At 48.6% G+C, this 140,612-nt stretch overlaps 5 protein-coding genes and 1 pseudogene across 6 annotated transcripts; 4 read left to right on the top strand and 2 right to left on the bottom strand.

Annotated features, from left to right (window-relative positions):
* Positions 1–2,071: 2,071 nt before the first annotated feature.
* Positions 2,072–6,510, bottom strand: ITPRIPL1 (ITPRIP like 1). Of its 2 annotated transcripts, XM_055121762.1 has the most exons (3): positions 6,269–6,510; positions 5,996–6,098; positions 2,072–5,201 (listed from the first exon to the last, which is right to left on the bottom strand). In XM_055121762.1, the coding sequence occupies exon 3, from the start codon at positions 5,185–5,187 to the stop codon at positions 3,544–3,546; it is 1,644 nt and encodes a 547-aa protein (XP_054977737.1). In that variant the 5' UTR covers positions 5,188–5,201; positions 5,996–6,098; positions 6,269–6,510; the 3' UTR covers positions 2,072–3,543. The 2 variants fall into 2 exon arrangements, with proteins under 2 accessions (XP_054977737.1, XP_054977736.1); XM_055121761.1 differs by lacking the exon at positions 5,996–6,098 and having other exon boundaries at positions 2,075–5,201.
* Positions 6,511–42,770: 36,260 nt separating this feature from the next.
* Positions 42,771–72,185, top strand: SNRNP200 (small nuclear ribonucleoprotein U5 subunit 200). The gene is made up of 45 exons (XM_004609232.2): positions 42,771–42,925; positions 43,309–43,472; positions 45,696–45,867; positions 46,747–46,939; positions 47,528–47,583; positions 50,415–50,513; positions 50,823–50,975; positions 51,079–51,178; positions 51,325–51,461; positions 52,142–52,225; positions 52,321–52,494; positions 52,725–52,862; positions 53,061–53,216; positions 53,759–53,929; positions 54,591–54,784; positions 55,003–55,126; positions 56,523–56,672; positions 56,833–56,943; positions 57,425–57,556; positions 57,700–57,888; positions 58,223–58,420; positions 59,209–59,361; positions 59,468–59,548; positions 59,778–59,861; positions 60,613–60,719; positions 61,063–61,181; positions 61,538–61,692; positions 61,781–61,970; positions 62,082–62,255; positions 62,947–63,107; positions 63,603–63,830; positions 64,103–64,294; positions 64,373–64,551; positions 64,629–64,780; positions 65,828–65,936; positions 67,664–67,772; positions 68,208–68,397; positions 68,492–68,656; positions 68,928–69,049; positions 69,345–69,488; positions 69,574–69,750; positions 70,019–70,179; positions 70,255–70,336; positions 71,629–71,721; positions 71,817–72,185. Exons 1-45 carry the CDS (start codon positions 42,881–42,883, stop codon positions 71,958–71,960), a joined length of 6,411 nt encoding a protein of 2,136 aa, XP_004609289.1. The 5' UTR covers positions 42,771–42,880; the 3' UTR covers positions 71,961–72,185.
* A 4,472-nt stretch (positions 72,186–76,657) lies between these two features.
* CIAO1 (cytosolic iron-sulfur assembly component 1) lies at positions 76,658–81,607 on the bottom strand. The gene is made up of 7 exons (XM_004609233.2): positions 81,303–81,607; positions 80,731–80,879; positions 80,445–80,556; positions 80,255–80,343; positions 79,880–80,081; positions 78,571–78,658; positions 76,658–77,524 (listed from the first exon to the last, which is right to left on the bottom strand). Exons 1-7 carry the CDS (start codon positions 81,439–81,441, stop codon positions 77,284–77,286), a joined length of 1,020 nt encoding a protein of 339 aa, XP_004609290.2. The 5' UTR covers positions 81,442–81,607; the 3' UTR covers positions 76,658–77,283.
* Positions 81,608–81,762: 155 nt separating this feature from the next.
* TMEM127 (transmembrane protein 127) lies at positions 81,763–95,039 on the top strand. The gene is made up of 4 exons (XM_004609234.2): positions 81,763–81,918; positions 82,340–82,645; positions 91,847–92,011; positions 92,721–95,039. The coding sequence occupies exons 2-4, from the start codon at positions 82,402–82,404 to the stop codon at positions 93,026–93,028; spliced, it is 717 nt and encodes a 238-aa protein (XP_004609291.1). The 5' UTR covers positions 81,763–81,918; positions 82,340–82,401; the 3' UTR covers positions 93,029–95,039.
* A 13,428-nt stretch (positions 95,040–108,467) lies between these two features.
* On the top strand, positions 108,468–135,200 carry STARD7 (StAR related lipid transfer domain containing 7). The gene is made up of 8 exons (XM_004609235.2): positions 108,468–109,227; positions 118,570–118,778; positions 119,427–119,476; positions 120,670–120,780; positions 120,860–120,942; positions 122,350–122,449; positions 131,185–131,269; positions 133,367–135,200. Exons 1-8 carry the CDS (start codon positions 108,923–108,925, stop codon positions 133,549–133,551), a joined length of 1,128 nt encoding a protein of 375 aa, XP_004609292.2. The 5' UTR covers positions 108,468–108,922; the 3' UTR covers positions 133,552–135,200.
* LOC129400246 (small nucleolar RNA ACA64) lies at positions 115,728–115,859 on the top strand (annotated as a pseudogene).
* Positions 135,201–140,612: the final 5,412 nt, after the last annotated feature.

The following is a 140,612-nucleotide window of genomic DNA, read 5'->3' as shown; positions in this document are numbered from 1 at the left end:
TCATGATGTCATTGGCGCTCAATAGGCACACAGTTCAAATGGCTTTTGCATTCATATTTGCCTCTGAGCAAATGCCTTTAATTTTTGTATATGATAGGAAATTCCTGACCTCCTGACTGTGCTAAGAACCAACAATTTCTGTCTTTTAGAATAGCCCAACATACAGCCCTTTATCTTAAAATAAATATAGTGCTCTTGGGACCAGGGATGTGGCTCAATAGACCATATGCCTCACATGTGAGGCCCTGGGTTTGATTTCTGATCTCTAAGCACTGCTGCTGTGGGCCTCCTCAACCTTTTGGTTTTGTTTTTCCAAGCTCTTCTTTGTTTTGGTTTTTGGGCTACACCCAGCAATGCTTAGGGACCACTACTAGTGTTTCTGAAAGGACCATGTGGTACCACAGATGCTCCCAAGTCTCCTGCATGCATGCCGAGCGTGAGCTCCTGCCAAGTGAACCTTATTTGTCTGTCTTTGGGTCACACCAGTGGCGCTCAGGGTTTATTACTGAGCTCAGGGATCGATCCTGATGAGCTTGGGGGACCATATGTGGTGCTGGGGATAGAACTTGGGATGACTTTATACAAGGCAAGCACCCTGTGCACTGTGCTATCACTCCAGCCCTCTTAACTCCAATATCTTGTTTTGTTCCTAAGCATACCAGGTTACTAGGTTAGGTTCTTCCTCTCAGGACCTGCCATTTACTGCCAGGATCTAGTTGTGACTGTAGGGAAGTTCTATATTCCTTTGGTGCTTCAGTTTCCTCACTGGTAAAATGGACGAGATGGGCCAGAGAGAGTAGAGCAGGTAAGGTGTATGCCTTGCATGCAGTTAACCCTGGTTCAATCCCTGGAAACATATATGGTCCTCCAAGTGTGCCAGGAGTGATTCTTGAACATAGCAATGGTAAGCCCTGAGCACAGCAGGTTGAGGCCCCCAAAATAAAAATAGAGGGGTTAAGTCCCCACATTGTAGAGTTATAGGGTAAAACCACCCTTTTCCCCTCCTGGACCTTTTTTGGTTTTTTTTTAATCACACCCAGTAATACTTAAGTTACTCCTGCTCAATATGCAGGGGTTGCTCTCAATAGTGCTTGGAGGGTCCATGTGGTGCCAGGACCAAACTGGGGTCTCCTCATGCAAAGCCTACATTCAGTCCATTGAGCTCTCTCTCTCTCTCTCTCTCTCTCTCTCTCTCTCTCTCTCTCTCTCTCTCTCTCTCTCTCTCGCTCTAGTGTGATTAAATGAATGACCAAATATAAAGCAAAGCAGTGCCTGAACTGCAGTTGATACAAACTAACCCCATTCATTACTGGAACTGCTGCTATATCCTGGGTGCCAGCCAGGTATTGTTTTACAATAAAGCGCAGCTTCCGAAAGATCTGGACAACTTTCCCTGTTCATTGTCCAAGTATTCCCAGAGTGCTACAGCTCTGGTCTTTCCATCATTTCTTGTTTTTGTCTCTACTCCTCCCTGCACTCCACCCAAGATTTGTGACCATTCCCTTTGTAATCTCCTGCCCGCTCCTAACTTGTTGCTTTCTTTCTCACCCTTTACTAGGCTAGAAACCACAGTCCTTAAATATCACCCCACACACACACTGGACAAGCTTACATTTTCTTTTGATTTTTTTTTTTTTTTGCTTTTTGGGTCACACCCAGCAATGCACAGGGGTTACTCCTGGTTCTACACTCAGGAATTACTCCTGGCAGTGCTCAGGGGACCATATGGGATGCTGGGATTTGAACCCGGGTCGGCCGCGTGCAAGGCAAACGCCCTACCCGCTGTGCTATCGCTCCAGCCCCACAAGCTTACATTTTCTAAGGCACTCCTGAGTGTTGTTTGTAGCCCCTTAAGATCTTTTCAAGTGGCTCATTATTTTGATTTGGGTACCAGAGAAATGAATAATTTAGGTGCTCCTTAACTTTCTGAATTATTCTTTCCTACTTAACTCACCCTACCACTGGGAAACCACAGAGCTGACTGGTTCACGGTGTATTGAGAAATACCAGGATGTTCTGGATGAAGGTAAAACAATCTACTTGGCAACGGGCACGTGAGAATGCTGATCTGCTGTATGTGTCATTGAACAGATTCCAGCTTTACAGAAAATAGCCTCCTTTATTGACAGGGAACTGAAACACCAGAAGACATCTAAAACAAACAACAAAAAAAAATGTCTTCACTACCCCCAAGCCCCACCAGCAATTAAGTCACCCTCACTGATCTTAACTTGACAGCACAGGAGCCCAGGAGCTATTGTGCAGTAGGAGCCGCAACTATTGATTGGCGTCAGGTTCTGGAACACCAGTAATCAGTTTCTGCCAAGGTACGGTGCAAAACTTCTACAGCAAAACCCATAAAGACCAGCATCTGATTCCTGCTTCGGTCAAGTTCATTGTGAGGCCACGTTCTCCTCCCAAGCGGTGCCGGTGCTGGTCAGGAACAGCACTGGGATGTCCGAAACAACCACACCCACCATGATAGTCACGTAATTAACACTACGAAAGAAACCCAGAGTTTTGAAAGGAGAAGACAACACACCACGACTGTCTCCAGAATTGTGACTTTGTTAGAGCTGGACTGTTTTACAGCCCTTCCTGCCCTACCCTGGCACTGAGCCTGGATTGTGATGAACCTGCTTTGCAGAACCTCGATCATAGTTCAAAGAACCTCTTTGTCATCTTTGAAGAGAATCAAAGACATTATCCGATTGACAAAGCACAGCTGTAACAAACAAAAGGACCCTCCCCCCTAACCCCCAGAAACAGTGACTATTCAGAGACCCCAGAAGTACTGTCCTTGACTAAGGATCGTATAATCTTTCTTCTGGGTTCTGATAAAGTCAACACAGATATTAGCTCATTTGTTAATTACAGTAAACTGGTTATCTTATCTTGATTCCTTTTTCACTTGGAGCCGGTCCACTTAGTATTTGTGCAATGCTAAGAAGTTCTATTAACTGCAATTTTAAGCGCTGTTTTTATGAAAATAAACTAAATTAAGAAAATGGAAAATAAACATCTTGGTTTTCAATCTTCAGATGTGTAGTCTGAAAAATTACATCCTAAAATATAAGAAGTTGGCATCAGAGTATTTGGGATAAAATGGAGTGCCATTAGTTTGGATGTGAACTAAATTAATGAACATGGAATTATAAGGAAACCAATTGACAGGAATGTGTTAGGAATCACTCACAAGAAGAAATAAACTAGAATGGAAGTATTCTCTCATTGTCTTTTACTTCCAGTGTTGAAACAAAATACAACTTCACAGGCTCCCTCTGAATCACAGCTCTTGAGAAACAAGATCCTCACAGAACAAAGGTTTCCCTAGACTGAAGTCAGGAGATACCTCAGAGGACCCACCTTGGCCGAGGCCCTGCTGGGTGGGCCCCCTCCTCCTAACTACTCCTTAGGGTATCTTAAGCTGTCAAAGCCCTGACTGGCAAAGGGAAGATCCCAAATACCACTGATGTATCCGAAAAAATCTCTTACAGTCTGAGAAGTCAGAAATACTTTCTCCCCCCTTTAATGGTCTTTACATTAAATTCCCTCAGCCAAGTGGGCACAAGGCAGAGTTTTCACCTGGGTCAGAAGGCTGTGGAACTCTTCCACTGCCTGTGAATGTGCCATGGGGTTGAGCACCAGATGCTGGAAGAGATTGACTGGCTCCGCGTTCCGAAATGTCTTAGGGATAGGGATGGTGAGGGGCAAGAAGTTGTTCCCAATGAGGAAATGATGGAGTGACCGTTGCTGGAGGCCCCGGCCCAAAAACCAAAGGATGTCCTGGAGCCGCTGGGAAATCATGTCTGGCTGCCAGTCTGTCAGGGGCAGTCGTAGCAACAGATGCATGAGTGCCGTTTTAAAGTGGTAAGAGGTGAGGATGGGAGGGGACGATCCGGGAGGCAAGTCCTTTGTGTCCCGGAGACTGAGTATGATCTGGAGGCACTTGAGGTGACAGGTGTTCTCGGGAGCGAAGCGCCCCACCAGCTTCAGGAACAAGTGCTCACACGCCGCGAAGGACTCGGGCCAGTCCACACTGGTGAGCTGTTCCTGGTCGGCAGCCTGACTCACCAGGTAGACCAAGGTGTCTTCCCGCTGCACCCCCAAAATCAAGCGGATTGAGAGCGAGCGGCCTGAGCGGTAGTCCAGCCGGAGGTTGCAGGCGGTGGTGGACAGCGGGAGGCTGAGCTTGAAGTCATACTTGTGGGCCACGAGGGCCCAGGCATTGCTCAGCAGTTTCTGGAACCACTGGACGGTCTTGTAGACGTCCAAGTAGGAGGCAGTGCACAGCGCTGCCTTGGTGGCGCTGCTGCACATGCCAGAGTGGGCAGGGTGCTCCCGGTGGTGGTGGTGGACCAGGCACAGCACATCCCCCAGCAGCTTCTCGTGCTTACACGCACACTCAGACTCCACCAGCACAGAGCCACAGCGGTGGCCCAGGGCCGGATCCCGCATCTCCAACACAAACACCGTGCCCTGCGGGGGAGCAATGGGCACCAGGATGTCAAAGGCCTGGGTCTCATGGACGGTTCCCCATTTCTCAAAGGCAGCCCCAATGCCCAGGCAGTCTTCCAACTGTGGGTGAGCCTCCCGGCGGCCCACCACCCGGCAGGCCTCAATGAGGTCATCCACGAAACTCTCCACGAACTCACAGGTGCAGGGCAAGTCCCGGATGGCGTTCTGGACGCGGTGTTTATAAAAGGACTCCAGGGTGTCCCGGGAAGGGAAGCCAGCGAGCCAGTTGGAGGAGGTGACAGGCACCAGGCGCACTTCCTCCTCCTCCTCATCACTGCTGGAATCATAGGCCGGCTCGTGCTGCATGTTCTGTCGCACGAGTTCAAAGATGAGGAAGAGGCAAAAGAGGCCGGCGTTCCACAGGTTCCCCAGCATCCAGCCCAGGGGGCCCGGCCGGTTGGCCTGGAACAGCCACCCCATGTCTTTCTTGCCCAGCACTAATTCCTCCTCGTCATGGTCGCCTCTCCAGAATTTCTCTGCCTTCTGCTTTTGCTCAGCGTCCCGCCTCCTCTCTTCAAACTCCATCTCTAACTGGCGCATCTCCTCGCTCATTCGCTTCTCCAGCTGCCGGCTTCTGGCAAGCGTGTCCAGGTCCATCCGGTCACTGACCATCAAGGGGTGGTGAACAACATACATCACTGCCAAGAACAGAAGGCTTATCACAGCCATGGAGACCTCCGCATCTGCATAAGTAGGAGGGCAGGAATGAGTGGGGGCTCTTCTGGACTCCTCTGCTCTCCTGGGCATATTCCCCTGGGGCCCTGGCACCCCAGATCCTGGATGGTAACTACGCAGGAGTCACAGGAAGCTTCATAGAACTGGGGCTTGGACAGAGTGAAGGAGGTCTGCCCAGGTTTGGGAGGAAGAGGAGCAGCAGGCTGTGCCCCTCAGTGTCTCTACTGCTTTCCTTCCGCCTGGTGGGGGTGGCAGTTAGGCGCCCAGAGTGTGGACAGGGGCTGCCTTCACTCCAGTGCAGGATGGGGAAGGGGAACCTCTAAGGTAGGGTGGCCTCACCCGACTCATTGGCTCACTATGGGCACCAGCCCTGCCTGCCGCTCCTGAGCCTCCCTTCCTCCAGCACAAAGCACTGGCCCGCAGGGCTGCAGGCCTCCTCCTGCCAGGCATCCTGCTTCCTCTGTGACTTCACAATCATTCTGCTCAGCCTATGTCATCCGGTCCCTCGGTTCTCCTCCTAAGGGCTCCAAAGCCATGGCACTGGGGCTCCCTGCCCCCTGCTTGCTGCTGTGCTCTCCTAGGTGCTATGGGGAGACCAGATGCCCCTCGGGTGGTCTGGGCCCATTCATAGGAAAGAGGCTCCAGCTCTGAGCCAGGAAGCTTTAGCACGGGTGCCTAAGGCAGGTATGTGAGCCAGCAGACATCAGCTCCTCTGCCTCCCTCGAACCCTTTCCCCGCCACCTCCACTCCCACAAAAGCTTCCTGCATTCATTCCACTAAGTTCGCAAGCTCCTGGGCTTACCTAGAGTCAAGCAGAACTATGCCGCGGTAGACGCAGAGGCCAGGTAGGGGGCCTCTCCTCCCTTGGGAACTTGACCTTGCTTGGTCTCACCACTCCAGCAGCCCTGTTAAAATTTACAAGGTACGTGGGGGCTGCGGATCCAAGCACGGTGTGCCCCTCCCCCATCAACAACTTCCCCAAAGTCCACTCCCAGAGATCAAAATTCTCAGCCGCCCATCAAACCCAGCCTCCGCCGGGTTTCTCCCGAGACCTGGGGGCAGGTTACTCACTCACCGTCGGTGTTAGCAGGAACACCGTCTTAAAGAAACAGCGCGGCCTGACCGCGCCCGCCTTCTTCTCGGCGGGCTGGGGGTTCCGGAGCCCTCGTCAGGTCCTCCCGCGGGACTGGCACCGCTCCCCTCTCCCACCGAACACACCATGTTTCTACGATAGTGTGTCGGATCGGCTGTCAGGCTACGGCAGCCGAGGCTGCACCGTGCCGCGCGCAGCTCCGCGGGCGCCAGCCGGCTCCCGGGTTCCCGCCGTCCAGGCTCCGCCCCGCCCCGCCCCAGCTCCTCCCACCAGACCACACCCGCCCCGCCCACCCCAGCGCAAGCTCCTCCCTCCCACCAAGCCCCGCCCACTAAGCCCCGCCCGTCCCGCCTATCCCAACGGAAAGCTCCTCCCACTCAGCCCCGCCCAAGCCCCTCCCACCAAGTCCAAGTCCCTTGGCGGCATGGTTGGTCCTCCGCTCCCTAGTCTGAACGCAGAGCTCCGGCTGCGACTGCGGCCACACACTGGAGACCGGAGTTCAGGACTGGGGCACTTAGGCTGCAGCTGCCCAGCCTCAAGCCTCACGGGTCAGGGGCCAGGCAGAGCTGTCTTGTTTTTCGCTCAGCTGCGCTCCGTGCGGAATATACTGACAGGATTTCGGTGCCAGGATGCTGGTGACTAGTTATCCACAAGGATGCAGGTCGCGGGAAAATGTTATATGCACTTAGCGCTGATCTGCGCAAAATGGTACGGAGATGAGTGCGGTGTCAGCTTGCGCCTCACTCAGCCCACGTCAAAATTTAGGTTTTTTCCCTGTGCCCTTTTCTCCTATCAAAGTGGCTCTCTTGTGAAAAAGGACCAGACAGCACCACCCTAAGGCTTTACCTGACCTCTACTTGCCTGACCTCCACTAGTCATGTGGGAATAAAACTCAAGCATGGAGCTGGAGCCGTAGTACAGAGAACAGACACTTGCCTTCATCACAGCAGGCCCAATTTTGATTCCCCAGTACCACATATGGTCCCCCCCCCCAGCACGACTAGAGTATCCCTGAACACTGCTGGGTGTGGCCCCCCAAACAAAAATAAATCCTCAAGCTTGGGGCCCTGAGAGATAGTACAGGAGTAAGGTGCTTGCCTTGCACACAGCCGACCATTCATGCACATAGGGTCCCCTGAGCCTCTCCAGGTTGATCCCTGAGCAGAGCCAGGAGTAAGGTCTGAGCACCTCAGAGTGTGGTCCAAAAACCAACAACAGCAAAACAAAACAAGAATCCTCAAGCTACAGGATAGTAACCAAGAATTTGATAAAGCTCAGTGACTGGACAAGCCTTAGGGCCTGCTGACAATTACCAGCAAAATAGGTTTCCTGAAAAGGACCTTTATCAGAAAGAACCCAAGGAGAAAAGAAGGCAATGAACTCTTGAGACTAAAGTCTCTCTGTTAAAAAGACTGTTCCGGGGGCCGGAGCGATAGCACAGCGGGTAGGGCATTTGCCTTGCACGTGGCTCACCCGGGTTCGATCCCCGGCATCCCATATGGTCCCCAAACACTGCCAGGAGCAATTCCTGAGTGCAAAGCCAGGAGTACAGGAGTAATCCCTGAGCATCGCTGGGTGTGACCCAAAAAGCAAAAAAAAAAAAAAGACTGTTCCGGGGCAGGAGTAATAGTACAGCCTGTAGGGTATTTGCTTTGCAGCGAACCAACCAGTTGGATGAGGTTCCCCTTCACCACCACCACTAGCACCACCCAACATCACCACCAGGAATTATTCCTGAGTGCAGAGCCAGGAGTAACCCTCAAGCATCTCCAGGTATGACCCCCCAAAATTAAAAAATAAATAAAAGACTCAAATTTCAGACCTCTTTAAACAAATGGCAAATCACCAAGGACCCAAACAGCTTGGACAGAATCTTAACAAAATTGGCCTACATGACTAAGGAGTGGGGAAGCCTATCTCCTGGTTGACTGTGATGAAACTGGAAACATACCTTTCATAAACCTGCATGACAGATTACTACTTGTTTTGGGGATGCTGAGGCCTCACATGCGAGAATTAATGTTTTTAAAGTTACATCATGATGTCAGGATGAAAAAAAATTACATTTATTTTAGTTCTTACCCGTTTCCTCCTGTGTCATTTTTGGTGTTCCTATGATTGTTGTTGCCATGAGGGGGTGAGGGGCAGAAACTGGGATCCCAATGGCAGTGCCCTAGGTATTATTGAATTTAGCACCTGGAGTGGTGTTGGGATCAAACTTAAAAACTTACACTTCCAAGGCAGGTGCTCTATCATTCACTCATCTCTGGGACCCCCCCCCCGCCAAAATACATTATAGAACATGCAAACAATTGGTGTTTAGGAGCTTGAGTATAGTCCTGTTAGGACATTTTTTTCCCGCTTTGTTTTTGCTTTTTCAGGTCGTACTTGGTGGTTCTCTGGTGCATAGCTCAGGGATTGCTCCTGTGGTGCTCAGAGGACCATGAAGTGCCAAGGATTGAATCTAGAGCTCCTGCATGCAAAGTGTGTGTCCACTGGGTTGGAGAGATAGTACAGCAGACAGGGCACTTGCATGCAGCTGACCCAGGTTCAATCCCCAGTACCACTTATGGTTCCCCCCCAAGCACTTCCTGGAGAGCCAGGGGTAATGCCTGAGCATTGCCAGGTATGGCCCCCAAACAAACAAAATAAAAGCAAAACAAAACAAAGCCTGTGCCTAACACATAAGGGTTTTTTGTGGGGGAGGGTGGAGGGGTTGGGGGGATTTTTTTCTCGGTTTTTTGTTTTGTTTTTTGACCTCCAGCTGTGCTGGTGCCAGATATCAAAACTGGACCTCCCTTATGCCAAGTCCATGGTCAGTCTTTATTAAGCTATCTCTCTGGTCCTAGGAAGCAATAGTTTTAAGGAGCCTCAGGTGTACATGACAGAAAAAGACTTGGACAAACATGTTTACAGTGTGTGAAAATGTAAGGGCTTATGTCTATGGCTATTCAACAGCAGCATAAACCCTGTGTAAAATATTTGTGTGTGTGTGTGTGTGTGTGTGTGTGTGTGTGAGAGAGAGAGAGAGAGAGAGAGAGAGAGAGAGAGAGAGAGAGAGAGAGAGAGAGAGAGAGATGCCAGGGATGGAACAACCCAGGACCGAACACATGACACATACTTTCTTCCACTGAGTCATATACCCAGCAGCATGTTAAATACTTGAATTAATCATGTGTTAGCAAGCCAATAGCATCAATGGAGAATTTTGTTTACTCATGAACTTAGAAAAATCAATCTGAGAGAGCATGGCAGACATGAGGCAAGAGTTTGATCCCTGGCCCCAACCACCACATTGTCCTGTGGATCTTGCCACAGCGGGATGAAAAATATGGCACACCACTGCTGAAAATGTGAGCTCTGGACCTAAAAGTGGATGACTTCCAGCAAGTACCATAGCTAAATTGCAAGCATCCCAAACTACTGTGAGCACCACAACCAAGCATGTGAGCATCACCATCAGATGCAGTGCTCAAATCGTAGTTGTGACTCCCTTCATTGAAACAACAACAAAGGGGAAAATAAAGGAACCAATCAGCAGGTAGGGCATTTGCCTTGCACATTACAAAGCCGGCTTCAATTCGAAGTATCCAATATGGTCCTTGGATCATTGGCAGGAGTAACTCCTAAGTGCAGAGCTTAAGGTAATCTCTGAGTATCACTGGGTGTAAACCAAAAACCAAAAACAAAAGGGGGGAACAAAAATATATATGTTCTTGTTAAAAGGATGTTGACTTCCAATGAATACTGACTCACTCTGGCCCCTGCTAGCCCCCATCTCATCCTTGCTCTTAAACAAACAAACAAACAAACAAACTAATTTTGTGGCTTTTTACTAGAGATAGATGCTGAATATCCTGACTTGCCTTACTGTATATTAATTTGCAATCTCTTTTTGAGGTTGGATCTAAGATGAAAATTTTTCTAAATGGAAACTGCCCTCAACCACTATTACCAGCACTGAATGACTGAAAATTAGCTTTTGCTGCAGACTTGATTACCTTTTACTGTTAAGTTAGCTTTTACTGTTAAATTAGCTTTTTTTTCTAGTAAATATTTTTATTGTTGGATTTTTTTACTGTTTTTTTTCTTTTTGGGTCACACCCGGTGATGCACAGGGGTCACTCCTGGCTCTGCATTCAGGAATTACTCCTGGCAGTGCTCAGGGGACCATATGGGATGCTGGGATTCGAACCTGAGTCGGCCGCGTGCAAGCAAATGCCCTACCCGCTGTGCTATCGCTCCAGCCCCTTTCTACTATTTTCAATGTTTAACTTTTTTTTCTTTTTGGGTCACAGCTGGTGATGTTCAGGAGTTACTTGGCTTTTCAGTCAGGAATTACTCCTGGCGTTGCTTGGAGGACCATATGGGATGCCAGGGATCAAACCTGGGTTGGCCATGTGCAAGGCAAATACCCTACCCACTGTACTATCACTCCAACCCCTGTTTTAGCCTTTTTTTTTACTGTTGCTTCAAACTAAAATCACAAAGCAAATTGTGTATAAATATGAAACAATGTGGTGAAATCATTTCAACAAAATGTTGAGTTGCAAGTAATGTTCTTTATGTGTTATCAAAAGATAAAACAAGAAACAAGATGCCTATTTCCACATAGATTTTCAGCAGTTGTACTTTCAGATCTCAAACTAGAGTTCTAGTTCATCAGATACCAGTACAAGAAGAAAAGTGTTTCAGATGGGGCTAGAGAGTACAGCGGGTAGGGTGCTTGCCTTGTACGTGACCAACTCAGATTTGATCTCCAGCATCCCACATGGTTCCTCAAGCCCACTAGGAGTAATTCCTGAATGCAGAACTAGGAATTACCTCTCAGCAATGCTGGGTGTGTCTGGGAAAAAACAGAAAAAGAGAAGTATTTCATGTGTGGGGATGTGATTGAAATGGTGGAGCAGATGCCTTGCATTTTTAAGGTGCTGGGTTTGATTCCTAATATCCCTAAGATAGCCCTAATATCCCTAATAATCCCTAAGAGTCTCTTGCCCCCACACCTGGCTGTCTTCACCGGGGCCCCTGGGAAGAGGTGGGTTGAATTTCCCTCCCTGCCCAGAGCAGAATCCCCGCAGCCGAAGACCTCCAGAACCCAGCCACAGCCATGCTCAAGGAAACTCTTCACACGTTCGGACAAGCCTCACACATGAAGGAACTGGCAGAGGAACCCAGGTATGTGGGACCCGGGGCTGAAATCTCCAAGGCTGCTCAGATCGGGACTGGGCCTCTTCTGCCTAGATCCACCATTTTTCAATAGCTAGGTGGTCACACCCAGAAACTGCCCCCGCTGTGTAAAGCTAGGTGGTCACACCCAGAAACTGCGCTTCCAGAAGCTCATGAGGCCAACATCTTATAGCCTAGTTCTCTCTCTCGGAGAACCTGGCAAGCTACAGAGAGTTTCCTGCCCACATGGGAGAGCCTGACAAGCTCCCTGTGACATATTCATATGCCAAAACCAGTAACAATGATGGGTCTCATTCCCCTGACCTGAAAGAGCCTCCAATATGGCACCGTTGGGAAGGACAAGTAAAAAGAGACTTCTAAAATCTCAGGGCTAGGACGAATGGAGACGTTACCGAGACCGCTAGAGAAATTCGACCATCAATGGGATGATGATCATGATGATTTATTTATTTATTTATTTATTTATTTATTGCTTTTTGGGTCACATCTGGCGATGCACAGGGGTTACTCCTGGCTCTGCACTCAGGAATCACTCCTGGAGGTGCTCGGGACCGTACGGGATGCTCGAACTGAACCCGGGTCAGCCGCGTGCAAGGCAAATGCCCTATCCACTGTGCTATTGCTCCAGCCCCTGAAAGAGCTTTTTAAAAAAATTAATTGTGGAAGTGGTGACACCAACACCCAAAGATGAACTATTCTCATCTATGAACTCCTAAAATTCCACAAAACTGTAAATCAGTGATAAGTTGATAATTTTTTTTCTAAAGCTATAAATTTCTCTTTTTAAATATGTAAAATTTTAATGAACAGAATGAATAATTTCATGCTAATACATTAATATAAAATAGATAAATCCTACAAATAACAGTTTAGTAAGAGTGAGAGAAAACAATATTAAGAAAAATCTGGGGCCAGAGAGGTAGTACTGAAGGTAGGGTGCTTGCATTGCATTGCATGTGGCCAACCTAGGTTCAATCCTCATTATCTCATATGGTTTCCCAAGCACTGCCTGGAGTGATTCCTGAGTGCAGATCCAGTAGTAACTCCTGAGCATTACTGGATATGACCAAATAACAACAACAAAAGAAAGTTAAGGGGCCGGAACAATAGGACAGCGGATAAAGCATTTGCTTTGCATATGGTCCACCCGGGTTTGATCCCCGGCATCCCATATGGTCCCCTGAACACTACCAGGAGTGATTCCTGAGTACAGAGCCAGGAGTAAGCCCTTAGAATTGCTGGGTGAGACCCAAAAGCAAAAAAAAAAAGAAACAAACAAACAAAAAAAAGAAAGTTAAGAAATTTAAAGGAAGGGCCAGAGAGATAGTACAGCAGGTAAGGTACTTACCCTGCACCTGACCAACTGGGTTCACCACAAGAAGTGATCCCTGAAGAGAGAGAGAGAGAGACAGAGACAGAGACAGAGACAGAGAGAGACAGAGACAGAGACAGAGAGAAAGAGAGAGAGAGATTGATTTAAGGGAAAGTCTGAATAGGACTATAAAAGTATGGAAGTGCTTTATTCTAAAAAGGGGATGAATATATTAGATATCATATAACACATAATGTCTGATTAATAAAAATATATATTGTAATAAAAATCTGTAGAGGGCCCAAGTGAAAGTACAGCGGGGAGGGCGTTTGCAACTGGTTGACCTGGGTTCAATCCCCGGCATTCCATGTGGTCCGCTGAACACCGCCAGGAGTAATTCCTGAGTGCAGAGCCAGGAGGAGTAAACTCTGAGCATTGCTAGGTGTGACCAAAAAGCAAAAAAAAAAAAAGAAAAAACCCTGTATATATGTTTTAAAAATCACCAGAATAGACGTAGAACATTTAATTTAAATGAAACACTAATTATTTAAAAATTATAAAATTCCTTAGCAAGCCAGAAATAAAGAAACCTTTCTTAATCTAGTAGAGTGACCATAAGCACAATTAGTGAATGCCATTCTCAGTGGCAAAATGCTGAGGTTTTTCTTGTCTATTAAAGGAGCTTCTTTAATGCTTCTTGCAAAACTGGTTTCAAGGCTATGAATTCCTCAGGCTGCTGCCTCTCCATGAATCTCTACATTGTTCCTTCAGATATGAATGATAATCTAACTCGATAGTATGGTGATGTGTTCATTTTATTGAGGGCGTTTCTTTGGGTGGGTGGGGAGGTTTGGGCCTTGCCAGAAGGGATTACTACTACTGACTCTGTGCTCAGGGATCATTCCTAGAAGTCTCAGGGGGACCTTATGAGGTGCCAGGGATCAAACCCAGGTCAGCTGTGTGCAAGGCAAATGCCCTACACTGTACTATCCTCCAGCCCACCACTGAGGGTTTTTTTTTCTCCATTGTGGCTCATCGAATGTCACTTAATAGATCTACTGTGAGTCTTATGTGCTTTCCTCTGTACGTAAGTCTCTTTTGTAGGGAGGGTGGCACATCTGGCAGTGCTAAAGCTTTACTCCTGGCTCTGCAATGAGGGATCACTCCAGGAGAGTTTACAAAAACATATGGGGTGCCATGGGATTGAACCTGGGTCTGCTTCGTGCGAGGAAAGAGCCCTATGTACTGTTCTATCTCTCTTGCCCTGTGAATTCCTTTCTTAATCTTGCTGCTTTCAATAGTTTGTCTCTGTCTTTTGTTACTCATTATTATGTCCTCAGAGCTTTTCTGTTTGAGTCTGTTTTTGCTAGGGCCTTTCAGGCTCTTTGGATCTGGGTGCCAGCACTCTTCAACTCTGAGAAATTGTAGTTTATTATTTATTTAAGTGTGGATCTTCATTAAATTTGCTCTTTCTTCTTCAGGATTCTGATGATTCTTATATCATTCCTCTTTTTTTTTTTTTTTTTTTTTTTTTGCTTTTTGGGTCACACCCGGCGATGCACAGGGGTTACTCCTGGCTCTGCACTCAGGAATCACCCCTGGCAGTGCTCAGGGGACCATATGGGATGCTGGGATTCGAACCCGGGTCTGCCGCGTGCAAGGCAAACGCCCTACCCGCTGTGCTATCACTCCAGCCCCTATATCATTCCTCTTGAGTCATCCCATAGTTCTCTGGTTTGCTATTCACTTCTTTTCATACTTTTTCCCTTTCTTCTGTTGTTTTTCTAGAGGTTTCCTACACCTCGTCTTGGAGATTTTTGGCTTAGTTGCAGTACTCTGCTGATTCTGCCGATTCTGCTGATCAGACTATCTACTGAGTTTATAAAATCACCTATTGTACTCTTCTGTCATGTCTGATTATAGTTTTCTTATTTTGGCTCTGGCGACAAGACTGGCTACTGTTGATGTTTCTGGACAAAATCAGTTTGAAATGCTGCCTTGATTCCAGTCAGCCCAGGAACTGACAGAAAACTGTTTTCTATGTATAAATGCATGACTTTTATTTTGTTTTTGGTTTGGGGCCACAAGTACTGGTACTCAACTTACTCCTGGCTCTGCACTCAGGAATCACTCCTGGTGGTGTTTAGGGGAACGCATGAGGTGCTAGGGATTAAACCTGGGTCATCCACATGCAAGGCATGTCATCAACATGCATGGCCCTACCCATGTACTCTCACTCCTGCCCCTAGGATGTGGATATAAGACATGCTTGTGAAAAGGCGTCCTGTCCAGAGTTCCAGGGTTCCTGCTTCCAGAGTCCCTGAACTGAACTTTGTGGATTCTGAAGAGAACATAGTCTAAGGACTCATATTAGAAGGATTTGGAGTCTTCATTTGAAAGTTTGGGGATTTTTTTCTTTTACAGAAATCTGTTTCAAGAACTTAACTCTTATTAACATCAATTAGCATGTGGTAAAATTGGTTTTGTTTTGTTCTATGTCATAGTTTCCAATAATATATTGATAACCTTAAGTGAGGTCTCACTGTACACATATTTTCCTTGTTTGTTCTCCCAGGTAGCTCTGTTTGCTAATTTAATTATCATTCTTCTGTCTCTGATACTCTGTTCATTATTGGCATTTTTCTTTCCATAATTTATAATCTGACTTGCTTGTTTCTTGGTCTTTTTTTTTTTTCAATAATGTAGGAGTCCTGCTACTTATTTAGCCATTGATTGAATCAGGCATGAACTCCACATTACTTTTTTCCCTATTTTTAATTTAGTATTCATGAGATAGACCATTAAAAGCTGTTTATAATTGGGTTTCAGTCCTACAATGATCCAGCACCCATCCCTCCACTAGTGTACATTTCCCATCACCAATGTCCCCTGTTTCCCCACTACCATCCCCCAATGCCCCATCCCCCACCCCCAGCCTCCTTCTATGGAAGATACTTTTCTTCTTGTTCTTTCCTTTTCCTTTTGTGCATCATGGTTTGCAATACAGGTGCTAAGAGGTCTTGGTGTTTATTCAGGGCATTCGGTATTTTTATCGGGACATTAAGACTAGAGCATTTTTTCAATTGGGTGGTTGCTTTGGGGTGTGGATGTGACTTTGGAATCTTCTGGAAGTACAAGAAGATGGAGGGAGGTAGCCTATCTCTGACCCCAAGGAAGCCTGGAGATTTCCGTCACAAAACCCACTAACCCAAATTTCCAGCAGATTATATCTTGGTGAGGTCTGTCCTGAAACGGTGGAGTCAGGCCTGGAGTATGGTGGTGATTTGAGAATTGTGGAAGCAAATGGCTGCTGGGGCTCTGCTTGGGCAGGTCTACCTGCTCCCCTCCCATTTACCACAGTCTGTTCACCCATGCAAGGGTCCAAGATTAACTGCAGCTTTTGATCTCTTTTGAGATCAAAATGGGTCTCTGAAATAAGGCCAACAAATGAGCTTGTATAGCTGAGTTAGAGCTGATTTGTGGGTACCTAAATTTTAGCCATTTAATTTCTTGGTAAATTTGGCCCAAGTTATTGGGGTCTGACCAAAGGTACAGTGGCAATTTTGGGGAATCTGAAATCCTGAAGAAACCATAGGCTGCTGATGCACTGGCCCCACAGGTACAGATTGACCTACTGACAGCACCATACCCCCATTTTTCTTGGTCTTTCACTGTATTCTCCACCATGTTTAAGAGTTCTTATACATATTTCCAAAAATTTATACATTTACTAAATACTTGAACAATACTTTCAAAACACATAAATGAAACAAATCACCTGTAAAAATTTATGTTCTGAATTGGTGGTCCTCAAACTTTGGGAGCCTAAGGAATAGCACAATGGGCCAAGCTCATTCCTTAGGGGCAGAAGACTTGAGTTTAATCCCAAGCACCAAAGGGTCCCCTGAGATCTGCCAGAAGTGACTTCTGAGCATTGTTATGAGTGACCCTTGAGCACTACAGGGGTGTGGCCCCCAAATAATTTTTTTTGTTTTGGGGACCACATTCAGAGTGCTCAGGGCTTACTCCTGGCTCTGTGCTCAGTGCTTACTCATGGCTCTGTGCTCAGGGATCACTCCTGGTGAGCTCAGAGGACATATATGGTACTGGGGATCAAACCTGGATGAGCTGCATGAAAGGCAAGTGTCCTAACCCCTGTACCATTGCTCGATGTTGTGCCTCCCCCCATTATTTTTAATGCATAAATTCTATAATACATGGTCAGAAATGCACTCTAGGGCTGGGAAGATAGCTCAGTAAGCATATGCTTTGCATGTGAGAGACCTGGTTCGATCCCCTGAACAGTGCTGATAATAGCCCTTGCATATCACTGGGTGTCCCTCCTCCTCCAAAGGAAAATAATTGTATTCTATCTCCCCAAGAGAAACCAAAAGTGTATTGAAAGTGAGGAAATGGGGACAGAGTAAAACAGCCAGGGGACTTGCATTGCATAAGGTCAACCATATATGACTTGATCCCTGGCACCATACATGGTCCCCTGAGCCCTGCCAGGAGTTATTCCTGAGCACAGAACCATGAGTAAGCCCCAAGCACAGTGACTGTGGCCAAGAAACACACACACATAATCAGATGTTTATATATATATATACATATATATATATATGCATGTCTCTATACATAGAGGATAGAAGTCAACATAGGCTCTTTGTTTGAGGACTTTTAGAGATTAAACAGAGGATCTTGCTAGTTCAGGAAAGAACAACCCTGATGTGGTAGCTGCCATTGCTCTCGGCACAGTATGAACAAGGGTCTATCATTTCATGTACCGTGACTAGTAATAATGGAAGACTATCCCATAATAGAGAACTGGAGAAGATACCTGTGGAGTTGATGGTATGGGTAGACACAAAACAACAAGTCAAGCAGTAGTCACAAAGAAAATCCAGAGAGTGAAGAGAAGGAGATTCCTAGTACTGCAATTCAGGAAATTTCTTGAATTATTAAAAGAACTTTATCATCTAAATATAGTCTGTATTCAAAATATACTGATGCAGGACTCCAGGTTGCATCTAATCTTTGAGTTCCTTGGATTCTGGTCTGCTCTGCGCCCAGGCTCTCCCTGGACACACGTGTCCCTTGCTGGTCTCTATGTCTCTTTGCTTACTTGCTCTTTCAAGTCTCTGTTCGCTCTTCAACATCTTCTTCCCTGCCCCACACCTTTCTAAGTTTCATTCATTTTCTTGCTAGAAAGTAAGAAAAAAAGATGTAGTTTTCTGGTAAGTTTATCAGAGAGGAAATTTACTGATAAAACTATTTGGGACCAAGGAAAACAGGGGAAAGTATGTTTGCTTATAAACTGGTTTTCCCCTTCTCTACTAGAATGCTTATAAAACTCATAGATATACTGCTATTAATTGCCCAGGAATTTAAATGAAATAAAAGTTTGATAAATTATTTCCTTTCTTTTTCTTTTTTGGCTTCTTGGGTCACATTCAGCGATTCTCAGAGGTTACTCCTGGCTCTGCACTCAGTATTTACTTCTGGCAGTGCTCAGGGGACCATATGGGATGCCAGGGATCAAACCCAGCTTGGCTGTGTGCAAGATAAACGCCCTACCTGCTGTACTATTGCTCCAGGCCCTTGAAAAATTATTGAGAAAAAGAACACTTTCTTAACTATTAACTATTTTTGTCTTATGTACTTTCCTTTGTTATAAAACTAAAGCTTCATCAAACTATAAATGTAATTTATTTTTTTATTTTTTTTAAATTTTTATTATATCACCATGTGGAAAGTTACAAAGTTTTCAGGTTTATGTCTCAGTTATACAATATTCAAACACCATCCCTTCACCAGTGCCCATATTCCACCACCAAAATCCCCAGTATACCCCCCGTCACAGCCCCCCCAACTGTAAAACTGATGAATTTCACTTCATTTTCTCTCTACCTTGCTTACATTCCATATTGCAAAACAAAACTCACTATTGTTGTTGGAGTTTCCCTCCAATGAAGACAGCCCTACTAAGGAAGCATTTGATAATTGGTTTGTCATTAAAAGATTGTATGTTTTCAGTTTTTAGAAAAGGTCTCGCGGCCGCGCGGCTTGGATGTGTTCCAGTCCCGCAACCCAGAGCCGTGTTAGTTGCTTCTCAGTGTCGCCAGGGCTCCATCCGGAGAAGGTGTGCCTGCTGTACCTCCTCCGTCTGGATCCCTGGTGTTGTTGGCCCGGATTCGGGTCCGGAGCATTTCTCCGGCCGCGTTGCTCACCAGACTGCCTGGCCTCTTCTCTGTTGAAGGTGGGAAGATGGCCTATAAATGTAATTTAAATAGGTAAACTTGTTCTTGTGAATTTAAATATGTTAATTCTATATATGTGCACCAACTCTTGTTACTGGAATAAAACTAAATCTTCTCTTGACAAAGGAAAATGAGAGGTGCTCAGGACTTACTCCTGGCTCTGCACTTAGGGATCACTCCTGGCAAGGCTCGGTGGATCGTATGGGGTGCCAGGGATTGAATCTGGGTCAGCTGCGTGCAAAGTGAGTGCTTTACCTGATGTACTATCACTATGGTCCAACCTGAGTGTTGTGTAAGTCACATACCACTGATCCTGATCCCTTGCATTGCTCACAGACAACCCATGGGATATTGCCAGGCCCAAATATTGTCTCATTCTGAGTCCCAGTGTGGTTTCCCAAGATTTACCTCCGTATGATCTATCACATCAACCCAAGAAGCTGCTAGCGTCACACAAAAGCAGAGTCTGTTAGTTATCTGTTGAGTGATCTCACTAATGTGGATTATAGAGAAACAAAGTAAGGGATTAGTTAAAGGATATGGACGCGGGTGGGTGAATGGCAGGAAATGACTAATTCAATAACAGATTCTGAATGTTTACTCTTCTTAAATTAAGCATAGGATTTCTCCTAAGTGTGACCTGTTTGTTCAAGATATAGGTAGCATTACCAAAATAACTTTCTGTTTCTACTCTTGAAATGCATTATGACCCTATGCTATAACTAAACCACTTTTACAATATTTTATGTAATCCAGTGATTCTGGATTTATTGCAAATAAAGTGGAAAGAAATAGAGACTGCAGAGGGGGAAGAATGGTTTTTCCAAAGAACTATCACTAATTCCTTCAAAGACTTAAGATGTTCATCAGTGAATGAGTAGAAAAAGAAATGGTGATATGAGACTCACAAATAAATCTCAGAAGAGAGCCGCAAGCTGCAGAGATGCCTCCATGCCCCGTGCCAGGCTGAATTCATTCAGGGCACCTCAGAGGAGGGCAAGTGAGCCCAGCACCCTCCCCATCAGGGTACCGGCAGCCGAAAACCCCCAGAACCCAATTGCCACTATGCTGATGGTCAATCTCCACAGGAGCCTGGAGGAATGGGCTGTTCTTCCATGAGCATGGCAGTCATGCCCAAAAACTGCCTCTGGCTCCACATAAGCTCCTTTATAGCCATGATCCAGAGACTGACAAATAAATCTCGAAAAAGAGCCACAAGCTGCAGAGATGCCTCTGGACTCTAAAGTCACCATCCAGTTAAAAATTTAACCCCAATTCTATCACCCTATTTAGAATTTTAGAATTCCTGGAGCGTGCAGCTGCATTTGCAGCCACATGACATCTCATACTCTATGCCACTGGTGTACCAAGAATAGCACACCACTTTTGATGGTATATAAAGTAGAAGGCAACCTGACCTCAATCAAATATCTGCCTGCTTCTCCCAGTCTCCAGCGACCAAGGGATCACACCCATAAGGGACCTCCTTCCACGCCAGCTAATCTCCTCATTGACCACCCTTCAGAACTCACAGTTGCTTCTACCAGAAGGGAGCATAAAATGAGGCTCCCATTACCATGCCACTGGACTCCGTGACAGGGGTGCCCCAGAGGGGTGGAGGGTGAGAGCCCTCCCTGCCCCAAGGGACCCAGCCCTGGCAGCTGGACTCCACTACCCAACATCTGCCACACTCCAGGCTGCTTTCCACACGCTAAGGCTGAGTCTCACACATGAGTGAACATATTCCTGGATCTTGCAGCTGCAAAGTAGCCATGCAACACATCATCATAAAGGGATATATATACACATATGTATATGTATATATACATATACATATGTATATATATATATGCCTCTTGGAGAGCCCGGCAAGCTACTGAGAGTATCCAGCCTGCATGGAAGAGCCTGGCAACTCCTCGTGGCATATTCAATATGCCAAATACAATAACAATAAGAGTCTCATTCCGGGGCCGGAGCGATAGCACAGCGGGTAGGGCGTTTGCCTTGCACGCGGCCGACCCGGGTTCGATCCCCGGCATCCCATATGGTCCCCCAAGCACTGCCAGGAGCAATTCCTGAGTGAAAAGCCAGGAGTAACCCCTGAGCATCGCTGGGTGTGACCCAAAAAGAAAAAAAAAAAGAGTCTCATTCCCCTGACCCTGAAAAGAGCCTCTAATCATTGGGAAAGATGAGTAAGGAGAGGCTGCTAAAATCTCAGGGCTGGGATGAATGGAGACATAAATATATATATATATATGTATATGAAAATATATATACATATGTACATGTAAATATATATGTATATGTATGTGTATGTGTGCATGTATATAAGCACACAAGGTTCAACCCGTTAGTAATCTCTTATAGAAGGGCTTAATGGTTCAAAGGTGAGATATATAACAATTTTCTTTTATTTATTTATTTATTTATTAGTGAATCACCATGAGGGTACAGTAACAGATTTACACATTTTCATACTTGTGTTTCCCTCATACAATGTTCGAGCACCTCTTCCTCTACGTGTCCATTTTCCACCACCAGTGAACCCAGTATTCCTCCCACCTCCCAATCCCAACCCCCCTCCTTCCCCCCCGCCTCCCCTCTCTGCCTCTGTGGCAGGGCATTCCCTTTTGTTCTCGCTCTCTCTCCTTTTGGGTGTTGTCCACTATTGTCCACAATAGGGGTATTGAGTGGCCATCGTGTTCAATCTATAGTCTACTTTCAGCACGCATCTCCCCTCCCGAGCGGGTCCTCCAACCAGAGCTTCCTTGATGTTCCCTTCTCTATCTGAACTGCCTTTTCCCCCAGCATGTGTGGCCAGCTTCCAAGCCATGGAGCCAACCTCCTGGTACTTATTTCTACTATTCTTGGGTGTTAGTCTCCTACTCTGTTATTTTATATTCCACAGATGAGCACAATCTTTCTATGTCTGTCTCTCTCTTTCTGACTCATTTCACTTACCATGATACTTTCCATGTTAATCCACTTATATGCAAAATTAATGACTTCATCTTTTCTAACAGCTGCATAGTATTCCATTGTATAGATGTACCAAAGTTTCTTTAACCAGTCATCTGTTCTCGGGCATTCGGGTTTTTTTCAGGTTCTGGCTATTGTAAACAGTGCTGAGATGAACATATAAGTGCAAATGTCATTTTGACTATACTTCTCCGGGATATAGTCCCAGAAGTGGTATTGCTGGGTCGAATGGGAGCTCAATTTCTAATTTTTTGAGCAGCGTTTATATTGTTTTCCAGAAGGGCTGAACAAGTCGGCATTCCCACCAAGAGTGTAGAAGGGTCCCTTTCTCTCCACATCCCCTCCAACAGCGGTTGCTTTTGTTCTTTTGGATGTGTGCCATTCTCTGTGGTGTGAGGTGGTATCTCATAGTTGTTTTGATCTGCATATCCCTGATGATTAGTGATGCAGAGCATTTTTTCATGTGCCTTTTGGCCATTCGTATCTCTTCTTTGGAAAAGTTTCTGTTCATTTCTTCGCCCCATTTTCTGATTGGGTTGGATGGAGATATAACAATTTTCTAAGGAAAACTTTTTGGATCATTTTTAGTGGGTTATTCATAACAAGCAATACAAAATAAATTATTTAGGATCTGCTTTTGGGGCAGGCTTGAGTGGTGGAAAAATTCAAAATAACAATGATGGGAAACTGTAATGGTGGTGGGATTGGTGTCAGAAATTTGAATGTAAAAATTACTGTAAACAATTTTATAAAAATAAAATAATAATAATAATAATCACACTCACTGTCACTGTCATCTGTTGCTCATCGATTTGCTCGAGCGGGCACCAGTAACATCTCCATTGTGAGACTTGTTACTGATTTTGGCATATCAAATACGCCACGGGTAATTTGCCAACCTCTGCTGTGCAGGCGAGATACTCTTGGTAGTTTGCCAAGCTCTTGGAGAAGGGTGAAGGAATCGAACCCAGGTTGGCTGCGTGCAAGGCAAATACACTACCTGCTGTGCTATTGCTCCAGCCCAATAATAATAATAATATCACTATCACTATCACTATCATCTCGTTGATCATCGATTTGCTTGAGCAGGCCCAGTAACATCTCCATTCGTCCTAGCCCTGAGATTTTAAAAGCCTCTCTTTACTCACCCTTCCCAACGGTGCCGCATTAGAGGCTCTTTCAGGATCAGGAGAATGAGACCCATCAATGTTACTGTATTTTGCATATAAAATGCCATAGGGAGCTTGCCAGGATCTCCCATGTGGGCAGGAAGCTCTCTCAGTAGCTTGCCAATTCTCCGAGAGGGAGAACTAGGCTAAAAGATGTCAGGCGCACTTCTGGGAGCTTGGTTTTATAGTCTCTGGATGTTGGCCATTGATGGGATTACAGGGGGGAGTGGGGGGAGCAGTTTGTGGGTGTGACTGCCTAGCTACTAGAAAATGGGGGATCTGGGCGGAAGAGGCCCAGTCCCAATCCGAGCAGGCTTGGAGATCTCAGCCCCGGGTCCCGCACACCTAGGTTCCTCTGCTGGTTCCTTCATGCGTGAGGCTCATCCAAGCATGTGGAGAGTGGCCTTGAGCATAGCTGTGGCTGGGTTCCGGAGGTCTTTGGCTGTGGGGGCTCTTCTCGGGGTGGGAAGGGAGATTCAACCCATCCCCTCTAAAGGGGCCCCGGTGAAGACAGCCAGATTTGGAGGCAAGGAAAGTTATATGCAAAATAAATTGTATATAGCAAGCTTTTCATGGTAATATATGAAAAACCATATGACAGTATAATAAAGAAATGGTGGTCTACTATATATACAACAGAATACTACTCAGATATGAGAAAAAATGAAATCTTTTGTTGAGACCACACCTAGCTGTTTCAGGGATTACTCTAGACTCTGTGCTCAGGGATCACGCCTGGCAGGACTCAGGGGTCCACACCTGGTGCCAGAGACCAAACAAGGGTTATGCAAGATAAGCACCTTAACCCCTGTACTATCTCTACAACCTATAAAATCTTGGCATTGGTTGTATGAAACTGGAGGGTGTCATTATAAGTGAAGTGAATCAGAGAGAAAAAGATAAACATCAGATTATCTCACTCTAATGCGGATTATAGAGAAACAAAGTAAGGGATTAGACAGTCCCAATGCAAATAAACCCTGAGATACAGTCAATTTAACGATGATTTGAGGGTGTTAAGGTGTAGGAGGAGGGAGAAGGAACCTTGGGATAATGATGGAGGGGTCTTGGCCTACTCTGGTGGTGCACATGTAAGGTAGCACAACTATAAAATAATATTGGTACTATTATCAACATCACTATCATCAGGTAAAAAGATAAAAGCTATTTCTCAAATAACAGCAACAACAAAAGTATTCACTAATTACCCAAATGGATACTCTATTTTTATAGGAGCCACACCTGACAAGTGGCCCTTTTGAGTCCCAGGTATCAAAGCCAGGACCTCACATATGTGAGGCATGTCATCTACCACTTTGAATCACAGTCACACCCCTGGCCCACAAGAAACACTCTAAAATTAGAGACCAAAAGAGTTTTTGAAAATAAAAGACTTCAGGGGCTGGAGTGATAGCACAGTGGGTAGGGTGCTTGCCTTGCACACGGCCGACCCGGGTTCGATTTCCAGAATCCCATATGGTCCCCCAAGCAGCAGCACCAGGAGTGATTCCTGAGTGCAGAGCCAGGAGTAAGGCCTGAGCATCACCAGGTGTGACCCAAAAAGAAAAAAAGAAAAGAAAAGAAAAGGAAAGAAAAGAAAAGACTTCATACTGTCACTGTCACTGTCATCCCGTTGTTCATCGATTTGCTTGAGCGGGCACCAGTAACATGTCCATTGTGAGACTTGTTACTGTTTTTGGCATATAATACGCCATTGGTAGCTTGCCAGGCTCTGCTGTGCAGTACATATATATATTTATATTATACATATATATATTAAAAGACTTCATAACAAGAGTAAAATCTCCACTGAAAGACTAAATGATAAAATTACATCCCCCAAATAACAGTAAACACTTAAAGGACTAGAGAAAAATTACAGGGCCAGTCAAGTAGTTAAATGAATGTCAACAGGAGTCTCAGGAAACAGAAAAATCAGAGAGGAACACTTGTCAAGCACATAATACAAGTATCCCATTACTATGGTTTGTGAATTTCTAAATTGAAATGGAGTAAACAAGCCAGGAGAGAGCACAGCAGGTAAAGTGCTTGCTTTGCACGCAGTCAACCTGGGTTAGATCCCCAGCATCCCATATGGCTCCTTGAGAAACGCCAGGTGTAATTTCTGAGTGCAGAGCCCTGAGAGCATTGTAAGGTGGATGATCCAAAACAAACAATAAAGAATGAAGTGGAGTGAACAGAACAGAAGAGAGGCCAAGGGGAGTGACCATGGGAAGTCATTGCTAGCTAACGTTGACTCTGCCAATCCCAAGATCACATCACCACTCAGTTTTTAGATGCATATCTACTTTTTTTCCTGGCTCTGCACCAGGATCCCTCCTGGTAATGGGCAAGGGGCCACATGGAGTGCGAGGGCTAGAACCTGGATTGGCTATGTGCTAGGCAAGTGCCCTATCCACTGTACTCCTCTCCCAGATCTGTATTAGCTGGTTGTTGATGGATATAGAACAGACCCTAAACAGCTTTGCAAGAACCTAAGACTAGGGCCGGAGTGATAGCACAGCGAGTAGGGCGTTTGCCCTGCACGCGGCCGACCCGGGTTTGATTCCCAGCATCCCATATGGTCCCCTGAGCACCGCCAGGGGTAATTCCTGAGTGCAGATCCAGGAGTGACCCCTGTGCATTGCCAGGTGTGACCCAAAAAAGAAAAAAAAAAGAACCTAAGACTAGTAGGTGGAATATTACTTCTCCCTATTGCAGAAAAGCAGGAAGTATTCAAAATAGAAGAAGAGATCTTAGGGACAAAATATACCATCATTATTATATTTCATGAAATAAATCAGCAACACCCATGGAACAACTGATAGCCCTGAGGTGACCCTTGGATATGTAGGGAAGTTAAGCTACTACAGCTACTGGCTATATCTTGCCAGGCCTCCATCTAGACGAACAGTATTGTCCTTTTCCTTGGTACAATTGGGTTTGCTATTAGTTTGTGCCCACAAACTGAACAACATGTTATTTGGATATCTTATACACATAGTAAAATTATAAAGAAAAGAAAAGAAAAGAAAAGAAAAGAAAGGACTCCCACAAAAATCAGGTTACAGTGTTGAAGAGATAGTACAGCAGGTAGGGCATTTGCCTTGCATGTGACCAACCTGTGTTCGATCCCCAGCATCCCATATGGTCCCTCAAGCACCACCAGGACTAATTCCTGAGTGCAGAGGCAGGAGTAACCACTGAGCATTTCCATGTGTGATCCACCCCCAACCCTCAAAATCAGGTTACCTTTCGTGGAGAGAGGATGGGAGGACCTAATAGGGAGAGCCGTAAGGGGTCTGTGAGCTACCCACAATATAGGCATGATTATACACTTTCTAGTAGTTTTTTTTCCACTGACACATGCATTGTATGTGCCCCATATGCAGACCTTAAAAATCTGAGCAGTATCCTGGATAAAGCAAGCTGAGGGCAAGGTCACAAGAGCTGCAAACATACAGCCAAGCAGGAAACATCCTGCTCGGGAAAGTTCAGGTGTAAGCAGAAAGCACCCTGATAGGAAGAGTCCAGCAGAGAGGAGACACACAGGGGTCGCAGCACAGACAGCCTGGCAGGGAGAGTTCAGCCAAGAAGAGCAAAGCATCCCAAAGTCTCAAGCTCATTGCTTACCTACCCCACATCCCCCATGCTCAGCTGAGCTAACAGAGGTATGTACTAACTCATAACACATGGTCGGTTAAGGAAAGAAGGGGGAAATGGAGAATGTATTTCATAAAAGCAATGTTGCCCTTTGTTTGGGGTTGTTGAAGCTAACTTGTTACCTGAACAAGCCACTGGATCCATCTCATTCTTTGCCATGCTGGACAGAGTTGGAAGTACCAGTTTGACTGGCTTTATTGTGGTGATAAGCACCCGCCCTTGTCAGCTCCCTCCCTCCTCCTTGACTTGCTTTCCCATGTGGTGCAACATGTGGTTCCTCAACTAGCTTTTCCCATGTGGTTCAACTGACCAAGGATGATATGGGAAGTGGGTGGGGACAGAAAGTGCCTTCAACAGAAAGTGAACTTCTGGGGAGAGCGCAGTGAGATGAGCAGAGAACCCACAGTCCTCGCCATTGTTGGGTGGGAACTAAGTCTTTGCAGTACCCTCTCTGTTTTATAGACAAAGAGCCCAGAGAGTAGTAAACAACCTCATCCAGTATTTGTTTTTCTTTCTTTCTCTGTTTACCTGACGGTGCTTGGGAACTTCTCCCAGCTCAGTGCTTGGGGAGCTATATATAGAGAGTGGGGACCAAACCTGAACTTCCTGCATTCAAAGCTTGCATCCCAGTCCATTGAACTATGTCTTTGCCCTGATTCCCCATGTCTGCACTTTCTTTTTCCTTTTCCTTCTTTTTTTTCCACACTTGGTGATGCTCAGGAGCTACTTGAGGACGTGCTTGTGGGTCACTTCCAGTGGTGTTTGGGGAGTCACGGGTACCGGTGACAAGCTGAGGATCCCGCATGCCAAGCAAGTGCTCCAGCCCTGTGAGCCATTTCCCAGGTCCCAGCTCAGCATTTATGAAAGGGAAATAGATAAGGCCTCAAGTCTATTTTGTGAAAAAAAAAAATTGGAAAGAAAATTTTTACACAAAGCCAAACCTTGTAACTGATGACAAAATAAAATTTGGTTTCATGTAGTAACCATTTAATGAGAGACAAAGAAAATAGGATGAAGAAATAGACAAAGAAACTAAGTGGTGTGAGGGTCTGCAATTCAAACACAAGGCACCGGTGAGGAGTTCTAGGATTTTATTAAAGAGAATTGCTACAGACTCACTGGCCAGGGTCACACCCAATAGAAAATATGGATGGGGTAGGACCCCCACCAACTGGGGGGAAGGGTTTAAGTACCCTAAATCCACATTGCTCTTTCTCCCTAACTGACCTGTCAGCTGATTGATTAGTGCCACCTGTGGGTGCCCCTTTGTTCTTTTCTTTCCATGCTTGGCCAACCACCAGATTCCTTCTTTTTTTCTGATTGGCTGGCACTATCTGCAAGCATTGTAAATTTTGTTCGTTCTGTTCCCTTTCCCAAGATGTGGTCCTGGGTTCATGCCCAGTTCAGCTGTCAGTTACATTATCATGCAGAATAGCAAAATGGCACCTAACAACTAAAATGGCTGCACTTTGGTTCTAACAGTGGGAATGGAAAGGGTAAAAAGAATGGGAGAGGAGGGAAGGGAAGGTCCACTCAGGCATCACAGATTTTCAGTTAATCCAGGATCTTCAGTGACCATCTTCCCAGAGTCTGAAGCTACATACAACTTATCTGAAATTAGGATTTGAGCAATAACACGACAAGTAAGGTACTTGCCTTGCACACAGTCAACCTAAGTTCGATCCCCAGCATCCCATATGATCCAAGCCAGGAAAGGAGTGATGTCTGAGTATAGAGTCAAGAGTAATCACTTACCATTGCCAGGTGTGGCACCCAAACAAAATTGTATGAAATTGTCACTTGTCATCCCATTGCTCATCGATTTGCTCGAGCGGGCGCCAGTAATGTCTCCATTTCAATATGAAATTAGGGGTGGGAATATGAGTCAGTGATAAAACACATGCCTTGTATATGTGACACCTGTGTTCACTTGAAAAAAGAGAGAGAAAGAATAGAAAGAAAGAAACAAAGAGAGAAAGACCAAGAGATGATACCGTGGGAAAGGCACTTGCCTTGCCTTACCAGAACCAGCTCTGGTTCTATCCTGGCACTGAACATGGCCAGGAATGACTCCTGGGCACAGAACCAAAAGTAAACCCTGACTACTGCTGATTGTGGCTCCCCGAAATAAAACAAAATAGAGGAAGAAATGGGGAAATGTGCCTTAAAGTAAGGAAGTACGTATCTCAGACAGAGATGTGGGCTGCTTCCCCGAATAGGGAAATGCTAACATTTGCCTTTGCCAAGTGACCTCAAACATCCCCCTATAGTCTATAGCTAGGGGTGTGCCAAAGAGAAGGGCTTGCAATTGCTAATGTCTCCTTTGCCATTACTACTTTATTTTATGTTGGTTTGGGGGCCACACCCAACAGTGCAGAGGGCTTTCTCCTGGCTCTGGTCTCTCTTGGTGGGGCTAGGGGAACAATTTGGGGTTCTGATGATTAAACCCGGGTTGGCCACATGCAAGGCATGCACCCTATACATTCTACTATCTCTGCAGTCCCTCCTTTGATACTATTTGACTTACTTTTTTCTATATGAGAGCTATCTCCTTACAGGGGTCTAGCCATGTTCTGGGTTTGGGATTCCACATCTTAAAAGATTTTCTGGGCTCCTCTGATGAGTTCTAGGTCTCAAAGACCTTCACGCCTTTGGGCTGGTTTTGGTTTGAGACAGTGTTTTTCTCAATAGCATTACCAGGCACCCCAATCTCTCTGATTGCAACAAAATGGTTGGAATTGCAGACAAGGCATTCAATCTTAGGGAAAACACCTCTTCTGAGGCCATTCTTCTCTCTGCTCTGGTGGAAGACATTACCTTATTCTTCAAGACTACTAGCTACAAACACAGTACTAAGAAAGGATCAGCTCAAGAGTGGCTTGTGTTTTCCGGGTTCCCAACAAGGACATGCAAGGATACTTAGGGCCCACAGCAGGCTGCCTTTGACAACACAAACCCCAGCGTAAATGTGATTATGAACTGAAACAAATTTCTAACATATAGGAAAGGAACAAGTGCTAGTTAGTGGAGCTTTGTTCTAATTGTTAATGAAATTTAAAACAATTCTGACGAGCGATGTATTTCAGTCATAGAGCACATGTTTTGCATGTGTAAGACTGAATTTCATACCTGAAGCCAAAGTAAAAAAAAATAACTAGTAGCAATGAGACAATTAAGACTATTCTAAACATAGGAGTCAGAGAGGTAGGACAGGAAGTCAGGTGCTGCCTTTGCATTTATCTGAGCCTGGTTTGATCCCAAAGACCACATATAATCCTCTGAACACCACCAGGAGTTATTCTTGAGCTCTGTAGCCAAGAGTAAGTCGTGAGCACAAACAGGTATGGCCCCCAAACAAATAAAAACAAAAACACAAAAACACAAACACTATGAAACAAAAAGAATCGTTGATATAGAAATGGATAAATACGTATGTACTATCTAATGGTATCATTTATTTCAACTCTTTTCTTTGATAACATTGCTAAAGTCAGAATGTAGCTTAGTAGCTGAGCCCTTGCCTCACATGTATGGGTCCCCAGGTTTAATTCCTAACACTAGGGGGAAAAATAGAAATTTACCATATTCCTTCCCTTATCAATCAAAAACATAGTTATTTGTTTTAAGTCCACTGAGCTTCCAAGCAGATGTAAAAGGTTTTCTCCTTTGGGCTGTTTATTGGCTTCCAGATGTAGTTACATTTGTTTTATTGATTTATTTTTACCAGGAGCCACACCCAGAGGTGTAGAAAGATGGGAAGCCAGGGCCACTCCCAGAGGTACTTGGCCCTGGGCCTGCATTCAGTGCTCAGGCCTGATGGCACTGTGTTCAGAGTCTATAGTGCTATGAGCACCAGGGCCATTCCACCAGATGCTTAGGGCCACCAGGACAATTCCTGACTGTGCTGTGAGCATGTGGTGCCAAGGATGGAACTCAGGGCCTCACATATGCTAGGCATATGCTCCTTTCCTTTGATCCACATTTCTTCTCCCATAGGATTTTCTTCTTTGTCTAGCTTTTATTAAATACAGTTCCTCCCATTCATTTCATGCATCTTTTGGTGTGGAAAGGAGAACTGAGCCACACTTGGTGTTGGTCAGAGTTTACTCCTGGCTCTCTGGTCAGTGGTCAATCCTTTTGGTGCTCAGGGGACCATATGTGGTGCTCGGGTCAGCTGAAGGAAACTGGGATCTGTTGCAAGCAAGGCAAGCACCTTCGCTGGATACTATCTCTCCAGCCCTCCCACTCATTTGAACAGTCAGGGTGAACTGCAGTGAGATGCTAAAGTGAATGACCCACTTTTGCACCTCTGACCAAGGTAGCTACAATGTTACCAGACTGCATTGCTGAGGCTGGAGAGATAGTACAGTGGATTGGGTGCTCGTCTTGCATGTGGTCAACCAGGATTTGACCCCCAGCATCCCACATAGTCCCCTGAGTACCACTAGGAATAATTTCTGTGTGCAGAGCCAGGAGTAAGTACTGAGCATCCCTGGGTGTGACCCCAAACCAACCAACCAAACAAACAAACTGAACCACGTTGCTGGCTGATGATAGACAAATAGCTTATCATCTGTCAGGCACATGCAGCGCTCCATTATGAGAAGCAGTGGTAGGTGCCAGGCACAATGCATAGGGAACTGAGAATAATATAAAGAAGCTCAAAGAATGACTATCCCGGGCTGGTCTAATCACAGCAAATGCAGCACGAATGTATGTGGGGATTGGTCTATCATTTTTATTTATTTATTTTTGGTGGTGCTGGGGACTGAACCCAGGCAAATGGTCTACCACTAAGCTGCATCCCCAGCCTTCATAATTTTGGGCTCATTAAAAAGTCGGTTAGACATTAATTAAAAAAGACAAATGTGTGTTTTTGTTTATTGCAGCACGTAGTGCAATAGCTAGGATATGAAATCAACCCAGGTGTCTAGTGATAGTTGAGTGAATAAGGGTGTGGTATATATACATGATGGAAACCTATGCAGTTGCAAGGAAGAATGAAATGCAATTCACTGCAGCTTGATGGAACTGGAGGATGTCACATTAAGTGAAGTAAGTAGAAGGACAAATGCCGATGTTCTCATTTATTTGTTATCTATAAAATAATGGTACAAGAAAATGGAGGTTATCAAAGGTGGGCAAACCCTTGGCCCTAGATTATAGAAAGGAAAATATTAGAGAAGGAGAGAAATAGTGGGTAGGTGATAGGGAGTAAGAAGAGACAATCAGAGGTGTCTTAAGGACAAGAGTCAGGGACCTTGAACACATCAGTAGTGGTAGAGGTGTGGTATATGTATGTATCTAAATCACAGAGCTGACAGCACTAAAAGCATGAAATCCAACTTACAAAAAACAAATTTAGAAATGTGGGGCTGGAGCGATAGCGCAGCGGGTAGGGCATTTGCCTTGCACGCTGCCGACCTGGGTTCGATTCCCAGCATCCCATATGGTCCCCTGAGCCCCACCAGGAGTAATTCCTGAGTGCAAAGCCAAGAGTAACCCTTGAGCATCGCCGGGTGTGACCCAAAAAGAAAAAAAATAGAAATGTGCCTATCCTCAGTGCTGAAAGTAGGAAAAGGGATAAACATGATAACCTTTAGGTACCTATATTGCAAACCACAATGCCCAAAAGGAGAGAGAGAGAGAGAGAGAGAGAGAGAGAGAGAGAGAGAGAGAGAGAGAGAAGAAAAGTGCTTTCCATAGATGCAGCCTGGGAGGAGGTGTGGGGGAGATGAAAACTGAGGACACTGGTGGTGTGAAGTGTGCACTGTAAATGGATGGGTGTTGGAATATTAAAGCATTGTATGACTGAAACCTAGTCATGAACAACTTTGTAATTGTGTATCTCACAGTGATTAAATTAAACATACATATGCACACACACACACATGTGCCTGTTGAGGAGGCAGAGAACCTAAGAAATTCTTAAGTGGAGGGAAGTGGACACTTGTGGTGGGATTGGTGCTAGAACGCTGTGTGCCTAAAACTCTATTATGGACACTTTTGTAAATAATGGTGCCAAAATAAAATATTTAAATTAAATAAATGAGTGAAACTAACAATCTACCCTTAAGGAACATTTGGATTAGAGGATACAGGGGATTGACATGACTAGAAATACCTGCCTTGTAAACATGGGCTGATGAGCTCAATCCTCCACATCCCTACCATCATGAAGCACAGGGATAACACAGGTGCAGCACAGCCCAGCTATCTCTACTGTCTGGGACCCCTGGTGCTAAGTGGGATTCGCAACCTCTGGCACACAAGCAGGTATGTGCAATACCACCACTGGGAAAACGAAAGATGTGTGAGCACTGCAGGCAGGAAGTGTGACCCCCAGAAAGTATGTGTGAGCCCCACCTCTAAGAGAGGGATACCCCTGGCAAGCAAAAACAACAACCAAAGGCACACAGCCCCCAGGGAGCACCACAATCAATGTGCCAGTAGTACAAGAAAGTACATACGTGAGCCTGGGTCAGCACAATAGCACTCGCAACAAATGGGGCGGGGAGGGGTGGGGGAGTGGCTATTCGACCAGCTTTAGCATCACTTCTATTTTTAATTTTAATTTTATATATATATTTTTTTGGCTATATCTGGTGGTGCTCAGGGCTTACTCCTGGCTCTGAGCTCAGGGATCAATTCAGGTGGTGCTCACGGGACCATATGAGATACCAGGGATCAAGGCTGGATGGAGTTGGCCGTGGGCAAGGCAAGCATGCTATCTACTGCACTATCTCTAAGGCCCTAAGTCTCACTTTATTTTATTTAATTTTTTTCTTGTTTTTGTTTGCAGGAGGGAAGCCACACTCAGCTGTGCTCAGGGTCTACTCCTGACAGTCCTTATGGGTCATTTCTGACCTATAGTCCCTGACAGTGCTCAGGGACTATATGTGGTGCTGGGGATAGACCTGGAATCAGCTGTATAGAAACTAAGTGTTTTTGGTGCCTTCTGCCTCTTCTTTTTGTGATGCTTCTGGGGTTCCTCCGTGAGCCAGGCCCGTCAGGCCCCTCTCAGTGGAACACAAACACACAGAGCCAACTTGGCCTCTCCACTGTCCACCCTCCCTTTCCATTTGTTTCAAAGTCTCCACCCTGCCACAGAACTGAAGGGAAGGTGTGGGAGGGAGAGGAAACCCTAAGGGAGGAGCTGTCCATACAAACAGGCTTGTGACTCACTTTCTCTCAAGACTGTCTTTTACCGTGACAGAAGTCAGTCCTTAGAACACTACAAGTGCCTAGAGGACCCCCTGGGAAGGGATCCCGCTCAGAAGCAGCTTGGACCACGCCTGGACGCGTGTCTGCCTTTAAAGCAGCCAGCATTGACATGTCGGCATGACATCATTTTATTTTTCAACAAGCATTTGGCAATCTGAACACCAAAGTAAGTTCTTAGTCCCTGCAAATCAGTCATTGGTGAGGCTATATGCTTTGTCTAACCCTGAGGCCACAAGATGCACCTTTTGGGCATAGTCGTCTGTCCTGTACCGTGGCTTTTGGCTACATATGATCCTGCAAATCTTCTGCTTGAGAGCTAGAGTCTGGGGAAGAACCGATAGTTAATCTGAACCAGATTTTCTGGGTACTAGGGTCATATGACTTGGCAAGGTTATTTGGAATGAGAAAGGATGGGGGTGAGGGAAGAGAGATAGTGCAGGATTAAGGCACTTGCCTTACACACTGTAGACCCTGTTTAATCCCTTCCATTGCATATGGTCCTCAAGAGTAAATCCTAAACACAGAGCTAGGAGTGAGCCCTGAACACTGCCGAGAGTCGAATGGAAGGAAGGAAGGAAGGAAGGAAGGAAGGAAGGAAGGAAGGAAGGAAGGAAGGAAGGAAGGAAGGAAGGAAGGAAGGAAGGAAGGAAAGGAGGGAAGGAAGGAAGAAGGAAAGAGAGAGAGAAAGAAAGAGAGAAAGGAAGAGAGAAAGGAAGGGGGGCTGGGGCAATGGCACAGCGGGTAGGGCATTTGCCTTGCATGCGGCTGACCCGGGTTCAAATCCCAGCATCCCATATGGCCCCCTGAGCACAGCCAGGAGTAATTTCTGAGTGCATAAGCCAGGAGTAACCCCTGTGCATCGCCGGGTGTGACCCAAAAACAAACAAAAAAACAAAGAAAGAAAGAAAGAAAGAAAGAAAGAAAGAAAGAAAGAAAGAAAGAAAGAAAGAAAGAAAGAAAGAAAGAAAGAAAGAAAGAAAGAAAGAAAGAAAAAGAAAGAGAGAGAAAGAAAGAAGGAAAGAAAGAAAGAAAGAGAGAGAAAGAAAGAGAGAGAGAAAGAAAGAAAGAAAGAAAGGAAGAAAGAGAAAAAGAAAGAAAGAAAGAAAGAAAGAAAGAAAGAAAGAAAGAAAGAAAGAAAGAAAGAAAGAAAGAGAGGAAGAAAGAGAGGAAAGAAAGAAAAGAAAGAGAAAGAGAAAGAAAGAAAGAAAGAAAAAGAAAGAAGAAAGAGAGGAAAGAAAGAAGAAAGAAAAGAAAAAGAGAAAGAAAGAAAGAAAGAAAAGAAAGAGAGAAAGAGAAAGAAAGAAAGAGAGGAAAGAAAGAAAAGAAAGAGAGAAAAGAAAAAGAGAGAAAAAGAAAGAAAGAAGAAAGAAAGAGAGGAAAGAAAGAAAAGAAAGAGAGAAAGAAAGAAAGAAAGAAAGAAAGAAAGAAAGAAAGAAAGAAAGAAAGAAAGAAAGAAAGAAAGAAAGAAAGAAAGAAAGAAAGAAAGAAAGAAGGGCTCGACATAAAATGAGATACTATTTCTTTCTGAGGCACAATCAACGGCTTCCAACTTCCAAAACCAAAGTGTCACAGAAATGGCTTTGTGAAATGCCGTTCTGCTGGGCAATACTGTTGTACCTTTCCCTTTCCCACTGCTGCCCTCGTGCCCAGCAGCCCTGTGGAGCAGGTAAAAGTTATCTTCCTAGACAGAAAATGCATCTGAAGCACAGAGTGACTAACAACTTTCCTCAGCTCACACGGCTTGACGTGGTAAAGGGTGAAGCTGGGATTGGAACCAGGGTAACAGACATGAGTGCCCATGCTTCTAATCATTATGTAGACTGTCTTCGGTTTAAAATAAAACAAAACAACTATACTGTTTTTACCTAAGATAAAAACCTGAAGGAAGCAGTCCTGTTTAGAAAGATAGACACACCCTGTGAATTCACTGGGGAGTCTATTTTGACGCTGTATGGTTAAGTCTTAGATAACTTGTTGATAATATCTGTCTTGCTTCTATTCATACAGCCCTGCAACCAAAATTTCAATGAATGCCATGCTGGAGACCCTTAATGAAATGGTGTCAAATGAAGATGTGAATGAATGAAGGACTTCGAAGTCATGCCTTTCTGGTGAACTGCTGTTCTAGGCATATAGCAAGGGAACAACCACCATGTATTTATCTCTTTACTCGCAAGGCGTGTGCTCCGCCAGTAAGTTTTACAACTAGCATTCACTGAATCCTTTTGCTATGGAGGATAATGTTCACTGGCGTCATTCAGTATAACCTCACTGTAAACCTGTTTGGTATACTCTCAACCCAAGGTTCAGAGGCATTTTATCATTTACTGTGCAAGTCACCATGGGGCTTCAGGATGGCTCAGTCCTCTTGTGTCCCAGCCTCCAGCCTCCAAGGGCTTCACTGGGTCTAAAGGAATTCATTCTCACTTGTCCTATTCCACAATCCTCAATCTCCACCACTCCACCCCCTACAATAGCCTCTTAACTATGCTCCCTTTCTCTGCTCTCCCCACCGACACCTACACTATCCCTACCCGGCACACTGACAGTCCCTTCCTGAAGCCCTGCTCTGTACAAATCACTTGCCTTCTCTGCTCCTCAATTTCCTCCTTGGTAAAATAGGGAAAAATCAATTATACTTCAATGAGTTTTATGGAGATTTAATGAGACAATATGTGCTAAAGTGGTACTGTTGTAAATGCTTGTCATGCAATGAATAGAAAGATTTTTGTTTTGGTTGGTTTGGGGCCACACCTGGCAATGCCAAGGGACTACTTCTGGTTCTACATTCAGGAATTACTCCTAGCAGTACTCAGGGATGTGGGATGCTGAGGATCAAACCCTGTCAGCTGTGTGCAAGACAAGCACCCAAGCCACTGAACTATCTCTCCAGGCCCCAAGGATGATTATTCTTAATCTAAATGGTGATTCTGGGGCTGGATCAATAGGTAGTCTGGCGCAGGTAGGGAACTTGCTTTTGCCTTCCACATATCCAACCTGAGTTCCATCCCTGGCGTCCTGCCCACCACTGGCAGGAGTAATTCCTAATGCAGGACCAGTAGTGAGCCCTGGGCATCACCAAGTGAAGCCCAAAAAGCAAGCAAGCAAATAAACAAAAAATGGTGACTCCGCTAATCAAATGCCTACTGTTAAGATTTAACAAAGAGAGGTCTAAGCGATAGTACAGTGGGTCAGGTGCTTAATTTTCGGACAGCTGACCTGAGCTCAATCCCCAGCACCCTGTGGAGTCCCCTGAGCTAGATAGGAATATTCCTGAGGACAGAGCCAGGACTAAGCCCTCAGCCCTGCCTGGAGTGTCTCCAAATCCATAAAATATAATAATAATAATAATAAAAAATTTAACAACAACAAAAGAAACAAATCCCACCCTCACTTCCCAAACCAAAAAGCTGCTTTGGCTCTCTCTTAGCTTCTAGATAAAATAAAACCTCTTTACAATTGTGTTTGTTGTTGTTTTTAAAACAGGAATTCTGAGTTATACCATTCTATCCCTTTTCTTGTATTTGCTGGGACATGCTCTGTCTTCCCACCTTTCTACTTTTGGTCTTCCTAACACTCCCCAAATCTCTCCCATCCCCCACCTCTACTGAAACTCCACCATTCTTTCTATCACTAAAGCAGAGCCTCACTTAGCCTCCTAACCAGTAGTTTCTGAGTTCCCGCAATGCCCCCTTGTGGCACTGATCACATACAGCTTTACTTTTTCTTTTTCTTTTCCTTAATCTTTTTCCTTTTCTGTTTCTGTTTTGTTTTGAGGCCTCACCAGGAATGCCAAGGCCTTATCCCTGGCTCTGTGCTCAGGGATCACTCCTGGCAGCACTCTGGGGACTATATAGGGTGCCAGGGATCGAGCCTGGGTGCCTGTGTGCAATGCAAACATCATACCGCTGTACTATGGCTCTGGCCTCCATGTAGTCTTCATATTACAGCCACTCATAAGAGTAAACTTCTCCAGGGTTCTAACTGAGTCTTATGCCTGAAAGTGCTCACATTACATTAGTAGCGTTGTAGCACTTTCATCTTGTTGTTCATCAGTTTGCTCAAGCGGGCACCACTAATATCTTCATTGTGAGACTTGTTGTTACCGTTTTTGGCATATTGAATACGCCACGGGTAGCTAGTACATGTACATATAATGAGGCTAGGAATATAGTACAGTGGGGAAGGTGTCTGTCTTGAATGTGGCCAATTTCGGTTTGATCCTCAACACCACTTAGGAGCCCCTGAGTCCCACCCAAAGTGACTCCTGAGCCATGAAAAAGCCCTGCGCACTGCAGGGGGTGGGCCCTAGACTAACAAAACCATTTGAAAGGTAACTGAAATTACAGTTTGGGGTTTGTTTTTATTTATATTTATTTATTTATTTTGGTATTTGAGCCACATCTGGAAGTGTTCAAGGTTTACTCCTGGCTCTGAGCTCAAGGAGCACTCTTGGTGGGATTTGGGGTACAGCCCCTGAGCACTGCCTAGTGTGACCCAAAATTCCTCTGCTAAGGACCACCAACCACAGCCAATGAGGCTTTTCCAAATAAGGCAAATGCTTATGTTTAAATTATAACTGTCACTGTCACTGCTCATTGATTTGTTCGAGTGGGCACCAGTAACATCTCTCATTGAGAGACTTATTGTTACTGTTTTTGGCATATCCAATACGCACGGGTAGCTTGCCAGGCTCTGCCTCGAAGGCTCGATACTCTCGGTAGCTTGCTGGGCTCTCTGAGAGGGGCGGAGGAATCGAACACTGGTTGGCCGTGTGAAAGGTGAAAGCCCAACCGCTGTGCTATCGTGAATAATTTTCTTATGTCACTTTCTTTCTCTCCTTTCTCTCTTGCCCACACTTAGGAGTGCTCTGAGGCTACTCTTGGCCCTGTGCATCATGTCCATAAAAATATTTGTAGAATTATTTGTCCTGAGATAGGGACATGACTCAGAGGGTTTAATGCACGCTTTTGCAAGTGGAAGTCTCAGCACTGCATCGTTCTCTGAGCACCACATCACTGGTCCAGGAGCAACCCCTGGGCACTGCTGGGTGCCCCCAATGAACAAAGAAACAAGTATTTTTTGCATCTTTTGCAGGTAGAGTTCTCCAAACAAGTTCTAGTTTTGCACTACCCAATTCAAATATCTTTTTTGGGAGGGGCAGGGGGCTCACACCCAATGATGCTCAGGGGTTACTTCTGGCTCTGTACTTATGAATCACACCTGATAGGCTTGGGGGACAGACCATATGGAATATTGGGGATCAAAACTGTTCGGCAGCATGCAAGGCAAATACCCTACCCATCATACTCTCTCTCCAGCCCTCAAATACATTGTTTCTCAAATAAATCATTAAAAGTGTAATATGACTCAATTTACATTTGAATACATTTTACATATTCTGAGATTCATCTTTGTTATAAGACATATCTGTATTTCACTGGGTTTTGTGGTTGATTTTCATGATATATACTAAAATTTGTGGATTCATCAGTTTGATGGACATACATATTGTTTTTATTTTTTGTTGCTATTAGAAATAGTACTACTGACGGGCTGGAGCAATAGTACAGCAGGTAGGACGTTTGCCTTGCACGCGGCCGACCCGGGTTCGATCCACAGCATCCCATATGGTCCTCTGAACACCACCAGGGGTAATTCCTGAGTGCAGATCCAGGAGTGACCCCTGAGCATTGCTGGCTGTGACCTAAAAAGCAAAAAAAAAAAAAGAAAATAGTACTACTGACCCTTGAGTATGTATTTTGTAGAAATGTGATTTCACTTATCTGGATAGATTCTTTGGGGTGGATTTATTGGATTAGGCATAACCCTAAATTTAACTTTTAGAAGTACTGCCAAATTGTTTTCCAAAGTGTTTGTATTATATTTTACATTTCCACCAGCAATGCATGAGAATTCTAGTTTCTCCATATCTTTGCTAACACTTGCCATTATGTATCTTTTCTAAAGTTATAAGCATTTAAATGTGTGAAGTTATCTCAGTGTGGTTTTCACCTGTATTGTTCTAATGATTAACGATGTTGAATATCTTTTCATGTGCTTTTTGACCATTTATTTTTTTGAGGGGGAGTGTTCGTTCATGTATTTTTTTCCATTTAATTATTTGTTTGGGGCCACACTAAGTGGTGGTCAAGGTCCTGTGCTAAGGGTCACTACTGAAGATGCCTGAGGGAGTATGTGTTGCTGGGGATTGAACCTGGGTATCTTGCAAGTAAAGAATGAACATTAACCCATTGAATTATCTCTCTGGCTGTCCATTTTATAATTAGGATATTAGGCTTCTTATAGAGAGTCTCTTGCCCTCGCGCCTGGCTGTCTTCCCAGGGGCCCCTCGGAGGGCTGGGCTTCAGCTTCCCTCCCCACCCCAAGCAGAGCTCCCATGGCCGAAGACCTCTGGAGCCCAGCCACAGCCATGCTCAAGGCCACTCTCCACACGTTTGGATGAGCCTCATGCATGAAGGTACTGGCAGAGGAATCCAGGTGTGTGGGACCCAGGGCTGAGAACTCCAAGCCTGCTCGGATCGGGACTAGGCCTCTTCCGCCCAGATTTCCCATTTTCCAGTAGATAGACTGTCATACCCAGGGACTGCCCCTGGCACCGTGTAATCCCACCAACGGCAACAACACCCAGAGACTTAAAACCAAGCTCCCAATATAAGACATCTTATAGCCTAGTTCTCCCTCTCGGAGAACCTGGCAAGCTACCGAGAGTTTCCTGCCCACATGGGAGAGCTTCGCAAACTCCCCATGGTGTATTCATATGCCAAAACCAATAACAATGATGGGTCTCTTTCTCCTGACCCTGAAAGAGCCTCCAATGTGGCATTGTTGGGAAGGACTAGCAAAGAGAGGCTTCTAAAATCTCAGGGCTAGGACAAATGGAGACGTTACTGAAACAGCTCAAGAAATTAGACATTCAATGGGATGATGATGATAATGATGATAATGAGGCTTCTTATTGAGTTGTGAGAGTTCTTTATATATTATTTTTTCTTTATATATTCTGAATGAGTCCCATATCAGTCCATTCAGTTTTATGATGGTGACTCAGAAGCACAGAAATTTTTAAAATTTTGAAGGTCTAGTTAATATTTTCCATTTGTTGCTTGTCATATCTAATCATTGCCTAAGCTTAGGTTATGAAAATTAACCCCTAATCTTCTTAAAACATTTTTGTTGGGGGCCAGAGCGATAGTACAGTGGGTAGGATGTTTGTCTTGAACATGGCCTATCAGGCTCAATCCCTGGCATCCCATATGGTCCCCCGAGCACCGCCAGGAATAATTTCTGAGTGCAGAGCCAGAAGTAACCCCTGAGCATTGCCAGGTGTGACCCAGAAAGAAAAAAAAAAGATTTTTGTTGATGTTGTTTTTGCTCTTACATTTAGTTCTCTGATTTTAGTTTCATTTTGTAAATGGAATGAGGCAGCAGTGCATTTATTCCTTTGTGTTTGACTATCCTATTCTCCCAGCACCACTTGGAGAAAATTTTTTTTTGTTTTGGGACTGTGCTGGCGGTGCTAAGGGTTTACTCCTTGGCTCTGTGCTCAGAGTTCACTCCTGGATGGTTCAGGGGATGACATGGAATGCTGGGGATCGAGTGGGTCAGCTGTGTCCAAGGTGAATGCCCTACCCCCTGTATTATCTTTCCCACCCCCCAGAAAAATGCTCTTCTTTCCATATGATTATCTTGCTGTTCTTGTCAAGAGTCAATTGTACAAAGGAAACAAGAACTATAGTATTTTATTTGCCTGTGTGAGGCTCCGGGCCCAACCCCCACATTCCCTTCAAAATCACTGTCTATACATGTATGGGTATTTCTAGATTTTTCAGTCAATTCCATTGACCCCCGTTTCTCTTTTAATTTAGCAGTACTTTGGCTTCAGCCTCATCCTACATTATCATGCCCTCCCCCTGGAAGGAGACAGAATTCTAGGGAGTCCCATTTTCTCTTACACAAAATCCTTCTGCACAAATTCTATTCTTTCATAACCTGCCCTTCCTGGTCCTTTTCTTTTTTTGGGGGGGGGTCACACCTGGTGATGCACAGGGGTTACTCCTGGCTCTGCACTCAGGAATTACCCCTGGCGGTGCTCAGGGGACCATATGGGATGCTGGGAATCGAACCCAGGTTGGCTGCGTGCAAGGCAAACGCCCTACCCGCTGTGCTATTGCTCCAGCCCCTTCCTGGTCCATTTCAACTTTACCTCTATCCCTCTACTCCCTAAAATCAGGGGCCGGGGATACTTTATGGTGGTAAGAGCACATACACACACATACACACACACAGAGTCCAGGTATACACACACACACACACACACACACAGACACACACACACAGAATCCAGGTACACACAGAGCCCAGGTAAAGACACACCCTGATCATCACACACACACACACACACACACACACACACAGAGCCCAGGTAAAGACACACTTGAAAATCATCGCACACACCACACACACACACACACACACGCACACACAGACACAGACACAGACACACACAGCCCAGGTAAAGACACACTTGACAATAATCTCACATACCGCGCTCCTCCCTCCCCTCTCCTTGCTCGCGCGCCCGCGCGCTCGACGCTCGCCCCGCCCACTCCCCGGGGCGCGCCCCGGAAGCGGAAGTTGCTCCGCTTTTTCCTTTCCGGCGCAACTCGGCTGCGTCGTTCCGACGGGCCTGCCGCGCGGAGCCTGAACCTAGGCGGTTCGCAGTGTTATTTAACGACGGCGAGAGTGGCTCTTGGGGCCCCGAGCAGCCGCTGCCATGGCGGATGTGACCGCCCGTAGCCTGCAGTACGAGTACAAGGCGGTGAGTGCGGGCCCCGCGGGAGAGGGGCTCGAGGCGGGGATGCCCACGGAAAGGCGATCGGGGCGAGCTCGGTGGGGTGCACGCACCGCAGCGGGCCCGGGGCCGAGAGCTCTGCCCACTGCGCGTCCTGGGCCGCACCACCGCTTGCACAGCCCACCCCCGCAAATGCCCAGTTCTCCCCGTGTGCACTGCGGGAAGTGTTCGGAGCTGTTGCACTCGCGGTAGGCGGGTCATCGTGCCACCCCTTGTGGCTCTCGCGCAACGTTTTGGATGTGGTTTCCTCAGGAAGATCCCCTTACTCCGGCCAGGTCTGACTTTGTTGTCACTCCACCCACTCGGGCCCGCTCTTCCCAGAACTGCCCTAATACCGTGATTCTTTCCAGAACTCCAATCTTGTCCTTCAAGCCGACCGCTCTCTCATCGACCGGACCCGCCGGGATGAGCCTACCGGAGAGGTGTTATCCCTGGTTGGAAAGCTGGAGGGGACTCGGATGGGAGATAAAGCTCAACGCACCAAGCCACAGATGCAGGAGGAAAGAAGAGCCAAGTGGGTACCACGGGGAAATGATAGATTTTCGATTCTAAGTTCACCTTACTGTGAGCGTTGAGCTGGAGCTTGGATGACGATTCCTGGCATAGGATGAGCCCAGGAGCATTAAAAATACCTAGTAATGGTAAAAATAATGATATTTAAAGAGTCCTTAGTCATAACACTTGTGTCTAGCAGGTTTTTACATTAAGTATTTTTAGAAAACACTCATTGCCTCCTCCTCTGCCCCTCCTTTCTCTTTATTATAATGATGAGTGGTTTCACATTTCTCTAGCTGTGGTGCTCTTTGGGGTACAGGTTGGTGTCAGACACTCCCTTGGGTGCTCGCCAAGATTTGCACTCTTTCAATTATGGTGCTCTTATATGCACTCACAGGGGCAAGCTCCCCTGCCTTTTTTTTGGCCACACCTGGTGATGCTTAGGGATTACTCCTGGCTGTGGCTGAGAATCACTCCTGGCGGTGCTTGGGGACCGTATGGAATGCTGGGGATTGAAGCCCAGTTGGATGTGCAACACAAACATTCCACACTGTACCTCTCGCTCCTGTCCCAAGGGGCAAGCACTCTTAGCTGAGTCACTTAAGTTATGTTTGTGCTTGTGGAGAATTAGACTTTTTTTTTCCCAATTATGTTCTATACAGTGGTGCTCAGGTGAGCATGCATTCCAGCACACTCCCTGTCCCAAGACCTTTTCTGTGTCATACCCAGCTGTGCTCAGAGGCTATTCCTGGCTCTATGCTTAGGATTGACTCGTGGCAATGCTCCGAAGACCACATTTGGTGCTGGGTGACTCAAACCAGGGTCATGACCATCACGGCTGCCTATAAGTCCCTTAACTCCTGTACTACCTCTTCAGCCCCCAGACCTTTTTCTCTTAGGGGGGGAGGGGGGGTTTTTTTGGTTTATACCTGGTGGTGCTCAGAGGAACCATATGGGATGCCAGGGTTCTACCCTGGGTTGTCTGCATGCAAGGCAAATGCCCTGTCTGCTGTACTGTCGTTCTGTCCCTCATGACTCTTTCACCCTTAGGTAGATCTTAAGTTACCTCATGATATTCTCAAGTCCTTTGCATTTCCTCTGTTTAAGCAATATTCTCTTCTTCCTTCATTAATTTCTCACCTCTTCTTTGCTGCTGCATTACTTCGTTGTTATAACCAAGCAGTCAAGCATCCAGAGTTTGAAAGACAGTGTTTATTTTTTAATTTGAGGGGGTTTTATATGTATGTGTATATATCATTGAACTTTATCATTATTTTCTTTGTATTTGGGCCACATGGCTCAAGGGACCATGCGCTGCTGGGGATTGAATTCCGGCCTCCCACATGCCAGGCATGTGCTCTAGCCCTTTGAGTTCTCCCAGCTCTCGCCATGATCAGTTTGGACCCTGATCATCTCTGTCTTCCGCTTTCTATAATGAAGTCAAAAAATACAGACCAGTTTTTCATACAGTGAGTTCACACATCATGGGTGCTTCAGTTTGCAGAGTATGACTCCTTTTACAATTTTGTTGTTATTTTCTAGGAATCACAGGCATGAGATTTCTTTGGAGTTCACTTGTCTCTGGCGTAAGAGAGAAAATCTGTCCGTGGGGTGAAAAACCAGTCAAAATCCAGTTTTATATTAGTATCGTAGAAAGTAAAAAAGGCTGGCTTTTAAAAATGTATATGGAGACTCTCTCATTGTCAGATTCATGTGTCTGAGTTGAGAGGATAACACTGACTGTTGTCATAGAGACCAAGTGGTTTAAGCCAAATAGGGAACCTTCTTTTGAGGGGCTGGGAGCCACACCCCTCGGGACTCAGCACTTATTCCTGGCTCTGTATTCAGGGATCTCACCGTGTGCTCAGGGAATCACATGGAGTGCTGGGAATCAAACCCAGGTTGGCTATATGCAAGGCAGGTCCCCTCCCTGCTGTACTTTTTCTCTCAGGCCCAAATGGGCAACATTTTGCTGAAGTATAGATTGAATGTTTTGGTTTTGTTTTGAGATCACATGCAGTGGTACTTGGTAGACTGTATGGTGCTGGGATTAAACTTGGTTCTTCTGCGTGCAAAGCTTGGTTGCATTTCAGCCCATTGTGTCATTTCTTCACACAGATTGATGTCTTTACATCTTACTGACAGACATGAAATTGAGAAGGAGATGAGGGTGGGTTTGATTCATTCTTGCCTATGTGAGGGGAAAATGTGCCTATTCAACATCACATCTTGTATTCATTAGGCGAAGAAAGCGTGATGAGGACCGGCATGACATCAACAAGATGAAGGGATACACCCTGCTGTCAGAGGGCATCGACGAGATGGTGGGCATCATCTATAAGCCCAAGACTAAGGAAACGCGGGAGACCTATGAGGTTCTGCTGAGTTTCATCCAGGCTGCCCTTGGGGACCAGGTGAGGTGGCCAGAGAGTAGACAGGTTTTGGAGGTCATAACTGGGAAGTGCCGGAAAAACCTTGTCTGGATATATTTGATTCATTTTATTCTGTTCACTTCTGGCAGTGTTCAGCCTTATGTTGGGGGCCGTCTGGGCTGCATCAAGGGGGTGCAGGCAGGTGGTTCAAGGATTGAGGCACGGCCTTGCTCTACTACTACTTAAGCTACGTTGCCAGCCTGTGTGATCTTCTGCAGGCCTTGCATCTGAGTGCTCATTTTATAGGGGAGAGTATTCGGCAGTCATACTGGTCCATATCCAGAATCTGCCCTTGGTTTTTACATGTGTGTGATTAGAGTGAAGACCTCTGTGAGGCTCTGAGTAGGTATTAAAAGAGTTGAGGGGCAAAGAATTGCCATGAAAAATGTGCAGGCTATGGGGGAAGGCTGCCTGCCTCTGGCATCATGACACTGGGGAGGCTCTCATGGAACTCAAGTCCTCCTGCTTTTTCCTAAAGCCACTGCCTGATCTTTTCTACACAGAGAAGTCTTCCATCAGTTGTGTGACTTGTTGACAATTTTTATTACTATAATGAAAGTGATCAGAACCTGGTATGATGTAGATTTTTTTTTTCTTTTTGGGTCACACCCAGCGATGCTCAGGGGTTACTCCTGGCTTTGCACTCAGGAACTGCTCCTGGCAGTGCCTGGGGGACCATATGGGATGCCGGGGATCGAACCTGGGTCGGCCTCGTGCAAGGCAAACGCCCTACCCGCTGTGCTATCGCTCCGGCCCATGATGTAGATTTTAAAGAGATTTGGCTCTTCACTTCTTGTTGTCCTAGAAGGCTGATGCACTATGTGTCACTATTTTGAATATGTCTTTACTTTTTGCCTCCAGCCACGTGATATCCTTTGTGGGGCAGCTGATGAGGTTCTAGCAGTCCTGAAGAATGAGAAACTTCGCGACAAGGAAAGGCGAAAGGAGATTGATCTGCTGCTGGGTCAGACAGATGATACCAGATACCATGTGTTAGTGAACTTGGGCAAAAAAATCACAGACTATGGTGGAGACAAGGAGATCCAGAATATGGGTAACTGAAATCTCTGTCCTGTGCATATTAGCTGATCCCTAATTATGATAAAGCATCACTCATTAAACATTGGGTTGTGTCAGTGAATTCCTGTACCTGTTTTGGGGTATATTGAGAAATCATGATTCATGGATCCTAGGAATCCTATATTCTGTTTCTTACTCTGAGACCCTTTTACTGTTTAAAACATAAGAGGACTAGGACTGGAGTGATGGTACCTTGCCTTGCACGGGGCTGACCTGGGTTAGATACCCGGTGCCCCATATATTCCCCCATGCCCACCAGGAGTAAGCCCTGAGCACAGCCAGGTGTGGCCCAAAAGCAAACCCAAAAACCCATGAGAAAAAATAGGGACGTCGTGGGGGGTGAGGAGGCGACCAAGTGGTTGAAGTGCTCTCCAACCTTGTCTGGTTGGAAAGTTGGAGAACCCTGGCAGTGTCAGTGCAGGAAGCTCTTCTGCATTAAAGGCTTAAGTGTCTCTGAGTCCTTAGACCTTGGCGCTCTTGTGTCAGCAGCCAAGGGGGAAATTGGCTCCCCTAGTGTTTTAGTGTTTTTCTCTAACAGCACTGTTTCTGACTCTTGTTTCAGATGACAATATTGATGAGACCTATGGTGTCAATGTACAATTTGAATCTGATGAAGAGGTGAGTGATAAACAGATCCTCTTTAATTTTTTTTGGGGGGGTATTGTTGAGGCAGTTATTTTCTAATATAAGGAGGTTATCTAGTTTAAGTAAGATAAATTTCATTGTGTTCTATGAATGTGAAAAACTTGGGCATAAGTTCTACTTTGCTAAAGATTTTTCAGTTATTTTAGATTTCAGTTATTTTAAGCAGGGGCAGGTTGGAGCCATACCTGGTGGTACTTAGGGACTACTCCTGACTTTGTGCTCAGGTGTCATTCCTGGTGGTGCTCTGGACTATATGTGGTGCCAGAGATTAAACTGGGATCTACCACGTGCAAGGCAAACACCACAACCCCCGCGCTTTCTCCAGCCCTATAAAATAGCAAATGTTAATAAATATGAATGTAATAATCAAGTCAATCAGCAAAATGTAGACCAAAGTTTATAATGCTCAGTGTATATCTTTATGCTGCTATATTTTATTGCATTTTAATAGTGCACAAATAGGGTGGTTTGGATTTTTTTTTTCTTTTTTTCTTTTTGGGTCACACCTGGCGATGCACAGGGGTTACTCCTGGCTTTGCACTCAGGAATTATTCCTGGCGGTACTCAGGGGACTATATGGGATGCTGGGGCTCGAACCCAGGTCAGCTGCATGCAAGGCAAATGCCCTACCTGCTGTGCTGTTACTCCAGCCCCAAGAGTGGTTTGGATTTTGTGGTCTAAAAGTAACACTTGCAGGGGTTAGTGGATAGGGTGCTTACCTTGCATGCAGATTGCATTTGCATGAGTGCAGAGCCAGGAGTAACCCTGGAGCATTTTTGGGTGTGGCCATAAGACAGCCAAAAAGTAATGCATGTAATATGTTTTGAGAGAGCAAAGGACCAAATTCACAATATTTTCGTATTATGATTTTTATATTAGGCTATTTAATTTTTTTACTGTGCCTAACTTACAAATTGTTACAGGCATGTATTTACCAGAAAAAAAACATGGTAGGGGCTAGGGAATTAGCTTGGGGCCCAGAGCTCTTGTGCTTAGCATGCATGAGGCTGTAAGTTAGACCCTTGACCCCTCTGGCTCCCAGCACTCACTGGTAGCCCCGAAGCATCACTACTGCCATTTTGAGAAGCATAGAGGGTGGCCCCTGTTGAAAAAGAGAAAAACTGTCAGGATTGGTGACTATAGGGGTTTGAGCACCAAAACAAACAAAGTCAACTCTAGATTTCTGGTTCACTGTGCTGTCCAGAGCATGCTTTTTCTTCTTTTTTCTTTTTTTCAAATTTCATAAAGTTGTTCCCAACAATGGATTACATTCAGTATTTCAACACCAATCCCATCACCATTATTTCAAATTTTACCACCACCACTCAAGCCTGCCCAACAGGCAGATGCTAGATAGTGTATTTCGTATTGCTTGCTATGAATAGCGTGAGGTATTGCACAGTCCCGAGCTCCCAGCATTCTAAAATTTTAAATAATTAGGGTCCGGAGGCATCTCTGCTGTGAGCTGCTTGGTTCGGAGATTCATTTGTTAGTCTCTGGATCATGGCTGTTAGTGTGCTTAAATGATGCCTGGTGGCAGTTTGTGGGTGTGACAGTGACAGCCAGGACCCCCTAGGGGTGGGGAGATGGGAAGGACCACCCGCCCCTGAGCCCTTGAGGCCTGGAGTTGTTTGCAGTCACTGGTCCCGCTTATCTGGGTTTTTCATTGGGTTCTGGAAATTTGTGGCCACCAGGATTCATAGGGGGCAGGTGGAGGAAGAACACCTGCTCCTTTTTTTAAAAAAAATTTATTTTTTTTTTAATTAGTGAGTCACGGTGAGGGTACAGTTACAGATTCACACATTTTTGTGCTTGTTTTTCCCTCATGCAATGTTTGAGAGCCCATCCCTCCACCAGTGTCCATTCTCCACCACCAGTGAACCCAGTATCCCTCCCACTCCCCCAATCCTATCCCCCCCACCCCACCCCGCCTCTATGGCGGGGCATTCTAATTTGATATCTCTCTTTCCTTTTGGGTGTTGTGGTTTGCAATAGGGGTATTGAGTGGTCATCCTGTTCAGTCTCTAGTCTACTTTCAGCACGCATCTCCCTTCCCGCATGGGATCTCCAATCACATTTTACTTGGTGTTCCCTTCTCTATCTGGGATGACTTTCCCCCATCGAGAACACCTGCTCCTATCTGAGGCACTCCTGTGAAATCAGTCTGGCGCAGGGTTCAGAGGCATCTCTGCAGCGAACTCCAAGTGGGCTTTTTTACAGCTCTTCTGTCCTGTAGCCCTCGCCTCTTCCCGTCACTTATTGGGTGTCATAAGGAGGAGAAGCATCTAAGTCTGTGCTACCTGGACTTAGAGAAGCGAGAGCATTCTGTTAAGTGCACTTGCACACAGGCTCATTCTGGCTGCTGGGATCACCCCAAAGTCATAATTCTACCCATGGGATAATATGTTTGGTTTTCTGTTTTGGGGCAGGGGTGTGGGAAGCTGTCCCACAGGGTTCTTGGGACTGCTCCTGGGCCAGAGCTGAGGGTACATTGTGGCGCCAAGGATCGAAAGCGGAGTGCCAGCATACAAAGATCTTTGGGCTTTCTCCTCAGTCCCATTGGAGCTAATTTTGTTGCTTTTATGTTGTGGGGTCTTACCTGGAGATTGCCAGAGGCTACTCCTGGCTTTATTCGGGAGTGGTTCTCAGGACCTTTTCCCAGCACTGGGACTGCTCCGTGCAATGTATAAACTCAGTCCCTAGCTCCCAGTGGACCTAATTTTTAAGTGACTCCTGGGAGTGGTTGTGTGGTGATGCCAGGACCAGCTCCAGAATGTGAGGTGGAGTTGGGGCCCTTTCCATAGGAAGGTGATGAAGACGTGTTCGGAGAGGTCCGAGAAGAGGCTTCTGATGACGACATGGAAGGAGACGAGGCTGTTGTGCGCTGCACCCTCTCAGCTAATGTGAGTACCGATGGCGCTTCGCCTTCTGGGTATAGCGCTTAACTTCTCACCCCAGCATCCTGCTGGAGATTATTGGATCCCCTTGTGGGAGGGTGAGCTGGAGAAAGCCCGCAGTGTTGTGATTTTCGTAAATCTCAGCCATCTTGTTCCCTGGTGCATGTGTTGATGAGATCCTAGCTTGGAGCTCCTGAGCTCAGTGTGACAATGCATACCTCTCTGAGGAGGTCGGGGATTGGGGGGGGGGGGCGGGATAAGGAGGAAGCAGTTGCCCTGGAGACATGGGTAACCATTGCTTTATTACTTTTGCAGCTCGTGGCCTCAGGTGAACTGATGAGTTCCAAGAAGAAAGATTTGCACCCTCGGGACATTGATGCGTTTTGGCTACAGCGGCAGCTCAGTCGCTTCTATGACGATGCCATCGTGTCCCAGAAGAAAGCAGATGAAGTGCTGGAGATTCTGAAGGTGAGCCGAGATCATGTTTTTGTGTCAAGTGTGACTTAGTGAATGCATTGACAGCAAATACCAACAGTGACCATGTCATTAATCACGATATCACTTTCTGCAGACAGCCAGTGATGACCGGGAATGTGAAAACCAGCTGGTTCTGCTGCTTGGATTCAATACTTTTGATTTCATTAAAGTACTGCGGCAGCACAGGAGGATGAGTGAGTAGAGGGTATTTCTGCGCAGGCAGGGAGGGTGTGTTGCTTTCAGAGCCTCAGCGCTTGGTTTTGTTTTGTTTTTTTTTCCTGTCCCAGTTTGGTTTGGTCTCACCTCCTCCTCACCTTTCCTTTCTTTTTGTTGTTGTAAGTTTTATACTGTACCTTGCTGGCCAGTGCTCAGAGCGAAGCTGAAAAGGAAAGGATCATGGGAAAGATGGAAGCTGATCCAGAACTTTCCAAATTCCTCTATCAGCTGCATGAAACTGAGAAAGAGGATCTTATCCGGGTAAGGGCCATCTGGTTTCTCTGCCCAATTCTCAAGGAAAAATGTTTTCTCTGCTTCAGAAAGGGGTGACTGCATAATAGACCTAAACTCCTATTAGAAGAGGGAGGTGCGGAAACAAATTAACAATAGTAAAGTTTCTTGAGTTGTCTGGTAGGTACAGAGGTGCTTGGGAGATCATTGGGGCCCTTTATGTTGTGTTCCTTTATATAGTGAGTTGTGGACTGGAGCAAAGTACAGCAAGTAGGGCTTTTGTGTTTTATGGCATCCCATATAGTCCCCCAAGTCCTGCCATGTGTGATCCCAGAGTGCAGAGCCAGGGATAAGCCTGAGCATAGCCGGGTGTGACCTCCGAAACTAAAAAAAGTAAAACACACACACACACACACACACACACACACACACAGAGTCATGGTGTTCACTAGGGGTTACTCCTGGCTCTGCACTCAGGAATTACTCCTGGCGGTGCCTGGGGGACCATATGGGTTGCCGGGGATTGAACCCAGGTCGGCTGTGTGCAAGGCAAACGCCCTACCCGCTGTGCTATCACTCCGGCTCCCAGATTCATCTTTCAGTTTGAGGACCTGTTAGCCCTTGGCAGCTGAGCTCGGTTGAAGAGAGCCTGAGAGGGAGGATGACTTGGGATGGAGTAAACCGTTGTTGTCCTTCTCTTCGCCTTCCAGGAAGAGCGAACCCGGAGAGAGCGAGTGCGACAGTCCCGAATGGACACAGATCTGGAGACCATGGACCTGGACCAGGGCGGAGAGGTGGTTATTGGGGCCAGAGCTGAGGCTTCTGTGGGTGGGAGTTTATTTGTTCAGCTTGTTCATTTCCTGCGTCCTTTTGTTCTTGCTGCTGCCAGGCACTGGCTCCGAGGCAGGTTCTGGACCTGGAGGACCTGGTTTTTACCCAAGGCAGCCACTTCATGGCAAATAAACGGTGTCAGCTTCCGGATGGGTCTTTCCGGCGCCAGCGCAAGGGCTACGAAGAAGTGCATGTGCCTGCTCTGAAGCCCAAACCCTTCGGCTCAGAGGAAGTGAGTAAATTCCCTTTCTCAGAAAATCTATTCCAGGAATGGAGGTGGCTTTGCAGTTTTCCCATTTTGATTTTGAGTTCAGGGCGCCATATTGATCCCTCTTGCCTGACCTTCATGAAATATACCTAGACATGTTGCATGAAGTACGTTCTTATCATGCCTGGAGAAGCTGACAGTTTATTCAGAGTTGCTGCCAGTGTGAAGTAAATGGCATTTTTCCATCCTCCTAGCAACTGCTGCCAGTGGAGAAGCTGCCGAAGTATGCTCAGGCTGGATTTGAGGGCTTCAAAACACTGAACCGGATTCAGAGTAAACTCTACCGCGCTGCTCTGGAGACAGATGAAAACCTGCTGCTGTGTGCGCCTACTGTAAGCACGACCCTGACTCTCTCAGAACTTGGCATTCAGTTCTGGTGGCATGAACTGTTGTTCATTTCCACTTGTGTCTTTTAATCTTTGTCTTTTGGTCTAAGCAGTGTTAAATGGTGGGATGAAACGTCCAGGACAGGCTCTGTTCTCTATCTTAGCGGAACCAGGCTAACCTGCCTTCTTACTCTGGCTTTCCAGGGTGCTGGTAAGACCAACGTTGCCCTGATGTGTATGTTGCGAGAGATCGGGAAGCACATTAACATGGACGGCACTATCAACGTGGATGACTTTAAGATCATCTACATTGCTCCCATGCGATCTCTGGTTCAGGAGATGGTGGGCAGTTTCGGAAAGGTAAGGGGGGTGGAACTTCCCTTCTGAAGATGCGGGGTGCAGCCATACTAGCCGGCCTCATTTCTCCCTGCTGCTCAGTACCAGGGAGCCATACAGGGTCTTATGTTCCTGTACCCACCCCCCATCCACACTTTAAAGGTGAACTGAATAGGGTCAGCATGTTCTGAAGTAAGACTATCTTGTTTGGACTAGGTGTTTCATGTCCTTTCACCCTCTTACTGCGATTTTCTGCGATCACTGTGTGATTGATTGATGTAGTTTAGAAACATAGATGTGGTTGATTCTGGCCCTAATGAGGGCCTGAGGGCTACAAATTCCTGTTCTCTTTTCCTGGGTGCAGAACTCTCCATCCTTTGTCAGTGTATGGATTTTGCTAAAACTTACATTGTTTTAGCAATATATGTTCATAGGACCGATCATTACCTGCTGTGTACTGGATGGGTCGATACCTGTTTCCAGAAACTTGTACTCAGCGTTCTCCGTGTAGGTCCAAGGCCCCTTTAGGAAGCCTTGCTGACTCTCTCCCCACCCTTTCGCCCTAGCGCCTGGCCACCTATGGCATCACTGTGGCAGAACTGACGGGTGACCACCAGCTGTGCAAGGAGGAGATCAGCGCCACTCAGATCATCGTCTGTACCCCTGAGAAGTGGGACATCATCACCCGCAAGGGCGGGGAGCGCACCTACACCCAGCTGGTGCGGCTCATCATCCTGGTGAGCAGAGCGAGTGTGGGTAGAGGGGCTGCCCTCTTCGCAGACATCCGCTGGGCACCTTTTCTGTGTCGCTGGTCTCTGTGCTGACAGCTGTCGTCAGATTGCTGCTCTCGCTGGACAGATCTCTCAGAATAGGCATGCGGGCTGCCCCTTACATCTGAAATATAAAAATGTATGACTTCCAGAAACATTCAGGACTTATATAATACTTCATTCTTTTTTTTTGGGGGGGGGTCACACCCGGCGATGCATGGGGTTACTCCTGGCTTTGCACTCAGTAATCACCCCTAGCGTTGCTCAGGGGACCATATGGGATGCTGGGAATCGAACCTGGGTCGGCCGCATGCAAGGCAAACGCCCTACCCGCTGTGCTATCACTCCATCCCCAATACTTCATTCATTCTTGGGGGGGAATTGAATAAGGGGTCTCAGAAGCACGTAGGGGAGAGTGATTTTGGGAGAATGCCAAGAAGCGACCTCACAGTGATTTTTTTCCGTGTTTGAGAGCAGGTGTTGGTGGGGCTGGCCAGAACAGACTGTTTCCTTAGCTGTCAGGTTTCTGGCTTGGGATTGCTTTCCTGTCTTTTTCACCATAGATTCTGTACCCACAGTATGAACTCTTCTCAGGACGGGTTCCATTTCTCTGTCTACTCTTCCTTAGGATGAGATCCATCTTCTCCATGATGACAGAGGGCCTGTTTTAGAAGCTTTGGTGGCCAGGGCCATTCGAAACATTGAAATGACCCAAGAGGATGTGCGGCTCATTGGTCTTAGCGCCACCCTTCCCAACTACGAAGATGTGGCCACCTTTTTGCGTGTCGACCCTGCTAAGGGCCTTTTCTACTTCGACAACAGGTAGGAGGTCGCAGAGGAGGAGGTTTCGCTTGGATGTCATTTCTGTTCTCGTGCGTTGTCCTGGGAGTAACTCATTTGGGGGGGTTTGTAAGGACTGTAGGGCTTTGGTGTGGTGCGGAATCAGAATGGAATATAGTCTCAGGGGCAATGAAAAGGAATGTTGGTTGCTCCGTATTTTGTACCAAAATCTGCCTTTATCTTTTCTATTCAATTTCTAGCTTCCGCCCAGTGCCTCTGGAGCAGACTTATGTGGGCATCACAGAAAAAAAAGCTATCAAGAGATTCCAGATCATGAATGAAATCGTCTATGAGAAAATCATGGAACATGCTGGAAAAAATCAGGTCTATGGCTACTTGTTTTTCTTGAACTTTATTCGTCTAAAGTTTTGATTTAAAGTTTTGATAGAACAAAATTGGCAAAGAGAAAGACAACACAGATCACAAACAAAAAGCGATAGGGTTTACTATAAAATCGGTGTGTTCGTGGAAAGAATAATAAAGGAATAGTTATAAAAAAGGGATTGAACCTAGGGCCTCACATACGCAAGGTGAGTGCTCTGCCACTGAGATGCGTCCTATTCCTCAAGAACTTTTGTATTTTGTTTTTGGGCCATGCCTGCCTATACTCAGGGGTTGTTCCTGGCTTTGTATTCAGGGGTCACTCCTGGCACTGCTTACTCAGGGGACCATATGGGATACCAGGGATTGAATCGGAGTCAGCTGCAAGGCAAGCACCCTACCTGCTATACTATCGCTTTGGACCCTCCCTCAAGAACTTTATAACGTTGACAGAACAAAAGGGTAAATTTCTCAAAGCCACCAACTACCTAAACTCAACATTGAAGAAATAACCTGAATTAGTTCTATGAAAGAAATTGAATTCGTAATTTTTTAAACTTCCTAGAAAGAAATCCCTAGATCCAGATATTCTTCTACATTATTAAGAGTCTTCTTTTGAATGATTTGGGTCCAGCTATTGCTCCAGCCCCCCATTACTGGTTTTTTTTTTTTTTCTTTTTGGGTCACACCCAGCGATGCTCAGGGGTTACTCCTGGCTTTGCACTCAGGAATTACTCCTGGCGGTGCTTGGGGGACCATATGGGATGCCGGGGATTGAACCCGGGTCGGCCGCGTGCAAGGCAAACGCCCTACCCGCTGTGCTATCGCTCCGGCCCCCCCCCCATTACTGTTTTAGTGGTTTTTCAGGTAGTTTTCTTCAGGTGGATTAGAATCTTGTTAGGTGGAGAGTGGGTGAGGAGAATGAATGTAAATCTACCACCACACCACTACCTAAACTGTACCTAAATAACAACAGCAACAGGGGCTGGAGCAGTAGCACAGTGGGTAGGTAGGGAGTTTGTCTTGCACGAGACCGACCCAGGTTCGATTCCCAGCATCCCATATGGTCCCCTGAGCACCGCAAGGGGTATTCCTGAGTGTAGAACCAGGAGTAACTAACCCCTGTGCGTCGTTGGGTGTGACCCAAAAAGAAAAAAAAAATAACAGCAACTAAAAGTATCTTAGCGAGGAGTATCTTTGATATTTTTACTAAGTATTCAGGAGAAAGTGTGAACACACAGCTTTAGACTTGGGAGTGATTCCTTGGTGTCCTGTGGATGTGGGGTACAAACCATTCTTGACTACATGTAAGGCAAGTTACCGTGATCGATCCTGTTACTCACTCTCATGCCTTGAGTGCTGTGTTTCTAGATAGTGACAAACTGTGATTTCTGTTTAGGTGCTGGTGTTTGTCCATTCCCGGAAGGAGACTGGGAAGACGGCCAGGGCCATCCGGGACATGTGCTTAGAGAAGGACACTCTGGGTCTGTTTCTGAGAGAGGGCTCGGCCTCCACAGAGGTGCTTCGAACAGAAGCTGAGCAGTGCAAGGTGAGGCGAGGCTGCCCCCATCTCATTCCTACCTGGTGACAGACTCGGTCAAGGTCACATTTGCTGGGTGTAAACAGGTCTCCTATGAAAGACTGACTGGTCTCCAGAGGTTTCCCCAGGGAGGCTGTTCTTGTTCAGTGCCCATTTTTTCTGCACCTAGAATCTGGAGCTGAAGGATCTCCTCCCCTATGGCTTTGCGATCCATCATGCAGGCATGACCAGAGTTGATCGAACACTTGTGGAGGATCTTTTTGCTGATAAACACATTCAGGTGAGGTTATACCAAAAGTCTGCACCTGGAACTTCATTGTATTCTTCCTCTGGTGACCCAGGTCAGAGGGTGGTAGACAAAGTTCTCCTAACTCATCCCAAGAAAGTGAGTAAGGAGCAAAATGAGTGCTGGGGCGACTCCACAAATTTGTCAGACTAAGACTCCTAAGATCAGGATGCTTTTCTCACCTTCTCTCAGATGGCCTGTGTATGCTAATGGTCTCGGAGCTGCAGTTCGATGATTGGGGTTCTGCTGCAGCTTCCAGGACCTGGAACCGTTGGTAGTGAATAGGTTGTTAGGAGAAAGAGATGAACAGGTTTTGGCTGGATGAGGAGTCCAAGGGCTCCTTTGATCTTTATTCCCATGTCCTAGTGACAAGTGTGCGACCCACCCAAGTTCTGCCAGGAGCTTGGAAGCCATTTCCTGAAGGTGGGGTGTGACTGCTCTGTGGTAGCACCTGTTCTCTCTGTTGCCTCTCTAGGTCTTAGTTTCTACAGCAACCCTGGCGTGGGGTGTGAATCTCCCTGCACATACGGTCATCATCAAAGGCACTCAGGTGTATAGTCCAGAGAAGGGGCGCTGGACGGAACTGGGTGCGCTGGACATTCTGCAGGTATGGAGCCTTGGGGTTCATTCTGAGAGGAGGAGTATGTCCTGTAGAGGAACTACGGGGATGCCAGAGAGATCTCGGGTGGAGGGGTAGCCTGAGGCAGGAGCCTGGCTTGAGCCCGGGTATTCTTGCTGTCTCCGACTTAGATGCTGGGCCGTGCAGGCAGACCCCAGTACGACACGAAGGGTGAAGGCATACTCATCACTTCTCATGGGGAGCTCCAGTACTACCTGTCCCTGCTCAACCAGCAGCTCCCCATCGAGAGCCAGATGGTGTCGAAGCTGCCTGACATGCTCAATGCGGAGATCGTGCTGGGGAATGTCCAGAATGCAAAGGTAGGGGTGGACTCTGTCCTTGGCGCTGTGGCCTTCTTCCGGGAAGTGGCAGTGATGGAAGTCGGTGCTCCCTGACAGCCAGCGCCCTCCACTCCTGCCCTCCCTTCACCCCTCATCTTCATTGTAGCCCTCGTCAGTTTCTGTTGTCTGCTGCCAACATTTGCCCCTGCTACAAATATCTTACCAAGGAGTGTCCTTAAGATTTTTACTAAGTATTCAGGAGAGAGTGGGAACATCCAGCGTGAGACTTGGGAGGTGATCCTTGGTGCCCTGTTGGAACATTTCATTTGGGTATCAGTTCTCTGTGCCCAGGCCCACAAGAGATGTCTTGTAGGACGCAGTGAACTGGCTGGGCTATGCTTACCTGTACATACGAATGCTCCGGTCCCCGACGCTCTATGGTATCTCTCACGATGACCTCAAGGGAGACCCCCTGCTTGACCAGCGCCGACTGGATCTGGTTCACACGGCAGCCCTGATGCTGGATAAGAACAATCTGGTCAAGTATGACAAAAAGACAGGCAACTTTCAGGTGAGTGGGCTCTTGGCTGGCATGAGGCCCTGGAGAGACTGTCCACCTGCTCTGTCACTTTCCTTACTGTCCAGTCGCAGTAATCGAGCAGTGGGGAAAGGAAAACCAGGACTATAGAATGGTCTTATTAAACCTGATTGTGCCTCTCAGTACCTGTATTGCAAACCGTAATGCCTAAAAGTAGAAAGATAGTGGGGGAAATTATCTGCCATAGAGGCAAGGGGAGGAATGGGGTGGGGGGCAGGTACTGGGGACATTGGTAGTGGAAAATGTGCACTGATAGAGGGATGGGGTTAGATCATTGTATGACGGAAACTCAAACATGAAAGCTTTGTAACTATCTCATTGTGATTCAATAAAAAAAAGAAGAAAGTTAGTGTCGGTGCTAGTACAGCAGGTAGGGTGCTTGCCTTGCTTGCGGCCAATCTAGGTTTGATCCCTGGCATCCCATATGGTCCCCTAGCACTGCCAGGAATGTTTCATTAGCTCTAGATATTCTAGATATTTTTTTATCCTTGTATCTGGTCGATATTAAAAGGCATTTCTATAAACAAAAATAATAATAATAATAAACCTGGTTGCTTCCTTCCCACAAGTTGGGGCGGGTGGTTAACGTCCGTCTTCCCCGCGTGGTGTGAAGTCGCTGTCGGCCAGCCCATCAGGCTGTCTTCCTGTGCTTGGGCCAGGCCTGCGTGTTCCTGTAGCTCGTCTAGGGGATACCTGCTCTGCAGAGTCAGTGAGGTGAGCTCTCAGTGGTCAGCACTGGATGGCATTTCCCCTTGCCGTAGGTGACGGAACTGGGCCGTATCGCCAGCCACTACTACATCACCAACGACACGGTGCAGACCTACAACCAGCTGCTCAAGCCCACCCTGAGTGAGATAGAGCTCTTCCGGGTCTTCTCGTTGTCCTCCGAGTTTAAGAACATCACAGTGAGAGAGGTGAGCCCTGCGGCTTTCGGGGACAGGGTGCAGCTCCTCAGGCCAGCGCGCTGACCAGCTTCTCGGCTGCCTGGCTTTGCCTTGACCCAGTTCCTTCTGGGTACAGGAGGAGAAGCTGGAGCTGCAGAAGCTGCTGGAGCGGGTGCCCATCCCTGTGAAGGAGAGCATCGAGGAACCCAGTGCCAAGGTGAGTCTAGAGCCTCAAGCAGGTTGTTACTGTCATCTCCTGCAAGATGAGCCTTGAGTTTGTGCTGGGCCTCCTCCCTGCTTTTGCATCCTTGCATGTATGTTTTACCGGGAGCAGCAGTGAGTTGCTGCCAGCTGGTGAAGAGCTGAGGGAGACCACCCCGCTGTGCACACTCAGCAGAAACATGATTCCTTACTTGGCCTCTCCGGTTGCCCTTGCTCTGTTCCAGATCAATGTGCTGCTCCAGGCCTTTATCTCGCAGCTGAAACTGGAGGGCTTTGCTCTGATGGCCGACATGGTCTACGTCACACAGGTGAGCGCTTCAGTAGGCCCCGTGCCTTGGGTGCTGTGTGTTCTGGAGACGGTAAACGCGGTGCTCTGAGAGAGGAGCACTGAGTTTTGCCTTCATGGGTCAGCCGTTCTCACTGCAGGCAAGGCCTTCCAGCAGAGTGAGCTCCTGCAGAACCCTCGGGACCTTTGGGCTATTAGCTTTCCTCCAGGGCAGCTCTGCACTGAGGCTGCTGGGCTCAGAACAACCAGAAGCGGCACTGGATGATCAGTTACTGCATGTCTTTATGTCACTGTTGTTTGATCTCTAAATGGGTTAAAAGTTTTAAAAAATAATGGAGTGTCAGGTCAGAGCCTGCATTAGTACAGATGTGGGGCTCCTGCCTTGCACACAGCTGACCCAGATTTTCCTGATACCACATGTGGTCCCTGAGCTCTGCAGGAGTAAATCCTGAGCACTGCTGGGTATAGCTCTCAAAAGTAATAATGCATTGAACATTAAGTGAAAATGAGGAGTAGGGTTTCACTTAGGTGACTGAGGCTTTTGTTTTGTTTTGGGCTTTTGACAGTGCCCAGGATTGAACCTGTGGCCTCATGCCTGTAAGACCTAATTTTTACCACAGAGTCTCATCCTTGGCTCGCTGTTGTGACTGTTGTGTTTTGTCAAGCATCTACCATTGGAGGGAGGAGAGTGACTGGGGTTTGGTTGGTTGTCTCAGCTGGAAAGAGACTGGCTGTGACTTCACCTGTGTGGGGGGCACTTCCTCTTTCTGCAGTCGGCTGGCCGATTGATGCGTGCCATCTTTGAAATTGTCCTCAATCGAGGCTGGGCACAGCTTACAGACAAGACCCTGAACCTCTGCAAGATGATCGACAAACGCATGTAAGGCCAGCGAGCTGGACACTAGCTGCCATGAGCCGGGGGTCCCTGGGCAAAGGGGGGTATTCACAAAGTCCCAGCATGTGTTTGCTCTGTGATCCCAATACATGTCGTGTGTTGTGAGTGTGGGTGCATGTTGGCAAGAGGAAAGGCACTTCAGGGCAGGGTTGGGGAGTGGAGGGCAGGTGGGGGCAAGGCTTGGCTCTTGGGCTTCCCTGCCGGCACCGTTTCCGAGATCTCTAATTCCTGGCGGCATGGCTGGTCTGTCTAGCCCAGAGCCCACTGCAAGGGTGGCTTGTTGGAGGCCTTGCCAAAGGGACTGAGATCCTGTCCCTTTGCTGACTAGGTGGCAGTCCATGTGTCCTTTGCGCCAGTTCCGGAAGCTCCCTGAGGAGGTAGTGAAGAAGATCGAGAAGAAAAACTTCCCCTTTGAGCGCCTGTACGACTTGAACCATAACGAGATCGGTGTGTAGACACTGCTCTCTCACTTCCTCCTTTTTTTTTTTTTTTGGCTTTTTGGGTCACACCTGGCAATGCACAGGGCTTACTCTTGGCTCTGCATTCAGGAAGTACTCCTGGTGGTGCTCTGGGGACCATATGGGATGTTGGGAATCGAACCCGGGTCAGCCGCATGCAAGGCAAACGCCCTACCCGCTGTGCTATCACTCCAGCCCCCCTTCCTCCTTTCTAGTTCCCTCTCACTTGTCACTGCTGTGCGGGGCAGGCTCTGGGTGTCAGGACTTGCCGGAGAGGGAAGGAAGTGCCTTCCTCTGGGGCCGAGAGCAGTACCTGCAGCTCTGCGCCCACTGCTGTCCTCACAGGGGAGCTGATCCGCATGCCCAAGATGGGGAAGACCATCCACAAGTACGTCCACCTCTTCCCTAAGCTGGAGCTGTCCGTGCACCTGCAGCCCATCACGCGCTCCACCCTGAAGGTGGAGCTGACCATCACGCCAGACTTCCAGTGGGACGAGAAGGTGGGGCCCAGATTGGCTTCGGGGGCCTGGGTGGCCGGGCTGTGCCCAGGCTGGCTCAGCTTCCTGTGACCCATGCCGCTGCTCTCAGGTGCATGGCTCCTCGGAGGCGTTCTGGATCCTGGTGGAGGATGTGGACAGCGAGGTGATTCTGCACCATGAGTACTTTCTGCTCAAGGCCAAGTATGCCCAGGACGAGCACCTCATTACGTTCTTTGTCCCGGTCTTTGAGCCACTGCCTCCTCAGTACTTCATCCGGGTGGTGTCTGACCGCTGGCTCTGTGAGTGTCCCCTCTCCTGTTCCCCAGGAACAGGTCCTTGTAGGGGCTCCTGAGAACACCTTGCACTCTGCAGTGGGCCTCCCATGTTCTAACCTGCTGTCCCTCCCGCAGCCTGTGAGACGCAGCTGCCCGTGTCCTTCCGACACCTGATCCTCCCGGAGAAGTACCCACCTCCCACCGAGCTCCTGGACCTGCAGCCCTTGCCCGTGTCTGCCCTGAGGAACAGCGCCTTCGAGAGCCTCTACCAAGAAAAGTTCCCCTTCTTCAACCCCATCCAGACCCAGGGTATGTGCTCCCATTTGGAAATTAAGTCTTTTGGAAATGTTTATTTTCTTAGTTTTTTGAGCTCTGCCCAGGGCTGCTCAGGGACTGCTCCCTGTAACATGCCCAGGATCCCAGCGGCGGTGGGGAGAAACCAGGCCTCCCCTTGGGCCTTTTAAGGTCACACAGAGACAGTTGTATTCTGTGGCGGTGGGGATCAGGGCCTGGGGACACTGTCCTCTATGGGAGCTCTCGGACATTCTGCTTGACCCAGTCCACATGGTCATTCCTCAGATATGGTCCTGCTGCCGCCCTGGTGCTCGAGCACTCACCTGAGTGTTCAGTGTCGGCTCTGCCCCTTCTGTTTCACGCCCAGCTTCATTCACAGCATGCCCGATGCTAGAGGGGGCAGAGTCGCCAGCTTCTGCTTCTTCTGCCTCTGGTACCCACAGTAAAGAAGCACACTTGGCCACATCTGCCTCTGGTGCTGGCCCCAATCTCCTTTTGGGGATGAGGGTGGTAGTGCCAGGATCGAACCCGGAACTTCAGACGTTCAAGGCATAGGCACTGCCACCTCCTACCCAGACTGCCCAGCCAGTCTCTTTGGCTCATGTGCGGGATGGGCAGTGGGGGTGGCTGCCATCTTGGGAAGCGGCTTATCCCCTGTGTTCTGAGCCTCCCCCTTCTGTGCTCACCATGCGGCTCTGACTTTCAGTGTTCAACACCGTGTACAACAGTGATGACAACGTGTTTGTGGGTGCCCCCACGGGCAGCGGGAAGACCATCTGCGCAGAATTTGCCATCCTCAGGATGCTGCTGCAGAACTCGGAGGGGCGCTGTGTCTATATCACCCCCATGGAGGCGCTGGCAGAGCAGGTGCCCAGGGGCTGGGGTCACCTGTGCGTGTTCCATCAGAGTCCAGACCCAGAGTGCTCAGCCCTGAAGTGTGCAGGGTCAACTGGGCGATGCTCTTTGCACTCTGATGGTCTTTCTCAGTCTGTGCACCAGCAGAGCAAGAAATCTCCTGCATGCCTTAAAGGGAGCGGGATTATTTCTCCCTCTCTCTAACCCCCCTCCCTCTCCCTCCCCCTCTCCCCATCTTTTCTCCTTTATTCCTGTCCTTCCCACCCCTCCCCATGTCCCTTCTTCCCCTCTCCCCTTTCCCATGCTTCTCTCCTTCCTGCCTCCCCCTCCCTCTGTCCCTCTTCTCTCTTTCCTCCCCATTGCCCCTTCTCCCCTCCCTCTCCCGCCTCCCCATGCTCCTCCCCTTCTTTAGAGCTTGTCACCTGCAGATCCCAGGTCTCAGTGTGGCATCTCGGTCAGTGAAGTGATGCCGCGCCTGGCCTGATACTTTTCTGCCCGTACCCACAGGTTTACATGGACTGGTATGAGAAGTTTCAGGACAGGCTCAACAAGAAGGTGGTGCTTCTGACGGGGGAGACCAGCACGGACCTGAAGCTGCTGGGCAAAGGCAACATCATCATCAGCACCCCCGAGAAGTGGGACATCCTCTCCCGGCGCTGGAAGCAGCGCAAGAACGTCCAGAACATCAACCTCTTCGTGGTGGATGAGGTCCACCTGATCGGGGGCGAGAATGGGGTACGACTTGGCCTAGGGGCTGGCACTTGTGTGGAGCTGCCTGTGGCCCTCTGAGGCTAGACCAGGCCAGCTCCCTGAGGGTCCCTCCAGGCCACTCCTGAAAGAGTTGAGGGGTTTTAGAGTTCTGGAAGTGGTGTCATCACTAAGTCGGTGTGAGGACACTAGAACCCCCAGTGAGAAGGGAGAAGCAGGGGGGTTAGGGGGCGACGTGTGAAGGGTCTCTCCAGTTGGGGGGTTATGTGGCCCTGGAGTGACCCTAACCTCTTCACCAGCCTGTCCTGGAAGTGATCTGCTCCCGGATGCGCTACATCTCCTCCCAGATCGAGCGACCCATTCGCATTGTGGCGCTGAGCTCCTCGCTGTCAAATGCTAAGGATGTGGCCCATTGGCTGGGTTGCAGTGCCACCTCCACTTTCAACTTCCACCCTAACGTGCGCCCCGTGCCCTTGGAGCTGCACATTCAGGTGGGCCCACTCTTCCTGCCCCCGTGCCCCGCGGGCCCCTCGGCCTGGCTCTGCTCACCTGTCCCCTCCCGGCCCTAGGGCTTCAACATCAGCCACACCCAGACTCGCCTGCTATCCATGGCCAAGCCCGTGTACCACGCCATCACCAAGCACTCGCCCAAGAAGCCTGTCATCGTGTTCGTGCCCTCGCGCAAGCAGACCCGCCTCACGGCCATCGACATCCTCACCACGTGCGCGGCTGACATCCAGCGGCAGAGGTGGGTGGGGGCCTGGCTTCAGGGGGAGCGTGGGGGTGGCGCCATCAGCTGAGTGTTCCCACACCCGCACTGCCCAGGTTCCTGCACTGCACTGAGAAGGACCTGATCCCCTACCTGGAGAAGCTCAGTGACAGCACGCTCAAGGAGACGCTGCTCAACGGGGTGGGCTACCTGCACGAGGGGCTCAGCCCCATGGAGCGGCGCCTGGTGGAGCAGCTCTTCAGCTCAGGTACCGTCCGCACAGGGAGGTGGTGTCTGTCCGCAAGGGTGATGCTGAGGAATGGGCTTTTGAGTGGGGGACACTGCTCATACTCTTACCTGTTACCTCTTCTTGTCTCAAGAACCTTGTGATGTAGGTGGCCAGGTCTCCCCACTGGCTGAGATGCAGGAGGGAAGACGGGGAAGGGCTCAACCTGCTTCTCCACACCAGGGCTTCGGCCCACTAGAAATTCTTGTCTTTTGTTTTTTGTTCTGTTTTTGCGTCTTTGTTTTTTTGAAGCGGCCACATTGTATTGTCCTGAAGGCTTACTTGTAAGGACTCTGAGCTCCGGGATCATTTGCCATTGTACTGTCTGGCCCTGTTTACTTTTTTCGGCAGAGGGCGGTGTTGCAGACACCATACCTGGCCTGGCTTGGAACCATGTGTGATGTAGGGGATTGAACCGGGGTCAGCCGTAGGCATTGCAGGCACCTTGTCCCCTGTACTGCACAATCTTTCAGCCCTAGAGTTGTTTCTCCGTAGATACCAGAGTCCCCGAAAATGTTAAGCTCGAGAGAGGACACAGCAAGTGACAGAGCTAAATCCCATGTTGATCTGGAATTTTATGCACACTTTGGGCCCTGCTTGGTGGCAGCACAATTAAGATGATCTGCCAGGATCATTTCCTGCCACTATTCTGTGCCTTTTCTCTCTGCTTTTGGGGATACCTTCAGAGAGTGAGAGCTGGGCTTTGCTGACGTTCATGTGCTGCGGAAGTGCCAGCAGTTCCCAGATCACACACATGGCCAAGGTGTTAGGCAGGTTTCGAAAGCCTCGCTGCCTCGGGGCTGCAGGTGCAGTTCCAGGCTGACCTTCTTTCCTCTGCCGGGGAGCAGCTGTGGCACAAAGCCGCCTTTCTTGACTCCAGCCCTCTGGAGTATTTTAGACCCTGTTCCCAGCAAGCTTTGCACTGAGTTCTGAAACATGACACAAGATACTGCTTGCCCAAGAGGTAGTAAAATGTGCCTCCCTCCTGGAGGGCGCCCTGTACTCAGTCTTCTCTCCTCTGCTACTCAGGGGCTATCCAAGTGGTGGTGGCATCTCGGAGTCTCTGCTGGGGCATGAGCGTGGCTGCCCACCTTGTGATCATCATGGACACCCAGTACTACAATGGCAAGATACACGCGTGAGTCCGGTGGTCCCACACTTCCCAGGAATCTCCTTCCTAAAACAAACCTGCCATCCACAGTACCAGAGACGAGCCACTAGGAAGAAAGGGAAATAAGTAGCAGGTTCTACCACGGTGTAGCTTTGAGAGGATCTAGAGTCTCAGATTGGGTCTCAGATTTTGAAATATGTTTGCTTTTGTAGTCTTAGTCCTCTTATATTTGCTGTCTGAGTTGAGAACCAGGAAATGGAAGAAGGAATCTTGGAGATTATGTAGTTAACCTCTGTATTTTATATTTAGGTAAAATGACTTGATCAGGGTCACATATTTTTGGTGACAAGAAGTAGGTTTGTTATTACTCTGGGAAATCTTGAACAATTTTTAATTTATTTATTTTTCTTGCCTTTTGGGTCACACCTAGCAATGTTCAGGGGTTACTCCTGGCTCTGCACTCAGGAATTACTCCTGTTAGTGCTTGGGGGACTATATGGAATGCCGGGGATTGAACCTGGGTCGGTCACGTGCAAAGCAAACTCCCCTACCTGCTGTACTATCACCCTGGCCCCTAGCTTGAACAATTTTAACACCTAATTTCCTCCACAAAATGCAGGTTATTGCGAAATGAGCTTTATTTTTATGGGCTTTTATTTTGTTTTGTTTGGGAACCATACCTGGTGAGGCTCAGCGCTTACTTCTGGCTCTCCATTTGGGGATCACTCCTGTTGGGTGTTCAGAGACCATATTGGGGTTCCCGCGCTTGAACCCAGGACAGGTGCGTGCAAGCAAGTGACCTGCTTGCTAAACAATCTGTTCGGCCCCTATGGGTTTACTCTTAAACGTATGAACCTGATTCTGGTTTGGATCCCTTTTTGGAGGCAAGGGGAGGTGATATCCCTTTACTAGTGATACTCTGGGGACCTAATGTGATCCCGGAGATTGAACTGTGTCAGCAGCAGTATACAGTGCAAGCACCTTAATTCCTATACTCTCTCTGGCCCTAGGTTTGAATTTTTTTTTTTTTTTCTTTTTGGGTCACACCTCGAGATGCACAGGGGTCACTCCTGGCTCATGCACTCAGGAACTACTCCTGGCGGTGCTCGGGGGACCATCTGGGATTCTGGGAATCGAACCTGGGTCAGCTGTGTGCAAGGCAAATGCCCTACCCACTGTGCTATTGCTCCAGCCCCTAGGTTTGAATTTTAAGATAGGAAACTTGACAACTTATAAGAGATACAGATATTTAATTTAGGAAGGTTGACTTACATAGTTGTTAAATTGTATGAGGGGTTGAACCCAGAGCTTCACACTTGAAAGGCGTGTTCTACTGTTGAGCTTTATGTACAGTCCTATATTCGAGAGCCAGATCTTGACGTGGTCAGGGACAACTACTGACTCTGCCAGGGAAGCAAGCAGTGCTGGGGATTGAAGCAGGGGCTTCTGTTGGCAGAGCATGCGCTGTGTCCCTCAGGCCATCTCCTTGCCTCTATAGTTGGTGTCTTAGGATTTATTTTCCTCTGTTTTATAGTTTTGGTTCTGGGACCCTGAACAAAGTTTGAGTTTCTGTCTTTGAAAATGAAAATGATGATGATGTATAGTATACAAGTGAGATGAGTGCCTAAACACACAAAACTCACAAGAATTTGGCTGTGATTTGCCCTTGTCTGCCTTTTCTTGGTGGCCCAGGAGTCAGCCTCCTGAGCATGGGCTCATTGATGCACCTTTGCCTTCTTTCTCTCTTTCTCCAGGTATGTGGATTATCCCATCTATGATGTGTTGCAGATGGTGGGTCACGCCAACCGCCCTCTGCAGGATGACGAGGGCCGTTGTGTCATCATGTGCCAGGGCTCCAAAAAGGTGAGCCCTTGCCTCAAGTACCAACTGGGGATCCTGAGCTTCAGGGAAAATTCTTTTCATTTTCCAACCGCTGGGTTGGCTGTTTTCACTTATATTTTTGTACCAATCTGTAGACTTCACATTGCCTTTGTAATACTCAGCCACATGAAATGGTATGGCCTTTGGGTTTTGCCACTGCTTTTTCCTCTCTGGCTGGTGACATCCTTTCTGTTGACCTCTTGTGTAACCAGCAATATTATGTGGGCAGAGGCCTTGGCTGTCCGAGTTTATCGCTCTCTGTGCAGCTGTTTCATTTTTATATTAACTCTTGGCAGACAACGGCCATCTGGGAGATTTCCTTTGATTTCCCCATAAGGGCAAATCCCCTATGGATTTGCCTTGGCCCCTCTTTCTCACTATATTGTCGTTTACCATTTTCTCCTCCCCAAACTACAGGATTTCTTCAAAAAGTTCTTGTATGAGCCGCTGCCAGTAGAGTCTCACCTGGATCACTGTATGCATGATCACTTCAATGCAGAGATTGTCACCAAGACCATTGAGAACAAACAGGATGCTGTGGACTACCTCACCTGGACCTTCCTGTACCGCCGCATGACACAGAATCCCAATTATTACAACTTGCAGGGTCAGTGGGCGTCCATGCACACATTACCCGTTGGTCTGTCAAGCCCTGCTAGCTGTGTCTCTGAGAGACCTTGCTTAACCCCTGACCCTCACAGGCATCTCGCATCGTCACTTGTCGGACCACTTGTCAGAGCTGGTGGAGCAGACCCTGAGTGACCTGGAGCAGTCCAAGTGCATCAGCATCGAGGATGAGATGGATGTGGCACCTCTGAACCTGGGCATGATCGCCGCCTACTATTATATCAACTACACCACCATTGGTATGGAATCACTGCTCAGGGGGCACACCTGGCACTGTTGAGAGAACCAAGCAGTGCCACGAGGGACTCTGCAGCTCAGGGGATGCAGACTCGCAGTTCAGCCCTTGGAGGCCTCTCCCTGGCCCAAGCTGAAGCAGCTTTCCTGGGAAGAGCTGATGGGGCTCCCGGTGCCCTGCGCACCGTCGGGCCGGAGCAAGACCAGGGCTGCAGCTGACCCTCTTTCCTGCTGCCTTCCACCTGCTTCTGACACCCAAATCGTCTTTCTTCTCAGAGCTCTTTAGCATGTCCTTGAATGCCAAGACGAAAGTGCGAGGGCTTATCGAGATCATCTCAAACGCGGCTGAGTATGAGAACATCCCCATCCGGCATCATGAAGACAACCTCCTGCGGCAGGTGCGGACGGCCTTGCGCTTCTGAACACCCTGGGATTGAACGTTGACCGGTGTGCCGAGAGCATGTGGTATCCCTTTCACCAGGAGGAAAATCCCAGCACCGCCCCCCACCCCACACACACACACTCGAGCTCTTTCCTGCCTCCCCTATACAATCTACACTCGCCTATTGCGCACACACACCCATTGCCATGTGACAGTTTGCAGGGAGGCAAGTCTGAGACAGGTGCTGCTTTATGCCTGAGAAAGGTCTCTTGTTACCTGCTCATCTCCAACTCTTTTTCTTCTCCTTTCAGTTGGCTCAGAAGGTGCCGCACAAGCTGAACAACCCGAAATTCAATGACCCACATGTCAAGACCAACCTGCTTCTGCAGGCACACCTGTCCCGCATGCAGCTGAGTGCCGAGCTACAGTCGGACACTGAGGAAATCCTTAGCAAGGTAGTGTGGGTGCAGGTGGGGGCCCCCTGTGGATTCTGTGAGCTGAGGCAGGTCCCAGCAAGCCTGCTCTTGTGCTCCTGTCTAGGCCATCCGGCTGATCCAGGCCTGTGTGGATGTCCTGTCCAGCAACGGGTGGCTCAGCCCTGCGCTGGCAGCCATGGAGCTGGCCCAGATGGTCACCCAAGCCATGTGGTCCAAGGACTCCTACCTGAAGCAGCTGCCTCACTTCACCTCAGAGCACATCAAGCGTTGCACAGACAAGGTGAGCCAGTCCCTACCTTGAGTCTGGGAGAGCAGGGCCTGGTTGCTGCGTATCCTGGACTCTAGGGCCAGAGGTGTGGGAGGGGTTGCACTGATACCATGCCTTCTGGCGATTTTGATGTGTTCCATAGTGAGGATTGTGTCCCTCCTCTAGTGGTGACTTCTGTGGGTGAGCTGCCAGTGTAAGAAGTGAAATGGACTATTGGGAGTTGGGCTCACTTGCTGTTAGTGCCCTTGCTTCCATCTTGACCTCTGCATGTCTCCTGCAGGGGGTGGAGAGTGTTTTCGACATCATGGAGATGGAGGATGAAGAGCGAAATGCATTGCTCCAGCTGAGCGACAGCCAGATCGCAGACGTGGCCCGCTTCTGTAACCGCTACCCCAATATTGAGCTGTCCTACGAAGTGGTAGAGAAGGACAGCATCCGCAGGTGAGCCCCCAGGGCCACGCCCCGCCCCAGGGGACCCTTCTGCCACTCCACTGACTCCCCTGCTCTTCTCCCCAGCGGTGGCCCTGTGGTGGTGTTGGTGCAGCTGGAGCGAGAGGAGGAAGTCACCGGCCCCGTGATCGCACCTCTCTTTCCACAGGTACATTCTCCAGGAGCCAGCACCATGCTGGGCTGGACTTGAGCCAACAGAAGCCTATTGGCCAGTCTGGCATACATTGCCCCAGGGAGAGACATTTAGAGTAATGGTGAAATCACAAGGTTAGGAAGTAACCTCAGCGCCATGGGTGTTTTGTTTTGTTTTTTTGGTTTTTGGGTCACACCCGGCGATGCACCGGGGTTACTCCTGGCTCTTCACTCAGGAATTACCCCTGGCGGTGCTCAGGGGACCATATGGGATGCTGGGATTAGAACCCGGGTCGGCCGCGTGCAAGGCAAACGCCCTACCCGCTGTGCTATCGCTCCAGCCCCATGGGTGTTTTTTTGTAGATTTTGGTTTTAAACACTTTGGATCAACATATTTTACAGTATTGTTGAGCTCTGTTAAGCTGCATTTATCTTAGGGCCCAGGAGATAGAGCCAACCCAGGCTTGATACCTGACATCCTGTATGGTTCCCAAGCCCTGCCAGGAGTAACCCCTTGAGCCCAGAGCTAGGAGTAAGCCCTGAGCATAGCTACGTGTGGCCAGAAACCAAAAGGGAAAAAAAAGATGCATGTCTTTAAATGGCTGTCAGACAATGGTCTTTTCTAGTTGGTGTTTCTTCTTTCTCATTCCATTTACACTGTTTCCAGTTGCTTGGTTCTTTACCAACAGGAAGAAAATCTGACCTTTAATTTGGGAGAATCATTGAAGATTGAAAGCAGATACAGTGTCATGCTTGTTTACAAACTAACTGAGCCTAGGGTCTGAGGGAAGAGCACTTAAATGAGAAGACAGGGTCTCTGAAGAAACAGTCTGCTTTACCCTCTTGTAGTCAAGCTCATCTTCATGTTAAGATGTTTTTCCCATCTGGCATTCTTTAAGAGCAATTCAAAGCTGCCAGCCTCTCAAAACTAGATCCCTAAATGTGGATTATGGGATTCAGTAGCAAGCATGAAGTAGAAGGGACTGCCAGATAGACGAGCCCAGGCGGACAGATGAGTTTGTGTGACTATTCTATCTTAAAATAGAGTTTTCCAAGGGGCTGGAGCTGGGGAAGGGCACCTGCCTTGCATATAGCCAACCCAGATTTGATCCTTGGCACCCCATCTGGTCTCCTGAGCACCACCAGAAGTAATTCCTGAGTGCAGAGACAGGAGTAAGCGCTGAACATTGCTAGGAGTGGCCCCACCTCCCAAAAGAAGAAATTTTAGAAAGCTTTCTATTTAGTTTTGGTTTTGCATATGGCTGTCAAGTTTTACATGCTGAAATTCTTGGGTTTTGGTAACTGCAGAAACGTGAAGAGGGCTGGTGGGTGGTGATCGGCGATGCCAAGTCCAACAGCCTCATCTCCATCAAAAGACTGACCCTGCAGCAGAAGGCAAAGGTGAGTGTGTCTGCCAACCCAGGCATGCTGAGATGTTGGTGGGCAGGAGCACCCCTGGGTCCAAACTCCGCCTGATTTCTGCTTGCTCTGTCTAGGTAAAACTTGACTTCGTGGCCCCAGCCACCGGGGCCCACAACTACACCCTGTACTTTATGAGTGATGCTTACATGGGCTGTGACCAGGAGTACAAGTTCAGTGTGGATGTGAAAGAAGCTGAGACAGACAGCGACTCCGATTGAGTTGCTCAAGAGGTGTTTCCTCTTGCAAAGAGGAGAGCTGAGCCTGCAGCGGGAGCATGGACAGCGGCGCCAGCCAGCCGTGCAGATGCTGGCCCAGCCTGCTCCTGTTCTATGCCACAACGTCTGTAGCTGCCCATAGGGACAGCGGCATCTTGCGTCACGTTTTTTTTGTTTTTTGTAGCGGTCCGGAGTTAGACATTCCAATTAAATAACATTAAGAAACCACTTCGTCTTGGCAGTGATTCCAAATTCAGTGGGGTTTTGCTTACTTAAGGCACTTGGCTAAAATTTATTCTGGGGAGGTGTTCCCCCTGGGGCATACACACTGGTGCTGGGCGGGGTGGCATGTATGTGGTGGTGGTGACTGAGCTCCAGGATACCCCATACAAAGCATACTTTGAACTGTCTCTGTTTCCAAGTCTTTAGCCACTGAAGTGGGTCAAGCTTGCTGTTTGCTGGCTTTGTTTTGCTTTGGGGGTTGGGGAGTTTCAGGGTTTACTCCTTGCTTTGTGCTCAGGGATCACTCTTGGCAGCACTCAGGGACCATATGGGTGCCAGTGAGTGAACCTTGCTCAATGTGTCCACGGCAAACACCTTACCAGCCCCACGCCTGCTGCTGGGCTGTCATCCTCAGCCTTTTCTGTCTATATGGAGTAGAGAATAGTTTTAGGTTCTCTTTAGTCAGTCCTTAGGCCACTTTCTCTGTGTATTACTCAGATGGCTCCCAGACCATCGGAACACACTGAACTAAGGTGGGGAGACAAACAGGTTTCTCAGGATCTTCAATGTCTGCTCACCTAAGCAAACATCTGAGAGGGGAGCGAGTGTGAAAAAGTGCCAGCTGCTGGAAAGAGTACAGGGAAGGGTTAAGGCAAGGGAGAGATAGTATAGGAAGGGGTTAAGGAGCTTGCCTTGCATGTGGCTAACCTGGTTTACATCCCTGATCCTAAGATTAAGAATCCCAGGGCTACAAGGATGCAAAAAAAGCATAGTAGAAATGACATCTGTACTATATATTCATTGCAGCACTATTCACAATAGCCAAAATATGGAAACAACCCGAGTACCCTAAAACAGATGAGTGGTTAAGGAAACGTTGGTACAACTACACAATGGAATACTATGCAGCTGTTAGGAGAGATGAAGTCATGAAATTTGCTTATAAATGGATAGATATGGAGAGTGCCATGCTAAGTGAAATGAGTCAGAGAGGGACAGACATAGAAGGACTGCACTCATTTGTGGAGTATAGAATAACATCACATGAGGCTGACACCCAAGGACAGTAGATGCAAGGACCAGGAGGATTGCCCCATAGTTAGAAGCCTGTTTCATGAGCGGAGGGAAGAAAGCAGATGGAATAGAGAAGGGATCACTAAAAAAATGATGGCTAGAGGATTCAGTCAGGGTGGGAGATGCATGCCGAAAGTAGATAATGGACCAAACATCATGACCTCTCAGTGTCTGTGCTGCAAGCCATAGTACCCGAAAGTAGAGACAGAGTATGGGGAATATTGTCTGCCATGGAGGCAGGGGGAGGGTGGGAAAGGGGGGGGGGTATACTGGGGATATTAGTGGTAGAGAGTGTGCACTGGTGGAGGGATGGGTGTTTGGTCATTGTGTGATTGTAACCCAAACATAAAAGCTTGTAACTATCTCACAGTAATTCAATAAAAATTTAAAAAAAAAGAATCCCAGGGCTGGGAAGATGGTATGATGGTATAGAGGTTAAGGTGCTTGCCTTAAAGGCAGCCAGCCCCAGTTAGATCCCTAGAACCATATATTTAACCCTGAGCATGGCCCAGAGTAGTCCAACAATAAAAAGTTGAGGCTGCCAAGAGTATTTAGGTTGTATTTACTAATAGTATAGTAAGAAAACTTTGGGGGCGGGGCTGGAGGGATAGCACAGCGGGTAGGGCGTTTGCCTTGCACGCGGCCGACCCGGGTTCGAATCCCAGCATCCCATATGGTCCCCTGAGCACCACCAGGGGTAATTCCTGAGTGCATGAGCCAGGAATGACCCCTGTGCATTGCCGGGTGTGACCCAAAAAGAAAAAAAAAAAAAAAAAGAAAACTTTGGGGGCAAGAGAGTATAGAGGATAAGGCGCTTTGTCTTGCAGCCTTGGTCCCCAGCACATCTGGTTCCCCGAGCCCTACCATGAGTGATCCTTGAGTAGTAGAGCCAGTTGGGGCCCTGAAACCAAACCAAAACAAAAAGAATTAAAACTGGGGGCTGGAGTAATAGCACAGCGGGCAGGGCGTTTGTCTTGCACGAGGCCGACCCGGGTTTGAATCCCAGCATCCTATATGGTCCCCTGAGCACCGCCAGGGGTAATTCCTGAGTGCATGAGCCAGGAGTAACCCCTGTGCATCGCCGGGTGTGACCCAAAAAGAAAAAAAAAAGAATTAAAACTTACTTGGAAAAAAAAATGAGGGCTAGTAATGTATCTCAGTGGTATAATGCATACCTCACCTGTATAAGGCCTTGGATTTGATCTCTGCACAGCATGACAATAGAAAATGCAGTGCTTTTAAAAATAACAATAAATTAGTGTTTATTGCAACAATAAATTGCAAGTGAAAAATAACTTGCAAAAACAAATCTAGGAAGAAGAAAGCTTTTAGTTTTACATTTTTGCAAATCCTTTGGTTTAATATAGTTAAACCTTTACAATCTGCTGAGTATTTGAGCTGAAATACAGTGAAGACTGATTAAGTTGGAAAAGGGAAAAGTTTTATAGTCTTTTCAAGTAGTTGTGGCCATTTGATACTACACTAAAAAGACTCTGCAAGTAGTTTATTAAAGACAATCTGGAATCTTAAACTTGATCAATGGGCTTTTTGTACTGTGACATTAAAACCCACTAGGTTAAGCTTACACATTGAATACATTTCTTAACCACAAAAGATTTTAACAGTTGGTATGAGTTATTTGGAAAATTATGTTTCACAGAATTATGCAATTCTTCCCAAAGTCCTAAGTCTCCATTCTATAAAGCCTGTTTGTTAATATCACCATCAGTTTCCTCAGAAAAGTTTAAGTACTGGGAAAATGCTAAACTCATGATAGCAATAGAAGTTTTCAGAAATTTTTTTTGAAAGCCACCACTTTATCATTGGCAACATTATGCATTTCTCTTGTATCAAAAACCAAAGGCCAAGTCTAACTTCTGAAGTTTTACCTGTTTCAGATAAAAATGGTATGCGTTGGGATTGGAGATATCTGTAGTATAGTGAGTAGGACGCTTGTCTTGCATGAGGCTGACCTGGGTCCAGTTCCCAGCTACCCATATGGTCTCCCAAGCACTGCCAGGAATAATTCCTGAATTCAGAGTCAGGAGAAATCCCCGAGCATCACCGGCCAAAAAAATCATACACCAAATTCAGCTTGCAACTCAGTTGTCTTGCTTTCAAGATGACCATTCTGTTTTTTTGAGGGCCACACCTGACTCCCAGACCTGGCATACTCCTGGCGAATTGGGGGATCATTCCTGGCAGGGGGTAATATGGGTGCTAGAGATCAAGCCTGGATCAGCTGGTCACAAGGCAAACATCTTACCCACTGAACTCTCCAGCCAAGGACAGTCATTTTTCAGTGCATGGAAGTGTTTTATAAATGCTTCCCACTGGCACAGAATGTGTCTTCCAGAGTCAAGATATAAAACAATTACAGTTCTGTATGGTCATTTCTCAGTGCAGTTGCCAGTGGTTGACCTCTCAAGGCCAAAAGTTCCCATCCCCCAAAGTTCTCAGGACTTCCAGGAGTCAAACCACATTTCAAAACATTTACCTCCAGCTCTTTTTTGGAGTGGTGGGAGAGGGGAACTGGACCACATCCAACTCAAGGGCTATTTCCTGGCTCTGCTCACAAGTGACCCCTGGCCTTGATCCAGGGACTATATGCAAGGCAACTACCTTAACCCCTTCTAGTGATCTCAAAATCATCATTTCTGTGGTATGAAAAGTTAAGGGAGGGCTATACCATGGGAACAGTCCTAAATAAAGACCTACTTAGAAATGACTGTCAAACATTTTGAGTACAAGTGAAGAATCGAATGTCTAAGGCAGTGCTTTTTCTTACTGATTTTGGGACCATATCCAGCATTACTCCTGGCTCTATGAACAGATCATTCCTGGCAGGCTCTGGGGACTATATATAGAGTGTCAGGGATGGAACCTGGGTCAGTCATGTGCGAGGCAAACACTCTACCCGCTGTACTGTGGCTCTGCACTTCCCCAGCCCTCACCCCCACCCCCATGTCCCTTATGAGCAATTCCATAAGGAGCCTTTTCAGGTTCGTGTGTGGGCTTCACACTTGCAAGGTACTATGCTCTAGGAGTCATGGCCTGATTCCCAAACAATCTTTTCTCCTCTGACCACCTCCACCACGAAAAGTTAATAGCACAAATATACTGTATGGATACCTTGTGAGCTAAATTTAGAACAAGGTCTGTAGCCAGCAGCGCACGGACCCTGCTGCTCCGCAGGTGTGATGCCACTGGTCTCCTGCCTTGATGCTGTTGATCCGTGAGATCCATGAAGCAGTATCAGGACAGATACCCCTCCACAGGGGTAAAGAAATTGAAGAATGCTGCTTTAGAGAGCCCAGAGTATTGTCTGAAAGATTACTTTGCTCCCCACCTCTTTTCTGTCCCCACTGAGAATCAATGAGCCAAGGCCAGTAAGAACTGTCCCATTTAGGGTTCATATCCTTCCCATTTATTTTTTAGCATTCTCTAGTTGCCAGCATAGCACATGACAGAAAGTACACTGGGGGATCTGAGGAAAACAGAGCTGTCTTACTTTCAAAACCAGGCTCCCTTCAAAGGCTTCCTTGGATATTCTGAACTTTGGATGGTAACAGGGATGAACGCAGGGTGTGACACGTTCAAGCTATGTGCTTGCTCAACCACTAATATCCCACAGTAATAGTCTTAAGTACAAGACTTGACCCGGAACTGAAGAAGGCAGGACCTGGTGCAGGAAAGGACTCACCATGGGATTCTTTCAAAAAGTGACTGTCCTCAGAAAGCAGGACTTGTGATTTCACATTTACTTCCATGAAGCTTGTGATTTCAGAAAGGTCTAAGAGGCCTCTACCCTGAAGCAAACAAAACCTGGCCTGACTACAATGGATGATGCTCTGAAGCTGTTTACCAAGAGTCAAAGGAGCAAAAAGAGTGTCTGTGACTTCACGGTTCCCCTTGAGTCCAAACTGAAGGAGCAGAACCAGATGAAGGTCTGAAATGCTCTTCAGGTTCTCTCAGTAACCAGGAAAAGTCTTTTCTAAGGAACCATAATGTTGTCCAAGGCAAAGGTAGTTCAGAGGCCCTCGGGCCGCTGGTACTTCCAGAAAGCCAGCTCTCCATCATCGCTGCAGGAGGCCAGGAGCCCCTGGTCTTTGGGGTTCCAGGCCACACAGTTGACATCCTGGGAATGTGCCTGAGGCAAGTGCACAGTGAGGGAGAAGGTGGGCTGCTGCGGATCTGAGCTGGGATCCTCTTCAAACACCCGGATGGCATCATCCCCACAAGCTGTAGCCAGAGCCCCTGTCAGCTGACACCTGGGAAGCATTCGGGCATCAGTGCAGCTGCAGGTGCCCGCCACCCCTGCACTCCCTCAACAGGGACACCTCAGCCAGAAGAGTCCTACAGCCCCAGCCGGCTCTTCTCAAGCTTTACTACACAGCTGGAAACCTCGAATCAAAGCCCTTCCTTGTTATATAGCCACAGATATCAACCCCTCAGTCTCCCCAAGTGCTGCACCAGGCCCCAAAATAATTAACCTAATTGGACAGAATTCGGATTGTGGAATTGTTGGCTTATGTTTCTCCCTTGCCTTATGAAGTTCCTCTCCTGATGAGTTGGGATCTGCATGTTTTTTGCCATGCCAGGGATGAAAGCCAGGGCCTTCAACCTGGTCCTATTATGAAATGCTCTTAATCTTTTTTTGGGGGTGTGGAAAGGGTATTTGGGTACCCTTGCCAGTGCTCAGAGTTGTGTCTGGGCACCGCTGTTAGAACTCAGGTTGGCCACTTCTGATTCTGTGCTCAGAGGCTGTTTCTAACAGTGACTGAGGGATCATGTGATCTCGGTGGTCAAACAAGCGTTCTCAGCCTGTGGAGCCCTCTCTCTGGTCCCCTCCTGGATTCTACCGTACTTTAAGTCTAATTCTGTTACTCTCATAAGCTTGCCAACAGGAAGCTTAGATAAACGTTCACTTTCCATTATTTAGGATTATTTCTAGGTGAGGTGAGGGCCTCTGTTATTAGGGGGTTTTCTGAGACTTTTTAAGGGCGAAATGGCTGTAACTAAATCATCAATTCCCCAGTTCTGAATCCAGGCCCCCTACTGCTAGAAGCTGCAGTTTTGCATGACTGTTATTGCCCCAACTGTGCTACCAGTGCAGCCACCAGCCTGTCTCCACACCATGGACCTGAGTGAGTCAGCTCAAAGTTACAGCTGGCCTGGCCTGATCTGAAGGAATGGACATGGCTGCTCTGGAATCCACTGACTCGGGCCTATGGGCGAACACACCAGTCCTTCCTCTCCTGAACTCGCTGACACAGGGAAGATGTGGACGGGGAGGTGGGGGGGGGGGGGGTCTTACCAGGCGACGTCGTAAATGGTCCTGGTGTGGAAGCCTGACAGGGTGCAGATACACTTCCAGCTGGGGTCAGAGCCACTGCACACCACCCCTGCATGACAGATGTCTCTTGAGACTGCGTTGTGTATTGCTCCCCCAGCCCCTGGGAGCAACTGTCTCACTGCAGAGAAAAGTCCTAACTGGCCCTTCTCTGCCCATCAGTCCTCGGATTGTGGAATTCTTGTCTTCCTGTGGACAACCTTCCTGTCCCCAACCTTGACGGTGTGTCTTCCCAACTTTGGCCAGACTGATTTTGGGGGGTGTTTCTGGGCAGTACTAGGGATCAATCAACCCCAGGGTCTTACAATATGTGAGGCTCTATTGCTAAGTTTCTTTCCTGGCCCCAGTCTGGCTCTGTGCTCAAGGATCACTCCTGAAAGTGCTCAGGTGACCATATGTGGTGAGATATCGAACTCGGGCTGGCCACACCTGAAAGGCAAGTGCCTTACCCACAGTACTATTTCTTTGTCCCCTGACTTTTATTTTCCCCTTAGTTCGTGGGTCACATCAGACTGCTCAGAGGCTACCACTGGCTTAGGGCTACATACAACACAGGCTCTCAGTTCCATGAGCACGCTCTCCAGCCCCCCGTTTCTTTCTTTAAAAACCCTTTAATTGGAGGGGCTGGAATAAAGCACTTGTCTTACGTGCAGCTGACTGGGGTTTGATCCCTGGCCCTCCATATGCTTCCCTGAGCCTAGCCAGGTGTGGGCCAAAAACAAAACTAAAGAACTCTTTGCTGGAGGCTAGAGCCTGCCACCAGTCAGCCCAACCTGCTTTATTTCTCCCAAGTCTTCATATCATACCGTTTGCTCCATCTAAATGACACACTGCTGCTGTTTCTACAATCAGTGCAGTTACTTATGTGCACTTTTTTTCCTTTGGTTTTTGGGTCACACCCGGCGATGCACAGGGGTCACTCCTGGCTCATGCACTCAGGAATTACTCCTGGCAGTGCTTGGGGGACCATATGGGATGCTGGGATTCGAACCCGGGTTGGCAGCATGCAAGGCAAACGCCCTACCCGCTGTGCTATTGCTCCAGCCCCTCACCCAGAATTTTCTTGAGTAAATCCTACACATCCTTCCGAGTCCAGTTTCTCTTGAGCCAAGCTTGCCCAGAGTGTTCCCATACTCATTCTGGAGCCCCTCCTCGCACATCTTATTTCTGACTTCTACTTGCTAGAATTCATCGATGCGTCTTAGCCCCTGGTAGACGTAAACAAACCCCAGAAGCTGAGCTGCCATTTACTGGCCCACCACCAGCCCCTCACCTTGCTCGTTGCCTGGCAGATACTGGCGCCAGATGCGCACTGTCCGGTCATCGCTGCAAGAGGCCAGGCGCTGGCCGCTGGGGTCAAACGCCAAGCTCCACACTGTGGATTCATGGCCCTCAAGGGTGGCACAGCACACCCAGTCATCCTCTTCCTCTCGGTAGAGCTTCACAGTGTCATCATAGCTGGCAGAAGCTAGCAACTGAGGTGGAAGGAAAACAGAATGTATAGGTAGAACCCAGGAGATGCTCAGGCAGGGGGGTTCTGGGGATTTGTTGTGAGACAGAGCTCTCTGAAACAGCCACGCTGCGGCTGAAAGGCTGGAGGAAGGCTGGGGCACAAGCGTGCAGACCAGATTTCCTTCTCACTTCTTACCTCCTGGCTTGGGTGCCAAACCACATGCTTTACATCCTGTGTATGGGAGTTGAGGACACTGACACACTCATACTCATCTTCTTCATCAACTGTGGAAGGAAAACTCATGAGCCAACTGTGTCAGGCACACACAGGTAGAGAAGGGTGTCTGCCCAGCCTCCAGAATGCACCCGCGGTGCCCCCGACTCACCTTCCCAGACCCACACACTCTTGTCTCTGCTGCAGGTGGCCAGGAGGTTACCAGATGGGGCCCAGGCCACAGACTTGACCTCATTCTCATGGCCCTCCAGAGTGGTGACACACTGTGAAGAGTGGGGAGGAGCTAAACATCAACAAGAGCTCAGGCTTCCCTGGGGCGGGGGGGGGGGGGGGGGGGGGGGGGGGGGGGGGGGGGGTGTCTAGTCCTGGCTCTGCCCTACAGGCTCAGGTCCCTGGCCCCGAGAACAAACAGGCAACAGCAGCCCAGGCCTGGTTACCTCAAAGTCATCCTGGTTCTTCTTCCAAATGCAGGTGGTAGCATCAAAGCTGGCAGAGGCCAGGTAATTCCCACAAGGGGACCAGGCCACCTTCCGCACCGTGCGCTGGTGGCCTTCGGACAGGACAGATTTGCAGATCCAGCTGTCACCTAGAAGCCGAGGGGCGAGCACCAGAGCCACACTGGGGCACAAAGGCAGGCGGTGAGTTTAACACCACGCTTCTGCAAGGATGTGAGCGACTCTACTCCGGGAGGCACCCTGCAGCGGGTAGCCTTCACGTCAGGGTCCGAGGAGCCTGAGTGCCCTCGGTACATTTGCACCCCAAGATGTCAATCTTACTTTCCCGGGTCGGCGCGGCGGCGGGCGGGCGACGTTCCTGCAGCCCTCCCCCCGTTATTTCCCTGCCTGGGCCGCGGTTACACTTGCCCCAACAGCTCTGGCCCGCGTGCGGGCGGGCGGTTCTGCTGCTGGTCCTCCGCCCATGAATTCTTTCCCGGGAAAGCGCACACGTAACTCCCTCGCCGGCTGCGCGGCGCTGGGCAGCTGGGGTCGCGCCGCCCGCCGGGCCTTACCCTCCTTGCCCCAGATGCGGACTCGCCGGTCGCCACCGCACGAGGCCAGCAGCGTCCCCGCGGGGTTCCAGGCCAGGAACCAGCAGCGGGAGTCCGGGTGCGCCGGGACACGGCCGAGCAGCACGAGCGACTCCTTCATGGCGGCCGGAGCGGCGGCGAGGCCCAGGGAGGGCCGGGTGGCCGGAGGCAGTCGAGGCGACAGCCGGTCCCCTACAGCGACCCCCTCTCAAGGTGCACTCCACCTCTCCGGCCGCCGGGTCCGGCAGCTTCCGCCCGAGCGCCCGGGTCGTCCTGGGAACTGAAGTGCCCGCTCCTGCGGCCGCGCTGCCCCCTGGGAATTGTAGTTCCGTGCCCTGCCCGCAGCCCGGAGCATTGCGTTGAACTACAAGTCCCGTGAGGCCCTGCGCAGGAAGCGGCGGCGCGCCCGGGCTGTGACGCGCGCGGGGCGGGGCGGGGAGCCGGAGGGGGCGGAGTCAGAGCTAGAGGAAGCCGGAAGTGGGTCGGCCCGGGTCGGTCCGGGCGTTGCGAGATTGGGCCTGCGATCGCCGGCCTCCAGCTGCTGGGGGCTCTGTGACAGGACGGAGCGTTGCCAGTTCAGCCTGAGGCCTGCTGACCGGTGAGGCAAAGGGGCGGCGTGGGCCGAGTCCTTTATCCGTGGAGGTCGCACCCCAGAGCGCCTTCCCCAGAACCCGGGTCCCGAGCCCCGCGGCCCAGCTGGGTCCTCCGCCCCTCCGCTCTCTCTGGCCGAGTCCGGGGCTCCAGGTCTCTCCCCCTCCAGCCACCGAAACCTCCGTTCCTCTGCACCCCACCCTGCTCACCCCAGGTCCCAGCGGGACTCCTGCTTCCTCGGGGTCCTCCCTCCTGCTGCACCTCCGCAGCCTCATTCCAGGAACCCGGTCCCCGCCCCCCAAAGCCCTGCAGCCTCGCCGGCCCCCCTCGGCTCCAGGTCCCGCCCCTCGTCCTCCGGTGTCAGCGCCGATTGTCCTGCGCCGGCTTCCCCGGGCAAACCCAGCTCCTTGCTCTTCTCCCCGCGACAGGCAGGCTCTGAGCCCGGCGACCACCAGCGGCGGCGGCGCAGCGACGGCGGGGGGCCCTGGGCATGTACGCCCCCGGAGGCGCAGGGCTGCCCGGCGGGCGCCGGCGGAGGAGCCCGGGAGGCAGCGCCCTGCCCAAGCAGCCGGAGCGCAGCCTGGCCTCGGCGCTCCCGGGCGCCCTGTCCATCACGGCGCTGTGCACCGCCCTCGCCGAGCCCGCCTGGCTGCACATCCACGGGGGCACCTGTTCCCGCCAGGAGCTGGGAGTCTCCGACGTGCTGGGCTACGTGCACCCGGACTTGCTGAAAGGTGAGAGCAGCGCCGCGGCGGCGGCGGCGGCGGCGGCGGCAGCGCGGGGCCGGGGACTGTGCGGGCTGGCGCGGAGCTTGCAGCGAACAGCCCCGGTCCGTGCCCAGCAGGTGGCTCTGTTTGGGGTCCGACCTGTCATTAATTCTGCTGTTATTCAGCCAAGCACCTACTCCACACGCCAGTGCTAATCCGGACTGCTGCTATTTTAGGATTCTGCCGGAGGAAGGGCGCTGTCCGTGGAGGAGAGATAAGGGTGCGGAGCTCCGCGTTAGCTGCCTCCTGCTAAGGAGCCTCTGAGACGCAGTGAGGTTTCTTTGGGACAGCTTGACTAGAGGAGAAAAAGGAATTTGGAATGGTTACAGTTGAAAAGATATTTTTGACAACTGTGCTAATGGGATTTTGTTGTTGTTGGAGAAAAAAGGAGCCTAACGCAGACATCAGTTTCGGTAAAACCACTGAGAATGGGTCCTGGTATTGGATCAGATGACACTGCTGAGCTAAGGTTGCTCAACTGATCTTCATCCTTCCCGGTCAGGGAGGCACTGAAAAGAGGAAGGGGCAGTGATGGGGTTTCCCGAGCGAGGATGGTCCCAGAGATCTGCAAAGCTCATCCTACTCAGCTGTGTTTCCAGGAAGGAAAAGATAGGGTGATTGATTTCTCACGGCAGGACTGCACTATCTTCCTTTGACCTCGACCCCCCCCCCCCCAATATAATCAGTGGACACCATAGAGACCATAGCAACGCTGTCATCACCCCCAAGGTCTTTTGAGCTGATCTTGAAGGCCTTTGTATTTTCTCTTTGCCACCTTCTATCCATGATGTGTTCCAGAAGTCAGGCAGTTTCATGTTGTCCCCTTTAAAGATCTATGCAGGGGGTGGGGGGATTTGGTGAAAAGGTCAAGTTTCCTGTACCTCAGATTATAGATTATTTCTGCAGGGCTGGCTGGGAAATACTGTCCCCATGGCCTGTGGTTGCCTTTCCCCTCCTGCTTTTGCATTTTTGTGGCTCTAGGAGAATTTTGTGGAAAACAGATTGGGAGCCCCTGCTTGGCTACCAGATTCATTGTGTTAATGCCTTTGATGAGTTGGTTCATTAAATCAGCAGTAAATCCCAGCATGTGGCTTCATGACATGCAGCCTTTTCTCCAGCGTGGGGTTGTTGGGTAAAGGCCACCACGGTGGATTGGAGGCTGGATGTTATTTTTTCCCTTAGCACATTCCCCTGTCCTTGCACACTCAGGTCCTTACTGTCCTTTGAAGGACAGCCGCCACCCCTCCATCCTGCATCCAGACCTTTGCAGTTATCCCCTGGTATCTCTGTCTCCCAAGTATTTGGTGCTTCCCGCTCACCCAGAGAGCACCAGGATGCTCCTCACTTCAGCTGCTCTCAAGGGAGGCCCCCAGAATTCCTGGGGTTGAGAGAGGCAATTGTGATGGCAGGTCTTTGTATCAGAGTCCAGGGATCTGTGGCTGAGACAAGTGGCCCCTCAAGAGCACACAGCTTGGGGAGGCATAACTGAGCTTCCCTTCATCTCTTCCCTCCATTTCAGTTTCAGTTTCTTTTTATTTTGGGGTTTGGGGCGGTACTCAGGACTCATTCCTGGTGGGCCTCTGGAGACCATCTGGGGCTCCAGGGGTCAAACCCCAGTCAGCTACATACAGGACAAGCATCTTCCCTGCTGTGCTATGGCTCCTGGCCCTCGTCTCAGTTTCTTGTCCTTGGGAGTGTACTGTCAGTGACCCCGCTGTCACATGCCTTCTCGTGAAAAATATGTTAAGCATAAGAACAAGTTCTTGTGCAAGTTCTCCATTGTTGTTTACCATCTCTAAACTAACTCCGGCCAGATTGGGACTTTGTAAAGGCGTGTTGCCTGCACACGGACAATGTGGTGCTCTGTCACTGAGCTTCTCTCTGCCTGCTGGTGGCCATCTCACAAACCAGGAACATCACCTGTGCGATCATAGAGTACAGGGAGGTGGTGGAGGGCCTGGAGCATCACAGAAGATGGACAAGAGTTTGATTCTTTCTGTCCTTTGTCTCCATTGTTCTTCGGTGCCCCTTGGGCCTTCAGACATGTTGTCCCCTTCCAGCTGTGCTTACTGGACCTCCAGGCTCATTGTCAGGCCTATTTGGAAACCTGGAAGTTCCCCTTCTCTGGAGGAAGCAGACGCCATGCACTGCCTGGACTGGCACGCTTTGGACAGGCACACAGCAGACTCAGTTTCCCTTTCTTTTGGGGCACGCTATTAATTGGAAGGTTTTGCCATCAGCCTCACACTTGACAGACACTTCTGGCTCAGGGCGACCGTGGAACTTGCTCAGGGCACACGGCAGATCTGCGTGACACAGACACTAAGCCAAGCATGGTCCTTTCTGGTCTCCTTTTTCACTCCTTCCTTGAATAGAGTGGCCCAAGGCTCAGTCCCCATTCTAGTTGAGTTTTTCTGATAAGAATCGTCAAAGCTGTATGTTTCATTCCCAGTTGCATCTGTGTTCAGTCTTTAGCCGGTGATTCAAAGGCCAAACCATCATTGCAGGGCCGGGAAGGCTTTAGCAACGACAGATCAGCTTAGGTTTCCAAATTCTGGGGTCCATGAAATAGTACAGCGGATACAGCACATGGCCTATTGGTATTTGATCCCGTGTACCCAAATGGTTCCCCCCAGCCCACCAGGCATGATCCCTGAGCTGAGATCCAGGAATAAGCCCTGGACACAGCTGGTTGAAACCACCCCCCCAAAAAAAAAAAGTGATTCCCAGATTCTTCCACTGGGGGCTGTGTGTATGGGCCTGCTTCTCACACAGCTCTTCATTCAGGGCTGTGGTCCCAGAATAATGCTCAGACTGTAGTAGCACCAGGTAATCGTCCTTTCTGAGCCTCTGTTTCTGTCTGCCTCTGAGTGTGGTCAGCCAAGGAAGGGCAGCAGGCAGCAGCCTCGGGAAGCATCTTCGGGGAATGAGGAAGTCAGGTGACGACAACAAACCACAGAGAGATTGAGGCTTTTCCAGGGAGGCCCAGAGAGCCGGAGGGGTATGACTGATGCTGCTGGCATGTCCACATGCTGCCAGGCCTGTCTGCAGAGGCAGGGGGGCTGGCCCTTTGCTGTGTGTGGTGATGACCTGGCCAGGTACTGGAGGGCCCTGTTGGATCCCAATCAGGTACCCCCCGCCCCCCCCCACCACCACCTGAGGAGACAGGCTGCGCAGATGGACCTGTGGATGAGTGCTGAGAAGGAGCCGAGGGCCATGCCTGTGACTTGCATGTCCAGGGAGGGTCGGAGGTGGTGTGGGGAGCTGAAGAGCTGGCGAAGTCACAGGCAGGTAGACCGGAAGAGCCAGGGCCTTCCAAACAAGACCCAGCCCAGTGACTCACCAGTGACCTTGGGCAAAGTCAGTGCCTGGGGATCCTGTTACATAGCCGCTGGCTTCTTCCCTAGTGACTGGAGGGGCAGGCATGCAGTGTAGACCAGAGTCCATTGACCCCAGCGGCCGCAGGCACTGCCCCCAGGAGAGGAAAGGACAGGGGTGCTAGTTCTCAAACACTGGGCTCCAGAAAAGGCAGGCTCCTTGTTGCTCTCACAGCCCTCTCAAGGCTTTGTGCTCCCTGACACACTGATGTCTGGGCAGGGAGAGGGACACTGAGACCCCCAGGGGAGACATCTAGACCCACTGCTGACCTCTCCATGCCCCAGGCCTTCTGAAGAAAGGCCAGCAGGGGTATAGGGCAGTTCTCCTGGGGTGCCTGTTGGCATCACTCCAAGGGAAGTGCATGTTTGGCTTCTGCCAAAGCTGAGGCTTTACTCACTACTTGGGGGTTAGAGAAAGGCAGTCACACTGACATATAGTGTATATTTAAATTTGGGTTTAAAAATCATGTGGTGTGGGCCAGAGAGACAGTATAAGGGTTAAGATGCTATGAAATGTCCAGAAATGTGGTTGATCCAAGAAGAAGCTTCCGGTGGGTCACCCAGTGGTTTCTACTGCTCCTTGGAGGGCCGGCAAGGATGGTCTCCACAGTTTGAATGTTGCCGATGGTCCCTGTGAGTGGGGACAGGGGCTGCTGCAGTGCTTTCCTTTGGTGCCTGAGGACAGAACTGCTGGCAGATGAAGGACCTGCCCTCGGGCTGTGTCTCGGGCTTGGGGCCAAGACGTCCCTTTGTGGGGTCTTCAGGCTCAGATAGTTGCCAAGACTTCAGCCACGCCGAGCAGGTCTGCCCAGTGGTCCCAGCCTGCGCCCCGTGTTGCTTAGTAGTGGCAGCCCTTGGTCGGCTTGAGGGCAGTGCTGGTCCCTTTCCTGGTCAGCTGGTAACCCTTTGCTCCAACACAGCTATTAGGGCTGGACTGACTGGTCCATCCGGGAAACATTGAACAGTGCATACTGGTGCTTGGTGGTTTCAAGAGCGCCACACAGGGGGCCTGGCCAGGATTTGGAGTCTGGCTCTGCTACTGAACCTCCTGGAGCTTCTGCCTCTCATTGGACCTGCGCGAGGATCCCCAGAGTACAGGGAAGCATCCCCGAGGTCACTTGTTTTGGGTGTGGGGGTGATGAATGTACTCAGACCCATTAGTGCACAGGGCTGATTCCTGACTGTACTGAGGGATCACTCCTGGCAGGGCTCAAGAGAGCTTTTGTGGTTCTCGATTGATCACATGCAAGGCAACCTCCTTTGGGGCTGGAGCAATAGTACAGTGGATAGGGCACTTGTCTTGCATGCATTGTATCAGGTTCAGCCCCCAGCACCATATATGGTCCCCTGAGCACTGCCAGGAGTGATTCCTGGGTGCAGAATCCAGGAGTAACCCCTGAGCATCGCTGGATGTGGCTCTACAAATAAGAGGAGGCCAGCCCCTTAGCCTCTCCTGTCTTTCCAATCACTTTTTAAAATGGCCCTTTCTTTATTGTTGCAGGGGCCTCTAGAACCTAGCTTTAGGGTGCTGGGGTGAGGGGCTTGCTGGGCCAGAGAGGGAACCTAGTGCCTCTAACGTGCCACTAGGTGCCACAGAACTACTCCACCACTTGAGCCACATTCTCAGCACTTGACAAAGACAACATTTAAGGCAGCTATGCCCGCAGGTTATTCTGGAGAGTGCACCAGAAACTGCCAAGTCTGTTGACCTCTGGAGGGGAGGGATGGTCTCTTTGAGGCTTTTTATCCCAAGCACTTCCTCCCTAGTATTAAAAGAAGTGTATTACGTGCCAGAGTTATAGTAGATGGGTAGGGCCTTTGTCTTGTACGTGGCTGACCTGGGTTGGATCCTAAGCATCCCGTATGGTTCCCCAAGCCGTGCCTGGGGTGATCCCTGAGCACTGAGCCAGGAGTAGGCCCTGAGCACTGCTGGGTATGGCCCCAAAGCAACAACAACAACAAACTCACATAAATAAATTAATTTAAAAAGATGTACTTTGGCAGGGGGGAGGATGAGGGGATGCAGAGCAGGTAGGGCACCTGCCATGCGCATGGCCGACCCTGTTCAACTCCCCAGCATCATGTATGGTCTCCTGAGCCCTACCAAGAGTGATCCCTGAGCACAACCAGGTGTAGCCCTAAAACAAACAAACAAAAGATGTGTTTTTTTGTATACATCTCTTATATAGAATCCTTGGCACCACATATGGTCCCCCAAACACCATATATATCCTCCTGAGCACAGAGACAGGAGTAAGCCCTGAGCACAGTGGGGTGTCGCCCCAAACAAAACAGAACAATAGTTTTAAAAAATAAAAAAATTACATTGTTATTGAAAACTTAGTCTTTTACGCGGGGGAGCTCTCGACCATGTTCAGGGGTCTCAGGGGCTACTCTAACAATATTCAGTCCAGCTTGTGGGCTGAGGTTTCAGTACTTGGTCCCAGCAGTTCTGAGGAACACTAGAGCACTACCCAGTGGGTATTTCAAAGGTCTCTGAAGTATCAAGAATTGACCTTGGGGCCTTGTGCATGCCAGACGTGTGCCCCGACCCTTTGAGCCATCTTCCCAGCCCACTAGGGACTTTTCTTTCAAAGAAGCCCCTAGACTCAGCACACAGCACTGGCTCTGTGGGGCTGCAGCAAGTGAAGGCTGCAGAGCTAAAACTCAGTCGGGTCTCCTGCTGTCAGCTGCTCCATGATGGATGTTAAGAGCCCAGGCAGGTGGTCAGTTGACTGGAGGGTGAGACACGGCTCTGAGGGCCACTTGGTGGATGACCTGAAGCCGGGTTGAGAGGGTGTGTGGGCCTGGCACGCTGCTCCCGAGGGAAGGATGCATGCTGTGCCAGCCAGGCCTCGGGGCCAGACTGCTTCCCTGAGACGGGCAGCTGCTCACCACCCCATGCTGCAAGGTGTGTTGCTCTGAGTCTGTTTCGTTGTCCTCAGGTTTTATTTTGGGTCACAACCGGGGGTGCTCAGGGCTTAGTCCTGGCTTTGTGCTCAGAGATCACTCCTGATGAGACTTGGGAGACCCCATTGGGTGCTATGAATTGAATCCAGGTTGACTGCATGCAAAGCAAGTGCCCTACCCGCATACTCTCTCCGGCCCCAGCTTCAGGTTTTTGTCATTCCACCTTCCTGTAGGTCCAGGATCAACTCACCTGCATGGGAATGACGGTGGCTGTGTGGAAAAGCCCATGTTCCCAGGTCCTGCTACAGATCCAGAATGTACAGTCACTGGGGGCGGGGGAAATTCTTTCACCCAACACCCAGCTAACTCTGCAGTGCTTCAGAACAGTGGTTTTCAGCCACTGATCTGGGGGTCAGTACTGGTCAGTATACCTTGCCTGCTGGCCCATATGAAAGCTGTTGGAGCTGGAGTGATAATACAGCAAGCAGGTAGGCACTTACCTGCCCTGCATAAGGCCAACCCAGATTCAACCCCTGGCATCACATATGGTTCCACAAGCACTGCTAGGAGTAATTCCTGAGTGCAGAGCCAGGAGTTACTCCTGTGCATCACTGGGTATGCCCCCTTCCCCCCAAAAAAGGGAAAAGAAGGGGCTGGAGCGATAGCACAGTAGGTAGGGTGTTTGCTTTGCACGCGGCCAACCTGGGTTCGATTCCCAGCATCCTGTATGGTCCCCTGAGCACTGCCAGGGGTAATTTCTGAGCGCACAGCCAGGAGTGACCCCATGTGTCGCCGGTGTGACCCAAAAAGAAAAAAAAAAGGGAAAAGAAAAAAAACTATTGGTGCTTAACACGCTGGTTTTCAATAGTCATCTATCTGTAGGCCAGTGCTTAGAGGAGCAAAAAGTGGATAACCACTGGTCTAGAGAGTGATTATTTTGTTGGAGTGTTTGTTGTTTGTTTGTTTGTTTGTTTTGGGGGGCGCACTCCATTGTGCTCAGGTCTTATCCTGGCTCTGTGCTCAGGAATTATTTCTGGCGGTCCTCGGGAACCATATGGAGTGCCAGGGATTGAATCCCGGTTGGCCACATGCAAGGCCAGTGCCCTAACTGCCGTACTATCGCTCCTCACCCCCACCTCAGCCTGAGATCGGGACTTGGAAGGGACTTTGAGATCTCACCGACTCTTTCCAGAACTTCTTAAGTCAGTTGACATCTTTCCAGGTCAGCCTTGATGCTGGATGCTGTGACTGCATAGACACCAGAGACAGTGCTGTCTATTCCAGGAAACACTGGTCGCTTTCGCCCTTTCGCCTCCTGGGCTCTCCCCTGCCCCGGTGTCCTGACCTTTGCTTGCATACTGGGCTTGCTCCCTCTTCAAAGGTGCAGGTTCATGTTGTTTGTACTCACTTGTTTTCTCTGTCTGTTGGGTGCCCCGGGGTGCCTGGGATCACTTCCAGCATTGCTCTTTGAACCCTTGCAGTACTTGAGGTCAAACCTGGGGCACCCACATGCAAAGCTTGTGGTCCCGCCCTTTCAGCCTTCTCCCCAGTCCCTTTGCCCTTCTTATAAAAGATATTTGGTGCTATCAAGGTCTGGACTTTTTAGGCCTTTGTGGTGTAAACCTAGGTGCTCCTCAGATTTTGTGCCTCTGACCTGTAGGTCCCCACTCACACCTGCACCCCTGGTCTCAAGTCTATTTGAGACAGTGCCAAATCATATTATATCCAATTTTCAGAATTTTGTTTTGCCCCTCTCAGCTTTATGTGGGCTTATTTTTGTTTGTTTGTTTGTTTGTTTGTTTTATTCATCTAAAAATAAAGTTTTTGGGGTTGGAACAATAGTACAGCACATAGGGCACTTGCCTTCCATGTGGCCAATGGGATTCAAATCTCTGCACTCCAGGTGGCCCCCCGAGCACCTCCAGGAGTAATTCTCGAGCACAGCGCCAGGATAAGCCCTGAGCACAATAGAGTGTAGGCCCCAAAAATGAAAAAAAAAAAAAAAAAAAAACCAACAACAAAAACTGTTCAGTTTCGTTTTAGTGGGCCTCAGGGAGGGAGCCAAAGTAAAGGTGAAGGTCCAGTCTGTCATCTTTGCTTGTCTGTTTAGTGCCCTCTGGAATGAAACATTTGCCAGAACTAGAGCTTAGACAAAAAGGAATGAGCAAGTGGCTGGCTCGAAAATTGACATTAATTAGCCTCTGGCCTTAGTTTCCCCCAGCTGTGTCCTCAGTGAAGCCAGAAGGCATTTCCTGCCTGCCCAAAGCCTGCTTGAGAACAATGGGTGAGCTTGCTGAGGAACTGTCAGGGTCTGCAGCTCTGGCTAGAACCACACAGCACATGCAAATGAACACAGTCCTGCATTTCGCCTAGTCTTGCTTTCTGGGTTTTGGTTTTCGTGTGTGTGTGTGTGTGTGTGTGTGTGTGTGTGTGTGTATGTGTGTGTGTGTGTGTGTGTGTGTGTGTGTGTGTACACGTGCACGCACACCTAGTCTTGCTTTCTGGGTTTTGGTTTTTGTGTATGTGTGTGTGTGCCTAGTCTTGCTTTCTGAGTTTTGGTTTTCGCACGTGTGTGTGTGTGTGTGTGTGTGTGTGTGTGTGTGTGTGTGTGTGTGTGTGTGTGTGTGTGTGTATTTCCAGAGATCCAACCCGGGCCTCACATCTGAATGGCAAGCAACACTGTACTCCTGATCGCTGACCAGGGCCTCTAGCCTGGCCTCATTGAAAGGGAGGAAGGCCGGGTGCCTGTTCTGTGAGACAGCGGCATCTCACCTCCTCTGCAGGAGCGAGACTGTTTCTCTGGTTCCCCCAGACTATGGTGGAGAGGAGGAAGCTCCCACCAGGTGCTACCTGGGTCCTGAATGTGGTTCTCCCGTTGCAGAATTCTGCATGAATCCACAGACAGTGTTGCTCCTCCGGGTCATCGCTGCCTTCTGCTTCCTGGGCATCCTGTGTAGTCTCTCTGCATTCCTTCTTGATGTCTTTGGGCCCAAACACCCGGCCCTGAAGATCACCCGTCGCTATGCCTTTGCCCACATCCTCACAGGTAAGTCAGCTGGCTGGCGGGGAAGGGGGCTGCCGGAGGTCAGGCAGGTGAGGACAGAGGGATTCCTTGGCGCAGAAGCAGAAACTTGTCCACATGTTCATCCCCCTCCTAGAGCAGGGGCTGTGCTGGCAGCTGGCTGGTGTCGCCTGCCCGGACTCCGCGCTACTTGCACAGCAGCAGGGAAGGGGATTTTGTCCGAATCACCCGAGAAGTCTTGGGTCTCTAAGCACGGGGCTTGAAGCTCCTCTGGCTGGGCTCTTGGGTCCTGGAACAAGGAAGGACCTGGGTGTTCCAGCCGTGTCCCCTGAAGCGCACAGTCTCATCAGATTCTCCTCCACTCCCCTCTGCCCTGCTGTGGACCAACTTCCTCTACTTGTGCATGATCCCCCCTCTCTCTCAGGATGGGGCTGGAGTGTCGATTTGACCTGTGGTGGCGCCAACTCCAGGGCTCAGGTCGCATGACCTTGTCTCTTGCTTTCAGCCACCTGCCAGCTTCACGCAGCCGTAGTACTCCAGTCCCCACGTGGATAAAATGGACTGGCCAACTGGCCTGGGGGTGCAGGGTGCCAGTGTCTGTCCCGACCCCGGGCCCCAGACTCCCAGAATCCCGTGGCTGAGTGATGCCTTTGAGACAGGGGCTTGGGTGGTCAGCTGCTGTGGGTCCAGGCAGCCTGCTCACCCCTTTTCCCACTGTCCCTCGTGTCTCCAGTCCTGCAGTGTGCCACTGTCATCGGCTTTTCTTACTGGGCTTCTGAACTCATCCTGGCCCTGCAGCAGCAACATAAGAAGTACCATGGATCCCAGGTGTACGTCACCTTCGCCGTTAGCTTCTACCTGGTGGCAGGAGCTGGCGGCGCGTCCATCCTGGCCACGGCGGCCAACCTCCTGCGCCACTACCCCACGGAGGAGGAGGAGCAGGCCCTGGAGCTGCTCTCGGAGATGGAGGAGAACGAGCCCTACCCCGCAGAGTATGAGGTCATCAACCAGTTTCAGCCGCCCCCGGCCTACACGCCCTAAAGCCACCACCGGGGGGCGCCTGCTTCCTTGGGGGGCCCCCCCCCTCGCCCACTTCCAGAGGCACTCCTGCCCCAGCAGGCCTCACCAGTAGGACCCTGACTCTCGTCACCAGACTTGCCCCAGGACAGACTTCGCCGTGAGGTTCGTGTGCACTGGGGCCAGCACACAGCTCCGGGGATTCAGCAGTTTTATATCATGCAGTCACCCTCTTGCCACCTTCTCTCCTTCAGTCACTGAGTCATTACCAGCCAGGGGTGATCACACAGTGTTCTGTCGTCAGGGGCCGTATCTTTGAGACCAGGCCCTTCCCTGGGGAGCTGCTAACCGTGAACAGCCCCAGGCAGCAAGGACTGTGCCTCGCAGGCTCCTGTCCTTGAGGGTCAAGGTCCCATCCCTAGCTGTAGCTCTGGGCTGACCCCTGCAGCCTCCCCTACCCCCGCCCTATCCCTTTTCAGGGGACCACCCACTCTGTGGACTTCTCTGCACTTTAGTCTCTGGACGTCCCCACCACGTGTGTTCTGGTTTTAGGGGGAGAAGGATTTGCTTGGGGGGAGCAGAACCGTTGGGTGGCTGGAGCCCTGGCAAGGAGAGCACTAGGCCTGGCCTGAGGCCTCCTGGTCCCCACAAAGGACCAGAGTGTTGGGGCTCCAGCTCCCTGGCCCCTTCACCTTTTAGAACGAGAGTGGTTTTCAAAGGAAAAGCCAACCCAGCGACAGCAACAAATACTCTCTTTAAACTAGGGACAGGACTGCTGTCGTTTCTCAGATATTTCTCCCATTCCTTTTGGCTCGGCATTGTTTGTGGCCATTGCTCCTTCCAGCCCCTGCACATTCCTCCCAGAACTTCTCCCAGCAGAATGCAGCCCTCTTCCCTAACCCCACTGTACCCCGGCTCCCAGGGGCCTTCCTGTGGACCCAGAGCCCCGTCCCCAGAGGGGCTGAGGACTGTGGCCTGGCTGGCTGGCCAGCATGGTGCTCCTCAGGACTGTGGCACCGATGGGACCTGGCCCTCCCGCAGGAACACGGGCACCCGCACTCTCCATGTCGAAACCACAGCCGGCAGGGCCCCTTCCCATGGGTGTCAGAGCCACCCAGTCACATCCGTGTTCCTGGCTGTGTCCTTGAGGCTCAGGGCGTCCCTGAGACTGTGACGCGGGACAACAGCTTACTGCATGCCTCTCCCCCCCTTCTTGAATGTTCTCTGGCCTTACAGTGTGCCGCTCTTTCTTGCCCAGCCATCACCCTGGCTATCCTGTGGGCCACACGTGGCTCTGGGTCGGGCTGACTTCCCGCCCTGGAGATCTGGGTCGTAACACAAGAGAAACCTGAGAGTGAGGTATGGACCCAGATGGCCAAGCTGCTTTGGGATCAGCGTCCAGTGCTGAAGGCAACAGCCATCGACTCCCCAAGGCCTCCGAGGCAGCAGAGAGCAGGTGACTGGAGAACAGCCCCTCCTGCCAAGTTGTGGCTAGTTGGGAAATGTCATGCTCCTCATCTTCTTCAGCCAGGCTGCCTGGGTCTGCTGGACAGACGTGTGTGTGGTGAAGACCATGTCCGCACAGGAGCGACCAGCCATCTGGAGCTCACTGTGATGCCAAAGTGTGACCTGGGCGGGGACTCACCTGCTTCTGACTCTTCTCTTTGGCAAGAAGGACAGCTGTGTGGTACCTGAGCCAGAGCCAAGGAGTTGAATTGAGTCTTGTCTTCTGTCTGTCCGAGTTCGTCTGGGCCAACTCTCTCTCCGACCGTGGGTGTCCAAGAGGGTGACCAGCACTGAACACGTGTCAGAGTGACCCGTCATCTCCTGAGGCCCTGGCATGGCCCTGTGAACCCCTCGGAACCCACTTTTTATTAGCTTCCCCATGCCTCTGGCCTTCCTTTCTCTTTCCCTGCCATCCTAACACTAAGACTTTGTCATATAAATCCCCCGGTTGTGTTTTTTTTTTTTCTAGGAAAAAAAATTTAAAAAGCAGAACAAAACAAAAAGACCACAAACAAGAATGTAAATGCCACTGGCTTCCTGTCATTTTTGGGTCACAGTTTCCCTCATTTGGTATAGCCACTTACTCTTAGGAAGGAGAAATTAATTTTTTGATTGTTTACTTTTTGTTTTGTTTTTGGGTCACACCTGGCAGTGCTCAGGAGACCATCTGGGGTGCTGGGGATTGAGCCCAGGTTCGCCACATGCAAGACGCACCCTACCTGTTATACTCTAGCTCTGGCCCCAAAATTAATTTTTTAATTAAGTTTAAGAGAGTTACTTGGATCTGTGCAGGAGGGTTGCTCCTGCTCCTGCTCAGGTGACCGTACAGTGCCAGCAATTGGCAAAGCACATGCCCCAGATTTCCAACACTTACAAGAGCCCCTATTTTGCGAACGGTGTCATGAGGGAAGTGTGTTGACCTGTCTCCCAAGAATTTTATGTTAGTTCAGTAAGTGGATTTGTACATGAAAAGGCAGAGTGAAGGACTCGGCAGTGACAGTGATAGTGGCTAAGATTCTTGCCTTGCATACACCTGACCCAGGTTTGATCCCCAGTACCCCCATATAGTCCCCCGAGCCTGCCGTGAGTGATCCCTGAACATCACTGGGTGTGGCCCCAAAACCAAAAGGAAAAAGCAAAGAAAAGGTAGAAGGAGGTAAGAGGCCTAGGGGACAGCCGGGGAAGTGCTGTGCAGGGGGGAAGCCTGAGAGATGGCATCAGCCATGGGGAGTGTCTGGAGGTGAGAGTGTGCCTGCTGACTGGACGGCAACACAAGCACAACTGGTGGCCAAGAAGTGGTGTGAGGTTAGGTGAGGAGGCTCACTGAAGGCACAAAACATCCGGGGGAGCTCTGGACTTTAAGGAGAGAGAAGAACCCAGGTTGGTTCTAATGCCCAGTGACCATGTGAAGGCAGGTCAGTCTGGCACCAGAGAGGCAGAGAGTTCAGGCAGTGGGAAACCTGAGAGGCGGGAACAGCAGGAAAGGCACAGACACAGTTGGCCCAGAACCCAAGGTCTCAGCCAAGTGTTAGGAGGGAGCCCAAGCCTTGCTGGCCCATCACATGATGGCAGACTGGCACTGGAAGGAAGAGCCAAGCAACCACGCCTGGAAACACACACACAGGAGAAGTTCCAGAAGGTGAAAGGTGGCAAGGAGAACCTTGGGGATCTGGGAAAGGTCTCTGGGGAGGGTCATTTCCTTAGGATGACTAGGGAACATTTGTAGGTAACGAGTCACCCATGCTGTCCCTCTGAAGCACTGAGTTACCAGCACAGGCCCTAACAGGAGAAACAAAGGAACGAATAGATTGATGGTCCTCGCTTTTCTAGGTTTTTTTCTCATTGCCTGTATTTTTTGACAGAAATGGCAAAATGGCATTTGACAGAATGGGGATTGGGAAGCGCAGAGAGGGGGAAACTCTCCCGGGGTCTATATGAAATGAAGGCACTTTGCTAAGGATTCAGAATTAAGACACGGGGGGCTAGAGCAATAGCACAGCGGGTAGGGCATTTGCCTTGCACTGCGGCCGACCCGGGTTCGATTCCCAGCATCCCATATGGTCCCCTGAGCACCGCCAGGGGTAATTCCTGAGTGCAGAACCAGGAATGACCCCTGTGCATCGCCAGGTGTGACCCAAAAAGCAAAAAAACAAAAACAAAACAGAATTAAGACATGGGCTATAGAGGGTGAGGCAATCCTCAGGTGAAACGTTACTGGTCTCTGGGAAGAGGACTTGTGTGGGGAAACGATGGAGTGAGTGGTGAGGGACTTCCTAACGTGTCAAGGATAGAAGCCCATCAGCCCACATGTATCTACATGGCACCTAGCACCATAAGAGACTATAAGAGACCATTTCGTCTTGGGAAGGCCTAGCAAGACCCTCTAGCCGCCTGTTTGGCTTTACCTTTCACCCAGATTGTTGTTCATTGATTTGCTTGAGCGGGAACCAGTAATGTCTCCATTGAGAGACATGTTACTGTTAACGTTTTTGGCATATCAAATAGACCACGGGTAGCTTGCCAGGCTCTGCTTTGTGGGCGGGATACTCGGTAGCTTGCCGGGCTCTCCAAGAGGGATGGAGGAATTGAACCCAGGTCGGCCGCGTGCAAGGCAAACACCCTGCCCTCTGTGCTATTGCTCCAGTCCCAGCAACATTCACTCACTAAATATATTGGATGCAATGTGCTTTATGGAGGATATAGTCATGAACACATATTAATGTCCTCAGGAGCCACCTGTCTAATCCATCTGTTGGGGAAAAGGAACTCTGATCTATTGAGGCCTCATGAAGGACAAGAGGCCTGACTTGCGCTTTTGTGAGACCACGATGCAATGTGAATGAAAGGGACAGGCTTTGGGAAACACTGAGTTGGTATTCTGAGTGGGTGTGATGCCCAGTGGAGAAGATTCAGTAAATGGGCCCAGCCCACAAGGACCCAGAATGCCAAAGTTCTGGCTAGAACACTTGGAGCTGCAAGACACAAATGTGCGCCATCAATGGAATTAATTGTTTCCCAGAGCTGAAAGGGATCTTGGCTGGATCCCCAGAGATTAAAATATGATGACATGAAGACAGTATGTCTTCTCCACATCTCTGTTTTATGGGCTCAAAAATCTCAAAGGTGGTGAAAATAGTCACCAAATACGAGGTTCATGCCAAATATGAGGATCACGCCTCCTTTTTGTTTGGGAGGGGGACACACCCAGATGTGCTCAGGAATCACTCCTGGCAGGGTTTGGGGGACCATACGGGGTCCTGAGAATCAAACTCAGGTTGGCTGAGTTTGCTAATCAAACTCAGGTAGTGCCCTACCTGCTGCATGATCTCTCTGGTCCCTAAACTTTCTCTTTTTTTGTAGGTGGAGGTTTGGAGACCAGATCCAACAGTGCTCAGGGATTACTCCTGGCTCTGTGCACAGAATTACTCCCTGTGGTGCTCGATAGATCACTGATGCCCAGGATAGAACCTGGGTCAGTTGTGTAAAAGGTGTCTTACTCCTGTAATCTCTCTCCAGTCTCTGGATCTACATACTTAAGAAAGATGTCGAGGGGGACTGGAGAGATAGTATAGTGGGTAAGGTGCTTGCCTTACACCCTGCTGACCCAGGTTCAATCTCCAGCAAGCCCAGGTCTCCGAGAAAACCCCGAGCACTACTGGCCCCAAAATAAAACAAACAGGATGTTAAGGGTTAGAGTGAAAGTTCAGTAAATTGAGGACATGCTTGGCATTCAAGAGGCCCAGGCTTAGTCCTTGAAACTGCCAGGAACAATCTCTAAGGATTATTGGGTATGGCCAAAAAAAAAAAAAAAAAAAATGGAGCTGGCCCAATTCTTCCTAAGTAGCTGAAAGATTGGAAGAAAAGTCAACATCTCTCGGGGCTGGACTGATAGCACAGCGGGTAGGGCGTTTGCCTTGCATGCGGCCGACCTGGGTTCAATTCTCAGCATCCCATATGGTCCCCTGAGCACCGCCAGGGATTATTCCTGTAGTGCAGAGCCAGGAGGAGTGACCCCTGTGCATCGCCGGGTGTGACCCAAAAAAGCAAAAAAAAAAAAAAAAAAAAGTCAACAGCTCTAGGGAAAAGAATCAAATAGTAATCTGAAATGCATGAGAAGATAATGTAGTTTCCCTCGAGTTATGTAACCTCTAAAAAACTTAAGGCCAGAGTAATAGTACAGGGGACAGGGAGCTTGCCTTGCACACAGCCAACGCAGTTTGATCCCTAGCATCCCATATGGTCACTCCGCCCTCTGCCCTGAAGAGATTTCTGAGCACAGAGCCAGGAGTAAGCCCAGAGCACCACTGCTGTGACCAAAAAAAGAAATTTTTTTTAAGTAAAAGTTGGGAATCCCACTTTTAGGACTTTAGATTCCTTCCATAATCAAGGAGCTTCCCTGCCTTACTTTCTTCTCCTTTACCTTTCCTTAAATAAAGTCTTGACTCAATTCCGCTATCTGCTCAAAAACAAGAGTACTTTTTTTTGTCTTTTTGGGTCACACCCGGCAATGCTCAGGGGTTACTCCTGGCTCATGCACTCAGGAATTACTCCTGGTGGTGCTCAGGGGACTATATGGGATGCTGGGAATCAAACCCGGGTCGACTGCATGCAAGGCAAACGCCCTACCCGCTGTGCTATCGCTCCATCCCCAAAAGAGTGCTTTTGAGCTGGAAGCTAGTTCAACAGGCTGTACCATGTTTTGCATGTGGGAGGTCTGAGTCCTATCCCTGGCACTGCATGGTCCTCAGGCATAGTCGGGAGTGTCCCCCACTGAGCAGGGAGTAGCTCCTGAGCTACTCAGGGTGTAGCCCCAAAACCAAAAATAAGCAAATAAGGAAATCCATTCCTTGGGCCAGGACTGTAGTTTGGTGGAAGGGCCCTGATTTGCATGTGTGAAGCCCTTTGGTTCAGTTCTCAGCGTGGCAAAGATACTTTCATCCCTGCAGTGGGTGTAGCCTTGCCTTGCACTGGGCTGACCTGCGTTCACTATGCAAAATCACATATGATCCGCTGAGCACTTTCAGGAGTAATCCCTGAGAGTAGAGCCAGGAGTAAGCTCTGAACACTGCTGGTGTGATCCAAAAAATGAAAAAAGCCAATCCAGGGCTGGAGAGCTAGATAGATAGTACAGTGGGCAGGGTGCTCACTGGGTATCCCATCTGGTCCCCAGCACCCCAGGTGTGCCCCCCCCAAAGACAACTTTAAAGTGGACAAAGAATTTTAAAAGACATTTTTCCAGGGGCTGGAGCGATAGCACAACGGGTTGGGCGTTTGCCTTGCATGTGGTCGACCCGGATTTGATTCCCAGCATCCCATTTGGTCCCCTGAGCACCTCCAGGGGTAATTCCTGAGTGCCGAGTCAGGAGTAACTCCTGTGCATTGCTGGGCGTGACCCAAAAAGCAAAAAAAAAAAAAGATTTCTCCAAAGAATGTGTGTGTGTGTGTGTGTGTGTGTGTGTGTGTGTGTGTGTAGCTAGAGCAATTCTTACAGAGCAGAATATCAAGGTGGTATAGCGTGTCTATGGTGGGGAGGGTGTTATTTTTTGTATCACATTCAGCTGTGCTTAGGAGTAAGTCCTGGCTCTGTGCTCAGAGGTCATTCCTGGTGGTACTCTGAGGAACATTAGGGGTCTCAGGTCAGCCATGTGCATGACAAGTGCTTTACCTGGTGGATCTTTGTACCTTGCCAGCCTGAAACCTCTTTTCTGATCTTTTTAAAAAAATATTTGGGCCACACCTGGCAGTGCTCAGGGCTTACTCCTGACTGCACTCAGGGATCACTCCTGGTAGGCTCGGGGGACCATGCAGGGCACTGGGGATCAAACCCAGGTCAGTGGCATGCAAGGCAAGCGCCCTACCCACTGTACTATTGCTCCAACCCCATCTTTTCTGATCATACTTTAGGGTATATTAGTATATTTTTAGCAGCAAATGTCTTTTTTTTTTTAAAAAAAAAAAAGCTAAAATCGTTCATGCCAAGAAGAACTTTCTCGGCAAAATATCAAGTCAAAGAATAGAGTGAATTCAGGAGCTCCAGTGGTACTCTAGATTGGCATTTCTTAACTGTGGTCATGTGGGTCCCTGTGGACTGCCAGGGTGTTCCAACAAGGCTGCAGGTGAAAAATCACATGAGAGGGGCTAGCCTGAGGCTAGGGAGCCACCCTGTAGGAGGAAGGGGAGCACAGGAAGAAAGCAGGGTCAGAAGGGGCTACAGTAGGAAAACAGGCTAGGACTGAGAACACCGCTCTTTGTCCCCCAGCTCCCTTCCAGATTCTGGCTCCATTTCTCAGCCAAGTTTTCCCCTTGGTGGTTAGGGGACTGTTAAGCTTCAGGCTTCTTTCAGAGTACAAATAAAAATTATTTTGTTGAATTGTCCCTGGCAATTGTCCCTGGGCTGGAGTCATAGCACAGAGGTAGGGCGTTTGCCTTTCTTGCAGCCGACCCGTGTTTGATTCCTCCACCCCCCTCGGAGAGCCCGGCAAGCCACCGAGAGTATCGCACCCGCACAGCAGAGCCTGGCAAACTACCCGTGGCGTATTCGATATGCCAAAAACAGTAACAATAAGTTTCACAATGAGAGACATTTCTGGTACCCACTCGAACAAATTGATGAGCAACTGGATGACCTTGACAGTGTCCCTGGCAGTTTACAAATGACCCAGGGTTCACTCTGATTAGACCAACCTGAACTGATCTTGTTCTGAAATGAGTCCACAGTGGCCGGGAAGATTCAAAGCTCTAATTGGCCAGGCTGGGTTATCTGCCCTGATGCTGGGATGAGAATCACACGGATGAGAGATGGTTCCAGGAAAAGGAAAATCAAAGTATTGTTAGTAAAAAGAGAAAAAATGTGGGAATGAATATTGAAGAGCTGAAATGCAAATGTCTCCTGGCAGTGTAGATGAGGGTGCCTTGAATCCTGAGCTCTCAGCTGCCCTGCAGTCGGGCTTGTCTCTTGGGCTTTTGACAGCCATTGTCCAACCCCCATTCACACACTCATCACTGGGCACTGTCACTGCTTCCTGGTCCTCCGAAAGTTATTCCCTTCATTCTTCTTTGCCTGTCTAGCTGACTCTTCTCTTAGATATCAGCTAGTAAAGAAATAAGGCTGTTACCTAAATAATGACTGTGAGCACACTCCACAAATGTAGAGATATACCCCCAAATGCCATGCAAACTAAAATAAAAAAGAACAGCCAGAGAGCCAGGAAAGGTATTTGATCGACTCTGTGAGGGCCCAGAGAAGTAAAGAGCTGGCGGCCGAAGGCCAAGGCAGCCCCTTTATTACTGACAGAGTCTGGGTCAGGGATAGGGTTTGGTCTGCTAAGTGGACTGCTGATGCGAACCCCTTAAAGAGTTATGCTAGCCAACCGAGTCATGACAGCACTAGCTCAAAGTCTCCTGTCACTTGGTCCCTGTTCAGGTAGAGCCTACAGCAAGAGCAGTAGGTCTGCACCCTGCAGGCAGCTGACTCCAGAGATGAAGAGGGGGCATACGGCGGGTAGAGCACTTGGCTTGCATGCAGCCACCCGAGCTCAATCCTCGACAACCATATGGTACCCCCAGGCCTGCCAAGAGTGATCCCTGAGCACCACGTGATGTTTCCTCCTCCCCTACCTATCATAGTTCTCTCTTACTTTCCCCGACACAAAGTAAATAAACAGATGTGAGCCCCTAGTAGGGCTCCCTAAACAGGGACGGGGAAAGGTAAGGATTCTAAAGGCCTGTCAGATGGGTATGTCTAGGTCCTAAGCAGAAGGGACCAAAGAGCAACACTTTTTTTTTTAATTTTTTTTTTTTTTTTGCCTTTTGGGTCACACCTGGCAATGCACAGGGGTTACTCCTGGCTCATGCACTCAGAAATTACTCCTGGCAGTGCTCGGGGGACCATATGGGATGCTGAGACTCGAACCTGGATCGGCCGCATGCAAGGCAAATGCCCTACCCGCTGTGCTATCGCTCCAGCCCCAAGAGCAACACTTTAGATGCAGCTTCCTGGGACCAGAAAGTATAGCAGGTAGGGAGCTTGTCTTGAATGAAGCTGACCTGGGTTCAATATCCAATACCACATACGGTCCTCAAGCTCCACCAGGGCTGATTGCTGAGCACCAAACCTGCACAGAGGAAGTTCTGAGCACAGCTGGGTGGTCCAACCGTTTCCCACTAACAGATGATATAGGTATTGTAGAGAGGGAATGACGCAGCTTCTCTTCATCTCCCTATGAATGTGTTCCGACCTTGGCTTTAATAAACTGCCTCGATTGCCTTCTGGCCTGGGGTGCTGTAGTGACTCTTTAGACTTTGGGATTTGGGTTTGGACTTGCTCAAACACAGTTGGGCATCTCTTACCGACATACTCCAAGCTGCAGCTCGGTTGGTCCCTTTGTACCCGCTGCATTGCAACAAGATCTATTTTGAGTAAGCCTCTGCTATTGGCTCCCTCCCTTTGTGAACTGGATGAGGCTGAAGAGATAATATTCCCCTAAACTGAGGCAGAAAATCACTGCCCCCAGGAGAGGAAGCAGTAGGAGGTGATGTTGGTGGACCCCACGGGTAGCTCACATAAGTCGTGAGGAAAGAAAAACGGTCACCGTTTCCCACTCCGCCTCTGCCACCCGGGTCCTGCTTGGGAAGACTAGGACTGGGAAAGTCTGCGATGACCCCCTGCTCGCCCGCAGCCCCACCAGGTGGCCGTCAGGCCACACCTGAAGTCCACTTGGTCTTCTAGGCACGGGAGTTGATCCCCACCACCCAATTTCTCGGGGAGCCACAGACTCAGGCTGGGGCGAGGATTTGCTCTTTGCAGGAAAGGAGAGGCAGTCCCAGGCCTTACCCAGGGTTTTCGGGGTTTCTTGCAGAAAAGAATTCACTTGCAGAAAAGAATTTCAGGAGTAGACAAGCAGATTTTTTATTTGGAGGTTTTTAAGGTGTGGAGGGAGAGAGGATGAAAGAGAGAGATTAACACGCTCAAGAGAACATGGGCTTCTTCAAGGGTGGAGAGAGCCCCTACACACATCCCAGCATTAGACACGAAAGCATGAAAGTACACATCTGAAGAGGGGAGATGCGGGCGACACATGTGCTCAGGCGCCACGTGGGCGCAAGAAGCACATGGGCTCAGGCAGCATATGCGTGCCAGGGGTTAACTCCTGGCTCTGCACTTAGGAGTAACTCCTGGCGGTGCTCGGGGGACCATGTGGGATGCTGGGAATTGAACCCGGGTCGGCCGTGTGCAAGGCAAACGCCCTATCCACTATGCTGTCACTCCAGCCCCGTTCAAGGTGTCTTTTATAGGGTTTCTCCAACCTGTCCCCATGTGGGGCTTCTTCCTAGGTAAAAGTCCATTGCTAAGGAGGTTACCAGGGAGATTGGGAGCAGTGATGGTCTTCTTTGGGCTGAATCACTAAAGTTAGGGTATTTGAGGAATTTCCTTCATGGGGAGGGGTCCAATCTCCTCAGGGTCCGTTGCTGCTCAAATAAGCCTTCTTAGTTCCTGTTTTTCCTGTTTTCTGCAAGGTTGGCTTTTGCCATTGCCTTGGGAGGGGAGCCTTCCCTATCCTGCCTACATCAGAGGTGTGTACTTCACTTCACTTCCTGGGTTCCAGAGCAACAACATCCTGGTATGAAAACAGGGCAACTTATACCTGCATGCGGCAGGGAGGCTTTGCCCCTGTAATGGGGTATTGGTGGGAGGCTGCCTGAAGAGGACTCTAGTCAGGAATTCTTTGTTTTTGGGCCACACCCAGTGGTACGTAGGACTTACCACTAGACTCTGTGCTCAGGGATCACTCCTGGCAGGGCTCAGGGAAACCATGCATGGTGCCAGCATCGAACATGAGTCAGTCACCTGCAAGGAAAGTGCCCTACCCATTGTAACACTGCTCTGGCCCTCACCAGGGATTCTTATCTGGGTTGGAGAAGAGTTGATCTGAGCTCTCTTTGAACTTGCAGTCCCTTTATGACACCAGATGCTTTCAGCAATTGTTTGCAGGTTGTGAATTAGGGGAAATTGCTTGCTATAGAGATTTCACATACTAATGAGCAAGTGAATGAGTATTGTAAGCACTTTCTATTCTGAATAATAGATGAATAGTGCTTTGGATTACATTCACATTTTTTTTTAAAGCAAAGCATTTACTGCTGGTTTTAGCTTAACAGATGGAGCAAAGGAACTACACTAGACTCAACTTATTTTCTAAATAATTTAAGGAAAAGGCAACAAGGCCTGGGTATTGAGGCTAATCCCAATTTCTATTTGTTTCTTTTTGTTTGTTTTGGGGCTACACCAGGCGGTGCTCAGGGCTGGCTCTGCCCTCGGAGAACCTTTTGGCATACCGAGGATCAAACCTGAGTCTGCCGTGTGAAAAAAAAAGTGATACCGTTCAGATACCGTTGTGCTACCATGCTAGCCCTATTTATTTAGTTCATTTAACCCTCTGGGAATGCCTATTCTTTTTTTTTTTTTTTTTGCTTTTTGGGTCACACCCGGCGATGCACAGGGGTTGCTCCTGGCTCTGCACTCAGGAATTACCCCTGGCGGTGCTCAGGGGACCATATGGGATGCTGGGAATCGAACCCGGGGGATTGGCCGCGTGCAAGGCAAATGCCCTACCCGCTGTGCTATTGCTCCAGCCCCATGGGAATGCCTATTCTTAAGTGCAATGTCTGAAAGATTACTTCTACACAGCTGCTGCTAAGAGCAATAGCACAGTGGGCGGGGCGTTTGCCTTGCACGCGGCTGACCTGGGTTCAATTCCTCCATCCCTCTTGGAGAGCCCGGCAAGCTACTGAGAGTATCCTGCCCGCACGGCAGAGCCTGGCAAGCTACCCGTGGTGTATTCGATATGCCAAAAACAGTAACAACAAGTCCTGCTCAAGCAAATCGATGAACAACGGGACGACAGTGCTACAGTGCTACTGCTAAGATAATAAACGGGTGCTCTGCTAGATCCCTAAAATGGGAGAGATTATCATCCCAGTGATCATCTCATTATCATCTCAGTTCAGTCTGGGGTCTGAACTGCAGGCCATGAGGAACGGTAGGACAGAAGACAAGGGACACCAGAGGATGGTTGGTGAGGGGCACTGTGGTGTTCTGGCAGAGAGCAAGCCTCCGACCTTCTCTATATGGATTCTCAACAAAGTGACACACGTTCAGAAGCAGCCTGCTTCATGTGTGTTCCCTTGGCAGCAGACTCTGAGGGGAGAATTAGCATGAGCTGCTGGAGATGCTCTAGGTTCCAGACCTGTGGAAATAGGGAAGGAAGCAGCCTTGGTCAGAGGGAGAGTTTTTTTAAAAAATATTTTATTTATTAATGAATCACCATGAGGTAAAGTTAAAGACTTACAAACTTTCGTGCTTACGTTTCAGTCATACAACAATCGAGCACCCATCCCTCCACCAGTGCTCATTCACCACCACCAATATTCCCAGGATCTCTCCCACAACCCCCATACCCCCCACCCCCCGCCTCTGTGGCAGGCGCCCTTTTACTCTCTCTCCTTTTGGGTGTTGTGGTTTACAATACAGGTATTAAGTGGCCATCATGTTAGGTCTATAGTTTATTTTCAGCACACATCTCCCATCCTGAGCGGGCCCTCCAAGCATCCTTTACTTGGTGGTTCCTTCTCTCTGAGCTGCCTTTTCCCCCAGCATGTGAGGCAGGCTTCCAAGCCATCCAGCAATCCTCCTGGTCCTTATCTCTACTATCCTTGGGTGTTAGTCTCCCATTCTGTTACTTTATATTCCACAAATGCAGTCCTTCTATGTCTGTCAGAGGGAGTGTTTTTGCCAAAGTTCTCAGAAGATCCCCATTGGGTTCTGAAACTAATACAGCCTTTTGTGTTATCCTGAATTGGGGCAGGGGACGAAGCCTTTATACATGTGCATTAGCTTGTCATTGGATGCTTTCTGTTCCCAGGGAGGGAGGTGTGACCATCGGTAGGAAGCTCTTTTAGTGGGTAAGAGCTCTACATGGAAACCTCAACTATGGTCATGGGCCATTTCTTCTGTTTAGTCTGGCATCTTCTAGATGGCACAAAATGTGATTGAGCCAGTGGATTACAGGTGAGGTGCCACTGTTACATAACACAAAGGACAGAACACAATGCAATGAGTCCTTTGCTTTGTGTTATGTCCTGAGGGAAAGGCGCCCTAGAGATGGGGTAGAGAGGGGGAACCCCAGCAGATCAGAGGGGCTCAGCTGGTGTTCTGAGAACAGTTTCGATCACAGACAGAAAAAGGATCATGTAGAGGAGCTGATTTTAATCAAGGTAAGTTGGAAAGTTCCAACTCTTCCCTCACCACGTCCTGTGATTCTACCACCTCTGGAGAAAGCCTGTTGTTACTGACCCTTTTCTCCATACCTGCTCTCAGGGGGGGAACGTACCATCAAAACCAGCTATCAGAGGGTGTGAACAGAATGGATTAAAGAAAATATTTTTTTGCCCTTACGTAGCACATCTTTATTTATTGACTCACCAAGAAATACACAGTTACAAAGTTGTCCATGATTGGGTTGAATCAAAATTTTGGCTATTTTGGCTTGCAGTGAAGCATAGCTCTTCACTCTCCCTTTGGGGAAACTTTTTTTTTTCTTCTTGGGTCACACCCGGCGTTACACAGGGGTTACTCCTGGCTCATGCACTCAGGAACTACTCCTGGCAGTGCTTGGGGGACAATCTGGGATGCTGGGAATCAAACCCCGATTGGCTACATTCAAGGCAATCGCCCTACACGCTGTGCTATCGCTCCAGCCCCTGGGTAGACATTTTTTTATTTGAAATTATCTAAAAGTGGATGAATAGATGCAATGAGTCAGTTTTCTATTTTGTTTTGGGCCACACCCAGTGGTACTCCTGGCACACTGTTTTCCTTGTGCAAGGCAAGTGCCTTCCCCACCGTACACCCTCTCCAGCCCTAAAAGTCAGTTTTCTGAACGCATTGCCCCTTCCAATCCTTACAGCATTTTTAGGTAAAGCACGTGGGGGGGGTACCTAGTGTCCCCCAGGAGTTTTGTTACTAGGGATGGGCATGAGATGGTAACTGAGTGCCCGAGGGCATCCCTGGCTTTACAGGGAGCGTTTAGGAATATAATGTAACAGAATGGGAGACTAACACCCAAGGATAGTAGAGATAAGGACCAGGAGGATTGCTGGATGGCTTGGAAGCCGGCCTCACATGCTGGGGGAAAAGGCAGCTCAGAGAGAAGGGACCACCAAGTAAAGGATGCTTGGAGGGCCCGCTCAGGATGGGAGATGTGTGCTGAAAATAAACTATAGATCTAACATGATGGCCACTTAATACCTGTATTGTAAACCACCCTTTCCCTTCCACGCAGTCACTTTCAGGTCAAACAAAGGTGGAGGGAGGTGAAGTTCCGCCTCGACCTGGGGAACTGGCCTTCCCACACCCCTATTCTGCAGCCCTTTTGCCAAAGCGCCCCTGCAGGTCCACGTTGCTATGGGCCACCTGCCCACATTGCTCGGGGGACAGTGCCCAGGACTCTGACATCAACGGGCCCACTCTTCTCTTGGGGTGCTCGGGGAGGCCAGCCCCGGGGCTCGCTACAGGCACTCCCCACCCCCGAGCTGGGACACCCCCCCAGAGCTCCGCAGACTCAAATTCGAGAATGAAGCGACGGCCCCCGCGCCCGCAGCCACTCGGGAGAACCGAGCACCGGTCAGGGTTCTAACTGGCCCCTGGCCGCGCCCCCTCGGCGGGGCGGGGGCGGGAAGATGGCGGCGGGGCGGGCGGCGGAGGGTCCGACGGTCACTCTCCGAGGCGCCCTTGACTAGCCGCTCGCCGCCGCGCCACCTATCTTGCTAGCAAGGGTTCCGGCGCGCGGCGCCAGGGGGGCGGGAAGAGGCACTGACGAGCACTTGGACGCGCCAATCACCACCGGGAGAGCGGACGGCGTCCAATCAGGACGCAGGCGGCGGGGACGAGAGTACGTAGTAGGGCGGCCGCGCATGTGGCAAGACGCGGAACGGCTGGGACTTTGCCTGCTCCCGGGGTCTTCGGCGCCGGCCTCGCTTTCCCGCGCGCTTGCACCGCGGCTCTGGCGCCGGTTTGAGGACGCCCAAAAGGCAGGGCACCGACAGGGCTGGCCGGCCGCCGGCCTCTCCGGTTCGTGGCCGGAGCCCTGGAGGTGCCTCTTTGCAACGGTTGCGGGGCCACCCCGTTGCGGACTCTTCCCCGGCGGGGACTCTTGAGTGGCCTGCTCCGGAGAGATGAAGAAGGGCCTGTTGGACTGTGAGCTGAGCTCCGCGCCGGCCCACTAGGGAGAGTCGGCGGGGGGCAGCCCGCGATCTCCGGGAGGCCGCGCTCGCTTGCAGGCGCGCGGCGGGCCCGGCCGTGCGGGTCTGTTCGTGCTCGTGTGCGTGTGCGTGGGGGGGCGCTCGCGGCGCGGCATGTTTCCGCGGAGGCCGCCGGCCGCGCTGGCCGCCTGGCTGGGGGGCGCGGGGGCGCGGGGCGGGGGCCTGCTGGGCCTGCTGGCCAATCAGTGCAGCTTCGTCACGGGCCTGCGCGTGCGGCGCGCGCAGCAGATCGCGCAGCTCTACGGACGCCTGTACTCGGAGAGCGCGCGCCGCGTCCTCCTCGGCCGCCTGTGGCGTCGGCTCCGGGGCCGCCCGGGCCATGCCACTGCCCTGATGTCGGCCCTCGCAGGAGTCTTCGTGTGGGACGAGGAGCGGATCCAGGAGGAGGAGCTGCAGAGGTGGGCACGGGGGTGCGGGGCTCCCGCGGGCGGGGAGGCTTGGCACTCCCGGGCCTGTCCTTGCGCGCCGGGCTCCGCGCTCCCCAGGGGCTCTTGGCAGGTGGCGACGCTGTCGCTGTTGGAGCCAGGACCTGTTCCCTTTCACCGCTCCGTTCACTGTATTAGTGGTGGGATTAGAAATGACCAAGGGTTGCAGGGCGACTTTGAATCGGGACATTCCAGCTGAGGGCCAAACGAGGCATAACCTTTAAAAAAAAAAGTGTGTGTGTGTGTGGCGGGGGGGGGACAAAACTTGTCCAGAAAGGTGCGCCTGCGAACCAGCCTTTCGGACGTGGGCTCGGTGTATAGTTACGCAGCTCCCGGGCCCCCGTGATTGCATATGCAGTTTGGTGAGAAATGCCCGGCGAGCTCCCTCGTCCTTTGTGGCCCGATTAGGGGAGGTTAGAAGGGCCTTAGCCCTCGGGGATAACCCAGCCTAAGAATTAGGTCAGCGTTGTCCTACTAGAAGAGCTTAAGGAGAGCTGGGGGGCGACCCTTCCTCAGGTGCACGGACGGGTCTCGTGGGGCATTGTAGAATTGTGCCTCGGTTTGACTAGCTCTGCTTCTAAGTCTGAGACCCCTGGTTTTCCTGGAAGCTTGGGACCGTCCCCAGAACCTGTCCCAAAGCCTTACTTACAACGTTGTTACATTGTTTCTCTTTTCTTTCTGCTGGTGATGGGCACTGTCTGAGCCTTAGGGGCTGCTCGGAGCTGGTTTATGAGGTCGCAGGCTCCCAGGGAGCAAGGTCAGGTCCCCTGCAAAGCATGCACAGCGTCTTGAGGTATCCCTCTTGTCCGGTATTTTCCGTTTTGGGTTTTTTTTTTTTGGTGTTTTCTTTTTATAACGATGTGAATCTGTTTCCCCACACACTCCACCCTCTAAAACTGTGAAACTGACGTGAGGGATTTAGCACAATCCTCTCTCCGGATAAATCCCACACAAGTCTATTCTAGACGGTGCTTCTGGTAGTCCACATTCTGGGCTAAGTTAAAAATGGAAATAAGCTCAATAAAGTTACCACTCTGCTCCTTGGCGGTGAAATAGCCAAGATGCCAGACAGCTATTTGTGCAACACCATCCGTGTGGGAAAATGCAAGTGTATTTTTAGAATTTGTATTTCTTAGCAGGATGGATGACTTTTTTGGGGCGAGGGCAGGGGGCACACCTGGCAGTGCTCAGGGGTCACTCCTGGCCAGGTTCAAGAGAGCCTATGTGCTACCTGGGGTGGAACTTGGGTTGGTTACATGCAAGGCAGGTTCCTTACCCACTGTATTACCAGTCCAGCCCCTGGATGACTATTTTGAAAATGTAATTTTATTTATTTGTTTTTTATTTTATTTTACTTTTTGCTTTTTGGGTCACACCTGGTGATGCACAGGGGTTACTCCTGGCTCTAGTGCAGAGCCAGGAATTACCCCTGGCCGTGTTCAGGGGACCATATGGGATGCTGGGATTTGAACCCGGGTCGGCCAAGTGCAAGGCAAACGCCCTACCCGCTGTGCTATCTCTCCAGCCCGAAAATGTAATTTTAAATCATAATCACAAACAGCTTTATTCACAAAAGATGTAAACTATTTAAGCCTGATAAGGAGTTTGCCAATTTTCTGCTAGTACTTTTTTTTAATTGCTTTCCTGTTCTATGAGGTAAAGGTGTGAGAAATCAAGTTTATGTAAAGGAAATTTTCAAGTTGAAAACTATTAACTGAATAGATTTTCATTTTTAGTTTTTTTAGGTCTTCCCCCAGCCCCTCCCCCCATTTACATTATTCTCTTTTTGATTTTTCTTTTGGACCATACCTGACTCGGGCCATTCCTGGTTCTGTGCTCAGAGATTACTCCTGGAGGTGCTCTGGGGCCGTATGTGATTCTGGGGATTGACTTGGGTGAGGTGAGCACCTACTGCTGTGTTCTCTCCAGTCCATAATTCTGCTTTTGATGCCTATGTACCAGTGGCTGTGATATTTGAGGGGGAAGTTATTTTGTTTTTGGCTTTTGGGGTCATACCGAACAGTGCTTAGGGCTTACTCCTGACTCTGTGCTGAGGGGACCGTATTGGATGCTGGGGATTGAACACAGGTTGGCTGCAAGCAAGACTAGCACCTTACCCACTGTGCTGTCGCGCAAGGCCATGGCTTACTTAATTTTTTCCCTGTTAATTCCTTCCAGCTTATGCATGTATTTATTTAATAGATTTGTTTGGGGTCACAGTCAGCGGTGCCCAAGGGCACCAGAGATCAAAATCATGTCTTCCAGCCCCAAGAATTTGTTTTAATTCCAAATTTATTTTTGGGTTGTACGTTTTTGTTCACTTTCTTCAGGGATATATATTATTTCTTCTGTGCAAGTTCCTTTTTTGTCTAGCAACATTCTGACTTTTCCACGGTAAATCTTAAGTCAGTGGCAGGGAGAGTTCTTAGGTTTGTTCATGGGGTTCGATTGCTTAGATATGTTCAATGACGAGATCTATTTCTAACCCCTTTTATTTAGCTAGATTTTTAAGCATGTACCATACAGATTCACTCTTTGGGCCACCAGCCCTACAATTTGGCTGGGCACACCTACCAATGCAATGGTAAGGATCATCCAGATATATCCAGATGGCATACATTGCTCCTGAAGTGTGACAGCCTTTGGACACTTCATGGATGACGAGATTTTTTTTGGGGGGGGGGCAGGGGGTGGGGGGATCACACCAGTAATGCTCAGGGATTACTTACTTTACTCCTGGCTCTTCGTTCAGGAATTACTCCTGGCGGTGCTCATGGGACAATATGGGGTGCTGGGGATCGAACCCAGGTGAACTGCATGCAAGGCAAATGCCCTTACCGCTGTGCTATCCTCTGGGCCCAGGTGACGTTGCCTTCATGGGCAATTTTGATTGTTTTCACAATGAGCATGAAGATTTCACAATGAGCATGAAGATTTTAACCTTTTGATTTTCATTATTTAGTAGAGTTTTCTGAGTCAAATGAACAAAAAAGTATTTTGTGATCACCTAAGGCTGCTTGTGGGGAGAACTTATTTCATGTATTTTTATTGTGGACATGTCCTAAAATTTGTGCTTATTCAGCCTCCCATTTATGGGAACTCCAGGGTTGAAGATAGCAGGTGATTGAGGTAAACATTTGTTTGAGTCAGTCACTGTGGCAGAAAGAGTTCAGCCAAGAGATAGACAGCCCCAGTGTTTCTATGTTTCTATTTCCCTTTCTTCTCAGATTCTGGAATTTAGGGAGCAGTTGAAACAATTCTGGTTCTAATCTAGTGAATAAAGTTACAATCCTTGAAACTTGAAGAATTTAGGTGAAAGCCACTTCACTATGAGGATTTTATATAGCATGGTCCTCCATTTAGCAACACTTTAATGAGTTCATGGTTGAATTGACTCAGACACTTAAATTTTTCATTAAGTAGGGGCTGGAAGGATAGTAGAGCAGATTGGGTGTTTGCCTTGCACGTGGCCAACCGTAGTTTGATCCCTGGCATCCCATACAGTCCCCTAAGCACCACCAGGAGTAGTGACCCCTGAGCATTGCTAGGTGTGGCCCCAAAACAAAGCATCAACAAAAATTCATCAAGTTGTTTATCTTGAGATTTGTTACCTTGATAAGCAAATAAAATAATATGCAGCTGTACACTGGTTTGAGTTATGTATATATTTTTTGACTAAAATGTACTATGTCCAGGGGACCAGGAAGATAGCACTTAGGGCTGGACCTTCTTCATAGGCCAAAGCATGTGGTCCAGCCCTTTGAGCCATCTCCCTGAGTTCCACCTCCAACACCCACATGGTTCCCCCAGCATCACCAGGAGTGGGACCCAAACCAAACAAAAATAAATACTGCTCAGGTTAACTTTTTCACCTGGTGTTTTCTTTTTCCCTTTTTTTTTTTCTTTTTGGGTCACACCTGGCAATGCACAGGGTTTACTCCTGGCTCTGCACTGAGGAATTACCCCTGGGGGTGCTCAGGGGACCATATGGGATGCTGGGAATCGAACCCGGGTTGGCCGTGTGCAAGGCAAACGCCCTCCCCACTGTGCTATCACTCCAGCCCCTTTTTCCTTTAAAGAAGACATTGCTGTGGTTCTTAAAACTTCTGGCATTTTAGATTAGTCTCTAGTTAGATGAATTGGGGCAGGGTCCATAATAGAGCAGGATTGTATGTGTCCCTGGACGAGAACATTTCATTGTTAGTGGAAGAAAATCATGATTGTCTCATGAACCCTGAAGACCTCTGGCCTTTCTGTTTCTTTACTGATGCTCTGATGCAAACTAATTTTTAATTTTTTAAATTTTAATTTTTATAAAAAGGTGCACAATAAGGGCTGGAGCGATAGCACAGTGGATAGAACGTTTGCCTTGCACGAAGCCGACCCAAGTTTGAATCCTCCGCGCTCGGAGAACCCTGCAAGCTACTGAGAGTATCTTGCCCGCTATGGCAGAGCCTGGCAAGCTCCCCATAGCATATTCGATATGAGAAAACCAGTAACAAGTCTCACAGTGGAGACGTTACTGGTGCCCACTCGAGCAAATCGGTGAGCAACGGGATGAGAGTGAGTGATACAGTGACAGTTCACAATAATTGAGTACATTTAATTTTTGAACACCAGTCCTGCCACCATTACACCTTGCCACCACCATATTTAGAATGTTTCCATTCTGAACCCCAAACCCTGCCCCCAAAGCAGAACCAAAGTAATGTATTTTATATTGCTTGTTATGAATAGTCCACTAAAAGTGATCCAAAAAAAGTTTTCTTAGAGGAAAGTGTGTTAAGATTGTTGTTTTTCACCCAGGAGCCATTAAGCCCTTCTATAAGAGACTACTAATATGTTGTTAACAGTTGAGCCTTGTGTGCTTATTTACATATGTGTATATATAAATTTGCCCCTAGTATTGGTTGCCTTCTGCTTTTTTTTTTTTTTTTCTTTTTGGGTCTCACCCAGCGATGCTCAGGGTTACTCCTGGCTTTGCACTCAGGAATTGCTCCTGGCAGTGCTTGGGGGACCATATGGGATGCCGGGGATTGAACCCGGGTTGGCCACGTGCAAGGCAAATGCTCTACCCGCTGTGCTATCGCTCCGGCTCCCGCCTTCTGCTTTAAACCCTATCAGATGTGGAGTGCTACTCTTGGTATATCGGTGGTGTAAAGCATGAGATGTCTCGCAACCACAAATGGAATAAATTCGCTCATGGAGAGCGACCGTGAGCATGGCAGTGATCGAGTTCTGGAGGTTTTCGACTGCCAGGGCTGGTGCTGTTGGGGTGGGGAGGGGAACTCACTTGCCCCCCTCCAAGTATCCCCGAATGATACAGCTTGGCATGGGGTCTGGAGGCATCTCTGGCATATTGGTCTGTGCGCTCTTCCAAGAGATTTGTTGTTGAGTCTCTGGGTCATGACCTTGATGAGATTATATGGCGCCAGAGGCAGTTTGCAGACCTAACTGCCAGAAGCAGAAGGACATGGCGGGAGGTCACCCATTCCCAACTCCGTTGAGCCTGGAACAAACTTATTTTTATACTACTGTTTTTATACACTGGTATTGGATATTGAGGTATATAGGATATTACGTTGAATGTGTTTTAAAGCTTTTTTTTTTCTTAAATGAGTTTCTTCTTACAGGTTTCTGTACAACAGGAAAAAAGAATAATTTAGCTTCTCCTTAGCTGAGGAATATTTTAAGAGTAACTTAGAACTGGAGCAGTAGTATGGCGGGGAGGGTGTTTGCCTTGCATGCGGCCGACCTGAGTTCAATCCCTGGCATTCTGTATGGTCCCCTGCGCACCACTAAGATTAATTCCTGAGTGCAAAGCCGGGAGTAAGCCCTGAGCGTCACCGGGTGTGACCCAAAAAGCAAAAACAAAAAATAAGGAAGCAAGAGCAAACTAATTTGAGAAAAGAAGTACTTTGCATAAACCGACTTCATTGATGGGACCTATTCTGGAAATAAATAAGTCTTTTAAATCTTGAACCAATATGGGGCTAGACAGATAAAGAAGGTTAAGGCGCTTGTCTTGCATAGACTTGACCCCAGTTCTATCTCTAGCACCATAGGTGGTCCCCTGTGCACCACATATTGTGCCTGATCACAGAGCAGAAGTGAAACCTTTAAACTTCCTTTCCCCCAAATCTTGAGCTGGTATTCTTACTCAGTTGGCTTCTATTAAACATTAAATAGTGCAATAGGTAAGGTGTTTGCTTTGCATGTGCCAATCTGGGTTTGATCCTCTGCATCGCCTATGGTCTCCCAGCCCACCAATGATCCCTGAGCACAGATCTAGCAGTAACTGCCAGAACGTGGCTCAAAAACAAACGTGAAACAAATTAACTTTTAGTCACCATTTCTGGTATAAGCTGGTATTCATGTGCCTTACAGAAAAACACAATAGTACTTTTATTGTTTTGGAACATTAAAATCTACCAGAACAAAAAGAGGAAGGAAGTTAAGAAATGTGAACCGGCACCCGCTGAAAGTCACCCGCGGCACTGCCCGTGGCCACGGGTGAGACTCGGTGCCCAGAGTACGGGGGGGGGGGGGCTTCAGCTCACCGCCCACTTCCGGTGTGGAGAGGTGAAACCCAGGCCCCGACAGTGACCCTCGGAGCCCCGACCCCCGCTCGGCGGCACGACCCCCGGCTCCCCTCCCTTCCCCAACCCCCCAACCCACTGGGGGGGGGAAAGAAATGTGAACAGCTAAGGGGAAATGTTATATTAACCCCCTCTTTTATTTATTTATTTTTTTGTGCCACTCCCAACTGTATTTGGGGCTTATTCTTAGCTCTCTGTTGAGGGACCACTTTTAGCAGGGTTTGGAGGATCCTTCAGGGTACTGGGGAATGAACCTGGTTGGCCATGTGTGAGGCACTTGCGCTAAGAATTTGAATGTCAGCAAAGTTCATAAAGAAAATTGACTGTTTTCCCATTTACAAGGCATTTAGAATACTCTGAAAATTTCGGTATGTTATTAACTAGATAAATGAGCAAAATAAAGTCTTTTAGAGGGCCTTTTTTTGGTGATAACACTTTAGGATATTTTACTGATACTCTTTTTTGATCAGGTTACATTAAGCTAACCTTAATTTTGGGGGCTTATTCTCATTATTTCACTATTAAGCAGTTAGAAAAGAGGTAGCTTAATGTCCTTTTGCTATTAGTTTTTTTTCCTAGTAACATTCTTACTGAATGGTTCATGGGTGTGTCTGTGTGTCCATCCCCGATGGAAAAAAATTGAGATCTGAGATGAGGGGATTATGTGATCTGGGTCTTACTGAAATTTCTGATTTCAGTGATGGCTTTATCTGGATCATTCTGGAGTCTTTTAGTAAGCTCTAGTGAAGGCAGGATTCCCTGAGATAGACTAGACACAGTTGTGCTTATTTTATTTTCATACCTTCAGTTTTTATGGCTCTCTACCTGTCTCAAATAATTAAAATGATTTTGTTTGGGGGAAAGGAAAGCATTGACTAACTTTCTTGATCTTTTTAATAATCTGATTCTGCTGTTTTGGGAATAATCTTCTTGTCCTCTGTTTCAAAGTCCTTTTGAATAACAAGGTTTAGATACCCATTTGACATCAAATCTGAGCAGATTTGGCGTATACACTTCAGAGATACATGATTCAGAGGTTTTCCTTCCTTCACATAGTAAAATGCTTGCCATGTCAGACTTAAGAAATTGAGACCCTTCGAGAGTCTTGTGTCTAGGTATCATTGTCTTTTAATTATTTTTGCTTTTCATTAGGGCACTGTGATTTACAAAGTTACTCATAGTTGAGTTTCAGGCAGGCACTCTGCCTATTCCAACAGCATTCACCACTATTTCTCAACAAAAAACAAAGTGCAACATTAGTGAGCCTTGAAAATATGCAAAATGAGGGGCCGGAGTGATAGTGCAGTAGTAAGTTACTTGTCTTGCACACTGCTGACCTGGGCTTGATTTCCAGCATCACATGGTTCTTTGAGCAGCATTGCCAGGAGTGATCCTTGAACACAGACGGGGTAAGCCCTGAGCACTGTCTGATGTGCACCCCCTCAAAAAAAAAAAAAAGATTGTGTCATGTATTTATATGAAGCGGCCAGAATAGGCAAGTCCACACCTGTGTACCCTTGCTCCGGCCAAAAGGCCAAAAGTGTAATCTCTTTGGGTCTGAGTGCATGAGCCGGGAGTAACCCCTGTGCATTGCAGGGTATAACCCCAAAACAAAAACAAAAAAAACAAGTGTAATCTTTTTGACTTTAGTAAGAAGTACTGAATTGTATTCTGTGAGGGGGTATGGAGGCATGCGAATTGTATCTTTTTTTTTTTTTTTTTTTGCTTTTTGGGTCACACCCGGCAATGCACAGGGGTTACTCCTGGCTCTGCACTTAGGAATTACCCCTGGCGGTGCTCAGGGGACCATATGGGATGCTGGGATTTGAACCCGGGTTGGCCGCGTGCAAGGTGCCCTACCCACTGTGCTATTGTCCCAGCCCCTGTATCTTTTTTTTTTTTTAAGAGAAGGAAAACATATAAATACTTTTACAGTGTTAAAGAGAGACAAACAACTCAATAAAAAATGGTCAGAAGGTATCAGTGGCATTTTAGAGTCATAAACCTAATAGTTAACTTCTGAGGGCTATTTATGTGTCAGGTATTAAGCACATAAAAATTTAGTTTTTTGTAATCAACCTTATAGTATCACTGGAGTCAGAACTATTATTACCCATTTTATAGGTTCATAATTTGGGGCTGGTCTAAGTAATTTAGTATTCTAGTGAATGTTAGATTGGGAGTCAAACTCGAACTCAGATTTTTTACTACACTTGATCTTTTTATTAGCATACGTCATTATTTTGTTCTTTATTTTTCTTTTTTGTTTTGGGCCAAATCCGGCCATACTCAGAACTTGCTCCTGGCTCTGCTCAGGGATCACTCTTGGTGGTGTTCAAGGGACCATATGGGATGCTGGGGATTGAAACTGTGTTGGGTGCAAGGCAAAAGCTCTGCCCATTGTATAATGGCTCTGACTCTTTTTTTGTTTAAATGAGGATTTTTGTTTATTTCCCATTCCATTTGTTGTTGTGAGGACGACTCCGAGTCTGACACACTTGTCATCCACCAGGGAGCTCACTGACAGGGTCCCAGGATAGTACTTGGGGGGTGGGAGTGCCACGGATCAAGCAGAATGTAACCTTGTGCCTGCAGGCTAGGCCTTAGTTCTTACTGAGTCCTACCAAGGCCCACACTTGCACTGTTCTCAAGTTTGTGTGAGCGCTTCACTTTGTAGGACTGACTCCAGCACTCATGCCTATTACTCTCTTTCCAGGTCCATTGATGAGATGAAACGGTTGGAGGAAATGTCATATGTGTTTGAGAGCCCTGGAGTTGGGCGCCAGCCTCCAGAACCAAAGCCTCAAACAGAAGGAAAGGAAGACTCGGGGGCCAAAGAGCAGCCATGGGAAATGGTGATGGAAAAGAAACACTTCAAGCTGTGGCGGCGCCCAATTGCTGGCTCCCATCTTTACCAGTACAGAGGTGAGCCAGCCTGAGTGCTGGTCAGTGGCGCCAGCGTTTGCCCGGTGTGCAGGACTCCTGTTGCCTCTCCGAAGCATTCTGTTGGTTCTTTGAACCGTTCTAAATGGTTGTCAATTTCCAATTTTCCTCTCTCCTATGGCATGGGCCTCACTGGCTTCTTGGCTCTCCTCTGGGTTCTTTCACTTTTCTGTTCCAATGGGATTTCTAGTTTTTGAATCTGCTGCTAAAATCTCACCCATTATTTTACAAATAAAATGCAGCAGGGGCTGGAGCGATAGCACAGCGGGTAGGGCGTTTGCCTTGCACACGGCCAACTGGGGTTCGAATCCCAGCATCCCATATGGTCCCCTGAGCACTGCCAGGAGTAATTCCTGAGTGCAGAGCCAGGAGTGACCCCTGTGCATTGCCGGGTGTGACCCTAAAAGCAAAAAAAGAAAAAAGAAGAAATGCAGCAGAGTCCTAAGGACAAGGTGAATCATTAGTGTGCCAAAAGTCCCCTTTCCTGTGGGGGAGATTGCTGGGAGGGCTGGAGCACAAGCTTTTAACGTGGAAACCCTCGGTTCAGCCCGTGGCATCATGTTCTCCCAGGCACTGTTGGATATGGCAGAAAGCCACCCCCTAATACCTTTCTCTTTCTTGTCTTTCTAGTATTTGGAACCTACACAGATGTGACACCTCGGCAGTTCTTCAATGTTCAGGTGAGGCTACTTTTCCTTCCTAAATTTGGACCCTCTAAGCCTAGGAATCCTTTCCATCACCATCCACAACTAATTCCTCTGACTCAGATACATCTCATCCCGTGTCAGATAGCAACTGGCAAACATTTGACCTTTAGTTATTTTTTCAGTGGAGATAGGTTGCCACCCCTTCATAGGCCCTTGGGGAGATCCGATCAATAAATGGATTTGAATACTTTAGTATATTTTATAAGGCTTTACATTTCTACCTATTGTTCATTTTGGGTGATGCCAGGGATTGAGCAGAGGCCTCTCACATAGGTAATGCAAACACTCTACCATTGAACTACATCTCTGGACCCTTGATTTTTTAGTTGTTTAGTTGTTTAGTTTTTCCTAAACAACTTGGAAGTTGTGTACATCATGGCCTTTTATTCTTAAACCCTTCAGTGTGTATTTCCTAAGAGTAGACCTATTTTTTTTTAGTTCTGTTTTGTTTTGGGGCCACGACCAGCAGTGCTCAGGGCTAACTCCTGGTTCTGAGCTCAGGGCTCACCCCTAGCTTGCTTGAAAGACCAGATGGGGTGCCAGGGATCAAACCTGGGTCATCTGTATGCAAGACAAGCGCCCTTCCCACCAGGATCCAGGGCCTATTGTTTTACTGATTTATTGTTTAATACACCACAGAAAATTTAGCAGTGAGGTGTTGTTCATGTTTGTATTTAAGTTTTCTTTGTTGATGTAATAATGTCCTTGATAGCATTAAAGCATCTATACTTCCTCAATACAGATTGCTAGAATTTAATAATTTAATAACCTGAAATATTTCCACATGAAGGTACTTAAAGAATGAAAGTGAAGAGTATCCGTTCAAAGACTTGTTTTCTTTTTTTGTTATTTTTGTTTGTTTGTTTGCTTTTTGGGTCACACCTGGCGATGTACAGGGGCTGCTCCTGGCTCATGCACTCAGGAATTAACTCCTGGTGGTGCTCGGGGGACCATATGGGATGCTGGGAATCAAACCCAGGTCGGCTGCATGCAAGGCAAATGCTGTACCCGCTGTGCTATTGCTCCAGCCCAAAGACTTGTTTTCTTTTTGTGAGGGAGGAGAGTGCCAGGGTTCATACTCGGGGCTTCAAACATACAGTGTGTGCACTCTGCAGTGTGCTGCATTCAGACCTCTCTCGGCTCTTCATGGTGCTCTCTCTCTGCAGCTGGACACAGAATATAGAAAAAAGTGGGATGCCCTGGTCATCAAGCTGGAAGTGATTGAGAGGGACGTGATTAGTGGTTCTGAGGTTCTTCACTGGGTAACTCATTTTCCTGTGAGTATTTTCACTTCTGGTTTCACTATTACTGTGATCTCCTGAGCATAATACTAATCCTGCCCCTCTGTTTCTTTAGTATCCCATGTACTCACGGGATTATGTTTATGTTCGGCGGTATAGTGTGGATCAGGAAAACAACGTGATGGTGTTGGTGTCGCGGTATGTCTGTTGTTTCCCTGTGGGTCCTGCTCAGTGCTTTCAATTTTTTTTTTTGTTTTCTGGGGGGTGGAGGGGTGGGTGGGATTTGGGCCACATTTGGCAGTGCTCAGGGCTTACTTCTGGGATCATTCCTGCTGGTGCCAGGGATTGAACCTAGGTCATGGAAAGCAAACACCTTCCCCACTGTCCTATGACTGTGTCTTTCATCAGTGTTTGTGCTGGGAGTTCGCATAGGACTCTGCAGCTAGGAGCCCAGCATCCCACTTAGAATGTGTGTAGGCTGGGACTGGTGGTGTCTAAAAAGGTGAAAGGGGGTATAGCCTTTTTGTTGAACCTTTTTTTCAGTTCCTTAATGTTGGTAGTTTTTTGTTGTTGTTGTTGTTTGGGCGACACTAAGCAGTGCTCGGACTTACTCCTAGCTCTATGCTCAGGAGTCAATCCTCGTGAGCTCGGGGGACCATCTGCTGTGTTGGGATCGAACCCAAGTTGGCTGAAAACAAGGCACATGCTTTACCCACAGTACTGTCACTGTCACTCTAGCCCCTAATTTGGTAATTTTAAAAGAATTGCTTTTTTTGATTTTTGTGTTTTTGAGGTGGGGGGAATCACACTTGGCTGTACTCAAGGCTTTCTCCTGGCTCTGCACCCGGGTCAGTCCTGGCATACTCAGTGGAACATATATAATGATGGGAATGGGAATTGAGCCTGGGTTGGCTGTGTGCAAGGCAAGCATCTTTTTTGAAGAAAAAAAACCCCAACATTTATTTAGTCTTTTTGGTCACACCCAGCAATGCTCAGGGGTGACTCCTGACTTTGCACTGAGGAATTACTCCTGTAGTGCTTGTGAGACCATATGGGATGCCAGGAATTGAACCTGGGTCGGCTGCGTGGAAGACAAACCCCCTACCTGCTGTACGATCGCTCTGGCATCAACAAGGCAAGCATCTTAAGCCAGTGTATTATCTCTCTGGCCCCAGGAAGTGCTTTCTTCAGTGCAAGATGAGCCATGACTCACCAGCGGAGCTCAAACCTGTTTTGTTTTTTGAAACTTTCTTTGTATTCATTGATCTTGGTGACTCTATTTTATTTATTTATTTTTTTCTTTTCGGGTCACACCCAGCAATGCACAGGGGTCACTCCTGGCTCTGCACTCAGGAATTACTCCTGGCTCTGCACTCAGGAATTACTCCTGGCAGTTCTCAGGGGACCATATGGGATGCTGGGAATCGAACTCGGGTTGGCTGCGTGCAAGGCAAACGCCCTACCCACTGTGCTATCGCTCCAGCCCTGACTCTGATACTTTAAAAATTAGAGACAGATGTTTAGATTTCCCTCTTAATGCTGATTTTTTTAATGATGATTTGTGTGTAGATATTATTGAGTTTTCTTAATTTTCCTCTTTGCCAGTGCGGTGGAGCATCCTAGTGTGCCCGAGTCGCCAGAGTTTGTGCGGGTCAGATCATACGAGTCCCAGATGGTTATCCGTCCCCACAAGTCATTTGATGAGGTGAGTTTTACAGGATCTAATGGGTGATACATATGATCTCGAAATTTTCTCAAGGCAGTTACGGGACAACTTTCCTGAAAGTTGGTATTTTTCAGACTCCATTAGAGCTCATTAAAAGAGCTGAGATGTGGTCTGCAAATTTGCATTTTTCGGAAGTTGCCAGTGAAGCTAATGCTAATGTCCTGGAAACCAGGCTCTGGGCACCCTTCTTGGAAGGTCCTGTGTGTTAAGTACTATTTGTTGGGGGAAGGAGGCACAGTCCACGGTGCTCAGGGTTCTGCCCTCGGCAATCCTGGTAGTGCTGGGGAAACGTGGGGTGTCGGATTGAATCCAGGTCAACCACATGCGAGGCAAAGGCCCTACCCACTGTACTGTATCTCCGGCACCTACTTCTGTACTATTTTTAGAGAAGTATTTTCAAAACACAAATTGCCGCCCATAACTGAATGACAGAATTAATGTAATTTGTTATGACTAGCTTTTGCAAGGTGGTCCACACTGCCTCTGTCCTGTAAGCCCTGCGGGGGGACCTTGTGGTGCTGGGTATTATCTGTCACGAGTAAGGTATGTGCCATAACCCCTATACTGACTCTCAGGCCCATGGCTGACAATTTTTTTGGGGACGAGGGCACAGCTGTCGATGCTCAAGGATCACTTCCAACTCTGCACATAGGAATTACTTTTGGCGCTGCTCCGGGGATCCTATGGGGTGTCAGGAATTGGGCCCACCTCAATGTACTGTCTTTCTGGCCTCTACGTTTTTTTTTTTTTTTCTCCAGATAGAACAAAAATTGAATTGCAAACATGTTTCATGAGACTTGTTTGGTCACAGAAGTATGTATGAATATATGAGACAGGACAAAAGGATTATGTATAGTGTGTTGTGAACAGTTTGCCAACCCTTGCTTTAGGCATAGTGAGGAAGGCTGGCTTCAGCTGCGGCCGCTGCTGCTGACCCCTTAACCCGAGGAAGAAGGGGGCAGTGATAAGGGAAGGAGTGTTGTGGCCAACTTACGCCTTACTTTCTTCACTTGTATTAATTTTGAAATTTGAACCATGTCTGTGTATTTCCCATTTGAAAAAAAGAAAGAGATGTGCTTTTGAACCCATGTCTGTGAAACTCTTGAGGTACAGTTGGGCTGGCACCTCCAAGGGCCTTGCATCTGGCAGCACTCAGTTAATTTCTTTCAGCTGAAGTGCAGAATAATAGAAATGATCTGTATGAACCTTTCCTCTTTCTTTAAGGCTTATGGGTCAAGAGCATTCATTATTTTGGTGTGAGGGATTGAACCTAGGGCCTCACATGTGCAAGAAAGGTACCCCAGTGCTGAGTTCATCCCCATATGATAGAATTGGTGCCTCTCATATATTTGTGACATGCTGTAAATAAAAAGGTTGGACTTGGTTTGGTTCTTTTGGGTAGAGGAAAACAGGAGGTTGGTAAGTGATGAGCATGTGTTCAGAGGTACAGTAGATTAGGGGTAGAGGAGTGATAACTTTTATTGACCAGGCACAGAGGAGATTTGAGAACCAGGCAGCCGAGTTTGGATTGGTCCAGTGGAAAATAGCTCCTTCAGCTAAGTATGATGTTTTGTTTCACTTTTTTTTTTCCCTTTTTTGAGTCACACCTGATGATACTCAGGGGTTAGTCCTGGCTCTGTACTCAGGAATTACTCCTGGGGGTGCTTCGGGGACCATATGGGATGCTGGATATTGAACCTGGGTCAGTCACCTGCAAGGCAAATAGGCAGATGCCCTACCCACTGTACTATAGCTCCAGCCCCTTTATTTTACTTTTTAATTTTGTTTTTAATTATGGAAAATTTGAAATGTATTTAAAAATGCATTTGGAGGGCTGGAGCAATAGCACAGCGGGTAGGGCATTTGCCTTGCATGCGGCCAACCCTGGTTCGAATCCCAGCATCCCATATTGTAGGATGACATTACTTTGTCCTTTCCCCCCCTTGCCTCAAGGAGCTCATCCCGGTTTTTCCCAGAGTTTAGGCTTATCCCAGTCACACCCATCAAGGTGTTCCCGAGTCACTCCCAACCCTTTGTTTAGCTTGTAATCACTTCTCTATGCTCTCTTCCCCAAAACAGTTAATCCGCTTTCCCTTAATCTGACTCTGCTGATTTGTAAGGTCAGACCTTCCAATATTACCTTTCTCCCCTCTTTATGCCTTTTGAATAATTTACTTTAAAGCTATGTCTTTTTTGTATAGAATACAAGAAGGCAATGTTATGTTTTTGTAACTTGGGACTTAATTGGCTTCGAATATTATTCCCTCCCTGTCATCTGCTTTCTCCACTTAAGCCTCAGTTGCCCTCAGTTCCTAGCACCCCAAAAGCAGGGGACGGGACGGATCCAGGGCAAGCGGTGAGTTATGTGCTACCCTAGCATCGAGATGGGCCTGGCCAAAGTGCCTAATTCTTTTTTTTTTTTTTTTTTTTGCTTTTTGGGTCACACCCAGCCATGCTCAGGGGTTACTCCTGGCTTTGCACTCAGGAATTGCTCCTAGCAGTGCTTGGGGGACCATATGGGATGCTGGGGATCGAACCCAGTTCGGCCGCGTGCAAGGCAAACGCCCTACCCGCTGTGCTATTGCTCCGGCCCCCAAAGTGCCTAATTCTTAACTATAAGTTAAGAGCTTGATCATAGACAAATGCTATCATGATCCAAAAATAATGATGAGACTAGGACCCTGCTAGGAATAGGAAAGACTGATCTGGCCTGAGCACTGTAGTCTGAGATTGAGATGGCCCCAGGAGAGCAATTCTATAAGCTTTAATGCATTTCTTATTGTGTCCATACAAAATGATTAATATTATGAATGCTTATATGTTTGCTGGGTGAGAGGAGGAGAAACACTCATGGGACTCTGCTCTTGGGTGGATCCTCCTGCTGAAAGAGAATTAAGTCCTAGGAGAAGCATCCCCTGAGGGAAAGGAACCTTACCCTATTGATTACCCTATTGATTGTGACCTATGTGTATGCCCCAACCCCCTCATGCTGGGGGGATTTAACTAGGCTGTAAGAGTGGGTTGGGGGGCCAGATCCAGAGAGAGATCCAGAGCTGGGAGAGAAGCAGAGAGAATGAAATAAACTGATTGAGCAACCAGCTTGGCCTTCTTCCTTCTGTCGCCTGCCCTTGACCGACAGCCATACACAGCGGTTCCAGAGCACCGAACACGGGCGGTGAGACAGAGCCGCCCGGAGAGCCCACGAGTGCACACGCCTGTCGGTGTGCTTTAGTTTTTTACACCATATGGTCCCCCGAGCACGGCCAGGAGTAATTCCTGAGTGCATGAGCCAGGAGTGACCCCTGTGCATTGCTGGGTGTGACCCAAAAACCAAAAAAAAAAAATGAATTTGGAGGCTAGTATACTGAATTGTATATCTCCATCCCTAGCTCCAGTGATAATAAACTCATGGCCAGAGTTGTTTTTCTGTACCCTTTCCTGTCCCTGCCACCTCCGCCCTCCCCCCCCCCATTCCTTGGAAGCAAATTCTTCCTTTGATATTGAACGCTTCTGAGTTGCCTGAAATTGCTATAGCAATTTGACCAAGAGACCTGTCCCTGGAGAGATACAAGGGACGACCAGTTTTATTTATGTTTGGGAACTCAGCCTGGCTATTTCCAAGAAAGGCCAATCCCTGAATGCAGTTCACAAAGAGCTTATATAGGTCAGACATGTTTTAAGAGAAATGTGTTTATACAGTGGTTGCTAACATGCACGATAATTGGTGCAATCAGTGATTAATACAGTTTGCTTTAGACTCCATACATTTACTAATAGTTTCTGTGACCCCAGCCTTGCTCCCTTGCTCTATTCTTGCCATAACTTTGTGATTTATGCCCCATTTGTTTCTGCCCAGTTCCAAGGATGGGTCGCTCAGATGTCCTGCCCCTAGTTTCCTGCTTTAAAATCAATAAGGTTAGAAAATCAGGGTTCTTTGTACCCTTTCGTTTGTCCTCAGAGACCTGGAGGCCCCACAACTGATTCTTGGCTAACCAGGCCAGTGGTGCAGTACAAGGGCCCAAATGCAATGGTATTGGGGGTAGCCCCCCACCCCACCCCTAGGCCTAGACCCAGTGGTGCTGGGGCCTCTAGGGCTGTTCCCTGCCAAGCTAGGGGGACCATGTGACGGTGATGAATAAACCAGGTTGGGCACATGTGGGCATGTGTGGGCTTGTGCCTTAATTGCTTTGCTATCTCCTGACCCTTGTGTCCTCACTCTTGCTGATTGTGGCCTCTTTGTTATTTCTCTGGTTGCTGTATTTCTTGTTCATTTGTTTGGAGCAAGATACTAGAGGGCAAGTAATGTCTTCATTGTCTTTGTGAATTTAGAAGTGACTCATAATAGCTCAGATCCATTATTTCGTTTAGCTGTATGAAAAGCAGATTGAGTCTGTTGGTATCCAGTATGCTCGGGGCTCAACACCTGCAGTGTGTAGGACAATCAGTGTGGTGCCAGGGATCAGAACACATGTAAAGCAGGCACCTTAGCTTCCGAACTCTCTCCATCACCGGATTATAGAATTCATTTTTCACTTACAAGCTGGAATGCTTTAGTGGAAAGTTGTTTTAAATAATAACTTCTGGTCGGGCCGGAGCGATAGCACAGTGGGTAGGGCGTTTGCCTTGCACGCGGCCGACCCGGGTTCAATCCTCGGCATCCCATATGGTCCCCCAAGCACCGCCAGGAGTAATTCCTGAGTGCAAAGCCAGGAGTAACCCCTGAGCATCGCTGGGTGTGACCCAAAAAAGCAAAAAAAAAAAAAAATACAAAATAAATAAACAAATAATAACTTCTGCGGCTGTAGCAATAGCCCAGCAGGTAGGGCGTTTGCCTTGCATGCAGCCAACCCGGGTTCAATTCCCAGCATCCCGTATGGTCCCCTGAGCACAGCCAGGAATGATTCCTGAGTAATCCCTGTGCATCGCCAGGTGTGACCCTAAAAGCAAAATAATACTAATAATACCAATAACAGCAACTTCCTGTAGATGTAGAAAAGGGAAATGTCTGCTTTGTGACCTTAATATTACCTAATTTCCAAAATAATTGACCTTGTTTTTCAAATTTAATTTTTTGCAATATTTTTTTTTACAGACTTTGCAAATTTTTTGATTACATTTCAGTCATACAATGTTCGAGTACCCATCCCCTCACCAGTGTCCATTCTCTACCACCCTTTCCCACCCCCTGCCTCTGTGGCAGGCACATTCCCTCTTACTCTCTCTTGGATGTTATGGTTTGCAGTACAGGTACTAAGTGGCCATCATGTTTGGTCCATAGCCTACTTCCAGCGTGCATCTCATCCCAAGTGAGCCCTCCAACCATTAATTACTTAGTGGTTCCTTCTCTGTCCCAGCTTCCTTTTTCCCCAGCATGTGAAACTTCCAAATCATGGAGCAATCCTCCTGGCCCTTATCTCTACCGGCCTTAGGTGTAGTCTCTTATTGTGTTACTTTATATTCCACAAATGAGTGCAGTCATTCTATGATGTCTGTTCCTTTCTTTCTTTTTTTTTTTTTTTTTGCTTTTTGGGTCACACCCGGCAATGCACAGAGGTTATTCCTGGCTCATGCACTCAGGAATCACCCCTGGCGGTGCTCAGGGGACCATATGGGATGCTGGGAATTGAACCCGGGTCGCCCTCGAGCAAGACAAACGCCCTACCCGCTGTGCTATTGCTCCAGCCCCTCTATCTTTTTTATTAAATGAGATCTTCCCATGGTAAAATTTCAAGTTTTTTGGTTTTTCTTAATTGTCTCTTAGGGGCAATTAACTGGTCATGCGCAGGATCTATTTAAACACTGTGCTTAGTTAGGGACAGTGGTCTTTTCCAGTGGTGCTCAGGGGCTTGTAGTGCCAGGGATTCTATCTGGGCCTTCTATAATGCTAATTAGGTGCAGCGGCCAGTAGGAGCTATCTCTGCAGCCTCTTTTTAACCTTTTTTGTGTTTTTAGGCCACATCTGGCTGAGCTCAGGGTTTACTCTTCACTCTGTGCTCAGGAATCACTCCTGACAGTGTTAAGGGGACCATGTGCAGTACCGGGAATAGAGCCAGGATAGGCCCCATGAAGGCCAGCGCCCTACCCACTGTGCTGTCTGGCCCTGAGTCACACATTTGAGTCTGTGCTGTACACATGCTCACTGGGTATTACGTTGCCTTAGCTGTTCTGGTTGTAGTGCTCAGCTGGGTACCGGTGCTGAAGACATGCCTGTGCTTGCTGGGGGTCACACCTGCCGGAGGTGTTCCAGAGCTCACACAGAATATTGCAGTGCGGGGGTCTCAGATGGCAGAGCTACGGGGCTATGCTTGGTGCATGGCCTCAGGCTTGCCAGCAGGCACGCAGGTCATTGGAGCTTAGGTGCCTTCTCTTGTTGGTTTCATTTCTTTTGACAGGACCACAGGAGTTGGTTGCTTTATATTATGATTAAAACTTGTTTTCTTTTTGAGTTGTTTGGATTTTTCTCTGTTTTTTTTTTTGTTGTTGTTGTTGTTTTGGGCCACACCCAGCAGTGCTCAGGGACCATCTGGGATGCTGGAGATCCTGGGTTAGCTGTGTGCAAGGCAAGCGCCTTCCTTGCTGTACTGTCTCTCTGGCCCTTGAGTTGTTTTTAGGTAGCATCGTTACAAACTTGATAAATTTGGGGGGGGGTAGAAGGCTTTTGTACCACACCTGGTAGCGTGGAAGGCAAGTGCTCTACCTGATGTACTACTTTTCCAGCCCTATTTTTGTTTTTTGGGCCACTCCTGGCACCATATGTGATGCTAGGAATTCCAACTAGGTCACTGTTGACATAGCTGTATGCTACGCAAGTGCCTTACCTCTTACACTCTCTCTGGCTTCTAAAATGAATTTTTTTCTTTTTTGGGTCACACCTGGCAATGCACAGGTACTGGCTTTGTACTCAGGAATTACTCCTGGCAGTGCTCAGGGGACCATATGGGATGCTGGGAATCGAACCCGGATTGGTGTGCAAGGCAAACGCCCTACCCACTGTGCTATCACTCCAGCCCCTAAAATGAATTTTAAAGTCACTTGAAGTAGGTCATCTCTTGAGTTTTTATTGCCATAGTTAGGTTCCTTGTTATCACTTTATTTTTGATTTTTAGATTCTGTTCTTGAAATTTTTATTTGAAGGACCGAAAATATTTGTCTCCAGCATTTTTTATAGGTGTTAATGGAATTAAACTTATAACTGTCCTTGTGAGTACTAGTCCTACTGAACATACTTTACCCTTCCTTCCTCATAACTTCATTAGTATGCAGTGAGTGTGTTACTGCAGGGGTGTGTGTGTGTGTGTGTGTGTGTGTGTGTGTGTGTGGTGCTGAGCCACATTCCATCCTGATGCACCTATTGTTGTTTTGGGGCCACACCCAGTGGTACTCAGTCTCTGTGCTCAGGGCTCATTCCTGCCAGGACTTGGGGGGCCAGATGTGGTGCTGGGGGTTGAGCCTGGTGTGGCCTGTGTGTGCCAGGCAAGTGTCCTCCCAGGTGTACTAACTTTTGGCCCCAAGGTAATTGAATAGGTTTTGACTAAAATGACTCAAGATTAAACAGTGTATTTAGAGGAAAGAGAGACTTGGATGTAGAGGCCTAAGAGTATAGTCACTCCTCTGCCACTGGGAGTTTGCTTAGAGTGAGGACATAGGAATGCTTGTTTCTGGGGCCAGAGAGCAAGCTCTAGGGGCTGAGTGCATGCTTTGCGTCCAAGGGAGAGAGCCACATGATCACCAAGCACTGCTGGGTAAGTCCCCAAAACCAAGCCCAGTCTCACAGAAAGTGGTTTTCTGGGGCCGGAGCTATAGTACAGTGGGTAGGGTGTTTGCCTTGCACGTGGCCAACCTGGGTTTGATCCCCGGCATCCCGTGTTGTTCCCCCAAGTACCGCCAGGAGTTAATTTCTGAGTGTACAACCAGAAGTAACTCCTGGGCATTGCCAGGTGTGACCCTCCCCCCCCCAAAAAAAAGTGGTTTTCTCTCTTTTATGTGTGTGTCTGGGGGAGGGGGGAGATTTGGGCCACACCCAGTGGTGCTCAGGGCTTACTCCTGGCTCCACACTGAAGGATCACTCTTGGAAGTACTGGGGACCTTAGGGGTACTGAGGATCGAACATGGTGATGTGCGAAGCAAGCCCCCTACCCACTGTAGTATCTCTCTGGCTCAGCCCTTTGGGGGAACCATGATTAGTTCAGGTATCTCCTAGGATCAGGACATCTGTAAGTCTCCTGAATGTGCTGCCCTTTGGTGGCAGGGCCGAACCGGAAGCGGAGCAGGAGCATGGGCCCTGCAGTCATTGCTGCCCTCTGAGGAAGCTTCGCACAGAGCACAGAACTGCAGCAGCTGGGATTGTTCGAGTCAGAGCCACGGTTGTTAGTGGGGGCTGGTGCCACAGATTCCCTCTGCCTAGCATGGGCTCCAGGTCTGGGGCCCAGGAAAGAAAGCATAAGTCACGTTGTTGGCACACGGAAGAAGCCTGGGGTGCCACACTCAGCAGTAGCTCTGGACTGGGACCCGGGAGCCCGTGCCCAGACCCGCCTTGAGGAGCATTCTGCACGTGGGCCTCACTGTGGATTGCAGTCTCTTGGGTCTCCAGTGTTCACGCTTGCATAGGGAAGAAAAAATGGTACTCTGTCCTAAATCAGGCCAGGGTTAGTCTGTGGTTCTGGATACGAAGGTTGTGGTGTGTCATTAAAATATCTTTATCTTTTCTTTTCCAGAATGGTTTTGACTACTTACTGACATACAGTGACAACCCCCAGACTGTGTTTCCTCGATACTGTGTCAGTTGGATGGTTTCCAGTGGTAAGTGTTGGGTACTGGGTTTGTTTTTGTGCCACACCTGGTGGTTGTCAGGGGCTATGCCCAATTCTGTGCTTGGTTGTCCTTCCAGCTGTGTTTGCCGGGGGCACAGCACATGGTACTGGGGGGGTGGTCAGGCCTGGGCCTCCTTTCCTCCTGTGTGTAGAGCATGCACTCAGCCACTGACTGTCTTTGAAAGGGTACTTGGATATAGGGCCTGGGACCTGGATCAGACTTTTGGGGGAGAGGCTACACCTGGCAATGGGCAGGGTTAACTCCTGGCTCTGCATTCAGGAACCACACCTGATGTTGCTCAGGGGACCACATGGAATGGCAGGAATCAAACCTGGCCCAGCTGAGTGTAAGACAAAGCGCCTTACCTGCTACGCGCTCTCTGGCCCCTGGGTCAGACTTCTTTTTCTCTACCTTCCCCTGGCCCCAGGTGTGGGAGATCTAGCCCTGGCTTCATAGGAAAGGCAGGTGCTCTCCACTGAGCTGTAGCCCTGGCCCCTCTTTAGCTTCTTCGTGGCAGAAAGATTAGTATTGGTGATCTGGATAATGAGGAGTGAAAGTGTTCGTTTTTTTTTCTTTTTGGGTCACACCCGGTGATGCACAAGGGTTACTCTTGGCTCTGCACTCAGGAATCACCCCTGGCAGTGCTCAGAGGACCATATGGGATGCTGGGAATTGAACCCGGGTCGGCCGCATGCAAGGCAAACGCCCTAGCTGCTGTGCTATTGCTCCAGCCCCGAGGAGTGAAAGTGTTTCGTTTTGCTTTTTTCCCTTTTTGGGTCACACCCGCTGTGCTATTGCTCCAGCTCCACGGAGTAAAAGCGTTTGCCATGCGTGTGGCTGATTCTGTCTTCAGCATAGTATGGTCCCCTCCTTTTCCCTCCCACCCCAACACCCCTGGAAGCAACCCCGAGCATTGCTGGGTGTGGCTCAAATCTTTCCTCAAGGGAAAAAGATGAACGCTTGTCTGACTGGCACCCTTTAGGGAACACTGGGAAGGTGTCAGAGCCTCCACCTGCGGTTTGGAGAACTCAGAATTCAAGAGTCTCAGAAACATTGCAAGTTTTAAAAATATTTGCTTGATTCTTTCAGGATGGACATTCATGCATTTAGTATTTTTCTTTTTAGACAGTGCTGGTGGAGGCCATAAGAAATGCGGGTGTAGAAAATGTGGTTGTAGGGGCTGTAGAGGTGTAGAGCAAGTAGGGCGCTTGCCTGGGTTTGATCCCCTGCGTGTGGTCCCCAGAGCACTGCCAGATGTGCCCCCTGACACCAAAAAGAACACGTGGCACAGCTGCCTGGAATGGGAACAGAGCACTCACTCTCTGACACAGGCTATGTTCATGGCTGTTACTACACCTCTTTCTCTTTTTCTTGTTTTTTGGGGCCACACCCAGCAGTGTTCAGGGCTTACTCCCAGCTCTACACTCGGGAATCAGACTTGGCAGTGCTCAGGGGACCATATGTGGTGCCGGGGGTTGAGCCTTAGTCGGCCCTGTGCAGCGTGAATGCCCTACCCGCTGTACCATCTCTCCAGCTCCCTTCTCCTCATTTTTTGCCTTGAAAAGTATCATTTGAGTTTTCTTTCAATGTAGGCAGCTTCTCACAGTAGAGGAGAATGAACAAAGGATTAGTTGTTCCTATTGCATTTGTCTAAAGTCGGCAGATACTTATAAAAGGCTGTAGCCCTGTGTGATATTTAATCAGCTGAAGGAGACCTTTGGGAATGTATGTAACCCGATCAAAGGGTCAGTAGTCATGGGTTGTTTTCACTCTATACATTTAGGGACTCAGATGCCTCTTAGAAGTTGAAGTCAGGTCTCCCTCTCTCTCCATCCTCCTCTCCCTCTGCCCCTCCTCCTCCTTCCCTTCCCTCTTCCCCCTCTCCCCTCATCTCTCCTTTTTAAGGAACCATATGGGACACTGGGGATTGAACCTGGGTTGACCATGTCGAGGCAAACACCCTACTCACTGGACCCTCTTTAAGGAACAGCCTGTGCCCTACCTCACAGATACCTGGTCCCTTTTAGTTTTGAGCCTCCTACTGGATTACATGTCAGCCTGTGTAATTTTTCTCTCTCCCAATAGGTATGCCAGATTTCCTGGAGAAGCTGCACACAGCCACTTTAAAAGCCAAGAACATGGAGATCAAAGTAAAGGACTATATCTCTGCTAAGTCTCTAGAAATGGGCAGTGAAGCCAAGACCACCACCACATCGTCTGAGCGGAAGAATGAGGGTAGCCGTGGCCCTGCCCGGATTGAGTACGCTTGAAAGGCTTTGGGAGAAGGAGGACTGGGCTTCTCGCCCCACTGGTCACTCTGCTACGGATCAGGGCGTTGGCTGCAACCATCCATGCAAGATAATTCAATAGCTGGTGTCTGGTTTTATTCAGAACCTTTATTGTTCTTGATCAAAACGGAGAGAAAGAGGCATCCCGGGGGGCACTGTCGAGTCTCAGGGCAGGCATTTTAAATTCAGTATTTTACTGAGCTCATCTGGAACAAGCCTTCTTCCTTGGTCCAGAAGGGGGCAGCTTATGTATGTGCTTCCTGAGTAGTTTTCTCTGCCAACATTCCAGTTCCTACCATCACATCTTCAGCAGTATTGGGTTTTCTGCAGTTCTGAAGGTCCAGTTGGAAAGCATGACGGGCTGGTTGAGTCCTTTAGGAGGGGTCACGGGAAGGCTCTTGGTAACAGTTCTGGTGTTGAATAGATATGAACTGTTGCTTGGCAGTGTAAGTGCCTTTTCTTTGCCTTGCTTCTCTCTTTAGGGACATGAGGTTTGTATCGAGAAATGTCTCTCTCAGCCCCGTTGACTTAACCAGTCCAAAGCAGCTTCCTCTGAATTGATTATTTCTTCTGTATGCATGCATCATATTATTCATTTGGTTCATCTTCTAAAACCTTAGTCCACATTTATCAAGAGCCCGGGGAAGTAAATATTTTCGTCTAGAAAGTAGCTTTGTCAGCAGGTTATAAAAAAGGGTCAGTGGAGACCTCATTCAAAATATATTTTAATTCCAGTTCAAAAAAGTTATTTTTAAAAATTTTTAAATGATTTTTTTTTCAAAAGTAGTAATTGTGGATGTAAATGGGATTTCTCCAGAGTCCTGCTTTATGGAAACCCATTTTGATTTAGGCGCTTTTGACACTTAAGGCTGGACTGGATGCCAAGGCGGCTGAGGCGGAGAATGGGGGTTGGGCCCCTCCCTGGGAGCTCTCCCAGGCTGTGTACGAGAAAACACACCCAGGTGCTGCTATGATGGATTGCGGTTTGTGTCATCTGGTTCCTCTGAGAAAGTTTTCTTCCTCTCTTCTGAGCTAAAATAAAAGCAAACTCAACTATTCAGTTGAACTCACAGTCAGACGGTATGAATTGGCCTGGCTGCTATTAGAAAAATAGGGATCACAATTTAAACCTTCCCCCTCCGCCTTTCTTAGAATTTAAACAGCTAGATTTGTCCTTTCCCTCTCTGCTTGCTACCTTTCTGTGTTACTGAAAAAGGGATCCAAACCTGAGACTAATTTTAGCCCGTTGACCTTTCATGCCTGTCAGGTTTTGTGCCAAGAAAACAACTGCCCGGTTTTCATGCTTTGCCTTCCCTGGCCAGTGGCAGAGCAGGGAGGCATGTAGAGCCTCTCTCCATTGGTCATCACTCTCCTCTCATTCCAGGACCTGAGAGAAGTCAGGGCAGAGTCCCGGGCTGCGTGTGACTTGGCGCCGTGGGTGTTGGGCATGTGCGGTGTGTGTGAGTCCGTAGGTGCTAAGAGACTGTGTGCTGCTCGGGATCTGATTTCTCGGCAATTGGACTTTACACTTGGGGATCGGTCTGTTCATTTGCTTCTGTCATTGAATGATTTTCACTCCTGTGACATTTTTATCAAATGTGTGAATAAATGACATAAAGATTGGTACAAAAGAGTTTGTGTTTGAGCAGATGGTGGGTGGGAACACATGTATTGGGCTTATCCTTCCTACATACTCCTAGGTCTGATCTCCTGAAGGTGGCACCTGGAGGTTGTGGGGCAGGGTTTGCTACATGGCGTAACCTCCTTGTTTACACCCTGGAACCTCTCCAGGCGACCAGTCTGACAGCTTGAAACAAACTACCTATTTCTATCTTGCTCCACCAATCCATATTCTTAGCTTTTAAAGAAGGATCAGCGTGGAAGAAACTGCTAAGAAATAGGAGCTGGAGCGATAGCACAGCGGGTAGGGAATTTGCCTTGCATGAGGCCGGCGCGGGTTCAATTTCCCAGCATCCCATATGGTCCCCTGAGCACCACCAGGAGTGATTCCTGAGTGCAGAGCCAGGAGTAACCCCTGACAATTGCCAGGTGTGACCCAAAAACCAAAAAAAAAAAAAAATGTTGAGCATGGCTAAGAGTAAAACTTGGGAAGGCAGGTCTGTGGGACACCCAGGTTCCATCCTTATTAGTATTCACGGTCGTCCAGAATTGCTGGGTTTGTCCCCCAAACCAAAATGCCCTTGGCTGGAAAGGTGGGGTGAAATCCTTGAGCTCAGATGCATGCAGGATGGGAAATAGGATCAGTCGCTCTTGCAGTTCTGCTAGAATTCAGATGTGTCCAAGACAGTTTCAGTTGTGCCCAAGGCAATCCTAGAGTTCAGATGTGTCCAAGGTGACTCTGGCATGAGGTGCTGATGCCTTCTCTCTGGGGACAGACCCATCTTTTTCCACCCATCACTTCATTCCATTCCCACTCCCTGGGCTCAGCCAAGATACTCCTTCTAGAAGATATGGTCCGACAAGACTAATTCATCCCCACTGCACCCCCACCCCCACCTTTTTTTTTTCCTTTTTGGGTCACCCCTGGCGATGCACAGGGGTTATTCCTAGCTCTGCACTCAGGAATTACTCCTGGCGGTGCTCAGAGCACCATATGGGATGCTAGGAATGGAACCCGGGTCAGCCGCGTGCAAGGCAAACGCCCTACCAGCTGTGCTATTGCTCCAGCCCCCATTTTTTAAAATTTATTAATTTGTTTTTTTTCTTTAGTTGAATCACCATGTGGAAAGTTACAAAGCTTTCAAGTTTAAGTCTCAATTATACAATGCTCGAACAACCATCCCTTCACCAGTGCACATATTCCACCACCAGAAAAAAAAAAATCTTTACTTTGGTTACATTCAGTATTTCAACAAAAAACTCAATTATTACTGTTTGGCGTTCCCTCCCGCTCCCCCCCCCCAGAATCAGGCCTGCTGAAAAGGAAGCATTTGATAATTTCTTTTCCATTGCTGAGAATGAAGAGATATGAGGTGCGTGGCCGCAATAGCAGTTTTCGATTTCTATATTTTAGTATTTTAGTAACTAAGTCCAGGGAGACTTCTGCCAGAAATTTCATCATTGTAAGCTCGTACCTCCCATTAGTGGTCCTCAAAAGATGGCGGTCACCACGCTGCGCCGCCCCCCCCCACCCCCCACACACAAGGTAAAGGGGAGAGAGAAAAACCTTTCCCCTCCTTGGGGCGGCATGGGGCTGCGGCTTAGTTCCCAGTCTAGAGACATTTCTGCAAGAACCTGCTGGTACCAAAAGTAGTTTAGATGGCCTCTGGAATCATGCTCGCTCAGCAGTGGAGAGCCCCCAACATCTTATAGACAAGTAAATTTTATCTGGTTAACTTTTAATCAAGTCACACAGAAAGTGATGCAGCCAGGATGCAGATTTCTTTTTCCTTCACTTGAGAAAATGGAGATTCAGGAGATCCAGCTTAGAGAAGCTGAGCACATTGCTGAGGACGTGGCCCGGAAGCTGGTCATCACTGATTTCTTTTTGGGGGGTGGTGCAGGGTCACACCCAGCAATGCCCAGGGTTGTTCCTGGCACTGCACTCAGGAATTACTCCTGGCAGTGCTTGAGGGACCATATGGGATGTTGGGGATTGAACTTGGGTCGGCCACATGCTGATCATCATTGAGAGTGACCTGGAGCGTGTGTAGGAGTGGGCCAAGATCTCAGAAGGCCAAGTTCAACAACTGGAAGAACAGTTGAGAAAAATGGGTCAGACCTTGAAAGCATGAGTGGCTGCTGAGGATAAGTACTCGGAGAAGGAAGACAAATATGAAAAAAGATCAAGGCTCTTTCCGACAAGCTGAAGGAGGCTGAGACTCAGACTGAGTTACAGAGTCAGTAACTAAAGTGGAGAAAAAGCATTGATGAAGAAGACAAGCTGTATGCTTAGAAACTGAAGGACACATTGTATTTTTAAAATTTTTTAATTGAATATGAGATACACCATAACAAAGCTGTTCATATTGGGTTTCAGTCCTATAGTGATCCAGCACCCATCCCTCCACCAGTGTACATTTTCCTTACCACCATCCCCCAATACCCCACCCCCCACCCTCAGCCTCCCTCTATGGGAGGCACTTTCCTTCTTGCTCTCTCCTTTTCCTTTTGTGCATTACGGTTTGCAATACAGGTGCTAAGAGGTCATGCTGTTCAGGGCATTTGGTATTTTTATCAGGACGGTAAGGCTGGAGTAGGTTTTCAGTTGGGTGGCCACTTTGGGGTGTGGACGTGACTGCTGAGGCTTCCAGAAGTAGAGGGAGGTGGAGGGAGATAGCCTGTCCCCAACCCCAAGAAAGCTTGGAGATTTAAGTCACAAAACCCACATACCCAAATTTTCAACAGGTTATATCTTGGTGAGGTTTGTACTGAGATAGTGGAGTCAGGCTGGGGATATGGTAGTGATTTTGGATTGTAGGAGCAAGTGGCTGCCGGGGACTCTGGGCAAGCACCAGGCCAACCCACCCGCCTCCAATTAACCCTGGTCTGTTCAGCATGTGCGGGTTCAAGGTTAACTGTGGCTTTTGGGCACAGATTTTTTTTTTTTTGAGGGGGGGAGGTCACATCCAGCGATGCACAGAGGTTACTCCTGGCTTTGTATTCAGGAATTACTCCTGGCGGTGCTCAGGGGACCATATGGGATGCTGTGAATCGAACCTGGGTTGGCTGTGTGCAAGGCAAATGCCCTACCTGCTGTGCTATCACTCCAGCCTCTGGAGAGATTGTTTTGGGGGGGGGCATACCTGGTGATAGCACAGGGATTACTTATAACTGCACTCAGGAACCACCCCTGGTGGTGCTCAGGGGACCATATGGGATGCTGGGATTTGAACCCGGGTCGACCGCGTGCAAGGCAATCACTACCCACTGTGCTATCACTCCAGCCCCTCTGGAGAGATTTTTGACCTCTGCAAAGACACCGCAAGAACTGTGACTTCAAACAACCTGTTTCCTCCAAAGCTGCTACGCTAGATTTCTTTCCCCAGGACTTATTTTGAAGTTTGGATGGTAGCCTTTTATCTATTTTTGTCAAGTTCTACGTGGTTTAAACCCCCACCGCTCCCAGTTCCATCTCCCTAATGTCAATAGTTTAATGGTGTTCTGAGTTTCGAAAGCTCCCCCCCCACCCCCAATTTTAGGGTGCACACCGATACCACAGCACAATAGGAAGGGATGGGCCAGCATTCTCGGACGTTTTGAACTGATATTAGAAATGTTTACATGGCCCAGCAGTCTCACTTCCTGGCATTTCTTCTCAAGAACCAAAACTACTCAAGAGACATGTGTTTTCCTAAGTTCATTGCAGCAGTATTTACAGTAGCCAAAAATTTGCAAACAACCCAAATATCCAAGAAAGGATGACTGGGTAAAGACTCTGTGCTTGGGGCTGGAGCGATAGCACAGCGGGTAGGGCATTTGCCTTGCACAAGGCTGACCCAGGTTCGATTTCCAGCATTCCATATGGTCCCCTGAGCACCACCAGGAGTAATTCCTGAGTGCATGAGCCAGGAGTCACCCCTGTGCATCGCCAGGTGTGACCGCAACCCCCCCCCCCCAAAAAAAAGGGGGGGAAAAAGGCCCTATGGTATATACACACAATGGAACACTACCAAGCTATAAGGAAAGATAAAGTCATGCAATTTGCTGCCACTTGGAGGGACCTGGAGAGTATCATGCTAAGTTAGAGGGAGAGGGACAGACAGTGATTACTGTCATACTCCGGGTATGAAGAAACAGTAAAATACAAATACCCAAAGACAACGAAAACAGCCTGAGAACTAATAGTAGGAAACATGCCACATAGGGGACGGGGGTTTAGGACATGGAGGTGCCAACATCTGTGCTGGAGGGAAGTGTTCACTTCAGAGGAGGAATTACTGTTACGTGGGATATAAAGATGCATAGTGAGGGAACCACAAGTGGTCCAAAGCAGGAACAGCATACCAGGGCAGCGGGATGGCGAGTGGGGTGAGGGTGGTGAGGCGGACACCCTGAAACTTGGTGGAAGGAAATTATGGGAAAATGGTGGAGGGCACTGTGGGAGGCTGTGGTGATGGGATGTTGTATGTGTGACGCTGTTGTCAGTGCTATAGAATTGTATATCAAGGTGACTAAATGAAAACTTTAAAATGTTAGCTACAAAGTAACCAAGCATATCTATGGTAGGACAGATCTGGAAGATTTTTTCTTTTTTTTTATTTTGGGGTCACACCTGGCGATGCACAGGGATTACTCCTGGCTCATGCACTCAGGAATTACTCCTGGCGGTGCTCGGGGGACCATATGGGATGCTGGGAATCAACCCGGGTCAGCCATGTGCAAGGGAAACACCCTACCCGCTGTGCTATTGCTCTAGCCCCTGGAGTTATTTTCAAAATGAAAATACTCTTCCTAAAAGCTGAGACCTTTGGTTCCCTATTGCGTAAAGTTGAAGATGCTTTAACATACTGTAGCATGTGCAAGTGATCGCCGTCAAATACGTGCTTATTCCACCAAACTTCACCATTCCGAAAATCCAGGTTGCCCGTTGCCACAGTTCCCATGGTGAACAAGGGCCACCAGTCACACCTTGACAGCTGCTTGGCAGGTGCTCACAGCAGTCAGTCAGTCCTGATGTACCAGGTATTTCCCCTGTGACCGCCCAAGGTGGGTTGGGCAGACACTGGTTTCTCAGGCTTCCTCCTCCCTGCCCTCTTTGCTCAAGTCACCCACAACATAGGGGTTAAGGAGCTTACATTGCTTGTGGCTGGTTGGTTTGATTCCCAGAACTGCATACGATCCCTTGAACTAAGGGCCAGGAGTAAACCCTGAGCACTGCCAAATACTCCACAAATGCCCTGCTGTCCTGAATTAAGTCTTCAAAGGGAAGGACAAGACTGCGGCAAGCATCAGAATCCAGCCTGGGCCTCGTGGGTCCCTGACCTGTAGTTACAGGGCAGTGACAGCAGGGGCCAGGGCTGCACCACCGGTGGCCCTTGTAGCTTGGCCAGATTTTACAGCTCATCAACCAGCAGTTCATT

The sequence above is a fragment of the Sorex araneus genome, chromosome X, assembly GCF_027595985.1.
Source record: "Sorex araneus isolate mSorAra2 chromosome X, mSorAra2.pri, whole genome shotgun sequence".
Taxonomy (NCBI): Eukaryota; Metazoa; Chordata; class Mammalia; order Eulipotyphla; family Soricidae; genus Sorex; species Sorex araneus.
The sequence above is the reverse complement of the archived record's forward strand: the minus strand, read 5'-3'. Positions and strand labels throughout refer to the sequence as shown.

Excerpts from the sequence above, each read along its gene's own strand:
- CIAO1 (XM_004609233.2), bottom strand. The coding sequence starts at position 81,441 with ATGAAGGAGTCGCTCGTGCTGCTCGGCCGTGTCCCGGCGCACCCGGAC. Across the intron at positions 78,659-79,879 it reads TCTGCCAGGCAACGAGCAAG|GGGTGGTGTGCAGTGGCTCT; the intron begins GTGAGGGGCTGG and ends TCTGTCATGCAG. Across the intron at positions 77,525-78,570 it reads ACCATTTACGACGTCGCCTG|GTGTCAGCTGACAGGGGCTC; the intron begins GTAAGACCCCCC and ends AATGCTTCCCAG.
- SNRNP200 (XM_004609232.2), top strand. The coding sequence starts at position 42,881 with ATGGCGGATGTGACCGCCCGTAGCCTGCAGTACGAGTACAAGGCG. Across the intron at positions 52,495-52,724 it reads AACCCTTCGGCTCAGAGGAA|CAACTGCTGCCAGTGGAGAA; the intron begins GTGAGTAAATTC and ends CCATCCTCCTAG. Across the intron at positions 59,862-60,612 it reads ACATGGTCTACGTCACACAG|TCGGCTGGCCGATTGATGCG; the intron begins GTGAGCGCTTCA and ends CTCTTTCTGCAG.
- STARD7 (XM_004609235.2), top strand. The coding sequence starts at position 108,923 with ATGTTTCCGCGGAGGCCGCCGGCCGCGCTGGCCGCCTGGCTGGGGGGC. Across the intron at positions 118,779-119,426 it reads CCATCTTTACCAGTACAGAG|TATTTGGAACCTACACAGAT; the intron begins GTGAGCCAGCCT and ends TTGTCTTTCTAG. Across the intron at positions 122,450-131,184 it reads CCCACAAGTCATTTGATGAG|AATGGTTTTGACTACTTACT; the intron begins GTGAGTTTTACA and ends TTTCTTTTCCAG.
- TMEM127 (XM_004609234.2), top strand. The coding sequence starts at position 82,402 with ATGTACGCCCCCGGAGGCGCAGGGCTGCCCGGCGGGCGCCGGCGGAGG. Across the intron at positions 82,646-91,846 it reads GCACCCGGACTTGCTGAAAG|AATTCTGCATGAATCCACAG; the intron begins GTGAGAGCAGCG and ends CTCCCGTTGCAG. Across the intron at positions 92,012-92,720 it reads CTTTGCCCACATCCTCACAG|TCCTGCAGTGTGCCACTGTC; the intron begins GTAAGTCAGCTG and ends TCGTGTCTCCAG.
- ITPRIPL1 (XM_055121762.1), bottom strand. The coding sequence starts at position 5,187 with ATGGCTGTGATAAGCCTTCTGTTCTTGGCAGTGATGTATGTTGTTCAC.